The sequence below is a fragment of the Bacillus rossius genome, chromosome 12, assembly GCF_032445375.1.
Source record: "Bacillus rossius redtenbacheri isolate Brsri chromosome 12, Brsri_v3, whole genome shotgun sequence".
Lineage (NCBI taxonomy): Eukaryota > Metazoa > Arthropoda > Insecta > Phasmatodea > Bacillidae > Bacillus > Bacillus rossius.
The window spans coordinates 49,845,437-49,967,520 of record NC_086339.1 but is presented as its reverse complement, the minus strand read 5'-3'; the positions used below and the strand labels follow the sequence as shown (position 1 = coordinate 49,967,520).

The 122,084-nt window shown below is 38.7% G+C and overlaps 1 protein-coding gene across 1 annotated transcript; it reads right to left on the bottom strand.

Annotated features, from left to right (window-relative positions):
* Positions 1-7,290: 7,290 nt before the first annotated feature.
* LOC134537925 (mutS protein homolog 4-like) lies at positions 7,291-83,550 on the bottom strand. The gene is made up of 5 exons (XM_063378890.1): positions 83,374-83,550; positions 76,353-76,497; positions 48,194-48,300; positions 9,922-10,070; positions 7,291-8,137 (listed from the first exon to the last, which is right to left on the bottom strand). The coding sequence occupies exons 1-5, from the start codon at positions 83,456-83,458 to the stop codon at positions 7,922-7,924; spliced, it is 702 nt and encodes a 233-aa protein (XP_063234960.1). The 5' UTR covers positions 83,459-83,550; the 3' UTR covers positions 7,291-7,921.
* Between the last annotated feature and the right edge of the window lie 38,534 nt (positions 83,551-122,084).

The following is a 122,084-nucleotide window of genomic DNA, read 5'->3' as shown; positions in this document are numbered from 1 at the left end:
ACCGACTTCTCGGTGAATTTTTTATTTTTTATTTTATTTCAGTCTGATGTCCCTCAGATTTAATGTGCTTTTCAAGTAAATCTTTTTTTTTTCCATTCCAGATGGCGATTACATAAATTAAAATTGGGCATTAAAATATTCGTATCACTTTCCTATAACTGTTCACTTTTGTATTCATTTATGCGATTGCGAATTATAATGACGTTTCGTCCCATTTTTACCACAAGAAATAACAGTATACAACACATTCACGAGTATGCACGTATTTGTAGAGGTGGGTCGAAAAGTATCAACCTGATACTTTGCCACTGATACGCGTCTGTATCAGGAAGGGAAAACGAGTACACTATTCAAGTATCAAGTACTTTAGTATCAGTACAGAATTCGCCTGGAACAACACCACGGCCAATGTGCGCAGAACCCGATCGCAGATGACGGTCACTTGGGCGGAGCTTGTGAAAGGGGAGGGAGCAGGAACGACGAATAAGGGATAAAGAAGGGAAAGAATGTAGGGGAGGAAGCGCAGGGGAAGGCGTTGAAGAAGAGGCGCAAAGCGAAATTGTTACGAGTCGTTTGGTTATTGTCCCACATCAAAGTACGCTCAGTGCGCAGTGCGTGCACAGTCTCATTCAATAATAAAACTAATGAAATTTTAATATTAAAAAGTACATTAATACAAGATATAATATTTATATTTGTGCACCTAACAGCTATGAAAATGCAAATAAATTCTCAGTTGACACTAATAACAGATGTAATCAACATTAGGACTTTTTTTTCCCAAAACAATTAGTAACTAGTGTTTTCATACATTAAAAGATTACGATTTTATCAAAAATTAAAAATTAAAAAAACAGATAAGTACATTAGTGAGCAGACTATATCAATGTTTACGTTTCAAATGTTTCTTCAGATTAGTCGATGATATTTATAACTCAGTTTTTGTTTACACAAATTACAATTAGCAAACTCATTATTTTCCGTAAAAAAATTCCACAAAAATGAAGTCTTTTTCTTGCACTTATTTTTTTTATTTATTTATTATTTATTTGTATTTGTGACATGCCCACCGACAGCTGAAACACTTTTATGGTGGGCACGAAAAAAAAAAAAAAAAACTTAAATACAAAATACAGAAAACACAAAAAAAAAAAAAAAGCTTATAACAACACAGAAACACAAATACATAAACAAGACAAACAAAGATATATAGAAATAAGAACAATAACAACTAGGTCATTAACAAAAATAAAAAACAAATACAAACATAATTAATACAGGTAAAATCAAATTATTAAATGTTAAGAGATATTGAAGGAAAAATAATATAGCTATGACAGACATAAATCAGAATATATATAATTAAACACTGTTGGAATTCAAATATATATTATTGTAATTTGTTATAAGTCTATAAATAATATCATTATTAGTAATAAGAGTACACAGAGTAGAGCGTAAGCGGGAATTGAATTGAGGAATTCTTAAGGCAGTATTTTCAAGAAGATAAGGGCATCTGAATTTATGAATGTAACAGTTATGAACAAAAAGAGCATCAAGATAGGCCCTACGGTCTACCAGAGGTGTCCAAATGGGGCGTGGGAGATTCCTTGTAATAATTAAATCTATAACTTTATTTTGAATATTTTCGATTTTTTCAGTATCTGTTAAGTTGATACCATTCCAGATAACAGAGCCATATTCTAATTTTGATCTTATAAGTGCCATGTAAAGAGAGATAAGTGAGTCTGAGTTGGTTGCATAAGAAGTAATAAATTTTATAAGCGCTAGAGTTCTTCGTGCATAGGAATATATGTAATCTACATGTTTATGGAAATATAGTTTTGAATCAAGGATGATACCGAGATCCTTTGTGTAGTGGGCTTGAGAGATGATAGAATTCACTAATTTGTATGAATATTTAATCGGATGGTATTTCCTAGTGAACGATATAACCTTGGTTTTATCTTTGTTGAGTTTGACCAAGTTTCTTAGACACCAATTATTAACTTTAATAATATCTTCTTGTAATAATTCACAATCCTCTAAGGAATAAATAATTTTATAAATTTTTAGGTCATCAGCAAAAAGAATTCCAGTAGAGTAGCAAAGTACTTGTGTAATGTCATTAATAAATATATTAAAGAGAAGAGGTGAAAGAGTACCTCCCTGGGGAACACCAAAACACGCATTATACTGAGAAGATCTATGATTGTTGATCGATACAAAAAAACTTCTGTTGGATAGGTAGCTTGAGAACCAATTGATATAGTTTCCACAAAGACCAAAATGGGATAATTTAATAAGAAGTAAGGAATGGTTTACAGTATCAAAGGCTTTGGCCAAGTCGAAGTAACAGGCATCGGCCTGACCCCTATTTGTAACTATATTATATACAGGATTAAGAAAGGTAAGAAGATTAGTGGTAGTAGACATACCAGACCTGAAACCATGTTGATTATTGGTGAGAGTATTACTAAGTTGAAAATTTAAAAATTTAGCTATAATTTTTTCAAAAATTTTGGAGAACCCATTAAGTAATGATATTGGCCTGTAGTTTGAGACGTCTAATTTTGAACCATTTTTATGAATAGGAATCATTTTTGCTATTTTCCAATTATTGGGAAATATATTCGTTTTCAGACTGGTGTTAAAAATGTGATAAAGTAGGGGTACTAAAAGATGGGCACAGCCTTTAAGAATAAAATTGGGAATGCCATCAGGACCAGTGGATTTAGTTGATTTTAAGTCCTTAATTGCCCAAAGTATTAGACTTTCAGAAATTTTAGGCACAGCTATAGTCTCAACAGACATGACCGATGTAGTTATTGGGGGAGAAGTATTAGGGGTTACATATACACTAGAGAAATACTGAGCAAACACATTCGTTACCACATTCGGATCATTTGAAATATCCCCATTTACTTTAAGAGAAAGTTGTTCATAATAACCATCTTTCATTATTTTAACATATCTCCAGAAACTTTTAGGGTTCTTCTTGATATTGTTGTTTGTCGATTGAGTCCAGTGGATTTTGTCGCGTTTAATTAGAGATTTCACAGATTTTCTAAAATGAGAGAACTTTGCATAGTAGAATAGATTATTATTTCTTTTGTACAACTTGTGGAAATGTTTTTTAGATTTAAGAGCACTTATTAATTCGTTGGAAAACCAAAGGGGATATTTAGATTTTTTTTTAATAGAAAGAGGTATATAAGTATAAATTTTTTCAGAAATACAAGTTGTTAGTTGATCCACGAGATCATTAACATCAGTAGAACTATAAAAGTGTGACCAGTCACAGTCATTAATAGAGTTGTAAAGACCAAGATAATTCCCTTTTTTGTAATTTCTGAACACAGAAGAGGGATTAATATTATTATGACATGTTTCTAACATGATGTTAATATTTAAAGCGGGATGGAATATATCTTCTTTGATAAGGATATCAGCAGAATGTGATACCAAACAATGAGGAAGATTAGAAAGACACAGATCTAAGAGATTTATAGCTGGTTGGGTACAATTAAATTGTGATAAACCAAGACTGGATGTGAAATTCAGTAGGTAACTGGCTTTAGATTTGACATGTGAGTGTATAATGTTATCAGGATTAGAATTAGACCAGTCAATGCCAGGCACATTAAGATCACCAAGAATCAATATATCATCACAACAGACTAGCAGTTTATCTTCCAAGGCTTCAAAATAATTCCGGTAAATAATAGGTGTGATATCTGGAGGTAAGTAGATAGTACCAAGTATTAATGATTTCGTAGGCGTTAGTTTTATTTTTAACCAGACAGCTTCGATGCCGGGGAAAACGTAATCATACAAAGGATGCACTGATAAGAATTTATGCTTATTGATGGCAGATAAGACACCTCCGCCTCTATTCTTCATTGTCAGTTGTGAGTTTCTATCGTCTCTAAAAACTAAATAACGGTCTGTAAAATAGTGAGAGTTGATATTATTTTTGTTAAACCATGTTTCTGTTAAACAAATAATATCAAAATGTGAACTAATTAGGTTTTCCTGAAATTCAATAGATTTGGTTCGTAAACCTCTCACATTTTGATACGCAACTGAATATTCTTCAAGAAACTGTTTCACAGGTGGAGATTAAGATGCTCCTCCAGGCACCAAGATTGAAGTAGATGTGGATGCGGAAATAGAAGTAGAGGTGGATGTGGAAGTGGATGCACTAGGCCTGATGATGGGTTCTTCAGATGCAGAGTTGTTGTTTAGAATTTGATCATGATGTAGTTTGCCGTAGAAGGAGCTTAACAAGCAGCCGTTAGGCCAAAATACAATGTTATTTATTCTAGAAAAGTCCTCTTCCAGCACGGAGATGTGGAAAGATGCGTAGGAGTTGAATTTAGTTTTGAGTTTCGTTACTTTAACTTGGGATAAGTTCAGTTCATTAGATATGTAATCAATGATGTCTTGTTCTTGCACGGTCGGATCAAACCTAGTTATAAAAAGTGCCTTCGTTTTTTTATAAATAGGTTTCCTTATTTCACTATAAAGATACTAACTACAAAGCATGACAGCCCGCAACAATGTACATGGTGGTAATTAATACACGGCCAGGACGAACTGCAGTGAATGTTGAACTGATTGATACTGGCTGTATCAGGCGGGCATGAGAGTAACAGACGTAGAGAATTACCGGGCATGATAAATAATTAGGGGTAGTCAAATTTCGTTAATGACGAAATCGCGAAATTTTAAAAAAATCACTTGCACATGATGTGTAATACAAATAACCTTACTTGGTAGTGATAAGACGTTAATATAGTGCATTTCGTTTTAACGAAATTTGCTGTGATGCGCGAAATCCGTAGTTTTTTTACGAAATATGATGAAATCGCGATATTCGCGTGAAATTAACCTTTTTTATCGCGAAAAATCACGTTGAATCATTCTGGAACTTGCACAAAACGTTTATTATTCCAAGAGGTTATATGTGAGATGCCATCTTTGCTTTTGTTTTTATCTAGCACCCATAGAGTAGAGCGTGGCAATAAACATTATCACTTTAGCTACTGGTGGACAAATCACAGATGGCGTTGGTAGTTACGAGTGTCGAAATGTTCTATGATTTTGTTTTCACGAGTGCGTGTCTGTCGAGTTTAAGTTCTTTATTTCCGAGTGGATGCAATATGTCTCTCTTCCGCATCTATGATCGTTTTCCGTTGAAAGTTTTTGTGTCATTTTGGTCATATTACCGTGGTCACTGGATAAACGTATAAAATGCCGAAAGTTGTGTTTTCGAAAGAGCTGAAGGATTTTACGTAATCAGTAAAGAAAAAGGCATCATGATGTGCAAGTTCTGTAATGTGCAAGTCGACTGGAAAATAAAATACACGTGTGAAAACACTGTAAATTTCGAGCATCGCACAAGGTGAACAAAGCATCGGGTTCTGGAACTAAGCGTCAAGTTACTCTAGAACCACATATTTCACGAATGAAAATTATTACATCCAGACGTACGCCTACTCAGTCTCCGTCGTCGCACACGTTCCTACGAGACGTAGAAGGCCATAAAACGGCAAAAATGACATTATTTTGCCGACCGCAAATGCGTCTGGTGACGCAATCGTCGATAGGCCTTAACTCAATCTTTGTTCCTTTCTCTGAATCGGCCAAACGCAGTCCAGAAAAATAGCGTCACTTCCATATTAGCCAATCAAATCATAACTTTCAAAATGTTAATTGTTGTATTTGGGCGTCCTAGCCGAGGCGACTATTTATTTTCGTAGTTGTCACGGCAATGCACGAAAATAAATGCCGGCCCAGAGTGCCAAAATATACATGAACAAATACCGCACACGCAGTTGAGGCTGTGAAAAAGTAAACAAAAAAAAAAACAATACTCTGTACTGTTGAATAAGTACAGTGTTTTGGTGGGAACTAGTTTGCAGGAAACATATAATACCTGATTTTCAGAGATAGGTAGTCAAAATGGACTTGAGCCACTAACGTTTATGATCAGTTTCCGATTTTTTTGTATGTAATCTTGAGAATTTTAATTACAAATGCAGCGTGCTAAATTTTAGATGTGAATGTACTTCAAAACATTGTTTTTGATAAATTTCGACCAAATAAAACAATTATTCCATCAAACATATACATGTGTATAAAATTATAATGACGAAATAGTTATTTTTTCTAACTAAACAATTTTTTTTTCACCGAAATTTGGCACCGAAATAACTTTTTATTCACCGAAATGGGCCTTTTTTATTTACCATTTTTCATTGGCCCTATAAATAATGTATAGGAGACACCGATACCTTTTTACGCTGGTGATGACGGCATGGAGGATGTGTACTCTGTGACGAGAATGCTGATACCTTGTCGCTTCCTGGGACCGCTACTGCTCTGATACAAAAGTATCAGATACTTGTAACTAGGTACATTACTGTATCAGTATCAGGTTGGAACAGATACCGAAAATTGCTGTAACAACCCACCTCTACGTATTTGTAAACACGCAACATTCCACAGACTACACAAGAATGCGGCTTTCACGTGAAACACAGCCAGAAAATGGGACTTACAATTGTTAGCGCAACGAAGCAGAGATGTCGCAATATGGTGGCCTAAAAACTTGTACTCTGCAAGATGACGGACAATCTTCCAGCTAGTTGTTCTTTGCTTTGTTTACAATCGTGAGGCACGGATGGCCATTCTACATTCAATATTTACGAATAATAGTAGTTGTGAATGACGTGACAATAAGATACTTGTGCTGAATACGCCATAGAATGATGGTTTCTTTTGATACTGAACTGAAACAAAATACAATCAGTAAATAAATTGTGTACAGTGAAGACGAATCTACGCTTTTTACCTTGATTTCGCATTTATCTCGGAATAGTCTAGATTTAGCATTTTATAGCGGAAAAAATATAATTTAGCATATTTTAGCATCTATTTAGCAAAAACTAAAAATCACCATCCCTAATTATAACCTAAAAATACGGCAAAGATGTTAACATTCGCCAAACTTAAAAATAATATTCAACTTTGAGTTCTTTATTTAGTCAGAGATTTATTTTAAACTATGTTTATGAACGAGTGTAGAATTTACGTTAATGTTTATAATATGTAATTTATTTTTTGTTATGTCTTTGTACTTTGTTCGTTTAATACGTGTACGAAGTTGTTACGGGACGTATGTATACATAGGTAACGTATTTTATAATTTAAAAATTAGTACGACGAAGGTTTATACTATTTAAAAAAAATTATTTTCCAGAGTTATTATCCCGAAGAGAAAAATTATTTTCCCGAATTTCGGGATCCCGTCCACCCCTACTTGAAAGCAATGCAGTAAATTCTCGCGCTTCGCCAATGATAATTGGCCAGTTTCCCATATTGTCATATTAAAATATTTGGTTACAGGTCACAGCGCAGTATTTGCGCGACTTGTATGAACAAGTTTATAGTATTATAATGTTCTTAAAAAGGGCTAATATTTTTTTTCTAGAGTATATTGGGTGATTACAAAAGTTTTTAGGAAGTATGCCTCAAAAAATATGAAATTCAAAATTTAAGTGTCACCCTAATGAACACATAAATAATATATTTGCATTCTGTTATAACACATATCACACATTTAACCTACAAACAACATAGTATCTCAAGGAACAAGAGTATCATTAATTGTAATTACATTACATATGTTGCTGCACGTTCGTAAATTTTCTGACCTAAAATACAGTTTACATGGATCCTATAACAACCAAAACGTGTGAGTAACTAGTGTTTAAACTAAAAATATAATATTGTCAGTATTTTGTACATGGATTGGATTTTACATTAAACTGGGGTTTAAAAAAATTTCTTATCTGAAATGATAAGTAAAACTATGCAGTCAACTCAACAGTTTGAATACCAGACGATACCTAAGCTACACTATGCAGCTAAAAGCAGGCACTGACTTGGGTGTGATGAGCATCTCGACAGAGGCGTACTCGGACACGCAGATGCGCTGAATGTGCTGCAGCCCTGCTGTGTCGTTGAAGTGGCGTCTCTGCACGGGCGTCACGCACTGGTAGAAGTCGCTCAGCACCACAAACAGCTTGGACGGCTGCATCCCGTCGCAGAACGTGTTCGGCACGATGATCTGCCGAGCAACCACACCCCACGGGTCTTGGGAACGGAAAAGAAGACAGCACAATCATATCAAGGTTGCGGCCATCAAGAAGCTTGGTGTTCTGGAGTAGTGTTTTCATAGGGTCATTCCTAGCCTAAACGCAAGGTCAAGAAGTAGTAGACGATTGTTACTTTCCGGGTTGGTCCGGCTAAGCAATCCAGAATAGTAACAAGACACTTCAATCACTTGAAAAGTTTACATACATTGGTTTCGAAGTTTTGTTTTTTGTCTAGTTGCCAATATTAAGGATAAATTATTCTCGTAAGAAAAAAGTTGTGGTTAGTTGTCTTTACAATAAAAGAGTTTTAAAGCAGTCTTTCGTTTTATTATTACTTCTCAAATAAAACAGACGTAGATTACAACTTTCACAACAGGTGCAGACAATGTATTAGATATTAACTGTATCTCTTCGCTCAATTAGAAAAAAAACAATTGGCGTCCCTTTGTTTAATCGCGCGGACATGCCCGGGAGGGTGACGACAGTCACTGTGGGCCGATGCCGACACTGGGGTCAAATTTTGATTTAAAAGTCCAAAACTAATTTTAAAAAAAGTTACTATTCGGCCTGATCCTGACCGACAGGAGTGAAATTAGCCATTTGAAAAATCTCACTGCATTTCAGTGAGCTGTCAATGATGTGGCCGCACGCAGCGACGATCAAGCGACAGCTATTTCAACAACGAAGTTGTCTTCCCTTACAAAAGTGAAAAAGGGGAGACAACCCTGTGTCAACTCACCAATCACAATACAGAACCAGGTATATGACCATATAAGAAATAGTCATGGAAAAACATTTTTCTCTGGAAATCTGGAAAGAAACATCACCCTACCTAAAGGTGTGATTTGATTGGCTGGCAAGATAGCACTCAGCAAAAGTTCTATTCATTGCTGCGCATTCGTGCGCTTACATGTTGGGTTTTCCCACTAATCTGAGGCGTGAAAATAACTAACTGGCAGCTGTATCTTCCATTATTTTTAAACCTTTTTGAATGTAACAGTCTTACTGCCCAGACGATGCTTTAAAATTGAAAAAATGTAATTAATAGACATACTAATTTTAACCAACCATGCAAATTAGAGGAAATAATTATAAAACTACATTCATCTGTATTTAGAACCTAACAAAAATAATAATAATAATTAATATTGATTCACAATCAAAATACCTTAAATGGCTATGGAAAATAGAAGAAACATGTGTAGAAATTAATTATGAAACATGAAGACATCAGTAGCAGAACAAATTCTCATTTCAATAGTTATTAGTAGCAGAGGCAGAAATCATGCTATGTTACAAGGAAAGCCTAAAATCAATATTAACTACGAACAAATTGGCTGCTTTGAATACCAGACGAGTCAAGATGAAAGAATTAAATAGACAACTACACATTGCAAAATCATCACATCTACTAAAACACTTGCAGTTATTAAAATGTTAATTTTGTTCCCAATAAACAAGTATTGTACCCTGATAATATAGATTTAATTAAACAGGTCACTTGTTGAATAGTCCAGAGTATGTTTATTCATTCCTAAACATAAGTTTGTGCGTGTCGACTTGCATTCGCACATGCATCAAAAAAGGACACAATTTTAAAGGATGATCTTTATAAGACAGTAATTACACAGGTATAGCCATTTAGGGAATGAATCACAATGTGTACCAAATTTAAATAATACAAATAAAAGCATTAAAAGACAAAACGTAATTAGAGCCCAAGAAGTGAAAGTGTGCAGGAGACACGAGAGCTGACCTCCACGGGGTTGAAGATGTTCATCTTGGTGAGCACGTTGTGGTAGCTCTGGCTGTCGCTGATCTGGCACAGCACCAGGCTGGGGTGCAGGATGTTCACAGCAGCGATGCCCACTTCGCCCCGAGCGTGGCCGCGCCCCTCGCACACCGCTGCCGACACGCAGAACACATTCTGTCCATCCGTGCACGCGCACAGTTACTTCTATTTCAAATTAGTAAAAGAATAACTACTGCAGGAAAGGTGTTCATTTATTTAACCTGGCAGGCCTCTCTATCCTGTTTGATGTACAAGACATGAGTACGCATTAAAAGCAGCATTTTGACAACTGCCAGCTCATGATACAGAGAACCCTGCTGAATGATTTTTCCAAGTGTAAATATTTATATTATGAGCAGTAATACAGCAGAAAATTTATTTGTTAAAATAAGCTATCTATAGCACTAAACTGTCTGAAATTATTTAGATTTGTTTTCCCCTTTCATGCAGTCAATAATTTTAAAAACTAACATTTGAGTACTTTTACGACTCTTCAAGGCTTTACTCATGGAAACAAAACATTGGGGCCAACAATTCATTGAAATAACAAGAAACATTTACTATGAAAGAAGGGGGAGGGGGTTGGGTTTTTATCTTAGACTTGCTAAAATAATAATAAATAAATAAATACACAAAAGAACACTCTGCTTGGATGCATACAGTAGAGTCTCGCTAATCCGGACTTGTCCGGACCGGACCCTGTCCGGATCATGGAAAGTCCGGATTAATGGTAATCAACTTTAAAATGTATCAAAAATAGTTTTATAGGCTAAAGAAAAAATCTTTATGCTTAAAAATCAACTGTGTTTTATTATAAAGTACCTAAGAAACTATGTACATATGTATGTAACTTATATATAAAACAATAATTTGTATTGTACATACCTACATGTGATTAAAAAGTATAAAACAATTAAAGGTTAAAAACAATTACAACTTACTCGAAAAAGTCTGTAATATTCTTTTGTTTTAATGAAGATTGCCGTCGTTTTGCCGTGCGATCTCGTAGGCACCTCAAGGTCAGTAGCTCAGCAGCTTTGCTTCTCAGAGTAACTCAGCAACCCCTCCAGCATGTAGTCACTTCACCATGAGTTGGGCCAGCTGATTCCTCCGTACCTCCATCGTCATCTTCCGAACTGTCTATTTCAGTTGCTGTGTTTGCAATGCACGCCTCCACGATTTCATCTTCACTTAACATATGACGATCAATAACGCTGTCACTGTTCATCCCTTCTGATATGTCATTCTCCTCTATGTTGGCACAATCCTCTAACTGTTGAAAAACATGTACAAAATCAAAGCTAGTTGAAGTTGGTTGAGTTTCGTCTTGTCCCTGTTTTTCCTGTGAAATGCTTGGCCACAAATTTTTCCAGCTTTTTTGAAAACTTGACGGCTTAATTTCTTCCCATGCTCATGCAGCCAAGTAAATGACAGTTCATTGTCACTTTTTTAATATGATCCATTAAGGCTAAGATCCTGAGTTTCTCGTGAGCGGCAAAGACACGCGTAGTTATCTACGTCCTCAACAGAGCGCACTGGCAGTACGGTTGAACGATGTAGCGACGCGCAGAAAATTAAGGGGGGTGGGAAAGAGGACGCTGTTCTCAGAATTCTTATCGCCCAGCGGGGAGTCATGTTTACGACCGGTCAGGGAGAGGGGGGTGGGGGAAGGGTGTACTCTTCCTCGGCGAGCATTAGATTTCCAATCCCTTTGCTTCTCTGTCCATGTCCCTCACACCCACCCAAGAATACTCAATCCTCAACAAAGCGCAAGAGAATAAATATTACTATTTTTGGTACATTTCAGTTAGAAACCCGTACGTAACCGAGTGCAACCCAGGTAATTATAATAAATATTAATTTGGTGCACTACACTTATACGATATACAAATTGTATGTTTTACTGCGGTGATTATGTGGCCAAAACTATCAGATTTGATCTCTTTTGCAAGAACGCTCGTTCACAGCTAACCACTACATTCAAATAAGTTGGCCAGTAATGTAGTTTTCCTGCCCCCGTAAAGAAAAAAATATTTAACCGTGTGTGTGTGTGTACTACAAATGTTTTGCGCTTCTACAAATTTTCTTTCTTTACACATTTTGTCACAGGTGTGTGCGTATGTGTATTATGTACACAAACAGTTGAACGTTGACCATCTAATAGCATGACGTTATGTTGCAAAGCGGTATTATTTGCTATATTTGATATCTGATTAGGACTGTATTTTTCTGTGCAACTATATATACAGGCGAACGTTTTACACTATCGGAGAATTTTTTGTAGCTGAATATCTGTCTTCAAAATATTGCAGGTTATTGCATTAATTTTAGTGTTTTAAATGTATTATGTTTTTAAGTATGTATACATGAGGCTAGAGCTATAAAAATGTTTGGTTTGCTATTTTAGCTGACCTGCAGCTTGTGGCTTTTGATTACACTTCCTTTTTTATATGTGATGTTTAAAAACGATGTTATTAGTAAATGTCCTGGCATTCGTACTTCTTGTAAAAAACAATCATATTTTCGAAAATTAAGCTATAATTTAGTAATTTATTATTGCAATATAAATACTTGTGTATGTCAGTCTCGTCTGGCGAAATGAGGAGCTCCTTCACGCTATCCCTAATGGTGATGTCAAGCATCACTGGTAGTTCGTTTTTTATGTATGAACTGGAAGTCAAAGAGGCTCGAAATAAACATCAATTGTAACTAATAATAATAATTTAATTCTGAAAGGGCCACATACTCGAATAATCGCCTTCTCTACGCAATCAAACGTGTTGGAAGTAAAATATCTAAGGAGTAGGCTACACGTCATAGGTTGTATAAGAATATTTCGGAGGGAGCTAACCAAAGGATATTTTATCGTGCATACAGATAAAGTGATATTTTAAGAGTAGTAATTCCCCCCCCCCCCCCCCAAACCACCACCAAACTGATGGATTTATTGACACATCCGTACATAAAAAAACACTGCTCCAGAATCTGCACCTAAATCGTCTTAGTGGGGAAAAGGTGTACATAAATTACGATCACTGAGGTTATACAGAAGGTAATCAACGAGAGTACGTGATTAGGAGTAAGGAATACTAATGCAATAAATATGCCATTGATATAATTTAATGATAATTTTTACTCACGTTTTAGAAGTTGATATTGCTGAATAGCAAATTTAAATTTTAAAATATTGTAACAATGAAAAATTGTGAACCAATACATATTTTTTGCTGAGTGTATCATTTGATTATGTCTTAAGGCAAATGGAAACTAGATATTATGAGTACGAAATATTTGTTTAAGTAATAAAAATTTACATAATAAAATACTTACATTCATACAAAATACAAATCTTTTTCTTAGATATACAAGTATAACTACAATTCATTTTCGGCCAACGAACATATAGTAATGCTTTGGGCCCTGATAATAATACATAATTACATTTTCACTTTTCACCAAAAGTACCTACATGAGGCACAAAAGTCAACAAATCTTAAAACACAATAAAAATATACCCGGTCTACATTATATTTTAATACAAACACCAATACAGTACTAATTTTAACTGAACATTTTTTGGAGATATGCATAATTTTATTAAAATTAATCAGAAAGTAATGCAGTTACATGTTTGCAACCTTGCGTACTTCACTTGCCTTTGACGAATCCAGATAGGTTCAATGTTTAGCCAGCCGAAAAGGATGTTTAGATTTTATTTTTAAACGCATGGGAAATTAGTCATTTTTTTAACACTTCATTGCTGTCATGTGAATTTACGGCAACTTACATTATTATTGTACTTTTGTTTTGTAGTAACGATCGGTAGGCTAAATATGTACATGTGTTTGTTGAAACTTCGTTTTAAAAACCATAAATTAATTTTGTCAATTTATTTATTGATACCAGTAAAATACAAAATAAATGATATTTATTTTACGACCTCTTAAATTATTTAAATGATATATAAAATATGACCAAAAAGTTTTCAAATGAAGACGTATTGTCAAGTGGAAGTACGCGAGAATTACACAGATTTATTTACTTGCGTATTGCATAGCATACTTCACGTCCATTTTTGACAGCCTTGCGAAGTCATATTCTTCAGGTGAATTCGGACACGGCATTATAATATTCCATTATATCTAGAAGACGTGTTCTTACATTTGCTTGGAGTTTTAAATTATTTTTTTTGAAATAATAAAGCAATTTTAAAGTTTAACTCCATTGCAGAAACACTTACCCAATATATTTGGTGGTTCTCTGCAAGTGTATTTTGTGTTTTATTCTAGTTCGATAATGAAGTCAATCGGAATTTATTGCCTTTTTTTTCAGATTTGTTTATACATTAGATGTATATAAATATAAAAATTTATGTAACAGGATGAATCTTAAATGGTTTGAACAGTTATCTATAATGACTTAGTTGGTTTGTTCATTAAAAGCCTTTCTTTTTTACTGTTCAAGTTGGATTCCATTATAACTCAAAAAAATTATCACGTAACAAAAAAAATTAATGAATGAGCTTAGTTCTGTTCCAATGCAGGTGTTAATTTTATGAAAATAAAGTAGGTAATACTATTTTTTCTCTAGATAAGTAGATTTAGAAGTAAGGCTTCATATTTCAGTCATTACCATGGTACGACTTCCGGAAAAGTTTTACATATATTTTTTTTAATAGAAGGTACCGGAGCTTGCAGGTTGCGCAGAAAGGAATTGTATTGTTTGTGAGAGTTCTCTGTTGGCAGTAACACCTATGATATATGTTTGATGTTCTGTTTCCAACTCATCGTTAACTAAATTTTACAGACTGATTATTATCCTTTGATTTAAAATCTAAGTTATTTACAGTGTTTAAAATATGCTTTCTTGCGTTTAAGAATATTTCGTTTTGTTTGTATGATGTTTGAGTCACCCGCAAAGATAATGAGATAGTTATTTTATACTGCTTCTTTCGCGGTTTTTTTAATTTTAGTCTTGACAATGGAGAATGAATTATTCAGGCTGTGCTAAATAGATAGATTATGCTTTATAACAATAAGATCAAACTCTTCTATTTTTGTGCATTTGATAGTATTCCTAGTTTAGTTAATTTATCCAACAATATATTTAAACAATCAAGGCCTTAGATGCTTTATAAAAAAAGCTCAATTGATTCATAATCAGTTGCCATGTATAGATTTATTTTGTAGAAAATAAAGCAGTATGTGTTTTAGTGCTTAGAGTTGATTTAAAACCATGTATTAAATTTGAAAGTATTTTGTACTTTTCATACTTAAAATTATCATACAATGTTCAAATATTTTTCGATATAAGTAAGGACACATGTATTTCGCGAATACATCTCGTGTCAGGCTATTTCACACATAACTGTAGCTTTTTCCTTAGAGGTTTGGAGAATTGCGGGCGTGCAGCAGTACGGTAACTACGTCCTCATTGGCCCCGTCGAGTGCGGGAAAACAGCCTTCACCGATCACAACCAATAACTACAAGAAAAATCTACAGTGTTTTGTAAAATACCTTGACACGAAATGTATTCGCGAAATACAGGTGTCCCTGGATATAAGACGTAATTGCTCTCGGACGATAATTTTCTTTACTGGTATTATCACCTTTCTAACGCAGGAGAATAGTTTTTGTAGTCTTGTGATACCCATTCTGAACTAATTCCAATAATGGAATATGTGTTTATTATAATAAATGGAGAAGTGTATATACTATTAGCAAATGGATCATTAAAAATATGAAAAGAAATTATAAAAAAATTACAAATTACTCTACTGCACATAAATTACAGATTTTAAAAAGCCAAAATTACTATAACATTCAAAATATTACAGAGTGTGCCATGTAGAAAACACGGACGCGTGTTGTTGTCTAAATGAAATAAATAAAATACAAGTCTGCGGCTTTAAAAACCAAAGAAATAAAATGTTTCATAAATATTCAACGCTTATAAGGGTACAACCATTCATTACACTGATAGGACATAGTTTTTCTAGTACATCATACTGATTCCAAACCAGACACACATATATAAATAATTTGTGTTACACTTCAATTAATTTGGCCATGATTTAAACCTGATAAATAAACAATGCAAACAAGCAAAACTGTACAGAGTATCTTCAAATAAAATCTGGGCCAAAAGTAAATCAATATTTTAGTGCTCAATAAAATTCGAAGGAAATGGAAGATTTTTTGTAGTATTATAAATGATCATACAAGGATTTCTGATTTGGTTTTGTATTAATTTTGAGCGTAAAACTACCCCGAAAATATCCATCGTAAACATTACTATGAGTCTGATTGGCCATGTTAGTGATATGCACGATTTTCAAGGCTATCTCCCGATATTATATGATATGTGTTTTATTTTTATACAAAATAAAGCACGAATATGTTTTATATTTCTTGTGTGAGATACCAGTTGCAAAGACTTTGCAGTTTGATTTTATGGGTAGTGAATCAGTGGTATAAAATAACTTCATTTATTTTTTCCCGATAACATCTTTTTGACATTAGTATAATTTAATCACTCGTCAAGCAGAGAACCTTATTTTTTTTAGTCACGAAAAAAATTGTTTGTATTCAATATCAGCTAATAACTTATTATTGCTTATGTCATCAAATACATTTACAGTATGCCTACTGTTCAATTTGTACAATCATGAGAAGTAAACAATAATTTCTGCAACAACGTTCTTCCGAAAGAAGGTATACACCGATTTTAAAGGTGTGTGCCTATTTCTTAATTTTTTTTAATAATTAGAAAATAAAAATTGGTACTTTTCCGAATTTCCTCATTGAGGCTGCGATCCAAATTTCAAGTTTCCAGCCCTTTTGGCAGTGGGTTGTAATTTGTATTGGCCAGTATGTGAGCGAGTGAACTACTTTTTGCATATTCGAGCAATTCAAAATTTAGGCCCTAAAGTTTAATTATAACAATTTCACGTAAGCTAGAAAACTCAAAGGCTGGTAAAACAATAGAATTTTATTTCATATAATTCTGTATCAATTTCATCTAAGTATTACACACCCATTTAAACACATTTTATATACATAATAATTTTACTTCAGCAAGGTCTTCGGTTTCTTGTAACACAAATAAAATTACCTAAAAAAATTACGGGACATACTTAAAAAAGTTTTTAAATTGTAATATTTGCCAAAGAATTTAAATAAATCTAACTGCAAATGTAAGAACACAGTATAAAGGTATTTAAAATTGTATTTTGGAAAATTACCTGAATGTTTACTTGCTATAACTCTTCATTTCACTTGTTAAAAAGTATTTACATGTATACATATGCGTGCGTGTGTGCGCGAACGTGGAACTTATGTTTCTATGATAATTTATAGTTACAAATAATGTAGCGGAAGTTAAAATGACAAATATATAATTCTTTCTGGCCAATATTTGTTTACAAACATAATTTTACATGACTCCAGAAGCAAAATAAAAAAAAAAGAATCGCCACTGACTTGTAATTGTGTTTCTAACGAACTTGTGTAACTAACGAAAATGTTTTAACGGCTCAAGGTTAGTGATACAATAAATGCTTGGGTAGTGAAAAATCCATTGTTAAAAACCAAAGGTAAATTTAAACGACTTTTAGTTAACCATTCTTGAACGACAGCATCGAGAGATTGTCCCTTATTTTTGTATCGTTATATACATAACTAAATCATTACGGGAGGAAGTTGCCATAGGCGGCTGGTCCTTCAGTTACTAATTTTTTTTAACATCTCTATAAAGTTGCAATACTAACTATTAATATTTTGATCATAACTCATTTATGTAACATTACACCCAGAGGTATAGACCATACTACCAGAGCTAAAGTCGAGGTACAAATATAATTAAAGAAACATAATTAAATAAATATAACTAAAGAAATATAATTAAATAAATTTATAGAAAATAATTGTCATTTTGCAAATCAATTTTTTTATAATAATTAAAATGTTCTAATACAATCTTAAACATTATTTATTTGTCTTGAATGTACGATTCTTGAATAGAAGCATAAATAATTATTTAAATTGATTTTGGAAGTTATATTATTATATGAAACCATTTTGCTATTATTTTAATACACAGTGATTGCAGGATTCATTCATGTGTTACGGTAAAGAGTCATATCAAAATACATAATGAAGTCACTAAGATAATATGTGAAATAATGTTGTAATAAATGTAATTTGCGACGTTCACGTAGATGCCCGTAAACGAAACAGGTTAGATATTATAATCATATTTAGCACTTAAGTATTTCCAAAATAAGTTTTTTTTAAGGTGCCTAACTATTATAATAAATTTCTATCTACTAAAACAATTCAGTAATTGTAATTAGATGATTTTAAATCAAAAATATTCTATGAATAAATTTGTCACGACAAGAAGCATATTAATTATAATTTACATCACTGAAAAGCTGACAAATATATCTATAGAAATTGTCGACAACGTGAGACGGTTTTCAATTCATTGATTACTATTGCTGATACTAGTGTTGTGTTTTGACCATTTCGAAGCGATAATATTCCCGCCTGAACTCCTGCGATATTCGAGGCATCTAGTGAGTAAACTCGGAACTAATTGGAGCTCTAGCGGCAAACTGTTGAACTCGTTCCTTTCATCAGCGGCAAGTGACAGTTAAATCACAATATTTTATACTCAGATTATTTAAATTCTGTACGTTGTATTAAAAAAATTAATCGGCAGAATTGTTCATTGTACCTCCTTTAAGTTGTGTGCAAAGTAACAGCCGTGTACCGTTTAAATATATACTTAATATTTAGTTCTGAAAATTTCGAAATTCAAATTAAATAAGAACACATTTTTTGAGAAAATTTTTATCATCATATTTACAAAATTCAAAGTTTTGTTTACAATTCTGCCGTTTATATATTTTTTTATCTACTACGATATTCATGGCAGAAATAATTTTCTTGGAGGCTGCAAAACTAAGGATCTTAGCCTTAAGTTAGCTGACGGGTCTGCTTCTTGTTGCTCTAAAAGAGACATGATCAATTTTTTCCTATATCACCATTTTATTGCTTCAATCACACCTTGATTCACAGGTTGTATCAAAGAAGTCACATTTTTGGCATAAATTTTACAAAAATTTCACCATCTCACAATTCTTCTTCACTCGGGTGGCATGGTGCATTATCAATTAACAACACAGCTTTTTCTGGGTGTTTTTTGTCTCTCAAAACCTATTTTGTTTTAGGAACAAATGTTTCAAAAACCAAGCTTTAAAAATTTTTCCGTCCGTCCATGCCGATTTTTGTGAAGTGTACTGGGCTGGAAGAGCATTTCTATTAAGATTTTTATGGGCCCTAGGCTTAGCCGATTTGCCTATAACCAAAAGTGGAATTTTCAAGTTGCCAGAAGCATTACTACAAGGAAGCAAAGTTACTCTTTCTTTTTTTACCTTATGACCTTTGGCTACAGAATCCTATTTTGATGCTAATTTTTTTTGGAAGCATTTTGTAATTTAATCCCGTTTCGTCAGCATTAAACACTTGGCAATGCTCTAAGTTTTCATCTTTAATAAACATTTAAAATTTTACTTTAAAGTCTTCACTTGCACTAGTCAGCTGACAAAATTTCACCTCTTACTATCTTTCCAACGAGATAACCATCCCACACTGGCAGTAAAAACAGGGTCACCTTTTAATTTTTCATCGAGATTGAGCGCAAACGCTTGTAATGTTACGCCCGACAGCGGAACGCCTTGTTCACGTTGTTCGCAAAATCAAATGTACAAAGCCTTGTCTAAAGTTTCATTTTTTTGTTTTTTAACTTGCTTCTGTTACCCAGACTGTTCTTAATTACCATTTTGGCACAAAAATCTTCAATTTCTTTCCAATTTTTTTTCCAATCAGAAACAGTTTGTTTTCCCACTCCTATATCTTGCGTGATTCTAGTTAATGATTCACCCAAATTAATACAAAGTAACAGTAAGGCTTGGTGTTTTTGCTCCATTGTTACAGTTTAGTAGCCATTACGTTGCTCTTAATAAGTGCATGCAATAGTAGAGAAATACATGGATCGCCAGGAGGAAGTTGTGTAGCTAAGGTTGGCAAGAAAGGACAGTGAAAAGATGGAAGCCAACAAGGAAGTGTATGTTTCTATAATAGTATTTTATATCCAGTGTAATCGTAATAAAGAAGTAGTGAACAAAGAATATGAGGTCTCTGTTTAATTACCAGAAATAGGAAGTACAAGTGTAATCATAACATGGCGCAGTCGGAGAAGAGTCAACGTGTCACGAACGGCAAATAGACACCACGCGGTAACGATAAGGTATTGCAGACCAGCGTGCCGAGCAACACAGTCAACATCACCATGAATAATTTAAAACTGCCTAATCCATTGCAATTTACGGAAAATGCAGCGGAAAATTTTCGGAGGTTCAAGCAGCAGTATGAATTGTATATGCTAGCGTCGGGGTCCACGAAGCAAACGGCGGAGGTGCAAACGGCGATTTTACTGACAATAATTGGTGAAGAAGGTTTGGAGCGTTACAATACATTTGAACTGACCGAGGCAGAAAAAAATGACCCAGTCAAAGTCTTAAGTGCTTTTGAGAACTATTGTGTTCCGCGAACCAATGTCAGTGTGGAACGGAATGTATTTTTCAACAGGGACCAGAAGGAAGGGGAAAATATTGATATGTATGTAACAGACCTGAAGAAACTAAGCCGGAATTGTGAGTTTGGGGATATGAGGGACAGCCTGATAAAAGACCGAATTATTGGTGGTCTGCAAGACAGGGAAATTAAAACCAAACTGTTAAACACAGACGACTTAGCCTTAAACAAGTGTGTCCAGATATGCAAAAATGCAGAACTAACACAACTCCAGTTACAAACCGTATCCCGAGGGGAAAACGTGGCAAGTGTGTGCAAAATCAAACAAGCCAATATGTCTCAGCAAGCACAACCTTCAAGATCGGCGTATCAAAAACTATCCAGGTATTCGGGGCCTCCACAATCAAGATCAACAGAACTTTACAGAGATGGAGAGGAGAGCAGCAAGCAGATGCCACAGCGGTACGGAGGAAGAAATTGGAACCAGGTCGAGGGCAATGCTTTTAGCTGTTCGCGATGTGGTAAGAAGCATCCACCTATGAAGTGTCCAGCATATGGAAAGGTGTGCAAGGTATGTAACAGACTAGGGCATTTTGGAATAGTGTGCAGATCAAACGTCAATTCTGTACATCAAGTGAATCAGCAAAGCGGAACAGTTGGGGTAAACAAAATGAGTGATCAGGACAGGGAATTTAACGGACAACAGAAATGGGACGGGAGACAAGTACATGAGCAAGTATTGTTATTAGGTCAAGTTTCATGTGTACAGAGTGAAAGTGCAAACAGTAAGGAGGAATGGGTTGAAAAAGTGTTAATTAGGAATAGGTATGTCAAATTTAAATTAGACACTGGAGCACAGGTAAACATAATCACAACTGAGGAGGCAAGGCACCTAAAAATAAAAATGGTGCCCCCAACAGTAAAATTGGAGAATTATAGTGGTCTACCAATACCTGTAGTAGGAAAGTGTTTCTGTTATTGTAGATTTAAAGGAGGTAAGGAAGGTGTGGTGGAGTTTCAAGTTGTAGAAGGTAACAAGAACGCTCCACCAGTGATCGGCCTACCCACTATAAAACAATATTATCTGGTGAGGAGAGTACTAACGGTAGGTACAGTTGAAAACAATGGGGGACAGAAATGTTCTAAACAGGGCATCATGGAAGGAGGTACAGGTAGCTCAGGGTTCATAGATAGCTTAGATAGCAATGCATTGCCTGACAGCGTTAGTGAAGTGTTACAGGAATATAAGGAATTGTTCGAAGGAATTGGGGTATTCAACTATACATACAAAATAAAGGTAAGGGATGGAGCAGAACCACACGTTGCAAAACCTAGAAAAATACCATTTCACTTGCTAGATGCACTGAAACAGGAACTAGATAAAATGGAGCAGTTAGGAATAGTCAAACCAGTGACAAAACCAACACAATGGGTTAACTCCCTCGTGGTGGTCAGGAAACCGGATAATAGTCTCAGAATTTGTATAGATCCATTTAAATTAAATAAGGAAATAGAAAGAGAATACTTTCAATTGCCCACATTCGAAGAGTTAGTCTCACGAATGCCGGAAGCGAAGGTGTTCACAACATTGGATGGTTTCAAGGGTTTCTGGCATATCAAATTAGATGAGGAAAGTCAGGATGTAACAACATTTAATACACCATTTGGGAGATACCAATTCACTAGGCTTCCATATGGGTTAAGATCGGCCCCAGAAGTATTTCATAAATGCTTAACAACCATTTTTGCAGGCATATCAGGGGTGGAAATTTACATAGATGATTTGATTATATGGGGGAAAGATCAAGCGGAACATGACTTGAGGTTACAACAGATACTACAAAGAGCTAAAGAAAATGGAGTAAAATTCAACAAGTCAAAATGCAGGATCAGTTCTTCAGAGGTAACTTATGTTGGGCACAAAATCAGTTCCAACGGCATTAGCCCTGATGAGGCAAAAGTCAAAGCAATAAGGAACATGCCCACACCTAAAAAATAAGAAAGAATTAGCCACTTTTTTGGGAATGATCACGTATGTATCAAAGTTCATCCCTCAGGTAAATAAAATTAGTCATCCCCTGAGAGAAGTTAATAAACTGCTTGCAGCATGGCAGTGGAATGATCACCATGAGCAGGCCTTTAGGGAACTTAAGCAAGTGCTAACAAAAAACCCAGTACTACAGTACTATGACAGAAATAAGCCGATAGTTTTATCAGTCGATGCGTCTAGTCATAGCCTAGGAGCAGTTATCCTTCAAAAGCAGTTGCCAGTAGTATATGCAAACAAAACACTTAAAAAAAGTGAAGAAAATTATGCACAGATTGAAAAAGAGTGTCTTGCAATACTCTATGGTTGTGAGCGCTTTCACCAATATCTGTATGGAACCAAGTTTGTAGTACAGACAGATCACTTACCTCTCATTTCTATTTTTAAAAAACCCTTAAATGAGTGTCCGTTACGATTGCAAAGAATGCGCTTGAGGTTACAACCATACGAGTTTACCCTGGAGCATGTCCCGGGTAAAGATCTCATTATCGCAGATGCTTTGTCGAGGCTAGGGGAAAAGAAATCACAGAATAGTGATGTTTGCCAAGAAATAGAAGCACACGTAGGGCTAGTAATAGCTAAGCTGCCAGTCACACAATGTAGACTAGAACAGTTTAAAGTAGAGACAGGTAAGGATCCAGAATTGCAGGCAGTAATACAGCTGGTTAAAAAGGGTTGGCCAAAAGACAAGAAAGAGTGTGCGGATGTCACAAAACCTTACTTCATGGTGCAGGGTGAGTTAAACGTAGTTGATGACTTGTTATTTAAGGGAGAGCAAATTGTAGTTCCTAAGGCCCTACGGAAGGAGATGCTGAATCGGGTGCATTATAATCATTTAGGTATATCTAAGTGTAAACATCGTGCCAGACAACATTTGTACTGGCCTAATATGGGTCAAGAAGTAGAGAATGTGGTGAATAATTGTGTAATTTGTTTGAGGAGCCCAAATAAAAATGTCAAGCAACCAATGTACATGAGAGAGGTACCAGGTGGTCCGTGGCTGGCTGTAGGCACGGATATTTTCGCTCTCTTCCAAAAGAATTATGTGTTGGTGGTGGATTACTTTACTAAGTTTGTGGAAATAGAAGAACTCAGAGATATGTCTAGCGAGGGTACCATAGATAAATTAAAATCAGTTTTTTCTCGGTATGGGATACCGAACATTGTGTATAGTGATAATGGCCCACAGTATGCCAATGCGAAATTCAAACAATTTGCAGAGGAATGGCAGTTTAACCATGTCACCTCCAGTCCACAATATGCACAGTCAAACGGGCTAGCAGAAAGACACATACAGACAGTTAAGCGGATGTTAAAGAAAGTCGGGGTAGAGAACAAGGATGTCAAGTTAGCAATGCTGGAATTAAACAACACTCCGCTAGAGGGAAACTGGAAAACGCCAGCAGAAATGATGTTTGGTCGTCAACCAAACACCATGCTGACAGTGGGTAGAGATAGTCTGGAGGTACATCAGGCAGACAAGGCAAAGCTCATTAGCAGACAAAACAAACAACAGGAGTATTACAGTAGGGGATCAAGAAGGCTCAAGCCTTTCAAGCCAGGCGATAATGTATTCTATAGCAGACAAGGGGATCAGGAAAGGACCATGGGGCAGGTATTGGGGTACTCCTCCAAAAGACCACGATATTATGTGATTATGACCCCTGAGGGCAAGCAGGTTGAAAGAAATAGAGTTCACATACATAAAGAAACTAACAATTTTGAGTTCAGAGTTAAGAACAGGATCGACGAGGGGGAAGGAGGTGAGACAAACAGGCAGGCGAGGGGAAGAAGGGAAAGTATAGACAAGGACTTTAAAGGATGGGATCATGAGAGTAGGGAGTTTAAGGAAACAATATGGTGGGATCAACATAACAATCAGATGTTACACCACGATGACAGTCAGTTAGCCACGGCTCAACCTGCCACCACTCTCACAACACAAAGTGGACGTCATGTACATAGACCTAAGTCAGGGTGGCCACTCTTCTGGGATAATACAATTCCTGGTTTTTTCCAGGTTTTTTCAAGTGTGGTTTTTATCAATATTTGCATACAATTTGTATTTTTGTTACACAAAGCACACACAATATGATGTTTTATTGGCGTTGAACAATAGACAACTTAACTATAAGCTTAAAAATTAAATCAATGAACTTGCTTAAAACAAAACCTACCACCAACAAAAAACTTTATAATCTCACGTCACAAAAATTACTTGACACCAAACGCACGTGTTTTGCCCCTCTTGCGTGGCTGGCTAATGCTGTTCTTCCCATCCATGCTACCGATATTGATTTTAACATTACACAAATTGCAAATAGCGTTTATCCTGCACTTTGGATCTTTCTCCACCCATTCAAACTCTTCCGTATATTTGTCATTGTATGTGGTGACCGAACTCGTTGACATTTTGAAAGTCTGCGCCAATTACATGTTAGATTAAAAAATTCAAAACAACGTCCCGCACAACTAAACTTTTAAAAAAACTCGAGAAAAGTATCCGTGATACCGTGACGCAATAACATGAGCGCAAAGTAAAAACAAATATACATACAAAACTAGTGCTACCAACATGCAGTGCGAGAAATTACTACCACCCTACAACAACATTTTCAGCCAAAATGCTGTTGCTTTTGAATACAGAAACACAATAAGTATGGAAGTCTGCATTGTTAACGGTTTCTTACGTACTACAAAAGTTTTTAAATGCAATATGAACAAATTAACTTTCACAAAATATAGCACATGAGCACACTGTCGTGCTTCGACGGGTGAACGTGCTCATTTAACAGCCGTATGTTATTGCGATCGTTACTTCATAAAAAAATTCCCAGTTCTAATAAAAATTCCTGGTTGATTCCAGGTATTCCTGGTTTTTTAAAGAAATCCTGGCTATTTCCCGTATTTCCCGATTTCCCGGTTGGCTGGCCACCCTGTAAGTATTTGGAAGAGTACTGTTAAGAAAGGGAGATGTAATAGTAGAGAAATACATGGATCGCCAGGAGGAAGTTGTGTAGCTAAGGTTGGCAAGAAAGGACAGTGAAAAGATGGAAGCCAACAAGGAAGTGTATGTTTCTATAGTAGTATTTTATATCCAGTGTAATCGTAATAAAGAAGTAGTGAACAAAGAATATGAGGTCTCTGTTTAATTACCAGAAATAGGAAGTACAAGTGTAATCATAACAGTGCACACAATACAACACTCGAACTGAATAAAAATAACTGTCAGGAGCACCTATCGACTGAAGGGAACAAAACAAAACAACTCGCAGGTATAGAGTGAGTCACTCCCTGGAAAACTAGCGGTAAGACGCCCCGCAACCGAGGGAAGAGGAACCTCTGTTAGAAGTGTATTTTCTTATTTTCCTTTGTCACATTATTTATTTCATCATTTATTATTGTTTTTTTTAAGATCCATCCGGATTAGTGAAACTCTGTACTTTAATGTGATACTGATTACTTAATAAATAACTATCATATAAATAAGAAGATGAAGATATCCCATAATGGATATCTACCACATAAATAAATAATAATAATTTTTTCATAACAAACAATACAACCTTTTAATAATGTCAAAAATATCTTCCAGCAAAATAATAAAAAACAATATTCTCTTATAAAACTGGTATATTACAAATATATCAAATAATAACAGTTCCTCCCAAAAAAAATTAAAAAAAAAAAAAAAACTTTGTCCTTACCTTAAAAGAAATCTCTGAAGCTGACATTTAATAACATAACTCCTCCATCCATGATTCATTGTCGATTATCAAGCATTATACTATATATAAAATAATTAAAAATCAATCTAGAAATAATTAAAATTATTAATATTAAGCATTCTTTACATCTTTTGAAACTTATATAAAAATGTTATTATTATAAATCATTAAAATATTTTACTGAAATTAAGCACGGCCCAGATTTTGTTTCCAGGTGGCCTGATCCGTGCAAAGAAGAGACTGTATAAAAAGGAATGGAACATATTACAATATGCACTATAGCACAATACGAAAGTATCTCCCAAACTGCAACCACCACAGTTCCACCTCCTCACCTACAAGTGTGGCCAGCAAGACCATGATGAGGTCCAACCAAAAAAAAAAAATGACTGAACTGCATTTTGCAGATCTGTAGACAGCCCATCCAGCAACTGTATGTCAACCCATCTCTCGCCATACTCCCACCACTCCCGCCTTCTCTACAGCCTCAGCCACGTGACTCGGGGCCTGCCAGCTGCTGCTGTCCGGGGAGAAACTACTGTGCCGAGACACACGCACTCACGTGCATTAAGCAAGCTGCTGCTGCTGTCCGGGGAGAAACTACTGTGCCGAGACACACGCACTCACGTGCATGAAGCAAGCTGCTGCTGCTGTCCGGGGAGAAACTACTGTGCCGAGACACACGCACTCACGTGCATGAAGCAAGCTGCTGCTGCTGTCCGGGGAGAAACTACTGTGCCGAGACACGCACACACTCATGTGCATGAAGCAAGCTGCTGCTGCTGTCCGGGGAGAAACTACTGTGCCGAGACACACGCACTCACGTGCATGAAGCAAGCTGCTGCTGCTGTCCGGGGAGAAACTACTGTGCCGAGACACACGCACTCACGTGCATGAAGCAAGCTGCTGCTGCTGTCCGGGGAGAAACTACTGTGCCGAGACACGCACACACTCATGTGCATGAAGCAAGCTGCTGCTGCTGTCCGGGGAGAAACTACTGTGCCGAGACACACGCACTCATGTGCATGAAGCAAGCTGCTGCTGCTGTCCGGGGAGAAACTACTGTGCCGAGACACGAACACACTCATGTGCATGAAGCAAGCTGCTGCTGCTGTCCGGGGAGAAACTACTGTGCCGAGACACACGCACTCACGTGCATGAAGCAAGCTGCTGCTGCTGTCCGGGGAGAAACTACTGTGCCGAGACACACGCACTCACGTGCATGAAGCAAGCTGCTGCTGCTGTCCGGGGAGAAACTACTGTGCCGAGACACACGCACTCACGTGCATGAAGCAAGCTGCTGCTGCTGTCCGGGGAGAAACTACTGTGCCGAGACACGCACACACTCATGTGCATGAAGCAAGCTGCTGCTGCTGTCCGGGGAGAAACTACTGTGCCGAGACACACGCACTCATGTGCATGAAGCAAGCTGCTGCTGCTGTCCGGGGAGAAACTACTGTGCCGAGACACACGCACTCACGTGCATGAAGCAAGCTGCTGCTGCTGTCCGGGGAGAAACAACTGTGCCGAGACACACGCACTCACGTGCATGAAGCAAGCTGCTGCTGCTGTCCGGGGAGAAACTACTGTGCCGAGACACACGCACTCACGTGCATGAAGCAAGCTGCTGCTGCTGTCCGGGGAGAAACTACTGTGCCGAGACACACGCACTCACGTGCATGAAGCAAGCTGCTGCTGCTGTCCGGGGAGAAACTACTGTGCCGAGACACACGCACTCACGTGCATGAAGCAAGCTGCTGCTGCTGTCCGGGGAGAAACTACTGTGCCGAGACACACGCACTCACGTGCATGAAGCAAGCTGCTGCTGCTGTCCGGGGAGAAACTACTGTGCCGAGACACACGCACTCACGTGCATGAAGCAAGCTGCTGCTGCTGTCCGGGGAGAAACTACTGTGCCGAGACACACGCACTCACGTGCATGAAGCAAGCTGCTGCTGCTGTCCGGGGAGAAACTACTGTGCCGAGACATGCACACACTCACGTGCATGAAGCAAGCTGCTGCTGCTGTCCGGGGAGAAACTACTGTGCCGAGACACACGCACTCACGTTCATGAAGCAAGCTGCTGCTGCTGTCCGGGGAGAAACTACTGTGCCGAGACACACGCACTCACGTGCATGAAGCAAGCTGCTGCTGCTGTCCGGGGAGAAACTACTGTGCCGAGACACGCACACACTCATGTGCATGAAGCAAGCTGCTGCTGCTGTCCGGGGAGAAACTACTGTGCCGAGACACACGCACTCATGTGCATGAAGCAAGCTGCTGCTGCTGTCCGGGGAGAAACTACTGTGCCGAGACACACGCACTCACGTGCATGAAGCAAGCTGCTGCTGCTGTCCGGGGAGAAACTACTGTGCCGAGACACACGCACTCACGTGCATGAAGCAAGCTGCTGCTGCTGTCCGGGGAGAAACTACTGTGCCGAGACACACGCACTCACGTGCATGAAGCAGGCTGCTGCTGCTGTCCGGGGAGAAACTACTGTGCCGAGACACACGCACTCACGTGCATGAAGCAAGCTGCTGCTGCTGTCCGGGGAGAAACTACTGTGCCGAGACACACGCACTCACGTGCATGAAGCAAGCTGCTGCTGCTGTCCGGGGAGAAACTACTGTGCCGAGACACACGCACTCATGTGCATGAAGCAAGCTGCTGCTGCTGTCCGGGGAGAAACTACTGTGCCGAGACACACGCACTCACGTGCATGAAGCAAGCTGCTGCTGCTGTCCGGGGAGAAACTACTGTGCCGAGACACACGCACTCACGTGCATGAAGCAAGCTGCTGCTGCTGTCCGGGGAGAAACTACTGTGCCGAGACACAAGTAGTTGGAAATAGGGGGTTCAAGCACAGGCGGAGGAGCCAGGAGCCCGCCATCTTGGATGACGTCATCGGCGGCCATCTTGGATGACGTCATCGGCGGCCATCTTGGATGACGTCATCATGACCTTTGACCTTGACCTTTGACCTTGCTAATCTATGCTAATCTATGCCAATCTATGCCAATCTACGCTAATCTATGCCAATCTATGCCAATCTATGCTAATCTATGCTAATCCGTATGCTATCTATGCTAATCTGTATGCTAATCTGTATGCCAATCCATGCTAATCCATCCGCCATTTTGTATTTTTAGAAATTTCCACCAACTTCGAATCGTGACGTCACCGTTGCACTTTGTGTCACGGACGCCATCTTGGATTCGAATTTTTTTTTTCGAACTTTTGAAATTCGATGTAAACATCGACCACCATCTTGTTTCGTCTGCTGGTGGCCGCCATCTTGTTTTCGTCTGCTGGTGGCTGCCATCTTGTTTTCGTCTGCTGGAGGCAGCCATCTTGTGACGTCATATAGTTCTGTTGGTCGCCACCAGATAGCAGCAGGGATTATTTTATTTTTTTTCTTTAACTAAAATAATTTCAGTGCCGAGGCTGGGATTCGATCCATGGGACGTGAAAACGTCCAGGATGTCGTGGTTACGAGGCGGACACCTTGACCACTAGACCACGAGACCAATTGGGATATGGTGGAATAAATAATCTATATATGCCACGTACTGACGTCAAGTTTTATGATAAAAGGGGGGAGGGTGTCTTTGCCTTCCCAAATGCATGAAATTCAAATTATTATTATACCATCGCCATCTTTAATTCCAGCACAGACTACCAGATGGCGCCAAATTCAAAATATTAGTTAGGGAGTCGGCAGGCAGGTGTCGCATGCCGCCATCTTGGTTCTCAAGTTGGCTGGTAGATGTCGCTAGTATCGCGCGCCAAATTCAAAAATTAGTTGCCAGAGGCGCCGCCATCTTGGTTCTCAAGTTGGCTGGTAGATGGCGCCACCGTCACCATATTTTAGTTCATACAATCGATACCAGATGACGCCACCATCGCCATCTTTAGTTCCTAGTGTTGCTACCAGAGTGTGCCACCGTCGCCATCTTTAATTCTTAAAGTTACCGCCGGAGCGCGCCACCATCGCCATCTTTAATTCATAAAGTCGCTACCGGATGGCACCACTGTCGGCCATCTTTAATTCAAGGTATTGTCGCCGGATGGTGCCAAGTTTGAATTTAAAAACCTACAAGTGTTATGCAATGTGTAACCAGTCGAGATAAGTTTGGAACCTGTAGCCATATTATTATTATTATTTATTAATGTATGTTTATTAAATATGATAGAGTATTTATAAAATATTGGTGTTGTGTAGAGTCTCTCTCTCTTCTTCTCGTAGTGGCAGACAGTTGTAGCAATTGTAGTCAGTTTGGAACCACTATACTACATCTCGACACTACTTAGAAATTATGCCTCCACTATTTTACCCGGACTTGGCACCGGGCAAGCATGGAACCAGAGGAGTAATGCAAGGGAATGGCTTTTCATTTGTTTGTAACAAACAAACCATACATCCGATTACATTATCCCAAGTATGCAGAGGGCTGCGGGATCGCTCCCTACTATCATCCATTTCGCTGTCGCTGGATGAAGCCATGATGATGAGAGCGTGGTTAGAAGCAGACTACCACGTTAGCGGAGCGATGCTGTGAGGCCCCAGAACTCGATCGAAATAACCTGCACAACACATTCCAAAAACCCGGCGCAGCCTATGGTTGACGACACAAACACCCCTAAGTGGCTCTGCGTGTTTCCTCCTGCCCGAACACGCGCTGCTGTGAAAGCCTCTTCCCAAGCACAGACGTCACTCCCGCAGCAGACAAAACAGGCGTATGCTACAGGAGCTAGAACAATTGAATAACCAAATATATTTAGACTACCCAACTTCATAAATGACATGAGACAATTCCTGTGCGATAATCATACTTTAAATGTTGTAATGTATGGAAATAAATACTCTCCACTCATTTTTCAAAAATCGACACTTAATTCGACATTCATATTCAAAATCAACACTCAATTAAACACTCATTCTCCATCTGCACCCGATACAGAACTAAGTTACAAAAATTAAGATACACCTCTTAATATCAACTGTTTAAATTTTATTAAATCATAAAATACAATTTATAAATATTCTTCATCCAACTAAACATTATTTTATTCTATATAACATCTACATCTTAGAGCATTAAGTATACTGTACATGTTTCTTTGATAACAGACAAATCTTTAATTTAATGATTGCATTTAATTTTTACAGTTAAATAATATTTTGAAAATTAAATGTTGACAAATTAATAACATGTCCAGCGGCCATATTGAAATTTTGTACTGTGATATAAATTTGAGGACAACGATCCTGAAGAAGCTAGTTGAATCATAGATCTCATCCAGTACCCGTGTACTGTGGTCAAAATGTCTTTTGATCCATCTGCTGAGTATGCAGAGGTAACGTCTGGATTCCGTCGTGTGTTCTTCGTGACAGCTGATGGTCAGTTCCAGCTGGAGGTCTGCAACTTTGGTCATCACTGGACCAGTGATTGTGACGAGGAGGCTCCGGACAACCTATATGTACACAATCAAGCATGTAGTAAGGTCAACTGTGTTATATATCATATACGACCTGACAGTAAATTTCCCACAAGCTTAGACATACTTAAGGCTGCATCAGCAACCGAAACGTTACGTGTGCGTCCAGGACAAGCGTCAATGAAGTGTGAGTTGCGGCGTAGCACCGGCGCGGTTATCAGTTGGACGGAACAGTGTGACGGGCTTATTCACCACACCATTGAGGAAGAAAGTAATCAAGTATGGTGGGCTTCATGCAACTACCTGCAATGTAACCTACATAGTTTTAAGCCTCTGTACGAACCCGGTAGTTAGTACCACGTGACATCTATGAAATACATGCAAGAGAACCATTTTTGAAAAAAAAAAAAAAAAAAAAACGAAAGTGTTGCACAACAATAAAGTTGGTACAACTTTATGACATTGTTTCTGTCATAATCGTGAAACTAATTATTAAAATATTAAATAAGACTCATGCGCCAACTGTATACAATGAACCACGTACCACCAGTATGCTCTGAGCCATACGCAGTTTACTTATGAAGTGGAATATTTTTTGTTTTAAAATTACAATGTTTGTAACTCGAGAAATTTAATTTTAAAAGTTTTATAAATGGCTTGTTTTTAAAAATATATTATTATTATTTGCAATCTGTGGTTGCACGAGTATATGTCGACTTTCTTGTAATAAAAATAATGAATGTATTTCTCGACTTTAATTTAAGTAAACCCCCAAAGTGTATAACTTCAAATTACAGTACACTCCCTATTTAACGCGGTTGTCGGGGGACATAACTTTTACCCGCGTTGTTGCATAACCGCGATGTTTCGATGTGACCAAGGTCAAAAGGCATAAAACACCGCCTGTGTTCTAATAGGTCGGCAAGCACGCACAGTATAGACGGCCCGCCTTTGTGCGGACTTTGCATCCGCAGTTTCCACTAAACGCGGGTGAAAAAATAAAAATAATAAATTTTAAAGATAAATATTAAATGTTGAATTTTTTATTTTTTATTTTTCCGCATGCCGCGCACAGTTTGTCGCACGGCCTACGAGCGCGCCACACGCCGCTATACACACGTGCGGGCGTGCGGCACACAAGCTGCTGCCAGTCTCGTGGTGTCAGCCACAGTATCTGCTTCGTCTGAGTGTCCGTAACAAAGTAAGTGCAGTGTGTGCGGTTACACACGATTCTGTGGTCAAAGTCTTCTAAATAGAAAGGCCATAGTAATACTTCAAACCGAATATGAATCGCAAAGTACCGAGTTTGATTGACAAAATAAAAAGTATGCAGCAGATACGTGAAAAACGATTCTAGCATTCGTACAATATAAAATAAAGAATCGTCTATCGTGTAAAGTGGTTAAACTTTGTTATCCATGCTTACAGTAAATTATAAATGGTCACATGTGGGATACAAAAATTGCGCCAAAATAATTTTAGCGCAATCAGTGGCGCCGTATTAAAAAGTCTGTTAAATGTTGTCTTTACTTATTCCATCAAACGCTGTGTCGAGTTGCTGAGTGTGTGTGGCTCGGATCGGCAAGTGTTATATTCCCCAGCCTCTGGTTAAAGGTCGGGAGGCCGCTACACATAAACATTTCCGGGGCTTGTTTACTACCTCACGGCAAAAGTGGTACCGTATGGTTCACGTAAGTATTGGACCACTGGGAATTCCTCGGCAAAGATTAAAAATACGCTAGCTGATTTACTTTACTATTTAATGTTAAAACATTATACCAAAGTAAAAAGATGAACGTGTATAATACAACGAATAATATTACGTCTGTAGGTTCAAGTTGTAACAAAACATTTATATGTCTCCGCTTGTCAACACACGTGACCACGAGAAGAGTGCAGACGGAAATGAGTGAACTACTCAAGGTCACCAGACTTACCCCCTTTCGGCTTAATCGCCCCTCTCAACACTGGAGCTTATATTGCACTCCTCCCGTCTACCCGGGTGTCTTGGTCGCATATTCTCGGCTCGCCTCTCCCCTCCCAGCGCTTGCCGTCAACCAAACCTATCCAAAATCAATCCCCAGCCGAGTCACGCTGGATAATGTCGCTGGACGGTGGGCTTTATTGGGTCCCCTGTCCGATGCTTTATTTGTGGGTTAAAAAAATGTTAAGAACTAGTGTTTCAGAAAATAACACTGGGCTGGATTGGACCATAATTTGGAAACACTACAAGATAGAGGAATAATGTACGGAGATATCTTATTTAGAATTTCACTGCGGACATTTTCTACGCATAGGCTTTTTTCTGCCCGATGCTTAGTTTGTGAGTTACAACGCAAAATTATCCTAATCGGCTGTCAACCATTTATTCCATTATTATTACAGTAGAACCTCGTTAATCCGTGACGCGCTAATTCGGGAATCGGATAATCCGGGACGATTTAAAAGTGCAGAAAAAAAAAAGAGAAGTAAAAATTGTCAGCGCTTAAAATTCACGTCACGCGGGCCGGCGGCCGGCAAACACTGCAAGCCTTCGCATGGGCCGCCAAACTCTGCAACGCTGTTTGTACAGACCCTTTGTGTCGTCCCCCTTTCAGCTGTCACATTTGTCACTCTTTAAACTTGAGGGGGATGTCCTGACTTCTGCTTCCCGTCTCCCTTTGTTTGTTTCCACCCGCCAACGCACGGCAGGCGCCTGGCGAGTGACGTGTCTGGCTGGCATTCGGCTGGACGAAGTGTGATGAAGGGGGGAGGGGGGGGGGGGGGCTACCCAAAATTTATGTGTGCAAGTTCAGCACGATCTTATCTTTCTCTCTTCGGCTGTTGTAAATGACCGTGAACTAATAGCTAAGCAGTGCCGTATTTTTTTAAGCCGAGACTAATTCGAAGACTGCCCTTACCGTGAACGGATATCCGGGTTTATTACTTTTTTTTTTACAGGATTTTAATTATCCGGGCATCGGCGTGTCCCAATTAACACTAATAATGGAGATTTTACTATTTTTTATCCATCTGCTGCCAAGGCGCAGTAAGCCTCGGTAGATGTTACGTCACATGACCTTTGCCTTAACCCAGCTGCACGCCGGTGTCTGAGAAGCTTGACAAGACCTTCCGGGCTTTTAATCGCTAGTCCATGAAATTCGGTAATCCGTGATTATCTCGGTCCCGACCATCACGAATTAACGAGGTTCTACTGTGTTATTATTATTATTATTCATATCTGATTGGGGGACATGGTTTGACCCGCGATATACCCGATTCCGCGATCTATCGGGGCGCGGTATACCGGGAGTTTACTGTAATATTTATTCGTGTAAAAATCCCTAAAGCAAATAGTGCATGCTTTGAAACGCAGGTTGAGGTCAACGGTTCGGAGCAGCATGCCAGGCCAGCGACCGGACGGAAAAAGTATTTCCGGGGTAAGGAATTTTGTTGACTGCCTGTGGGAGACGGGTCAGTCTTAAGGTGGTTTCATGCGAGGTCCTTCGTAATGAACAGACCCAACAAATCCGAAATTAATTTTGTAATACGCATGTCTAAAGGAAGTTCAATAATGCATACCATTAGTTTATAATGTATGAAACTACTGGTATGCATTAATACTAAAAATCAAACCACTAAACATATAAAAAAAAATTAATGTTTTTAAAAATATATATTTATAAACAGTCATCATCTTTAGAACCTGTGTTGGAAACCAGTATAAATTTACTCGATTTTTTTTAAAAGCTAACACATCAAATGAACGTTCAGGTGTGAACCCACCCTAGTGACTCGTCCATGACCTCACTGACGTCACACACAGAAATCCTTTATATACTCGAGCGAGCGCAACTCCAACCATTTGTATCGTGCCTTCATGATCGAGTTCTATCAGTCCACTAGTCCACGTCTTCAGTTCACCGCTGAGGTAAGATGCCCGCTCCCCGTTTATAAAAGAAATATTAGTATAACAGTGCATTGTTCAGATACATGTCACATTAATATTAAAGTATTGTCATTCGTGCATTTCATTAGTTGTGAAGTAACACTATTCGCGGCTGAAGATTAACGGCTTATAGTAATAACTAAATTCGTTTGCAACTACTTATTTATTTTACAAGAAGCAAAAGCAGTAGTTAAAAATAATCTATATTGTTAACGTCTGTACCGTGGCGTCAACAAGCATCTAGATTTTAAATTTAACTCAAAATTAAAAACATTTTGAATGTCTAGCAATCATTACGATGAGTCAGATTATTCGGCTCTAAAAATCTACAACCTTTCGATAACACTATAGGCATCGATCTGCATTCTATATTAGCTTATATATTCAGGTGCATTCAGATATTTTAAAATTGAAACATATTTCCTAAAATAATTCATTAGCGAGAGTTAATTTCCTCTTTTTGCAAAAACCATGTATCTACTAGTTTTGTTACGATATATACCAACACACATCAAATCAAGAGTGTCGTGGTGGCTAATATCTAAAAAACTTTACGGAGAATTACCGTCTCAAGAATAAGTAGAAGCACACTGGGGAAATCCAACACAAATCGTGCACGCTTATGCTTTATTCCTAACACGTCTGTAGGTTAGTTGTAAACTGTTTACATTGATCCCCTCTGCAACTCGTAGCTACAGTGTTGTGCTCCTATCTGGTAGACATGGCGCTCCATAGTCTGTAGTGCGCGGTTCGATACCCATCTCGTCCAGTTTTATGTTATTACAAAAAAAAGTTGTTCACTATGTCTATATATTGAAATCTTTCATAGTCACATTTACTGTATACGTTACGTCCAAGTGCAATTCTAGTATCGCATGCATTATTGTCTGCGAGCCATAATCTCGTAAGCAACCATGCTCAGTCCTCTTTCCCTGACTGAACCAAATGCCAGACATGCTCGGGGGGACCGATGACTTTATTTATTCTGACAAGCCACAAATTAAGATGTATTTATTTTAAATAATTATTTCCAATGTAACACTAGTAGGCTCATTATTAGTTTTATAATTTATTGTGCATGTCCTTACACAGTTTTATTCTCTAGCATGAGTAATATGGATTTTTCATACTAGTGTATTTTCACATAGAATAGTTATTTTCGTATTTATTAAACACATTTTTGACCATAGAATAGTTATTTTCGTATTTATTAAACACATTTTTGACTTGAGTGGTAGTTGACGTCTACATAATGTACTGTAATATCCTAGCGGCTTACATATATACCGCTGCTCTCAGGCATCGGTCCTATGCTATAGGGTACGGACAAGTCTTTGACCTTGCCTCAGCTGATGTAACCTGTAATTTTATCACGTCTCAACTGATGAATACGTAGTCTGTGTTAACGTCCTACTGCAGGCACGAGCCTTCAGTCCGCCACAGTCAGAAGCCTACACATACTTGTAAAAAGTATTACACTTGTGATTGTTATTTTATGTAGTGTCACATGCAGTTGTAGCCATGAAACCATTTACGATACCCTGGGAACAATGTAGGGACCACATTAGGAAGTAATATTTTTCTTGTTGTACTTATGCTGAAATCATATATCCTAAAGTGTCTGGCCACATACAGAAAAAGGACGCATAGTTGGCAGCACACTATGCTATGAGTAGCAATACATTAATTTATATAGATTATGTTTTTATTTTAAATATCAGTGTAAGTATGTCTAGTATTCCAGCAATAAAACAGCAGAGCTACTTCCTTTCATTATACGTAAATGCTCCCCTGACAGCATCGGGTGCTCGAGACATGTCGGGACACGACTCAGACTGTCATGAAGCGCGCGCCGCCTGTCTGAAGAGAGTGGTGTAAGAGAGGTGGGGGTGGGGGGAGGGGGGGGAGCTTCAACATACCTTCTGAAAGGTTTCCATTAGTGCTCTGACCCAGCGCAGAGCTACGTGAAATTATATATGCACTGCGAGTCCATTTCCTTACATCGCGCACGATATTACTGAGTCTCATACCTTATTAAATCATAAATATTATTTATATTTTTGTTAACTCGTTATTTACATTTGCTGCGTATTTCATTACAAATATATTCTTAATGAATAAAGTTTTTTCACGCACGATACCTAGCACTGTATCACGTAGCGGTAGACGGTCTGTTAGAGTCTCGTCGGCTAGTACACACATTTCCTACCAGTACAATTAATTATTATAAAGCTAGTGTGACCTGCTTATGTTTACACAGGAAATATTACAGCTTCAAACTGTTGACACATTTTTTTTGTCAAGTTCTCAGTAATACATAAAATTTTTTTTAAAAAGTTGGTGGTCCTGCTTATACACTTTCATCTGTTTTTATGCAAGTGACTGCTGGTTATTCTTCGAAATAGTATTTTAACTAGTATTTCGTTGGTAGGTATCTACTTCTCCGTCGAACCGCATCGAGGCTTCTCTGCAGGATCCGGAGCTGATAGCAAGAGATATAGCATCATCATCATCATCATCATCCACGTCTGCTGATATTTCAGTTAGTTCAGGGGTAGGCGCGATGGGTCCTAGTTGTCGCTTTTGCAAGAAGTTATTTACGGCCTGGAAAAATGCCTTACGTCATGAACGACAGTGTGCAGACGCACCTAACCTAGAAATGCACCTCTGCGAGAAATGCGGCACTACATTTGCTCGTTGGGGTAACCTACAGCGCCATTTGAAGATCTGTACCGGCACACATACATCTCGCAGCAAGCATTGTCGGTACTGCTACAGGCAGTTTACGAGGACCTTCGATGCTCGTAGGCATGAGGATTCCTGTACTGGAAACCAGGCTCGAGCAGTTAATGCTCTTTGTGATAAGTGCGGAAATGTTTTTGCCCGGCGCGACAATTTAGCAGCACACCGCTTGGTATGTCGTGGGTCTGCGGCGACGACTCCAGCTCTCCCGACTCGGTGCACAATGCTTGTGAGTGATGAGCAGCAAGCCTCTACTTCTAGAGCAGTTCAACCCATGGTGTTGCCTAATACCTCAACATCCCAGGCCACATCAACCATTGAGCCAGAAGATATTAATAATAATAATGATTTCGTTGAAGTGGCTCGTGCATTCAGTGGTAGTTTGCGCACCTTCGTAGCCGGGAACAATTTCGACCGTTCATTGGATATCTGTACATATCTTGAGACGATGGAGGATAGAATAGTTGCGCAGCTATCTGAGATTGTAGAGGCAACTGGGGCCGTAAAATTTAATATGTGGCTCGAGTGCAATTATGCAAAACCAGCACCATTCGACGACAGTGCAGACCTGCGTGCCTTCAAGACCCCCAACATCCCTCTATACAATGTAGATGATGTTGCTATAGCTGTTCGAAATAGTATTTTGAACATCTGTAAGGAGGAGGACGAGTACATGAGCAAAGGTTCTGGCTGGTCGCTGACGTCAGTGAAGTGCATACAACTTCGTGTCAGCAAGCTCGACCCACTGCGTGCATCTTCCTATCTGCCTCTGCCACCATCGATTGCTATCAAACATGCTGTACTTAATCCCCAGAACGAAGATCAAGAATGTTTCAAGTGGGCCATTATCTCCAAGTTTGTTGGGGGATTTAATGTGTGTCGAGTTGACCAACGATACCTGAACCTGGAGACACAATTTAACTTTGACGGACTTGATTTCCCTACACCAGTCAAACAGATTAATGTCTTTGAGCGACACAACCCAACCGTGTCAGTTAATGTCTATACTCTCGGTGAAGAGAATAAGGTGGTCCCAATTCGGGTTGTTGATGAAGAGAAGCAGCAGCATTTCGATCTTCTGCTAATATCCGATGTCGATCACAAGCACTACTGCCTCATAACGGACTTTTCACGGCTGATACGGTCTCAGGTAACCAATCACAATGAAAGAATATATATATGTAAGAGATGCTTCAAATCATTTGATGATCAACTCCGAGTGACTGGAATGACGGGACAACAGTGCCTGGAACAACATAGGAGGTACTGTGTTCCTCATGCACCTGTGCGTGTTGAAATGCCGCTTCCAGACAAGGATGGAAACCCACCCAGGCTGGAATTCACCAACTTCCACCACATGGGTAAACTGCCTATAGTTGTGTATGCAGACTTCGAGGCCATGCTAACCAAGGTGGACTCATGTCAGCATGACCCCAATATAGCATACACAGAGAAGTACCAGAAGCATGAGCCATATAGCTATGGTATATACATCAAGGTGGACAATGCTCGTATACCCACACACCTTACAGCAAACCTGCCACAGGAACCGATTATATACCGAGGTGTGGATGCTGCGAGTAGGTTCATGGAGGATATAGTTGAAATTGGGAACAAAGTGAAGGATATATATGCTACCTCCATCCCAATGACACCTCTGACACGGACCCAGTACATTACCTTCAACCATGCAGCACAATGCTGCTACTGCCACAAACCCTTCACTGCATCAAACTATAGGGTGAAGGATCATGATCATTTTACAGGAAATTACATTGGACCTTCCTGTAATGGCTGTAACATGTTGCGTCGTAGACCAAAGAAGCTAGTAGTCTTCTTCCATAATCTCGGCTACGACCAGCACTTTATTGTCAAGCAGCTTGGGTATGACACTAAGGAGATCTTCATCATACCACACAGTGAAGAGAAAATGATAACATTCTCGAAGAAGCTTGGTGATAGGTTCTCAGTCCAGTTCATTGACACACTTAGATTCATGACATGCTCCCTGTCTACACTAGCACATAACCTACCACCAGCACAGTTTGTCACCACCATGAAGTTTTTCGATCCCACCTGTGTGTCGCTCGTCATGCGGAAGGGAGTATTCCCATATGATCACATTGATTCCTGGGAACGTCTGGACGAACAACAGCTACCGCCCAAGGAGGCTTTCTTTAACATTCTCACCGACTCTACCATTAGCGATGAGGATTATGTTCATGCACACACCGTCTGGGATGCCTTTCATTGCTCGACATTGGGGGAGTATAGCGATGTATACCTAAAGTCAGATGTTTTGATCTTATGTGATGTTTTCGAGAGCTTCCGCAGCCTTTGTCTTGACACGTATGGTCTAGATTGTGCGCATTACGTCAGTGCACCAGGATTTACTTTTGATGCCATGCTCAAGACTACCCAAGTTCGGTTGGACCTGCTCACAGATTATGACATGCATTTATTTGTTGAGTCAGGCATCCGAGGTGGGGTGGCACAGTGCATGAAAAGGCACTGCGTGGCAAACAATGCCTATGCACCTGAGACACACAACCCCACCAAACCTTCATCGTCTCTTGCATACCTAGATGCCAACAATTTGTACGGTTGGGCCATGTCTTGCCCTCTACCACACAGTGACTTTCAGTGGAGCAATGATACGAACATTGATTTTACCAGCATACCTGATGATAGTGATATTGGCTACATTGTGGAGTGTGACGTCGAGTATCCAGTAGAATTACATCCGTCCCACCGGGATCTACCCTTCCTTCCTAGGAATGAGTGTCCTCCCAATTCTACCCAATCTAAACTTCTCACCACTCTCTCCAACAAATCCCACTACGTTATCCATTACATTAACCTCAAACAAGCAATTTCCCACGGTCTCCGCCTAACTCATATCCATAGAGTCCTACATTTTCGTCAGTCAGCATGGTTGCAGCCATACATAGCATTGAACACTGGAAAACGACAAGCCGCACAGAACGACTTTGAGAAAGACTTTTTCAAACTAGCTAATAATGCTACTTTTGGGAAATTGATGGAGGCGAAACGTAAGAGGCAAGTAATGGAGCTGGTGTGCTGTGAAGAGCGCCTCCGCAAGCTTGTGGCTCGCCCCACCTTCAAAGACTACAGAGTCTATGATCAGAGTCTGGCACTGGTGCACCTTCAGCACGAGAAAATAATGTTCGACAAGCCAATATATGTTGGATTTGCCGTTCTTGACCTCTCCAAGACTTTGATGTACCACTTCCATTATGATGTGATGAAACCCAGGTATAATGATAGGCTTGAGCTAGCCTACATGGATACAGACAGCTTTATTTATCAGATTGATACTCATGATTTCTACTCTGATTTGCAGTCTGACCATGCACTGTTAGACCACTTTGACATGAGTGGTTACCCTACCAACCATGTCCTGCACTCTGCGACCAATTCTAAAGTAATCGGGAAATTCAAAGATGAGTGCTGTGGCCGACCCATGACAGAATTTATCGGCTTGAGGGCTAAGCTGTACGCCCTAAAGTGCAGTGACATTGTAACCAAGAAGGCCAAAGGTGTGCAAAGGTCTGTGATTAAAAACCGAATCACTTTTGAGGACTACCTACGTACACTACACCAGGAGTCTACATTGCGTGTAAAAGTGCGATCTATACGCTCCTACCACCATGATATCTATTCCGAGTGCACCAACAAACTAGCACTTACTTGGACAGATAACAAAAGAGTTATCCAGGATGATGGTATACATACGCTACCCCATGGCTACGTTGGGTAATGGAGGCTTATCACATGTATTTATACATTTTTTATTTAGGCCTTCTCTTCCCCGTCCTCTTTGCTGTCATCTTTTGTTGTAATTAATGCTGGGAAGTATGTTTCAGCGATGGTTATTTTTCCCTCAATGTTTGCACATATTTACCCTCCCCTTGTGTTCTTATGGGAATTGTTTTCATTTTTCAGCTTCGTGGGGGGGTAACACAGCCAGGCATGGCACTTGGGATAATGTAATCGGATGGATGGTTTGTTTGTTACAAACAAATGAAAAGCCATTCCCTTGCATTACTCCTCTGGTTCCATGCTTGCCCGGTGCCAAGTCCGGGTAAAATAGTGGAGGCATAATTTCTAAGTAGTGTCGAGATGTAGTATAGTGGTTCCAAACTGACTACAATTGCTACAACTGTCTGCCACTACGAGAAGAAGAGAGAGAGACTCTACACAACACCAATATTTTATAAATACTCTATCATATTTAATAAACATACATTAATAAATAATAATAATAATATGGCTACAGGTTCCAAACTTATCTCGACTGGTTACACATTGCATAACACTTGTAGGTTTTTAAATTCAAACTTGGCACCATCCGGCGACAATACCTTGAATTAAAGATGGCCGACAGTGGTGCCATCCGGTAGCGACTTTATGAATTAAAGATGGCGATGGTGGCGCGCTCCGGCGGTAACTTTAAGAATTAAAGATGGCGACGGTGGCACACTCTGGTAGCAACACTAGGAACTAAAGATGGCGATGGTGGCGTCATCTGGTATCGATTGTATGAACTAAAATATGGTGACGGTGGCGCCATCTACCAGCCAACTTGAGAACCAAGATGGCGGCGCCTCTGGCAACTAATTTTTGAATTTGGCGCGCGATACTAGCGACATCTACCAGCCAACTTGAGAACCAAGATGGCGGTATGCGACACCTGCCTGCCGACTCCCTAACTAATATTTTGAATTTGGCGCCATCTGGTAGTCTGTGCTGGAATTAAAGATGGCGATGGTATAATAATAATTTGAATTTCATGCATTTGGGAAGGCAAAGACACCCTCCCCCCTTTTATCATAAAACTTGACGTCAGTACGTGGCATATATAGATTATTTATTCCACCATATCCCAATTGGTCTCGTGGTCTAGTGGTCAAGGTGTCCGCCTCGTAACCACGACATCCTGGACGTTTTCACGTCCCATGGATCGAATCCCAGCCTCGGCACTGAAATTATTTTAGTTAAAGAAAAAAAATAAAATAATCCCTGCTGCTATCTGGTGGCGACCAACAGAACTATATGACGTCACAAGATGGCTGCCTCCAGCAGACGAAAACAAGATGGCAGCCACCAGCAGACGAAAACAAGATGGCGGCCACCAGCAGACGAAACAAGATGGTGGTCGATGTTTACATCGAATTTCAAAAGTTCGAAAAAAAAATTCGAATCCAAGATAGCGTCCGTGACACAAAGTGCAACGGTGACGTCACGATTCGAAGTTGGTGGAAATTTCTAGAAATACAAAATGGCGGATGGATTAGCATGGATTGGCATACAGATTAGCATGGATTAGCATACAGATTAGCATAGATTAGCATACGGATTAGCATAGATTGGCATAGATTAGCATAGATTGGCATAGATTGGCATAGATTAGCGTAGATTGGCATAGATTAGCAAGGTCAAAGGTCAAGGTCAAAGGTCATGATGACGTCATCCAAGATGGCCGCCGATGACGTCATCCAAGATGGCCGCCGATGACGTCATCCAAGATGGCGGGCTCCTGGCTCCTCCGCCTGTGCTTGAACCCCCTATTTCCAACTACTGACACACGCACTCACGTGCATGAAGCAAGCTGCTGCTGCTGTCCGGGGAGAAACTACTGTGCCGAGACACACGCACTCACGTGCATGAAGCAAGCTGCTGCTCCTGTCCGGGGAGAAACTACTGTGCCGAGACACACGCACTCACGTGCATGAAGCAAGCTGCTGCTGCTGTCCAGGGAGAAACTACTGTGCCGAGACACACGCACTCACGTGCATGAAGCAAGCTGCTGCTGCTGTCCGGGGAGAAACTACTGTGCCGAGACACACGCACTCACGTGCATGAAGCAAGCTGCTGCTGCTGTCCGGGGAGAAACTACTGTGCCGAGACACACGCACTCACGTGCATGAAGCAAGCTGCTGCTGCTGTCCGGGGAGAAACTACTGTGCCGAGACACGCACACACTCATGTGCATGAAGCAAGCTGCTGCTGCTGTCCGGGGAGAAACTACTGTGCCGAGACACGCGCACACTCTTGTGCAACAAGCAAGCTGCTGCTGCTGTCCGGGGAGAAACTACTGTGCCGAGACACACGCACTCACGTGCATGAAGCAAGCTGCTGCTGCTGTCCGGGGAGAAACTACTGTGCCGAGACACACGCACTCACGTGCATGAAGCAAGCTGATGCTGCTGTCCGGGGAGAAACTACTGTGCCGAAACACACGCACTCACGTGCATGAAGCAAGCTGCTGCTGCTGTCCGGGGAGAAACTACTGTGCCGAAACACACGCACTCACGTGCATGAAGCAAGCTGCTGCTGCTGTCCGGGGAGAAACTACTGTGCCGAGACACACGCACTCACGTGCATGAAGCAAGCTGCTGCTGCTGTCCGGGGAGAAACTACTGTGCCGAGACACACGCACTCACGTGCATAAAGCAAGCTGCTGCTGCTGTCCGGGGAGAAACTACTGTGCCGAGACACGCACACACTCACGTGCATGAAGCAAGCTGCTGCTGCTGTCCGGGGAGAAACTACTGTGCCGAGACACACGCACTCACGTGCATGAAGCAAGCTGCTGCTGCTGTCCGGGGAGAAACTACTGTGCCGAGACACACGCACTCACGTGCATGAAGCAAGCTGCTGCTGCTGTCCGGGGAGAAACTACTGTGCCGAGACACGCACACACTCAGGTGCATGAAGCAAGCTGCTGCTGCTGTCCGGGGAGAAACTACTGTGCCGAGACACACGCACTCACGTGCATGAAGCAAGCTGCTGCTGTCCGGGGAGAAACTACTGTGCCGAGACACACACACTCACGTGCATGAAGCAAGCTGCTGCTGCTGTCCGGGGAGAAACTACTGTGCCGAGACACACGCACTCACGTGCATGAAGCAAGCTGCTGCTGCTGTCCGGGGAGAAACTACTGTGCCGAGACACGCACACACTCATGTGCATGAAGCAAGCTGCTGCTGCTGTCCGGGGAGAAACTAATGTGCCGAGACACACGCACTCACGTGCATGAAGCAAGCTGCTGCTGCTGCCGGGGAGAAACTACTGTGCCGAGACACGCACACACTCATGTGCATGAAGCAAGCTGCTGCTGCTGTCCGGGGAGAAACTACTGTGCCGAGACACACGCACTCACGTGCATGAAGCAAGCTGCTGCTGCTGTCCGGGGAGAAACTACTGTGCCGAGACACACGCACTCACGTGCATGAAGCAAGCTGCTGCTGCTGTCCGGGGAGAAACTACTGTGCCAAGACACACGCACTCACGTGCATGAAGCAAGCTGCTGCTGCTGTCCGGGGAGAAACTACTGTGCCGAGACACACGCACTCACGTGCATGAAGCAAGCTGCTGCTGCTGTCCGGGGAGAAACTACTGTGCCGAGACACACGCACTCATGTGCATGAAGCAAGCTGCTGCTGCTGTCCGGGGAGAAACTACTGTGCCGAGACACACGCACTCACGTGCATGAAGCAAGCTGCTGCTGCTGTCCGGGGAGAAACTACTGTGCCGAGACACACGCACTCACGTGCATGAAGCAAGCTGCTGCTGCTGTCCGGGGAGAAACTACTGTGCCGAGACACACGCACTCACGTGCATGAAGCAAGCTGCTGCTGCTGTCCGGGGAGAAACTACTGTGCCGAGACACACGCACTCACGTGCATGAAGCAAGCTGCTGCTGCTGCCGGGGAGAAACTACTGTGCCGAGACACGCACACACTCATGTGCATGAAGCAAGCTGCTGCTGCTGTCCGGGGAGAAACTACTGTGCCGAGACACACGCACTCACGTGCATGAAGCAAGCTGCTGCTGCTGTCCGGGGAGAAACTACTGTGCCGAGACACACGCACTCACGTGCATGAAGCAAGCTGCTGCTGCTGTCCGGGGAGAAACTACTGTGCCGAGACACACGCACTCACGTGCATGAAGCAAGCTGCTGCTGCTGCTGTCCGGGGAGAAACTACTGTGCCGAGACACACGCACTCACGTGCATGAAGCAAGCTGCTGCTACTGTCCGGGGAGAAACTACTGTGCCGAGACACACGCACTCATGTGCATGAAGCAAGCTGCTCGAGACACGCGCACACTCATGTGCATGAAGCAAGCTGCTGCTGCTGTCCGGGGAGAAACTACTGTGCCGAGACACACGCACTCATGTGCATGAAGCAAGCTGCTGCTGCTGTCCGGGGAGAAACTACTGTGCCGAGACACACGCACTCATGTGCATGAAGCAAGCTGCTGCTGCTGTCCGGGGAGAAACTACTGTGCCGAGACACGCGCGCACTCACGTGCATGAAGCAAGCTGCTGCTGCTGTCCGGGGAGAAACTACTGTGCCGAGACACGCGCGCACTCATGTGCATGAAGCAAGCTGCTGCTGCTGTCCGGGGAGAAACTACTGTGCCGAGACACACGCACTCATGTGCATGAAGCAAGCTGCTGCTGCTGTCCGGGGAGAAACTACTGTGCCGAGACACGCGCACTCATGTGCATGAAGCAAGCTGCTGCTGCTGTCCGGGGAGAAACTACTGTGCCGAGACACACGCACTCATGTGCATGAAGCAAGCTGCTGCTGCTGTCCGGGGAGAAACTACTGTGCCGAGACACACGCACTCATGTGCATGAAGCAAGCTGCTGCTGCTGTCCGGGGAGAAACTACTGTGCCGAGACACACGCACTCATGTGCATGAAGCAAGCTGCTGCTGCTGTCTGGGGAGAAACTACTGTGCCGAGACACGCACACACTCATGTGCATGAAGCAAGCTGCTGCTGCTGTCCGGGGAGAAACTACTGTGCCGAGACACACGCACTCATGTGCATGAAGCGAGCTGCTGCGGCCGTCATGCGCCCGGCACGCCGCGACTTCTCCCAGCCATCCCGACCTGCCCAAACTGTGCCCAAACTGTCTTGAGAAAAAAAAAGAACCTCCTGAAAAAAAACTAAAAACAAAAAAAAACTATAAATTTTAAATAAGGAAAAAACAGGCCAAAGAATCTCTGTAATAGTATTTCTGTTTTACGGTACAAGTTCATTTTGGTAGCAAAAAAAAAAATCTTGTAATAGGGGTTATACAACACATGCCTGATTTCAATAAGAAACACTTTAACAGTTAACCAACTACTGTTAGTTACTCACAGAAATAAAACAAATATAAAGTTCAAATATTACAGTTTTCAAACACACTGGAATGCTGGTAACCATGATCTTACTTGATTAGGTAAGATAACTTTTAATGCTTAGAGTATAACCACCAGAATAACTCATAATTTATGATAATTAAGTTAGCACCCATTATATTCTCACTAAATATGATTGTTACCTGTATTTATTTTCATGTTAAGCCCTTCTGTGCGTAACAATGCAATATTAATCCCGACTACAATTTGCAGTTAACGGAACTTTCTATGTTAAAAAAGGAGGGGGGGGGGGGTGGGGGTGGCGCCTGTAAAGTCAGTTTACAGATAATAATTTTACGTGATAACGTCATAAGAAAACTGATGAAAAATTGCATACTTTTTAATTTTTAAATATTTATTTACAGTTTTTGCAAATTAAATTTAAATAATTTGTTTAAATATAATCACGAACAATTAGTTATAGAAATAAACAGAAATAAAATGACGAAACTGGACAAATAAATGAAATGTTTTAAATTGCTGCTAATAGAATATGATCTGGCACGCTCGGCTCAGGCGCTCACCCACGATGCAGCACGACTCGTCCTCGCCCGTGGTGGTCGACCTGGGAGTGGTGACGCTGGACGACGTGGTTCGACCGCGCGGTCCACTGCTGTCCGAGGTGCTGGGTCTGTGGGGACCCGTGACACATCACTGCTACACACTGGCATTGTCATTTTAAAACAAATTTTAACCAAAAAAAGTTCAGCTGAGGTAAGCCAAAATGGTTGTAATGATTGTTCACTCTTTTACCAAATAAACACATTTTTTTGCGCTTACATTGCAAACGCTGGCTGAACCATACGAGATAGATCAAAATAATGTACTACAGTATTGTACACCTTAAAAAGGTCTACAAAAAGGTCCGCGATGGTATACGACAATACTCACTGGATGTGATACCGGAGAAGATGTATTGATTCCCCGAATTCCTCTGATACCATCGGATTTACCGTTCAAATTTAAACGCCTACAATTTACGGTAAAGATATCTTTTGCAATGACCATTAAGAAATCGCAGGGTCAAACTTTCAACGTTGCAGGCTTAGATTTGAGCGTTGAGTGTTTTTCACATGGCCAATTATATGTCGCTCTTTCAAGAGTAACCTCTAAAGAAAACATGTTTGTATTGTCTAATGACAAAAAAGCTGTGAACGTTGTATATAAAGACATTCTGTAGTATATTTAGTATCAGCATTGCACCCGTGCGAAGCCGGGGTGTGTCCCTTGTTATTTTATAATACCAATTACTCTCATCCAAATTATATTGACACCCACGGGTATTTATAGGTTTAATTAGATAAATACATAGGGTCAGGTGGAGTGGATATTGTTATGTACTGTCAGCTCGGTTGGTAAGGCTGAGAGTGTTGTGTTGTCTATGGTTCGTTAGTCAACAGCTAGCATCATGGCTGATAGCTCGTCAGATAACCTGTGTAACATGTAATGTAAACAATGTATCGTGTAATGCAGACACAGTGCGTGTAACGGGTACATAAAAGTGGCTACGAGGAATTCCGGATCGGTTCGTGCGCGTGAAGTGGTGTGCGGGCGAGGATGGCGGCGATTGGGGTTATGGGAGAGTTTGCTCCGGGTCAGGACACGTGGAAGAGTTACCGCGAAAGGGTGCAGTTTTATTTTATAGCTAATAAAATTGAAAACGACGAAACAAAACGCGCTGTATTTTTCACTATCTGCGGGGCGGAACTTTACAACTTAATTTCATCATTGTTAGCTCCACAGGCTACCGATGAGATACCCATCGCCGAGGTATTCAGCAAGCTTTCCGCACATTTCGAACCGAAACCCAGCGAGATTGTTGAGACATACAAATTTTTGAAACGTGACCAGCTAGCGGATGAAACGATAGCAGTATATCTGGCGGAACTCCGGCGATTGAGCACGCATTGTAACTTCCCCAATTTGGAGAGGATGTTGAGAGACAGACTGGTGTGTGGTGTGCGGGATAGATCGGTTCAGCACGCGTTGCTGTCTAAGGATCCACTGAGCTTCAAAGATGCAGTGGATATTGCTATGGCGGCTGAGGCAACAGGGAAGAACATATTGGACTTACGTGGAAAAGGTGACGAGATAAGTACAACGCGTGTTGACGAACATCCGGTGCATGCGGTGGCAGGCAGAAGCCATACCGGCAGACGTCCGGCTGGTATTCAGGCAAACATGGACACAGGAATACGTAAACAAATGATGGGCCCCCAGGAGAACAAACGGAAACAACAGTGTTGGCGATGTACAGGGAATCATGTTGCGGAAGAGTGTCGGCATGTGACAACTGTGTGCCGGTTTTAATCCAAACAGGGCCACATAGAGAAAGCCTGTATTACAAAACAAAAACAAGGTAGGCCTGTTGGTGGGGCCCGACAGGGAAATGTGGGGAATAAGTCTAACTCTGGACTTACTCACATGTTGTCAGATACAGTAAGGGAGCAAGAGGGAGAACAGAATGAAGCAATGTACAGTTTGAATAACCTGCGAGCGTTGAAAAGTAAGGCACCCTTTGTCATGGATGTTTGGTTGGATGGCAACAAACACTGCATGGAAATAGATACAGGTGCAAGCTTTTCTGTTATTAGTGAGGAAACATGCAAGGCCCTGTGGCCCGAACAGCCACCATTGGACATGTGTAACATCGCATTGCGTACGTGGTCCCAGGAACAGTTTCGGGTTAAGGGAGTTAAAACAGTCTTGGTAAAAACAAGGGAAAGTGAGGCAGTACTGCTTCCGGTGTTAGTGGCGGCTGGGAAAGGGCCGAGTTTGATGGGGAGGAACTGGTTGGAGCCCCTTGGGATTTCTGTGGAGGGCGTTTTCATGGTAGAGAGTTGCAAGGAACCTAGTGTTGTGCAGAAGAGCCGATGGATGGAGGAACTGGTAGCCAAGTATCCAAAGGTATTTGACAGCAGTTGTTTAGGACAGTATAAGGGTCCACCGGTATCCCTCGCGCTGAAAGAGGGAGCCACACCAGTATTTAGGAAATGCAGACCAGTGCTGTTTGCAATAAGGGACAAGGTAGGGGATGCGATCGACAAGCTGGTGATGCGAGGAGCTTACGAGGCAGTGCCGTATTCATCATGGGCGACACCTGTCGTGCCTATTATGAAATCGGATGGGTCCATTCGCATATGTGCTGACTACAAGGGCACAATCAATCCAGCATGTAAGACAGAGTGTTATCCATTGCCGACCATCAACGAAGCTCTGGCATCGCTGGCAGGGGGGAAATATTTCACGAAGCTGGGACTTGGAGGATGCCTACATGCAGGTTGGAGTCGACGAGGGAACGACAGATTTGTTGACTGTCAATACCATCAAGGGACTTTTTAAGGTCCGCCGATTACAGTTTGGAGTGAGCGGTGGCCCTGCCGTGTTCCAGAGGCTCATGGAAACACTCTTAGCAGGTGTAGAAGGAGTGGTAGTGCTACTGGACGATGTGTTAATAGCGGGCCCAAATGAAGAAGAGCACTGGACACGTGTAGCGGAGGTAGTGGCAAGGATAGACAAGGCTGGGTTACGGTTGAAGAAGTCCAAGTGTGTTTTTGCATCCGCAGTGGTGAATTTTCTAGGTTATAGGATAGATGCGGAAGGGATACATCCCACACACGACAAAGTGGAAGCAATCCGTAGGGTACCAGTGCCCCAAAACAAGAAGGACCTGCAGTCTTTTTTGGTCTTGCTCAATTTCTATGAGCGGTTCTTGAAAGATAAAGCTAGTGTTTTGGAGCCACTACACAGACTGCTTGATGGAAACGCTGCCTGGAAATGGGAGACACAGCATGCAGCTGCATTTACCAAGGCCAAGGAATTGCTACAAACAGACTGTGTGCTGGTCCATTATGACACCACAAGACCTCTGGTGCTAACATGCGACGCCTCAGAGTATGGTGTGGGTGCAGTGTTGGCACACGTCATGGACGATGGTGAAGAGAGACCGGTGGCGTTTGGGTCGCGGACACTGCAAAAATGTGAGCGGAACTATGCGCAGATCGACAAGGAAGCCCTCGCGGTGATATTTGGGGTGACTAAATTTCATCAATATTTGGCAGGCAGATCATTTACAGTGGTGACGTACCACAAGCCACTATTACGACTTTTGGATCCCAAGTGCCCAACCCCGGACATACTGTCACCTCGCATGTTATGGTGGAGTCTGTTGCTGGGCATGTATGACTACACCATCATGCATAAGCCAGGGGTTTGGATTGGACATGCAGACTCCTTGAGCAGGTTGCCACAGCCAACATCACCAAGGGAAGTTCCGGCAGTGGCAGATATCCTGATGTTTGAAGCAATGCCGGACGCCCCCTTGGACGCCCAGTCCATGGCACGATGCGTGAGCGAGGATCCAGTGTTGAAGAGGGTGAAGCATTTTGTGTTGCATGGATGGCCACAAGAACTACCAAGTGATGAGATTCGACCCTATTGGAACCGCCGGTTAGAACTGTCAGTCTACCGTGATTGTGTGCTGTGGGGAACTCGGGTGGTAGTTCCGCAGCAGCTGCGAAGTAGCCTCTTAGGAATGTTACATGCATCACATGATGGAATGGTGCGCTCAAAGGCCATAGCTCGAAGCTACATCTGGTGGCCAAAACTGAACGAAGACATTGAGGAGATTGTAAGCCATTGCCAGATATGTCAGGCTGAACGCAGGGCACCAGCAAAGACCCAGGTGCCATGGAGCACGCCCCAGAGACCATGGTCCCGTCTGCATGTTGATTTTGCGGGGCCCTTTCAAGGGAAAACATTTCTGGTTGTCATCGATGCCTTATCGAAATGGCCAGAGGTACGGTTGGTGCCGTCAATGTCATCTGCTGTAGTGGTGCAGGAGCTGAGGAGTATGTTTAGTAACCATGGTATTCCGGACGTTGTGGTGTCTGATAATGGGACTGTCTTTGCTTCAAGTGAAATGAAGACCTTTCTAGAGAAGAATGGAGTCATCTACAAGTATACGCCTCCATACCACCCGGCCAGTAATGGACAAGCCGAGCGAACGGTGCAAACTGTCAAGGACAAGTTGAAGAAGTTGAAAGCAGGCGACTGGAATACGAGATTACACAGACTGCTCTTTTCGTTGCGCACAACTCCCAGTACGGTCACGCAGAAGACGCCTGCCGAACTCTTGATGGGTCGGAAGCTGCAGACGGTTTTCGACAAGCTGCACCCGCGGTCGCTGTCGGGTGCGGGAAAAGGGTTATTGGAGGACGGGTGTGATGGTAAAATGAGACAGTTTAGTGAAAAGGACCCAGTGTTAATACGCAACTATGGAGCTGGACCCAAGTGGGTCCCTGGAGTGGTGGCACGTAGGGAGGGTCCAGTTACATACCAAGTTCAGGCTGGAGGTCTCATGGCACGGAGACATGTTGATCAGATGGTGCGACGCAATATCGCTACACGACTCCAGGGGAGCTCGAGGTTACCGGTGGGAGGAGCATCTGGGACGCGGCCCCGAGAGCAGGAAGAATCGCTCCAGCAAGCTGTCCATCGTAGGAGACCAGAGCTTCAGCAGCAACCACAGAGGCCTCCAAGCAGTACAGCGACACAACCAGGATCATCTGGTACGAAGATGAGTGGCAGCGAGATGCACCTCCAGCGATCGGCCGGTTCCCTAGTGTTGGGGGACTCCGAGCTACCATTTTTGGGGTTTCCTAGTGACTGCGGTCGATCATGTTCGTCCAGGGCAGCAAACATCTGAGGAGCTTGCTGGAACCTTGGAGTTCTCACTGCAGGAGACCCAGGGACCGCCCCAGGAGCTGAGTAACTTGCCAACGAGGGTGAGGGAGCGATCCACACGAGTCAAGAAAACACCAAGAAACTTGAGTGACTACGTTCTCCATTGTGTATAACAATATGTACAAGTGCTTAGGGTAAAAAATCACTTGGAGGGAAGGACTGTTATGTACTGTCAGCTCGGTTGGTAAGGCTGAGAGTGTTGTGTTGTCTATGGTTCGTTAGTCAACAGCTAGCATCATGGCTGATAGCTCGTCAGATAACCTGTGTAACATGTAATGTAAACAATGTATCGTGTAATGCAGACACAGTGCGTGTAACGGGTACATAAAAGATATGATACAAAAAACCAAACTTTTTGAATATTATTTTAACTAAGAGCACCACAACACTGACAAAAATTACGCACATTTCTTAGGGCCTAAGAAACCTAACCCTAACTCAATAAAAATTTAGATTAATTAGTTAGGTTGATAAAAAATAAATTTAGTGTATCATATTCACCCTGCGATTGGGGGGAATATGATACACAGGTGGGGTGAATGAGATAGGTACATCATTATATCCTACTTCCTAGCAACGCTATCAGTGTGGTGAGGTGCATGTGAGACAGGTCAAATACATGTGTATCACCCACAAAAAATTTCATGACAATCAGTTTAGTGGTCCTCGAGTTCTGAAATAAAATATGAAGTCATGTTACAGAGTGAATATTTTCCCTCTATATTAAAGAAGCATACATTTTGTCACAGTACATAAATGTGACTAGTGACTAGTGACTAGTCAAACAAATTCTACATACAATTTTGATCATTTATCGATGTACTGTCCAATTATTGAACTATATTCTCAGTCAACAACAAATTGAAGAAATACTGTGGTCCTAATAAGGATTTTCTCTCTATTTATAATAAATACAACAATAGCAAAGGAATAAAAGCAGCTTACTACAAACTAAAATATGGAATGCTTAGAAATACACAGTTCTACATGTAATGTTAAATTATTCATATTACTCTAAAACATAAACATAGGGGCCTACATAGAACAATAAGTTGTACAAATTGGAGTACAACAATTTGTTTATGTTCAGGTTTACCAATATACAGAAATAGCTTTAAGGTAAAAAAAAAAAAAAAACATTTTAATGACAACGTACATTTCAAATTCAGCAGTGGAAAATAGAAATATTAAGCACTTTTTTTTATAAAACTACTTAAAATTATGGTATCACATTCACCCTGTTGTGATGTATCTCTATGAGAGGAAGTGGACAAAGACACAGTAGCCAAGATGGCCAGATGAAGCATGTGTTTTTGTCTTGAGTTGGTTCACCAATCCCTTCCAATCCAATATATAACAGGAGCATGATCGAAGGTTGGAACAAGTTCTCAAACGAGCAAAACAAATGAATGTTACATTTAATCTAGAGAAGTGTAAGTTTGGACTTACGGAAGTCAGGTATATTGGGCACATATTTGGGAAAGACGGCATTAGGACAGATATGGATAAGGTGAGGGCCATCTTAGAATTCCCGGAACCTAAAAACGTGACAGAATTACAAAGGTTCTTGGGAATGGTCAACTATTGGGGAAAATTTGTACCCAATCTTTCGGAAAAAACAGATGGGTTACGTGGGTTGTGTCGAAAGAATGTTGTTTGGTCATGGAACGACCAACACCACACAACATTTGAACACTTAAAAACACGTTTGACCTCCACACCTATCCTACAGTATTTTGATCATGACGATGAGGTAGTGCTGTCAGTGGATGCGTCACAGAACGGCTTAGGAGTGGTTTTGATGCAATCTAAAGGCCCAGTAGCGTTCGCATCCAAATCACTATCTCCTGCGCAAAAGAATTACGCACAAATAGAAAAAGAGCTCCTTGCAATTGTGTATGGCTGTGAGCGATTTCATCAATACCTCTATGGCCGCAAAGTTTTAGTAGAGACGGACCAAAAGCCGTTGGAGGCTATATTCAAAAAACCGCTCGAAAAATGTCCTCTAAGATTACAAAGAATGAGAATTAAATTGCAGAATTACAACTTAACGTTAAAATATGTGCCGGGTAAAGATCTCATAGTCGCGGATGCGTTATCAAGGGCAGGAGGTCCAGACGACAAACTAGAATTACACGAACAGGAAATAGCAGCTCATCAGGGCATGGTAGTGCATTTCATACAAGCAACTCAGGACATGTGGGAAAGACTACGGTTAAAAACCTTGAGAGATGAGACTTTGATCCCACTTAAAGGCATCATAATGAATGGATGGCCTAAAGAGAGAACACAGGTAGAAGCTAACATAAGACCCTTTTGGTCATACAAGGAAGATTTAACAGTACACGAGGGAGTTATTTTTAAAGGCAAACAGATAGTAGTTCCGCAGAGTATGAGACAGGATCTGTTAGACAGAGTCCATTATGGACACATGGGGATACAAAAGTGCAAATGGAGGGCCAGGGAGTGTATATTTTGGCCTGGAATGGCAAAGCAAATTGAAGATAGGGTAAGTAACTGTGCGACATGTAAGGAGGTACAGAACCTGAGACCCAAGGAACCGATAGTCAGCAGAGAAATACCGAGTAGGCCTTGGCAAATAATAGCAGCAGACATTCTACATTTCAAGGGGAAGGACTATCTACTAGTAATTGATGCCTACTCAAAGTACCCTGAGTTCAGTCAGTTAACGAGTCTCACATCAGGTCACGTAGTGGGGCACTGCAAAGCTATAATGGCGAGACATGGGATACCGGAGGTACTTTATAGCGACAATGGGCCACAGTTTTCTTCACAGGAGTTTAAGGGATTTGCACACAACTGGGACTTTACACATAAGACATCTAGTCCTATGTACCCACAGTCCAATGGACTTGTGGAAAGGTATGTGCAAACAGTGAAAAATATGCTCAAAAAGGCAGTGAAGGACCGTAGAGATGTGATGCTGGCGCTCTTAGAATACAGAAACACACCGGTCGACAGTCACTTACAATCACCGGCTCAGAGGTTGTTTGGTAGACGACTAAGGGGGTTAATGCCACACTCAGCGGACATGCTTCGGCCACAGCAACAGCCAGACATACACCAGGACTTACTGGGCAAACAACAAAATCAGGAAAAATATTATAACAGGGGAACAAGGAAGCTAGAGCCACTGGCGGTAGGGACCAATGTAGGAGTTAGATGTGGTGATGCATGGAAAAGGGGCAATATTGTCAGAATTCTCGATAGACCCAGGGGTTACCGGGTGTGTTTAGAGAATGGGTATGAAGTTGAAAGGAACCGGAGACATCTAATGGATAATTTTACGGGAAAACCTTTTGAAAGGATACGAGAGGAAATACCGCAAGCTCAGGAAGATCAACAATCAAATAATCAACCACACCTGCAGGATGACGTAGTTCAGAATAGACCAACACAGCCTCTTGAGGATAGTAACATGGTAGATTTTAAAGGGTTTGATGAGACAGAAGTTGGCCAAGGGCACGGTTATAGAGAATGGGATTTTATAAAAGAACGTGAGGAAGGCATAGTAGAAAATACAGTAATGTCAAGGTCAGGAAGAGTAATAAAAACACCAGTGTACTTAAATGACTATGTACCTTAGAAGTTGTGATGTGTGTCTATGAAGGAAGTGGATCAGTGTATGTTCAGTGTATTTACAGGATTAATTGTAAACACAAATAGATATGTTGTGATGTATGTCTATGAAGGAAGTGGATCAGTGTATGTTCAGTGTATTTACAGGATTAATTGTAAACATAGATAAATTCTAATGAATGTAGGAACTGGAAAAAAGGGAGATGTTGTGATGTATCTCTATGAGAGGAAGTGGACAAATACACAGTAGCGAAGATGGCCAGATGAAGCATGTGTTTTTGTCTTGAGTTGGTTCACCAATCCCTTCCAATCCAATATATAACACACCCCATGCTGTGTATCACATTAACCCCATGTTCTGTATCATATTCACCCCAAAAATTTAGGCAGCAATAGTAACTAAGATATAAATGTTAGACTATCTTTCTAAGCATTAAAACATAGAGGATAGTTTCCTGCACCATTTAAAACTATAATTTTGAAGCTATCTTCTATGCACACAAAGATATAACAAAAGTTGCTGGACCTAGACATGAAAATTTTTTGGTCATATTATTTCTTGTTTGAGACTTTTTCATTTCCTATAAAATGTAGCTAAAGGTTTATAACATTCATTATGGAATGGGGATGTATCACTTTCACCCCAAGTTTTACACTGTATCACATTCACCCCACCCAACCCTAGTTCTAAAGAAAATGACTCAGCTAACACTGTATCTCAGATACAAATGTCTTTAAAGATTATCTAACTGATGTTCCATGTCTTCCAGACCTATATCAAATCTGATTGCAGAGAAAATGGTACAACAAACACGTGTGAATGTATGCATCATATGTTTCAGTGACAATGGAACACCACTGAAAACAAGATATTAAGAAAATATTTACAAAAATAAAGCAGCTTTATGAAATATCACACCATAAATTATAACTATTAATTTATTTAAGAAAACCCAAAACTTTTTGAAAACAGTAAATGCTGATAATTTATCTATTAAATTCATTTAAGCACTCTCAGTACTATACTCGGTGATTCACAAAGGCTCAGCAAACTATGTGGCTTCCAAATCTCCAACTTCCGAGGGGTTCAAAACAAGAACCCGACACTCCACCATTTTAATTAAGGTCCCCACTCTTGAGTTAAGCAGACAAAAACTGCTGTATTCTGCTCGACAGAATCTGAACATTCCCTGCACTACACAAAGTCCATGACCAGTTGTGGGATCATGATTACAATTAGCAGCAGATAATGACCAAAATATGGTGCGGCTCTAGTGTGCCTATCTACAAAATATATGAAATTATTGCTATTTTTAACATTCTGAACAATAAAAAAAATAAACAGAACTCATTTCTTGAATAAAAATTTTTTTAGTCAGTGTGTACAATGTGTAATGTTGCAAGACCCTGCCCTCCTAATTAAATAATTTTTCTTTTAAACTATTTTTATGCATGTAAATATTTCTTAAAAAATCTTTCTAATTATATTTTACCGTTTTCATGTATTTTAGGGTTGATGTTTGCACTTGCTTTGTGTTTTTAAGAAGGTATTTATTATTTTATTAGACATTTTTTATCATTACTATTTTTTATGTAATTTTTCACAAATGAGCCGCTGTACTAGATTTTTACGTGTTTAGGCCTACTTATTCAGGTTTTTATTAACGTGTTGTAATATAATTATAAATCACGGGACTGTGTCTGGGCTGGTGTGATGGTTAGAAAGAGAGGCATGAGAGGCCTGTAAGTGGGAGTGAGAAAGGAACAGTGCTTCCCCGCCAACCGAGATAAAGACGGTAATTCCCCCCCTGCATGGGAACCGGGTGATAACTGCTCTCTCACGGTGTGGGAGAGAGAACGAGAATGGAAGTCCCCGATTTCGATGTGAAATTGAAAAGAGACTGATCAGGGGAAGCCCAGAGTTCTGTATGTAAAAGATTTTTTCATGTAGTGTAACTTGTTCTCTGATTGGCTGATATCTGTAGAGTGAATGAAGCGTGCGTGTGATTGGTCGGTGAGGTCAGGTGACTTCTCCTCCCTGCGTGGAGAAGAGAGTGGCCAGACTTCACCAGTCGTCTGTCGAACGCTGGACAAGTAGGTCGCGTTCGGTGGCTTCTCACCAAATTATAATGTAATGTACTAATAGATAATTTCACGTTGGTGGTCAGAGCCAGGCCGAATATTAAATCAACCTAATTTGTTTTATTTTCTTCCGGACAATGAATTAGAAATTGCGGCCACCTTCGTCGGCATTCGGCTCGTAGCGAAATTCGTTTTCGCTGGGTGCGGCCCTGTTCCAGGTCGCACCATCTTCGTGTACTTGCAGTAAAACATTACTGAAGGACTTCATCTACGCTATTAATTTTCGGTAATTTCTCGTCATGCGAGCTACCAGCAGTTTTTCGACGGGCAGATATATGTGTGGAACGAGTGAATGAACTATTGTAAGTGTTTGGATTCGTCGGGGCATTCTGTTTAGAAAGATAAAAATAATAAAAAACATCAAAATTTGCAATCGGCGTTGAACTATTTTATTTTGTATATAACGAACCGTTATAGATGTTTTTGGCAGTTACTTCTGCAGGCTTTAATATTTATATTGGTAAATTCCAGATGACCTTGCTGTTTGATTAATAACTTCATGTCATGGTTACGTTTACAAGAACTGCTAATGTTTCTTGCAATCCTTAACATAGGCAGCATTTGTTTTTAAATCCTGTATTTCCTAGCATAACTACACCCAATACAACAAATTCTAAAAAATGTTCACACAGTTGACGTAATCTAATCTCTGAAGGGCTCTTTGACCCTAACATCTCCGACCACATTCACACAAGGGAGCGGCACGTGATTCTCTCCGTGCTGCAAGGACATCAGTGTGCGATCTCCCCTTCTCCCCAGAACACTCGCTTCTAGGCTGTCCTGATTCACAACGTCATGCGACCAATGCCCAACACTCGTTCACCACAGAACAAAATAAATAATAATTATTTCTGTATTTTCAATTACACTATGGTCGAATAAAGTAATATAATGTAGTATTCTGTGGTTTTATGGTAACACTTTTAGAATGAAGTGAATAAAAAAGTTTTATAAATTGTTATTGTGCTGGTAGTATGCTTCATTTCTGTAGGTCCTGCAACTCTGCAATTCTGATGCAAAAGCAGCCCACTAACCACTAAACGCTACGCTTTCAACCACACATAAACCCTCTTGAACTTCAGTAGCAGCCAGTATCACTTCATCACTGAAACTGTGCACTTAATTCTTCTGCATGTAAATGTATTAAATTATTCCCTAAATAATTAATCTTTGGTATTTAATGTTGACATTTAATTGAACACAGATTCTTTCTGCGTATCCTACTCAATGACCCATGACAAAGGTTTAATTAAGGTATAAGCTTAAAATTCTGGATTATAATCCCTTACTAGTAGGCCCACAGAGGCATATATGTGCCAAATTTAGTAATAAGCATGCATTATTTTAGTTAACCACTAAACCCTCCCTTACACAAGTTAACATAATCACAAACTAGCTTTAAAGCTGACACTGACTTATACAAAACTCATAATAGATTCCACGTCAAATCAGCACATATATTCTACTTGACCCTCTTATATTTCAATTATTTTGGGTTTATAGCTTACGTACATGAAGAAAATGAAGAAATCATTTTTTTTTTTAGATTTTTTGAGTGTTTTTTTTTTTTATTAATTTACAAAATATAAAAATAACACAAATTTTGCATGGTTCTAATCTACCAAAATATATGTCATTCGAGGGCTCAAATTGGTCCCAGTTTAAAGATTTTTTAATGAACTTTCGTATGACATAACCCTTGTTCCTGATAGGGGTTGCTTCATCTAAATTACCAAAAAATATGATTGAAAACACCAAATTTGGTTTTCTCAAAAAGTGACAATTTAAAATGTTTTAAAAAATTCCCAAAAATTGGTACTACTATTCTTATTTTATGTATTAAAAATAATTTGAAATCATAATTGGTTCATGAGATATAAGGCTTAAATCTATGGTATACGTTAAAAACAGGCATTTAACAGTATGTACCAATTTTTGTTCATTTATTTACTTTTGACCACTCTAAAGTATGAATATTGATGTTTCAAGGCATCACATACAAAAAAGACATTTATAAAAATTTTAATTTAAACTATTAATTAGGCAATTCAAACAGGCAGCATTTACATAAATAATGGTGGTAGGCTAACCTGAGACAATGTATAGTCTCTCTTGGCTCACGCTCACTAATAGACGTGACTGGCTGTGGCAGAGATTTAGGCAATAAAAGAAAGAAGAGAAAAATAATACCTGCATCATCTAAACATGTTAACATATTTCAGGGTGTTTTATCAATTTTATGTCTCATTTGTGTCACCATATCTTTAGAGCAGTTTTATAGTTTTATGCCTGACTGCATAATCTGTGTTTTTAAACTCGATCAAGGAAAACAAGCACAAGAGAAGCAATTACTGATCAATTAGTTATGTGAAGTGTGATGAACCATGTGAAGTGTGATGAACTAAATAACACCAGTCAAGTGACATAAGTGATGCAATCTGTAGGCAGAGACAGTATATGTAATTCATTATGTCTGTTGTGTTGTTGACATGAGTGGCGATTGTTTTCTGTGTGTGGGCCAGCGCCAATGAGACAATGGCAGATTGGCAAGCTTAGACTGTTTGTAGCTGTCCTAGTCAGAAGTATAAATACAATAACTGGCGACGAGGATGGGATCTTTTTTTTGTACTCATGGATATAAACAGAGAGCTGCATTTCGGTCGGACAAGCAACCAAAACATGTGGTAGTGTAAAATTAAGTTGTAGTGAGCCACGAGTGGTTAAGTGGTGGACGCGCCTTGTTAACCAAGATGCCGCTAGGCAAGATAGAAGAGTTTCACGGGGAGGATGGTGATTTTGAGTGCTACGTAGAGAGGTTGGAGCATTATTTCAAAGCAAATAAAATAAAAGAAGAGGAAAAGTGTAGTTTGTTCTTGACATTGCTAGGGACCAAAAACATACACTGTTTTGAATAATTTGTGTGTACCTCATAAGCCGGGAACCAAGTCGTATGCAGAATTGGTGGAAATATTAATGACTCATTACGCGCCCAGGAAAATTGTGATCGCCGAGCACGTGAAATTGTTGAGGAGAAAACAGGGAATGTCGGAAAGAATAGCTGATTATGCTGTAACCTTACAGAAAATGTCTATGTCATGTGAATATGGTGTGTTCCTTGATGAAGCGTTGCGCGATACGTTCGTCAGTGGTTTGGAAAACGAAGACATTGTACAGAAATTGTTAGTAGAAGACAACCTAACCTTTCGATCATCATTAGAGAAGGCGTTGATTATGGAAGCTGCCTTGAGTCAGTCAAAGGAAATACGACCGGATTTCGGGCTGACTAAACGGGAGGATGATGCGAAGGAGTTGGCGGGTGCATTTGTCCTCGCACCTAAAAAAGGGGGCAGAAGTGCGGGCGAGCAATCAGGAGGAGCTTTCAGAAAACAGGTCAATGTCAGAGGAAATAAAAAGTGCTACCGTTGCAACAGTGCAAATCATTTAGCTGCTCAGTGTCCATTTGCAAGTTTGGTATGTCATGCGTGTAAGAAACGGGGCCACATTAGGGCACAAGAGGTACATTGGGTAGAAGAAGAAAATTCAGATGAGTTAGAGTTGCTCAACATTGATTATAATGAGGGAGGTCTAGCCAAAAATTTTACAGTGGATGTGACATTAAATGGGCAACAGGAAAAGATGATTGTGGATACAGGGGCTGCGGTATCTGTATGCTCCGACAGCACCTATTGGGAAAAATTACGGGCGTGTCAGCTAAATAACATAGAGTTGGCCTTGAGGACGTATTCAGGACAACCCTTACAGCTACTTGGGGAATGTCAGATACCAGTGGAGTACCAGGGTCAGAAGCTAAATTTGCCTATGGTGGTGGTGGATAGCCAGGGAAAGCCTTTGCCAACGCTGTTGGGACGGAATTGGTTGGCATCCCTGCAATTGGATTGGAAAAATCTGGTTGGAGGCAGGAAAACAAGTAAGGGGGCACACATCCAGGTGCTGGACCAGAATACGTAGTAGTTTGTCCGAGCGAGAAGTAATTGTCAGTAAACTGATGATGGAGTACCAGGGTTTGTTTCGACCATGGCTTGGAGTGATAGCAGGGGTGGAAGCTGATGTGGTGCTAAAGGAAGGAGCGGTACCAGTCTTTTGCAAGGCAAGAAAAGTACCCTTTGCTTGGAAGGCAGCAGTGGAAACGGAGATTGACAGGTTAGTACATGCAGGTGCTATATACCCTGTTAGTAAGTCAGAATGGGCAACACCGGTAGTTTGTGTAAAGAAAAAGAATGGTGGAGTTAGATTGTGTGGTGACTTTAAGGTGACGTTGAATCCAGTAGTGGAAATGGATCATTACCCCTTGCCCAGACCAGCAGATATTTTTAGTGAATTGGCAGGCGGAAATGTTTTCTCTGTCATTGATTTGCAATCCGCATACACTCAGTTGTCAGTTAATATATTGAGTCAGCCATTACTGACCATCAACACACACAAAGGATTGTTTCGATATACACGGTTGCCCTTTGGGTTTTGTAGTGCTCCTTGTATTTTCCAAAAGCAATAGAACAAGTATTGAAAGGTATTGATGGAGTGTATGCGTACCTGGATGATATTCTGGTGGTGGGGTCGAGTGTGGAAGATGGTAGACATAAGTTAGTGGAGGTGTTTAAAAGGCTGCAGGCCTATGGAATCTGCGTTAAGAAGGAAAAGTGTAAGCTGCTGTGCAGAAGCGTGGTTTATTTGGGGCACAAGATATCAAGTGAGGGCATTCAAGCAACCCAAGAGAAGATAAAAGTGATTCAGGAGGCACCAGCCCCTAAGGATATCTCACAGCTGCGCTCATACTTGGGACTACTTCAGTTCTATGGACAATTTATGCCGAACTTGGCAACTGTGTTGCATCCCTTGTATAAATTGTTACGGAAAGATCACCACTGGCAGTGGACGGTTGAATGCGAACAGGCCTTCTTGGAGAGTAAAAAGATGCTTGTGCGGAGTCCTGTGCTGGTGCCCTATGACCCCACCTTGCCCATTGTGGTCACAGCGGATGCTAGCGCATATGGAGTGGGAGCTGTACTAGTGCATGTTATGCATTCAGGTGAGGAGCGGCCGATTGCATTTGCCTCTAAAACCTTATCAAAAGCAGAAGCGGGATATAGTCAGGTGGACAAAGAGGCCCTTAGCTTGGTGTTTGCAGTGAAGAAGTTCCACATGTATCTTTGTGGGAGCAAGTTTGTGTTAGTCACAGATCATCAAGCGTTAACGGCATTGTTTGGAAGAAAACGAGGGGTGCCAGTCATGGCAGCAGCCAGAATTCAGCGCTGGGCTCTGATGTTGGGGGCATATCAGTATGAAGTGAAGTACAAGCAGGGAGGAGCAATTGGACATGCGGATGGGTTATCACGGTTGCCATCGCCACGTGTGGAGGAGGAAAGAGGTGAGCCATGGTTAGGAGAGGAAATATTTTTTTTCGCACCCTTCGAGGACCTCCCGTTGTCAGCATCCGATATTGCGGAAGCTACTCGGAAAGATGCAGTGTTATCGAAGCTTTCCGACATCATTCTACGTGGGTGGCCTAAAACCGTGGCTCCGGAACTGCAGCCGTTTGCAGTCAGGAAGCTAGAGCTGTCGGTGGAGCAGGATTGTGTGATCTGGGGGAGTAGAGTGGTTATCCCGGGGGTGTTGCAGAGCAAAGTTATTCAACTGTTACATGAAGAACATCCAGGCATCACCCGAATGAAGATGTTGGCTCGCAGCTACGTATGGTGGCCGGGTATGGACAGCCAGATTGAGGAAAAGGTGCGACAATGTGAAGTGTGTCAATTGAATCAAAATGCAGCGTCTACAGTACCCCTGCACCAGTGGAGCTGGCCAGGTAGTAGATGGCAACGAGTTCACATGGATTTTGCAGAGCATCACCAGCATAAGTTTTTGATTGTGGTGGATGGGTTTTCAAGGTGGCTGGAAGTATTACCGATGCAGTTCACCACTGCTTTTCATACGGTGGAAAAGTTACGTACCTTGTTTGCAGCATTTGGGTTACCAGAGGTAGTGGTGACTGATAATGGTCCACCTTTCCAGTCTCAGGAGTTTGGTTGTTTTTTAGCATTGAATGGTGTCAAACATGTTCGAAAGCCACCGTATCATCCACAATCAAATGGCGCAGCTGAGAGACAAGTGCAAACAGTCAAGGTAGCGTTAAAACGGCAGTTAAAAGATCAGAGAGGAAAGAGGGGACGCTCTTTACAACATAGGCTGGATGTGTTCGTGTTTGCCTACCGTAACACTCCCCATTCCATTACGAAGAAAACGCCGGCAGAATTATTCCTTCAGCGACAACCACGTACACGTTTGGCCCTGCTTAAACCATCCTTCACAGGTAGGATGACGGAGAAGCAGGAGCACTGTTAACTCAGGCTGGACACAAAACGGGGTCCACTTAGGGAGTTTCAAGAGGGTGAGGCTGTGCTGGTGAAAACAGTGAGAGGAGAAGAGGCAAAGTGGGTGCACGGGGTGGTGACGAAAAGAGTTAGTGAAGTTACTTACCATGTACAGGTGGGAGACATGGTTAAGTTAGTGCACGCAGACCATTTGAAGAAGCGGATTCAGCCAGGAAAGCAGGTGACAGGAAGTGGGGAGGAGCACAAGCAGAGGAAAGAAAGGGTGAATCGCATGAGTTCAGCAGGTAAGCCTACAGTTTCCAGAGAAGTACTAGAGGGGAGAAACACCGGGGTAGGTTTACCTGTGCAGATCCAGCAGCAAGAGGAGGATGCGGAGCCAAGAGGGAGCAGCGCAGCAGAGGGAATAGGAAGTGAAAGTGACGAGGAGCAAGAAGTGTTCAAGGGTTTCCCAGTGTCAACATCAATCAAAACTCCATATCGTAGATATCCAGGTAGATTGGTAAAAGCACCGAAAAGGTTAAATTTATAGGGACAGTTTGAGATGAGAAGGGGAGTGTTGTGTTGTTGACATGAGTGGCGATTGTTTTCTGTGTGTGGGCCAGCGCCAATGAGACAATGGCGGATTGGCAAGCTTAGACTGTTTGTAGCTGTCCTAGTCAGAAGTATAAGTGTGATGAACCATGTGAAGTGTGATGAACTAAATAACACCAGTCAAGTGACATAAGTGATGCAATCTGTAGGCAGAGACAGTATATGTAATTCATTATGTCCACTAAAATTCTGAATGTGGTTAAGTTTCTTAAAATGATTAATATTGTAATTCTATTATTCTGAAGGGTACAGTTTGGTGCTAATGTAAGACTTAACAGTTGGCATGTTTTAATGAAAAAGTTCCAGGTACTTCAATATAATTGATTGTAGGCCCTGTTACTTATGGAAGTAACTTGTGTATAGGAATTTAACTAACATTTTTCTTGACTGTTAAATTTAAAAGACTTCTATCCCAAAATGGAAACTGGTGATAGGAGGGTTGTTTCAAGCCATTAACAAAGGCAAATCACTCTCACATAAAAAAAGGGCTATGAACTATAACAAATTTGATGTGTTTGCTTTATCCTGAAAAGGCAAAGTTTGCAAAAGTTTGTGACACTTGCAGAAAAGAAATAGGTACAATGAAATATGTTAATGAAGTTTTTGACTAGATCTTCAGGGTACCAGCCAGTTCCTTCAAACTCTGCAACAGATCCGAATATGTTTTCCCCTTCACAAACTTTGCAAGCTCTTGATAGTTCTCTTCAAGAAATATGATAATCTCCTTGTAGTGTTACTCAATAGGACTGGATATATATTGGCAGGCCTGCAAGGACAGTCAGCGGTATTTCCTACGCCGGTAGTAATCTCTTGAGTGTTTTCCGCAGTGTGAATCGTCGGGCCGACGTGGTAATCGGCGTCCGCATCAATCATGTGCCGGTAAAACCGGTACCCACGCACAAGTTTTCGAGGTGTGCAACATGGCAACATCGGCACAGTTCCAAATTGTTCCGCCAGAAAATTTTGATTTTCGGGCACTGGCTGACTGGCCCAAATGGATCAAACGTTTTGAACGTTTTCGGATGGTGTCAGAACTCTGCAATAAGTCTGAAGACAGCCAAGTCAACATGTTGCTGTATTGTATGGGTTCCGAGGCGGACAAAATGCTGGAATCATTTGCATTGTCTGCGGAAGATACAAAGAAATACAGTGTAGTGAAATCATGGTTTGATAACTTTTTCATGGTAAAGAAAAACATAATATATGAAAAAGGCAAAATTTTTTAAGAGGTGTCTACGGAGTGGTGAGCCGGCCGATGTTTTTAAGATGGCCGACTCTTGTGACTTGCGGGATCTTAGAGACGAGCTCGTAACGACAGTGTTGGTGATAGGTGTTGATGATAAACTGTCAGAATCACTCCAGATGAACCAAAATCCAATGTCAGCACGAACGGTCACACGGATTCGACAAGCAGAACTGGTACATCAGCAAACCCTTGTCCGGGCACACGACGCCGTGATCGAGACAGTCCAACACAGCAAAAATCAACCAATGTATAAGCGGCGTTACAGATGGACTAAGGAAACAGCGCAGCACGATAAAGCAGGTACAAGTAATGTAAGCGGTTCCAGTACTAACATAACCTCCAAATGTTCCAAATTTGGTGACAAACCAAGTCTTCATTGGTCTAAGTGCCCAGCTAATAAAGTAAAAAGCTATCGCTGTGGACAAGTAGGGCTACGGTAGGTGCTGTGCTCATGGGGAAGTGCAGGAGTTGGAAGGTGAACACAATCTATATCATGCACCTTCACAGCAACCACCATCAGGTCAACGGGAGTATTACTGGGGAGAAGTGGCACTGGAAATTTGTTCACAACCATGGTATGTGAAATTGAAGTTATTTGGGAAAGAATTTTCATCAGGTTGATACAGGGGCTGATGTAACAGTAATTGGAGAGCATGTCTGTCGTGATCTAAATGTAACAATTGGTTCAATGAACAAGAAATTGTTTGAGGCAGGAAAAAAAAGTATTGATGTGGTGGGTACTACAATGGCAACACTGTCCTATGGAAATCAGGAAGTTCTGCAAGAAATTTTTGTGGTCAAACAGCAAATGGTACCGTTACTTGGCCGCCCAGCAATCAAAGTGCTCGATATTATGTCTGTTAAGAAGGCAGAGGATATTATGTATGTTAAGAAGGCAGAGGATATTATGTCTGTTAAGAAGGCAGAGGATATTATGTCTGTTAAGAAGGCAGAGGATATTATGTCTGTTAAGAAGGCAGAGGATATTATGTCTGTTAAGAAGGCAGAGGATATTATGTCTGTTAAGAAGGCAGAGGATATTATGTCTGTTAAGAAGGCAGAGGATATTATGTATGTTAAGAAGGCAGAGGAAGTGACAGTCGAGGCCCTGTTGTATTGACAAATTCTCGTCACTCTTTGAGGGTCTAGGCCAGTTTCAACGGGAGTACAACATTCAGTTGCAGGAAGGGGCTAAGCCATATGCTGTCATAGCACCACGATGTGTTGTTTCCCCTAAGAAACAAGGTAAAAGAAGAACTTGGCAGAATGGTTCATAATGGGGTGATAACATCAGTTGAGGAACCGACAGAATGGTGTACACCAATGAACGTGGTATCAAAAAAGGATGGTTCGGTAAGGATTTGTGTCGGCATCACTTAGTTGAGTAGATTTATACTCAGAGAGAGGCTACAGTTGCCGTCTGTGGAAGAGTCGCTAGTGCAGCTGCAAGATGCCAGGCGGTTTCAGTGTTGGATGCGTCAAGTGAGTTCTGGCAGATCGCGTTGTCGCCAGCTAGTGCAGCATACACAACTTTTATCACACCATTTGGGCGGGATTATTTTAATCAGCTGCCATTTGGGATAAAGTCAGGCCCGGAGCACTACCAGCGACAAATGCAGCGCCTGGTGTTGTGAACCAGGCAGATGACATTCTAGTTTGTGGCCGCACTGCAGAAGAACATGACCAACGGCTGGAAGCGGTGCTAGGTAAATTAGTGGTGCATGGCGTTACCCTCAACAAGGCTAAATGTCGGTTTCGAGTGAAGACTGTGAAGTTCCTAGGTCATGTCATATCAGAAGATACTGTGGGGCCTGATGCGGACAAGACCAAAGTTATTAGTGACATGCCTGAACCGACTAATGTGACGGAAGTCAGAAGATTTTTCGGCATGGTTACGTATTTAATGAAGTTCATTCTCAACCTATCTGAAAAACTCAGCCACTACAAGTCTTGTTATGTCAAGATACAGACTGGGTGTGGGATGAACCACAGCGCCAGGCAGTGAAGAAACTGAAGGAGGAAATAGCCCAACTCTCCAGGTTAGCTCTTTATCAACAGGGTGCATAATTAGAGTTCTGGCAGATGCATTCTCCTTTGGCTTAGGAAGTGTATTGAAGTAATATCAACTAGGTGCATGGAAACCAGTGGCATTTGCATCTCGAAGCCTGAGTGAGGTAGAATCACGATATACTCAAGTTGAAAAGGAGGCATTGGCAAGTACCTGGCCTGCCAGAAGTTCAGAGATTATGTGTTGGGCACAAGGTTCATAATATTGACTGACCACAAACTGTTAGTGCAACTGCTGACTTCTACACCACTGAGTTAACAGCGAGGCTGCAGAGGATAAGGATGTGTCTTATGTGTTATGACTATACTGTCAAACATGTTGTAGGGAAGAAGTTCTTTGTACCGGATGCAATGTCAAGAGCTCCTGTTGATCAGCCAGGTGAGGGGCACTGTGACATTTTGGAAGAAGAGTTGTTTGTGGAAGCTGTCGTACGGGAAACACCATTTTCAGACGCGCTTCAAACCATCACAGAAGCACAGGAAAGAGATGAGAAATGTCAGGTTCTGAAGGACAATATATTGCAAGGCTTTAGTAGCAAACACTCCCACTTCTGGCAGTTCAGAGGACAGTTAACGTATTATAAAAGGCTCACGCATATTCATCCCCAGACATTTACGTTCAGACATACTGGCCACATGGATAAAGTCAAGTGTTGACGTCGGGGCACAAGTGTCTGTATGGTGGCCAGGTATTGCTACAGATATCAAGAGTATGGTCGAAAACTTTCAACAGTGTTTACAACAGAGGACCCAGCGGGCTGAGCCACTACAGCCTTCGACACTGCCAGGTAGCCAATGGATGCTTGTCGGAATGGACATCTTCGAATTGGCCCGTGCACACTATCTTGTTGACATCGTCCGGGGCTACGCCCAGCTCGATATGCCATCACACCCCGCCACTCCACTCCTTCCCTGGCGTTTGAATCTCCCGCCGACATGTGTGTGTGTGCATGTGAGGGCGCCGCGAACCACAGGAAGAGGGCGCAGTAGAATCAGTGCTTCGTACCCTTAAATTATTAGTAATTGGATGTTTGTAATTCGCTTTCCTTTTTAACCCCTGTTATTTTTATAATATTTGTCATTTCAATAATTAACGTAAATTTTAAGTGTCTTGATGACGTATCCTGCAGGCCGCCAGAGACGTAGACTTGCCGAGGCCATAATGCAAAACCGATCTTCACCTTTTATTTAGAACTGCATAATAAATTTCTAATGTAATTCTTATATTTTATAATTCTATGTAAGAGATTAAAGAATAGCTTTTAGGGTTTTCTTGAGTAAGCCTCGGCGCAATACGGCCCGAATAACGGTACCATCCGTTTTGGCGCGCTGCGTCATTGTCTAGCCACCCCGACGGCCATTGCTCGCCCCAGTCGATCTCTAGCGCTCACCGAGGTAGGAAGCACGCCGCACTCCGGGGACTTCAACTTTGATATTCATCTGATCCGGTAATTCTGTCGACTAGTAAGTACTCTAAAACGCTTTCGTGTATCCCCGGGGCCTACCTCGGGAGCCGACTGTTTGATTAATATCTGTTAACTCCGGTAACGGGACTTGAAACTTTCGCGAACAATCTAGCACGGCCACGTGGTGGCCGGCCTCACCTAAGCCTATTGCGCCGTAAGGCTTTTGACTGTTAAACGACGGGACTAGGAGTATGTAAAGAGTTATCGTGCCGATGTGTATGCAAGGCCAATAAAAACCCGGATCCGTATCTTGTGTTGTGATTGACCACGTGAGTGTTACCCGAGTACCTAGGGGCGTGTGGGACGCCTTAAGAGCCCACGGTAGGGATTAAAGCGTGCCCGACGCTGAGAGCGGGCTGTAGGTCTGGTTATTGCATATGCAGTATTCAGGGGAAACGAGTCACATCTCCACACGGGCGACGTCACGCCCTGGGATCGGAGTCTTGCCGGGTCCACGTGCCCCTACACGTGGTGGCGCCCATTAAATTACAGCCTAACATCCGAACAACAACCCCCGGCCACGTCATTGTGTTACAGGATTATTTTTCAAGGTACCTGGAAGTAGTCAGATGGGACCAGCTGACGGCAGAGGCAGTAATTGCACGCGTGAAGAACATATTTACTCGCCACGGGATACCACAAACTGTGCGTACAGACAGTGGTACCCAGTTTACAGCCAAAGAATTCCAACAGTTTGCAAAGGAATATGGGTTCACACAAATTACATCAGGCCCAAAATTTGCACAATCAAATGGCGAAGTAGAGAGTGCAGTAAAAATAGCAAAGAAAATTTTATCCAAAACAACAGATCAAAATCTGGGGTTGCTAGCTTACAGGGCCACTCCATTGGAATCCGACTTTTCACGATCGGAACTATGGTTTGGGAGAAAGTAATGGACCACCTTACCACAAACAATGGCGTCCCTACAACCACAGTGGAACCCATGCATTCTGCAAGAGTTTCGGCAAAAGGATCAGCGCATCAAAGAGAGATATAAGCGCAACTATGACACAAGGCATGGTATTAGTTGAATCCATTACAGCCAGGAGTGAACGTGTAGATTGCCGACCTTGCCAGATATGGCAAGGTACTGCAGCCCGCAAACCAGTTCAGATCACATTTAGTTGAAACGGGGGTTCACAAGGTGTGCAGGAATAGGAAACACTTTAAGTGCGGAAGCCCGACGAGCAGATCCAAGGACATGGGCGTGGGCCATACCAGCCGTCAACAACAGGGTCAGGAGTGACACATGCAGTAGAAAAGAAGCGACTAACTCCCCGAACAGCAGATGAAGCAGATGGGACTGATAAGCATAAGTCATCTTCTCTGAGGTCACCAGCTTCGGGCTCTCCACAAGAGGACCTTCAAGGGCCGGAATCTCCACAAGAAGACTTTCGAGGGTTCACAGAGGAAGAAATACAAGGGTCAGAGAGGAGTATGGGGAATCGCAAGACCAGGAGTGGAAGACAAGTGGTTCGACCAAAACGTCTGGAGCTGTAGAGGCATAGTGCAGGTCGTTCAGTAGTGAAAACAGTGCATAGGGGTAACATCTGTCCAAAGCAGTATAAAGAAAGGGAGATGTAGTGTTAAGTATTCAATTGGACTGCATATATATTGGCAGGCCTGCAAGGACAGTAATGGCGGCGGACCCAACATGAGGACAAGATTTATATAATCTCGGAAATATGTGTACCAATATTGACATAATCCTTTTGACAGGAAGAAAGTGGGATACACAAAATATTCAATAGAAAATTCCAGCAAAAAATATAGAGTGCAGAAGATTCCCACAGTGATACTGAATCTGTAGATGATATAATTTTAAAAACTTAAAAATCTTTTTCCAAAGTTGTACTAGTAGAAATAAAAGGCTTATGATACTAACTCTTTTGCCATGTAAACAACAATGAGACAGATTAAAGTTTCAGGTACATGGTTTGCCGAGCCAGAAAGATTCTAAAAGAAAAAGGGAATTTTATCAACTCCTAAGCAAAGGCCTGGCTAAAGCCTCTCAACTGAGACAGTAAAAATAGTAAGGTGCTTTTATGAAGGGATGAAGACAGCAGGGTTCGGCCTGGAATGAAAGACAGTTTTACTGAAAGATTGTATTGGACGAGATTCACGTGCCTAAACTCTTGATACTCTGTAATCTAGAGGAGGCATACTGCCTATTCAAAGGAAAAATTCCGAGACCTTAAATATGGATTTTCAAAATTTGTTGATTTAACGCAAGAAAAAACTGTACCATAGCTGGTCAGAGTGGTATACATCTGTATGTGTGTGTACCACTCATCAGAACCTAACACTGATGATTGAGAACTCCAGATTACCTTCACCTACAAATAGAGGAATAAAAACCTTCAAGCACTGTCTAGCAAAAGTTATGTGCAGTCCAGGATGTTTGACTGTTATTTGGGTGACTGTGCATGCCACCCTGGAAGGGCAGTTCTCAAACAGCAACATAATTGAAACTTTCACTTATTGTCAGTGGATTTCTGTAGATAGGTGCAATGTGGAAACTATACAGAAAACTGCCTCAGAGTTTGCTGATTCATTTTGTGATTAAGTCTCAGTTTTGCTATGTCATTATTTAATTGCACAACAACAAAATTGATTCATGAACTACACAAAAGAATATTTGTCATATTAAGAGTTGGCTGTGGTTTGCGACTTCTCAGAGAATCATTCATTTGCGGTTCAGGATGAAGCCCAGGGATACAGCTGGACAAATGACCAAGCAACTGTGTGTATTACAAGTGTTTTGTTTTGTTCTCTCTTTTTATTTTACACTTGTCTCTCGATACATACATTGTACAAGCACCTCATGTACATCACCCGCCGCCATCATTACCCACACTCACTGCCAACCTCACACCTCTAACATACCTGACGTCACGTCTTTCACTTACACATATACAACAACAAGAACTCTGAAGGGAAGCTGAGCTTTTTTGTGATTTCTGACTGTCTGGAACACAACACTTGCTGTTTCAGAAGAAACTTTTAAACTTTTTGAAGCATGGATTAAAGAAAACTCCCAAAAAGATATTCTATTTTTCAGATGAGTCTGGTGCAAAGTATAAAAGAACAACTTTCTGAACTTGTGCCAACACAAGAAAGACTTTCTTAATGATTCAGAATGGCATCTTTTAGCAACAGCACATGGGAAAGGGCTATGTGATGGTATTGGAGGCACCATTAAGAAATTGGCAGAACCTGCAATTCTTCTAAAGCCATATGAAGACCAGATAACGACCCCAAGAAGACTCTATGACTGGGCAAAAGAAAACATTTTGGGTATTATCTTTACCTTTGCAACACAAGAAGAATACATTGCAACAGAAGAATTATTGACAAATAGGTTCAGATCTTCATGTACAATTTTTGGTACCATTAAACTACATACTTTTAAACCATTAAAGGGTAAAATGAAAGTTTTAGCAAAATCTTTTTCTTCTGCTGAAACCTGCATTGAGTGTTCTGTGGCATCTAAAGACATACTGGTTCTAAGTGAGATATCTGGTTATGTAGTAGCAGTGTACAGCAACAGATGGTGGCTGGCTTATGTTTTGGCAAAAAGACGAAAAAGCAGATGAAGTCAAACTGACATTTTTACACCCTGCAGGACCATCTTGACATCGTCCGGGCCTACGGCCCCCTGTAAGTCCGATATGCCACCGCCCAAACACCATCCACCCTCCATTCAAACCTCCCGCCTACCCGTGCGTACGTGTGCGTGCGTGTGTGCTCGCCCGGCAAGAGGGCGCTGTCGAGCCAGTGCGCCGCACCCCTAAAAACATAAGTATATATAATTGTGTTCTTTGTTTTTATATTCTCTAAGTGCAACGTGACAGGAGATCGGCCGGGAGAGTTCTATGTACTTTTATTTTTTAACTAATGTATTAAAATATCATAGCGTTTCCGGACATTCCCGAGGAAACTCGAAGCCAGACAATAATTAAATTGAAATCTTAATAATTATAATTGATACAATCTTTTCTCTTCATTCAAAAATTGTTATATAATTTTCAATACATTCTTGTCATGTTAATTTAGTTTCCCGTGGCACGAATTCGCTAATATCTATTAACGGCAATTGTTTCGGCGGGAGGACGCCATGTTAGTCGAGCGAGCCATGATCTCAGCCCAGTCTTCCGCCATCAACGACCGAGAGCAGACGCATCAGCACTCCGGGGACCTCACCGCTTGTATTCTCTGTTAAGTAATTCTGTTAACTTTAATTTCATCTCAATCGCTTTCTTTTAGTCCTTGGAGCAGCTCTGGGTCGGGGGACTGCTTTATTAATTAATTTACAGCCAGTCTCGGTCTTTTTTCTTTGTACTACGTAATTCAATATGTGACCACGTGGTGGCTCATCACCTATAAACCGATTCGTGCCGCGGGCGTTTTGCATAGCTTCAACCGTGTATGTGTGTGAGCTGAATTAGCGGAATAAATCAGGTGTATGAATTTAACGTATTATTCTTTTATTTTCAATCTGTGTGACCACGTGGAGAGTGACGGCGTGTGGGACGCCTGAGAGCCCACTTCGTAGGAAAAAGCGTGCCCGACGCTGAGAGCGGGCAGGAATTAGTGCTAGATGTTTTCAAGGGGGGATATCACGTCTCACATGGGCGACGTCACGCCCTGAGTTAGGAGTCTCACCGGGTCCACGTGCCGTACCACATGGTGGCGCCCACTAGCAATCCACCGTAAAGCCGACCGATCGACCCCCCCCCCCCCCCCGCATCAATCTCAATCGTTCTCTTATCCCACAGCATCTGACATTCCCTAGATTTCATCAGCAGGCATCCTGTGTAATGTTCACCCAGTCACTCCCACGGGCCGAACATACAATCTTTCTGGCAACGAAGTACAAAAAGCCAATCAGATTTTTCAAAGTTTCAGGGTACAATGAAGGCACTACATGTTAGAATTGGTTAGCAGCAAACATTGGTACTTTTAAATACCTGCTGTTAATGTATATCACAGATTTATGCCTCATATCTTATGAACCCATTATGACCCCAAAATGATTTTTAATACATAAAATAATAGAACAACCAAATTTTGGGATTTTTTAAAATTTTTAAAATCATCACTTTTTTTAAATTCAAATTTGGATATTTCAATTATATTTATTTGTATTTTTTAATGAGGCAGTTGTAAAGCCCATTAAAAAATATTTAAAATAGGCCCAATTTGAGCTTTCTAACATCAACCGTTACCAAATTACATATATTTTGGTAGATCAGAAACATGCAAAGTTTTTATATTTTGAATATTTTGTTAATTAATTTTTAAAAACACTCAAAAAATCTATATATATAATTTTTTTTTCTTCATTTTCATCATGTATGTAAGCTATAGGTATACCAAAAAAATTTTGAAATGTAAGAGGGTCAGGTTGAATTGAAATAAAAACTGTGCTGATTTGACTTGAAATGACGCAGATGTCAACAATGAAGGCACTACCTCTGCAGCGGAGTCTTGAACCTGTCGCTGTTTGCGCTGGTGGACTTGGATGTAGACGTCCTGGGCGCAGTGGACGTGGAAGACGGTCGGGCACGCACCAGAGTGTCCTGTGCGCTCCTGCTCACAGGCGCTGGGCGGCGCGGCACTGTACACGCACAACCACGCACTCTACTCTCTCAGCCATGTCAGCTTCAGTCTGGCTCGCCTACCTCAGGCCTCAGTTGGTGAGCTGCCCTACCAATCCTAAATAGTATGTATTTTTTAACTGCTATAAAATATTTGTTTAGTTGTAATATTTACAAACTGCTGTTAGTATTGTGAAACTAACACCATGGACTAATGCCAAATGTGTCAATGACATGTGTCTACACAACCGTTAAGTCAGCCAGAAACTACATGACTATCATCAAAAGTACTAGGTACCTTATTCTATAAACACAACTTGTGGTGTATGTAAAAATATAAATATAGAGAAACCTTTCAAGAAGGATTGTGTAAGTTTTACCTGTTGACGAAAGCAGGTTTGATTTTAGACAATATCTGTGCAATCGTCAACTTTTTAAGAAGTTTTCCTGGTTAGTATGCAAATATATTTTTTTTATGATTAGAATTTTCTAAATAGGTTTATCTTCAAAAATATACTGGCCAAGTGTTTGCAAATATGTACAGTTTAACAACAAATTTGTTTAGAGCTGAAAGTGAAGGGCTGGGCTCTTTGCTGTTATCTGGCCTGGATATCAAGATGTCTCTGTGAGGGCCTGCTTGTAACTAGTTAATTCTATACAAGTTTCAAATGAAAGATAATGAATAAGTTATATATGTACAACAACAAAAATGAAACAAATTAAATAAAAATTCTTTATTTTTCATTATAAATCTTTAAACTGGCTGGGCACTGAGTGAATGGTTGCTGGCAAAAATTGATACACGTGAAAAAAATTAGTGAAAAAAGTTAATAAAAATATTTGATTTTTCTGTGATTATGAGACAGATGAATAAAAAAAAAGGAGGCAAATTTCTTACGTTGCTACTTTTCTGTAAATATTATGTATAAAAATGAATGTTTGTGTGTTTCTCTTCCATGCGTTCGTGCAATTTAGTCAAAACTTTGCACACTTGACCTTCGAAATTCCCATTCCCCGTTCCCAAACTTAGAACAATACTTCAACACTACTTGATGAGATTTTGTTCACTTTTAATTCAAAATAAGGGTAAAATTACTGACTGTAATTAATTTTTCAAAAAGATCCGGGTCACAGTCTGCACCCCATAAAAAAAAAATTTGTACTTTTTGATACAAGTTAGCACTCTTTGCATTTAAATTAATGGGGAAATAAATGTCCTCAACTGATTCAGAAAAAAGGTCAATATCCAAAAACCACCCCCATTTTCTCCCTTTAAGGCAGAAATTTGGTACTTCTTGATGAAGATTTGGACACATGGCATTCAAAATAAGAAGAATATGAATGTTCAACATACAGGGTGCCCGAAAAGTCTTTCCCTGTTACACAAATTTATAACTTCGGCTAGACGTACTATAAAAATATGAAAGTGGTGTCAAAATGTTAGGTCAAAACTCAAGTTTTTTTGTTATAGGTTCGCAGTATGTGTGCAGTGTCTGAGGTGTGGTGCCCAGGAAGCTGGACATGATTACCAATCAGGAGAAAGCGCAGTGTGTTCTGTGATACCACGAGACACCATCACCAACAGGGCAAAGAAACTTCCAGACCACAAATGGAAAGATTCCCCCTGATGTCAAGATGAAAAGTTCATGACCACAGGATCGGTTGCTGACCTTCCGAAGTCTGGTCGACCATCAACCTCAGCTGAATGGGTGGAAGCTGTGAGACAGTCATTTCTGCAAAGTCAAAAGAAATCGGTGCGAAGGGCCTCACGTGAATTACAGATGCCAAAAAGTTCTCTCCACTATATCTTACACAAACGTTTAATGTTTTGTGCATACAAAGTGTAAATCGTTCAGGCTCTGTTGCCCAATCACAGTACACGTCGATATGACTTTGCAGTCGAAATGTTATCACGTGTGGAGGATGATAATGGCTATCTCCAACGAAATGCCTTTTCTGGCGAGGCAACCTTTTTTGTCAGTGGAGTAGTGAATCGCCATAAAGTGCGCATTTGGGGTTCACAGCCCCCTGGCGAGGTGATGGAGTGTACGAGAGGAAGTCCAAAAATGAATGTTTGGTGCGTGCTATTGCATGACAGAATTATCGGGCCATTCTTCATTGTTGAGCCAACCATCACATCTCCAGTGTATTTGGACATGTTACAACTTTATGTTGTTCCTCAGCTACTTGAGTATCACCCCGATGTTATGTTTCAACAAGACGGTGCACCACCTCATTGGGGTTTGCAGGTCCGTGCCTATCTTGATATGACCTTTCCTGGACGATGGATCGGTTGTGATGGACCAATGGTTTGGCCTCTACGCTCTCCTGACATAACCCCATTAGACTTCTTTTTATGGGGGTATGTCAAGGACGAGGTCTACCGAACACATGTACAAGATATATTGCAACCCTGCGATAACGGATAACCCGAGTCATTTAATCGATCCCTCCAATGATGTTGGCTAACGTGTGGAGGGAATTGAATATTGACTGGATGTGCTACGTGCTACCAAAGGTGCTCATGTGGAAGTGTACTGATGTTTGAAAAAAACTTGGATAGTTTCTCAACATTTTGTCACCAGTTTCATATTTTTATCTTACTTCTAGCCGATGTTATTAATTTGTGTAATCAGGGAAAGAATTTTCGGACACCCTGTATAATTTATGAAAATGTGTAAGGTCACTGCCTAAATGATATTTTGTAAAACCACCTCATCCCACTTTTTCATCCCTTAAAGCATAATATTGTAACACATAAATAAAATAAGGCACAATTAATGTTAAAATCAATAGGAAATTTACTGTATTATCTGATTTCAAAATAGCCACCCCCATCTTCCTGTCCACCTGTGGTTTCACAAACATCCCCCCCCCCCCCCCAATCAACCCTTCCCAACCCTTAAAACAGGATATTGGTATTTCCTTATGATATTAGGCACACTTGGCATTAAAATTAATAGAAAGATACCCCCTATGTTCGAAATAAAAAAAATTCTTCCATCCCCCGTCTACATGATATTCCTAAAAACCACCCACCTCTACCTTTCCCATCACTTAAAGTACACCTATCCCTCACTTAGCACGACTAATTTGTTGCTAAAAATGCTCGTGTTATCCGAAATCGCGTATTATGAAGCATTAGTTTCCATAAATAGCAAGGCTAATTTATTTAATGTGTTTCAAAATTGTGTAGGAAAATATACTTTACGTAATATAAATGCGTAGAATAAAACTCAACTATTAATATGTCACACCATTTATTTTTATATGCCTCCCATTGCACTTTGTATGACAAATAAAACACTGTGTAACGGGAGATACGTGGTTATGTACTTTATCAGTCGGTTCGCTGACTTGCCCGCCTGGGCGTGACCTTCAACTCACAGCGGGTACCTTTCCAAACCATCCTTTACTGAGAGTGAAACTGATATTACTGTCCGGATAATTAAATTTCAATTTTTCAAAAAATTAAAGTGCTTATTCACGTACCACCACCTGGTTCACACCAATTCTGTCAAAGCCAATGGTTATTTTTTTTATTGCAACATTCATTTAACAACCTTTTCCACGTGATTCATCTATTCATTTCTGTTCCGGTATCTAATGTCAAATATATTCCCGCTAGTACAACCAACAGCATCAGACTTATATAAACTTTTGGTAAGAGACCATATTTCGTACATTGTGCGCACAGTTGACTTGCTTAAAACTAAAGTGCGACCAACATAAGTGTGGCCTTCATGACAATCTGCATGCCGTAATACTTCTAGTTTTGTCTCAAAAACATGATCACGATGCATTATGAGTGATCAAGCACGTACAGTTACCGGCAGCTGAATGGGCAGACGTTGCTTTCGTTTGAGTGAATTCTCTGCCACTGGCTAGACCGAGTTCACGGCCCGGTCTGTGGCCAGGCGACAACGGTACGGCACAGCGGAATACATGCGGACGTAAAAAACATTTGGTCCTTCACACTCCATTGCCGCAATTTAACTTGCCATAGCTAATGTTTGCACAACAGCCGATAGCGTAGTCAGACCTGCGCACACATCTTTCCCCCCCTTGTTTGGCTAAATTTATTCCACGGCACATCTGTTGTTTACAGGAGTTGAAACAGACTTTGTGGCGTCGTGATCAACTTTTTTTTTGCCTGCGGAGATTTCGTGGTAACTGAAATTTACAGACGTGCTATTCAAGACTGGGTCAGTAAAATTCACATTACGCTAAATGAATCCGCGCAATCTGACGACGTGCTAAGTGAGGACATAGGATAGGTGTAATGTACTGGTACAACTTGATAACATCATGCACATGATGTTCAAAAGAAGAGGAAAATTACTATCTATACCTGAATTTTATTAAAAAAAAAATGTTTATTGAATGTGTGGTATTTTAATGACTACCCCATCTCTCTTTCCCACCTTTTAAGATGAATTATTCACACTTGATGTTAAAAATAAAATACCTGTTAAACTTCCCCAATTCCACTTTACCACCCCTCAGAGACAGTTTTTGGCTCTCCTTAATACATGAACAAAAAAGAGGAAATTCATTATCAACATCCAACTTTAGAAAAAGGAGTTAACTGAAAACAGGATAATATGAAAAACCCGTATTTTTCTTTCCAAACCTTTAAACCCTGCTAGATGAAATTTCGCACACTTAACATAAACAATAGAACACTACTATCTACATCTGATTTCAACAAAAAGTTAATTGAATACATGAGATTTTGAAACACTACTTTCCTCCCACTCCCTCCATAAACCATCCTTTCCTCATAACAATTTTCTACCCCTAAAACAGAATTTAGGCAAAAGTTAATTAAATTTAGATGATTGGTGATAAAATTAATAAGACAATATTTCAGTCTACAGCCGGTTTTAAAAAAATTATTTAAAAATTATTTTTTAAACATTGAAGAAGTTCCTCTATTTACCTTGAAAACAGAATCTCAAATTTCCTACTGGTTTCTGAGAAATTAGTTAGGTTACATCAGGAAGCCTGTGCATTGTCGTAGTCACTACAATTTTGTGTTTGAATTGTGTTACCGATCCTGTGGTTCTCCATACATAGGAAAGTGTATATTTTTTATCTGGATTTTGTGATGCAGTAGAAGGTAAATAAATTTTTTTTAAAAAAGTGAGTCCCTACTGTACACCCAAACACAAGCATCAACCCTTGACAGATATGTTTTCTTCAAGATAGCACATAACCTTACATGAAAAAATAATTGTCATTACATCTATCAAATGTAATAATGCCTGTTTTCATGTCAGGTTAAGTGGTGTCAAAGTAACAATTTGGCACTCCAGCTGCCATACTGCAAAAAAACATCCCTGTCAAGGTTTGATGCTTGGATTTGGATGCACAGTAAGGACTCACAATTACTTTTTTTTTGGTAAATATGTAGTGTACGGATTATCGTCAAAAATTTTTTAAAAATCTGAAATAACTTTCATTATATGCTCTTTTATGTCCTCTTTTCATTACAGCCTACAGAGATAAGAAATTCCAAATACTTTAGGAGATATTGAATTTTTTAATTTTCATATTTGGGCGATATTTGTTAAAAAAGAAAAAAAAAAAATTCCGAAAATACTTTTATTCTGTGCTCTTTAACTTCCTCTTTTCATTAAACCCGGCGGAGATAAGAAATTCCAAATACTTAAGAGATATCGAATTTTTTTAATTTTCATCCTGTGCACTCATGCAGCATTCAGCATTGTTGCTTGTTTACGAGTATGATAATTTTTTTTTTCGCGACGTAGGTGAACGACTACATTATTTTCTACTAATGGCAAAGGAATTGTACCCGCCTCTAACTTAGATGAGTTTTTAACATTTAAAATTTTAATGTTTTATTTGTTGCGCAAGTAATACGTAAGTAAAAAGAAAATTACGTGAGTTCCTACTGTTCATCTTTTGTCCCGGTTTGTTAGGTCAGGTCAGCTACATTATAAATACTTTAAAACTAAACAACCATTAAAATTAATTTTATTATTTTTAATGTCCGTTCAGTTTCAAAGTATTTATAATGTAGCTGACCTGACCTAATCTACCTTTGTCCCATTTTGTTAGGACAGGTCAGTTACATTATAAATACTTCAAACTATACAAGTAAAATAAATTGATATTATTTTTAATTTCCGTTTATTTTGAAGTATGTATAATATAACTAACCTTACCTAATGGGAAATTTCTGTTATTTATGCATTCACGCACACACGGCAAAATATAAAATTGCACCGGGCGAATGATTACATACCTAGGTCTTGTATTGAAAAATAAGAACGGCGATATCTCCAAAAGTAATTGGAATTTCTTATATCCGCAGGCTGTAATTAAAAGAGGACGTAAAAGAGCATATAATGAAAGTTATTTCAGATTTTTTTAAATTTTTTGACGATAATCCGTACACTACATATTTAGCTTTTTTTTTAACATTTACTTTCCACTGCGTTACAAAATCCAAATACAAAGTATACAAGTTCTTATACATGGAGAACAGGATTGACATCGTAATAAAAGCCAAAAAGTTAGTGGTATTTCACGAATATGGAAAAAAACGTATGGTTTAATTTCTCTAGAAAACTCGTGCGTAATAATGCCCAAAACATTTTTTTTATTTATAATTAGTTAAGATTGAAGTGTGTAAAAGGAAAACAACGCAGAGATAGTGTTGCATGTCTTGTGTTTAGTTTTTATTATAATAACTGTGCTGTTTACTGAATTTAATATTAAGGATGCATGACATTCAAGCGGCAGCACATCATTCATTGTAGCATGAAGACAATTTGGCACCAGCAAAGCATTTGCACCAGCGCAGTAGCAACAGTTATCGCCGTTACATTATAGTGGGATTGATGTTACATATTTATAAAATATCTTACCTGTAAACGTTGGCCTTCCTCTACCTTTTATTTTCATATTTGTTTGAAATCTGTTTAAATATGTATCACTCTGTGTAACGTTCATTGTAAATATTAAAGTGAAACTTAACCGGGAATAATATCAATCAGTTCGCAGCCCGCGTACCCTGCTGACATTTCTCCCTTTGAAACGAATATGCAGGAAAAAATAAAATTCCCTTCAAATTCAAATTATTCTCGAACCTAGAAAAAAAACGTAAAGGGATATATTACAGTGACACCAACAAATTGTTGAAAAGTAAAAAAATATTTATGACCCTCGAACTTCCGAAAAAAGCAAATGGTTTAAAAATTTTATTTCCTTACTTAACTGGGACTTTTTTTTTAATGGCTACATATCAACTACAACCAAAACTGTATCCATACTAAATATTCATCATTGTATATTATAGTCAATAATCTCTCTCTCTCTCTTTTCTTCTTTTTATCATCATCTTCCAATATGTTGTGTAGTTATGACCATTTATGACATCACGAAAACGACAGACAATATTTTTAGTTTGACAAGTTGGATGACTTGAGTATCCGTCTAATAGTTTGCCTTGGATGAAACCGTACTAACTAGCACAAAACGGAAGCCAACCTTTGTTTTAACATCCTGGTCATAGAGTAAATAAAGATCAGCTCGGTAAAGTTCTATATTGTATATACCAAAACCAACACCGGAAACAATATGGCGCAGGGTGATGGGCAGAGAAAAATACTACCGCAACCAAAAACATAATTAAGAGATAATGGTCAAACTAAAAAAAAAATCTTGAAAATGAAATCATATAAATATATTAATTCATGGGAATAAAATTACCTTAGGATTGTCCGAACATAACACATGATTCCAATGTTAGCTAAAGGTATCCTTTACAATTTGTACCATCCACAATTTTAAGCTGGGCCGTGAGATCTTCTGTATATACTTTTACCAACAAAAAATTGCGCCGAATGACTGAAGTAGCCTGCGCGAAATGTGCTCGAAATAAATATTTTTTTCCTTCATTCGCTATCTAAAAAAAAAAAAATGTTTCAAATAAGCATACGAAAGTGAAGGTTCTACTCAGCAATAAATCAGAAAATATTTAAGCTTCTAAATAAGTACTTAAAAAAAACTCTAGCTAAACATCGACCATTCCCTTCCAAATTTTTATGATAAATTTTAATTCATAGGGATCAAACTAAGGATTGTCCGAACATGACACATTATTCCAATGTAAGCTAAAGGTATCCTTTACAATTTGTAGCATCCACAATTTTAAGCTGGGCCGTGAGATCTTCTGTATATACTTTTACCAACAAAAAAGTGTGCCGAATGACTGAAGTAGCCTGCGCGAAATGTGCTCGAATTAAATACTTTTTTTCTTCATTCTCAATCTAAAAAAAAATTTTTTCAAATAAGCATACGAAAGTGAAGGTTCTACTCAGCAATAAACAAGAAAATATTTAAGTTTGAAAAATAAGTACTTAAAAAAAACTCTAGCTAAACATCGACCATTCCCTTCCAAATTTTTATGATAAATTTTAATTCATAGGGATCAAACTAAGGATTGTCCGAACATGACACATTATTCCAATGTAAGCTAAAGGTATCCTTTACAATTTGTACCATCCACAATTTTAAGCTGGGCCGTGAGATCTTCTGTATATACTTTTACCAACAAAAAAGTGTGCCGAATAACTGAAGTAGCCTGCGCGAAATGTGTTTAAAAAATAATTTTTTTCTTCATTCTCAACCGAGAAAGAAATGTTTTACAATACGTATACAAATTTGAAAGTTCTGCTCAACAATAAACAAGATAATATTTTAGTTTTAAAAATAAGTACTTAAAAAAAAACCCTTATTGGACATGGACCACTGCAGCAAGATTTTTATTATACATTTTAATTCATAGGAATCAAACTAAGGAATTGTCCGAACATAACACATGATTCCAATGTTAGCTAGAGGTATCCTTTACAATTTGTACCATCCACAATTTTAAGCTGGGCCGTGAGATCTTCTGTATATACTTTTACCAACAAAAAAGTGCGCCGAATGACTGAAGTAGCCTGCGCGAAATGGGCTTGAATAAAATAATTTTTTTCTTCATTCTCAATCGAGAAAAAAATGTTTTACAATAAGTATACAAAATTGAAAGTTCTACTCAGCAATAAATCAGAAAATATTTATGTTTGAAAAATAAGTTCTTAAAAAAACACTAGTTAAACATGGACCACGACAGCCAAATATTTATGATTAATTTTAATTCATAGGTAACAAACTAAGGATTGTCCGAACATAACACATGATTCCAATGTTAGCTAAAGGTATACTTTACAATATGTACCATCCACAATTTTAAGCTGGGCCGTGAGATCTTCTGTATACAGTGCCGTATTAACGTATAGGCGCACCCGGCGGCCGCCGGGGGCCTCGCTCCCCAGGGGGCCTCAGTCTGCCTCACATAAATCACCATCGCCAAAGATAACACACACTACAATTGTTCTGTCTGTGACAAGTGTGTGACAATACACAATTGCAAGAAAAATATTTCTTGTTCCGGATTGAGGAATAAAAAATTTCGATGATACATAATTTCTTACATATATATTTTTTTCGTTTTTAATAATTTATACATTACACACTGGCAAACTAATCGAAAGGAATCGTATCATGCATCTAGCTGTCGAATGGTTGTCAGCGTGCAGGTGCACTGCGCGCATTCTGTTGGCAGTACATTTAAACAATGTGCGTTTTACCTATCGAGGAATCGATCTACTGCGTAAAGAAACAGTTTTGCGCTGGGCTAGTAGAGTAAGCGAAAGTTTGTTTTCTGTGTTGTTACTAAAAATAAATTGCCGTTTTGTAAAATGTGTGTACAGTAATGGTAAGTGATTTGTATCACTGGGCTTAGCAATAGCATGAGAAATTTAGCCTACTGTTTATTCATATGAGGCCCACTTCCGTAGTAGTTTTTAAGATCGTTCTACAATGGCGCAGAAGCGAAATAACTCGGATGCGGACCTGAAAACGCAGTTTTTTTTATTATTGCATCCTTAAGATATTTTTCATACCCAATTGTACAAAGATATTGGACAAGTCATAAGGATTACAAAATAAATGAAAAAGGTTATGCATTTACAATATTACACATGTCTAAACATTAAACAAACATTTCTGTCGTATATAGTTTATAAATTCATGATGAATCTACGTCAGCTTCTTATGTACATCAGTACATCACCTCCATTAGTGTTTGTATATATATATATATATAAAATATATACAATATTACACATGTCTAAACATTAAACAAACATTTCTGTCGTATATAGTTTATAAATTCATGATGAATCTACGTCAGCTTCTTATGTACATCAGTACATCACCTCCATTAGTGTTTGTATGTGTATATATATATATATATATATATATATATATATATATATATATATATTTATAAAACAGAAATGAGAAGTAGAAAAAAGAGAGGAGAAATATGCAGTGTGTGACAAAATGTGGTATTTCTAGTGATTACGATTTAAATATTATTTACAGTATTAGAACACTTTTTCACATGTGTTTTTATTATACGAATTCGCTTCCGAGCCATTGTATAACGGGCTTCTGGGTTTTACAGTTTCTTTACCCGAAAATATAACAGAAACCATAATAAAACATGTTCTAATTTTCTGTTGGGATTGGGGTATAAAAGTAATTGTAAGACAAAGTCATATACCGTAATTACTTAGTAATTAAAAGACAAATTCATATAATTACTTAATAGTATATAAAAACTTAACTTCTAAAAACGTGATTCTAAGAAATTTGTATTTTCCTTATTTTTCTAAAGTTTTGCACATCCTTCAGTAGTGGCATAGTGACCGAGTTGCCGGTCTCCGTAGCGCGCCTGACTGTGGTGCGGGCGGTTGCTGTTCTGGGTTCGAGTCCTGGGTAAGGCATGGGTATTTGTGTTCGTCCGTTAGAGTCACCACTTGACACAAGTCTGTATTGTCACTGTCACACAGTCACAGGGCTTGACATAATAGTTGTAAAGGGGGGAATGTTAGACTCGTTGGTGTTGTCTCGACCTCGCGAAGGAGTCTAACATAAAAAAAACAGTTGGCTAGGATGAAGGTTCACAGCTAGAATATCTAAGGTTTTGGGTTTTAAGTTTGCCTGTTCGAATTTTTTAATTTTTTTTCTTGTGTTATTGTTTCATGTAGCTATTTGACAGTCGTTTATTTCCAAAATCCATTGGTTTATACAATACATTTATCTGCACAGATAGACAAATGTCCTATGTAGTTTTCCGATCCAAATAGTGTGTGTGTGTCTTTATATATGTATTGCAATTTTCTTATTTTGATTGTATGATTAAATCAAGTAATTTATTTTCAGGTGAACAGTCCACCATGTAACTGTGGGAATTTATTAGAAGATTAAAAGTGCTCCTTAATCGCAATCATGAAACGTATCTATGAAAGTGGTGCCCATAAAATACAAAAGGCTAAAAGATGTCAACTATTTATAGAATCTTTACCAAAAGTGACTTCATTTCTTAAAACAGTTTCTGGTGCTGAAATAAATTTAGGCTTGATTAGTGATCTCACTTTTAGTTCTTCAGATCGTCTTCCAGTTGATCTCAATGCTACATCTTGTGGTCCGTCATCCTCTCCACTCGTAAATGTTAAAGAAGCTTATCCCGACAGCTCTTCTTCAATTATTTATAACCTTCAGAATTCAGTTCCAGTTTATCACAATATTTCATCTCCTGGTCCGTCACCGTCATCCTCCCCACTCGTAAATGTTCAAGAAGCTTATCCCGACAGCTCTCCTGCAACTATTTCTGACCTTCAGAATTCAGTTTCACATGAAAAAGATGAAATACGCAGTTGTGATGAAATGGAACCAGGTAAAGATGTAGAACAATGGAAGTTATTTCGAGGTTCTAAAAATGAACTTCAAGAATATTGGATAAGGAAAGGCCCTTCAAGCTGTCAAAATTTCAACCACAATTTTATTGATTCTGTTCGTAAATATGAGTGTTCACAAGATAGCAAAAAAGTAATTGAGTCACGAACATTGTGTCCATCCATGTTTTTCCGGGAGCTTCAGACTGGGGAGAAAATCAGGCGTGAATGGTTACTGTATTTACCATCATCTGGTCGAGTATATTGATTTGTTTGTAAACTTTTTGGTTCTAATTCTTTCAGTCCCTTCTGTTTAGAAGGCTTCAACTATTGGAAACATGCAACACAGTCTCTAACTGGCCACGAAAATGGGAAGGAGCATAGAAATAATATGTTAGTGTACTTGAGATGCTGCAAAGAAGTAGGAAGAATTGATACAGCACTCCAGATCGAAATTAATAAGGAATGTGAATATTGGCAGAATGTTTTGGTTAGAGTTGTCTCTGTCGTAAGGTTTTTAGCTGAAAGAGGTCTACCATTCAGAGGAGATCAAGAGAAATTTGGTTATCCACATAACGGGAACTATTTAGGGTCACTTGAGTTGATAAGTGAATATGTTCCATTTTTAAAAGAACATATAAAGAAATATGGAAATACAGGTCGAGGAAATGTTTCTTACCTGTCGTCTTTTGTATGTCATGAATTCATAGAAGTGATGGGGAGAAAAATGTTTGATCAGATTGTTATAGAGCTTAAGGAGGCCAAGTATTACTCGATATGTGTAGACTCCACACCTGATATAGCACATACTGATCATCTTACATTTATTATTAGGTAGTATGTAATAAATAGTGAAACAACTTAAAGGTTCTAGAAATTCATTGCCATTAATGGGCATTCAGCCGAAACACTCTTCAAAGAAGTAACTGATTTTCTGAGAAACTGTGGTATTCTTCTTGAAAATTGTCGGGGACAATCTTACGACAATACATCAAACGTGAGTGGCAAATACACTGGTTTGCAAGCAAGAATCAGACAAGAAAACCCACTAGCAGAATTTATACCATGTTCTTCCCACTCTTTGAATCTTGTTGGTGTAGTAGCAGCAGAAAGCAACCGAAATGCGACAAAATATTTTGACTTCATTCAATCACTGTACAACATTTTTCAGCATCAACTAGCAGATGGAACATTTTGTTATATGCTATGAATGATTCAAGTAAAAAGGTAAAACCACTCTCCAACACTAGATGGTCAGCTAGGGCAGATGCTGTTTTAGCATTGAGCGAAGGATATGAAGTGATTAAGTCAGTACTGGATGCGATTAGAAATGACACCGAGCAGTATGCTGACACGAAATTAAAAGCTGCGGGTTTGAAGAAATGCATGGAAAGATTTGAGACAGTGTTTCTCACTTACTTTTGGAATGATATCTTGGGAAGAATCAAAAAGATCAACACAGTCCTGCAAAAACCTACTCTTACTTTGTCAGTAGCTGTTAAAGTTCTCGAGTCTCTAAAATCATATGTTGAACAGAAAAGAGGCAGTTTTGACAGCTACGAAAGTTCCGCTTTGGCATCAACTGAAAACACAAATAGTGAGAATTCTGAGGATAGAACAAATAGACGCAGCACTCGGCTTACGTTTTTCGGCAACAGCAGCAACCCAGATACTATTCTCAAAGGAAGAGATAAACTTAGAGTTGAGACCTACCTTCCAATCATAGACTCATTGGTATTAAATCTAAATATACGCACAGAAGCATACAGAAGAGTTATGAAGATATTCGGATTTCTGGAGGATTTAATTGATCTTCAAGAAGACAAACTGAAAATTTGTTGCGACTATTTTGCTTCTGTATACAAACAAGATGTAAACTAGTTGGAGCTTGTTGAATAATGACTACATTAAAAAAGTTATCTTACATAAAATAAAGACATTTTGCAGCTTCTACACCATTATAATGGTTCCGATTGTGCAAACTCTGGTTAAGCAGAAGGGGAAAGAAATATTGTAATGTACGAAGAAAATTTGGAAGAAGGTGATGATGGGTGTCGATCTACTCCTACAAAGAAGTTGAATTTACAAGCCATCTATCATCATCTGTATGAAAATGGATTGTTGCCAGCATTTACGAATGTGGAAATTTCTCTGAGAATGTTCTTATCAATGATGGTGTCAAATGCTTCGGGTGAACGATCTTTTTTAAATTTGAAGATTATTAAAAATATAAAAGGAAGTGCTATGCAACAAGAAACATTAAACAGTTTGAGCATTCTCAGTATCGAATGTGACATATTAGAAAGCTAGACTTTACCTCAAAAAATGTAGAAAGAAGCCTATTTAAATTATTGATAGGCATATGCATCTTGTGCAAGAGGTTGAAAACTTTGAAGTAGACTTTGGTGCTAGTGCTTAAAGGGGAAGTTATACTTGATTTTGAAGAAGTTCAATCTTTCATTAACACTTTTTTGCATTATTGAAATAAAAATTGGTATTGTTACAGCTTACAGTAGTAGCCTAAAGACCATTAATTGATTTCAATATAACCTCAGAAATTAATCAGTCGCAGATTGAAAATTTAAAAACAATTATAGGTTAATTATTACTGCATGTTTTGATGTAATCTGATATAAACATTAATAATACTTAGTTCTGTTAAGTATAAGTATAAATAAAATAAATAAATATATAGTGAAAGACTTTCAGTGTATTTTTTTCAATTTAAAACATATATTTTATTGAAAAACCTTTGGAATTGTATTGTTTTTTTGTATCACAGGAACTGAACAAAGTTAATGTAATACAAGTTATTATTTATTCGTGTAAAAATAAACAACAGTAGAAAATATTGCAATTCTTCCAACTGTATATTCAATATTTTTGTTTTAAAAAACACCTATAATAGCACCATTTTGCACACCTTGTAATACAAATTTTACCGGAAAGGACCCCGAAACCCCTGTCTTTTGCTTGGGGTATGTTCACTCCTGCGAAAGGGGCCTCTTTTCGGGATAATGCCAGGGGCCTCGCAGAGGCTTGATACGGGTCTGTCTGTATATACTTTTACCAACAAAAAAGTGCGCCGAATGACTGAAGTAGCCTGCGCGAAATGTGTTCCAATAAAATAATTTTTTTCTTCATTCTCAACCGAGAAAGAAATGTTTTACAATACGTTTACAAATATGAAAGTTCTACTCATCAATAAACAAGATAATATTTTAGTTTTAAAAATAAGTACTTAAAAAAACACTTATTGAACATGGACCACTGCAGTGAGATTTTTATTATAAATTTTAATTCATAGGGATCAAACTAAGGATTGTCCGAACATTACACATGATTCCAATGTTAGCCAAAGGCTTTCTTTACAATTTGTACCAGCCACAATTTGTAGCTAGGCCGTGAGATCTTCTGTATATACTTTTACCAACAAAAAAGTGCGCCGAATGACTGATGTATCCTGCGCGAACAGTGCTCTAATTAAATATTTTTTTCCTTCATTCTCAATCTAAAAAAAAAATATTTCAAATAAGCATACGAAAGTGAAGCTTCTACTCAGCAATAAACCAGAAAATATTTATGTTTGAAAAATAAGTTCTTAAAAAAACACTAGTTAAACATGGACCACGACAGCCAAATATTTATGATTAATTTTAATTCATAGGTAACAAACTAAGGATTGTCCGAACATAACACATGATTCCAATGTTAGCTAAAGGTATACTTTACAATATGTACCATCCACAATTTTAAGCTGGGCCGTGAGATCTTCTGTATATACTTTTACCAACAAAAAAGTGCGCCGAATGACTGAAGTAGCCTGCGCGAAATGTGTTCCAATAAAATAATTTTTTTCTTCATTCTCAACCGAGAAAGAAATGTTTTACAATACGTTTACAAATATGAAAGTTCTACTCATCAATAAACAAGATAATATTTTAGTTTTAAAAATAAGTACTTAAAAAAACACTAGCTAAACATGGACCACGACAGTCAAATATTTATGATAAATTTTAAATCATAGGGATCAAACTAAGGATTGTCCGAACATAACACATGATTCCAATGTTAGCTAGAGGTATCCTTTACAATTTGTACCATCCACAATTTTAAGCTGGGCCGTGAGATCTTCTGTATATACTTTTACCAACAAAAAAGTGTGCCGAATGACTGAAGTAGCCTGCGCGAAATGTGTTCGAATAAAATAATTTTTTTCTTCATTCTCAACCGAGAAAGAAATGTTTTACAATGCGTTTACAAATTTGAAAGTTCTACTCAACAATAAACTAGATAATATTTTTGTTTTAAAAATATGTACTTAAAAAAAACACTTATTGAACATTGACCACTGCAGCGAGATTTTTATTATACATTTTAATTCATAGGGATCAAACTAAGGATTGTCCGAACATAACACATGATTCCAATGTTAGCTAGAGGTATCCTTTACAATTTGTACCATCCACAATTTTAAGCTGGGCCGTGAGATCTTCTGTATATACTTTTACCAACAAAAAAGTGCGCCGAATGACTGATGTATCCTGCGCGAACAGTGCTCGAATTAAATATTTTTTCCCTTCATTCTCAATCTAAAAAAAAAAATATTTCAAATAAGCATACGAAAGTGAAGGTTCTACTCAGCAATAAACCAGAAAATATTTATGTTTGAAAAATAAGTTCTTAAAAAAACACTAGCTAAACATGGACCACGACAGTCAAATATTTATGATAAATTTTAAATCATAGGGATCAAACTAAGGATTGTCCGAACATAACACATGATTCCAATGTTAGCTAAAGGTATCCTTTACAATTTGTACCATCCACAATTTTAAGCTGGGCCGTGAGATCTTCTGTATATACTTTTACCAACAAAAAAGTGCGCGGAATGACTGAAGTAGCCTGCGCGAAATGTGTTCGAATAAAATAATATTTTTCTTCATTCTCAACCGAGAAAGAAATGTTTTACAATGCGTTTACAAATTTGAAAGTTCTACTCAACAATAAACTAGATAATATTTTTGTTTTAAAAATATGTACTTAAAAAAAACACTTATTGAACATGGACCACTGCAGCGAGATTTTTATTATACATTTTAATTCATAGGGATCAAACTAACGATTGTCCACACATTACCTATTATTCCAGCGTTATCCCAAGTCTTTCTTTACAATTTTTACCATCCACAATTTTAAGCTGGGCCGTGAGATCTTCTGTATATACTTTTACCAACAAAAAAGTGCGCCGAATGACAGAAGTAGCCTGCGCGAAATGTGTTCCAATAAAATAATTTTTTTCTTCATTCTCAACCGAGAAAGAAAAGTTTTACAATGCGTTTACAAATTTGAAAGTTCTACTCAACAATAAACTAGATAATATTTTAGTTTTAAAAATAAGTACTTAAAAATACACTTATTGAACATGGACCACTGCCGCGAGATATTTATTATAAATTTTAATTCATAGGGATCAAACTAAGGATTGTCCGAACATAACACATGATTCCAATATTAGCTAAAGGTATCCTTTACAATTTTTACCAGCCAAAATTTGTAGCTAGGCCGTGAGATCTTCTGTATATACTTTTACCAACAAAAAAGTGTGCCGAATGACTGAAGTAGCCTGCGCGAAATGTGTTCGAATAAAATAATTTTTTTCTTCATTCTCAACCGAGAAAGAAATGTTTTACAATGCGTTTACAAATTTGAAAGTTCTACTCAACAATAAACTAGATAATATTTTTGTTTTAAAAATATGTACTTAAAAAAAAACACTTATTGAACATGGACCACTGCAGCGAGATTTTTATTATACATTTTAATTCATAGGGATCAAACTAAGGATTGTCCGAACATAACACATGATTCCAATGTTAGCTAGAGGTATCCTTTACAATTTGTACCATCCACAATTTTAAGCTGGGCCGTGAGATCTTCTGTATATACTTTTACCAACAAAAAAGTGCGCCGAATGACTGATGTATCCTGCGCGAACAGTGCTCGAATTAAATATTTTTTTCCTTCATTCTCAATCTAAAAAAAAAATATTTCAAATAAGCATACGAAAGTGAAGGTTCTACTCAGCAATAAACCAGAAAATATTTATGTTTGAAAAATAAGTTCTTAAAAAAACACTAGCTAAACATGGACCACGACAGTCAAATATTTATGATAAATTTTAATTTATGGGTATCAAACTAAGGATTGTCCGAACATAACACATGATTCCAATGTTAGCTAGTAGTATCCTTTACAATTTGTACCATCCACAATTTTAAGCTGGGCCGTGAGATCTTCTGTATATACTTTTACCAACAAAAAAGTGCGCCGAATGACTGATGTAGCCTGCGCGAACAGTGCTCGAATTAAATATTTTTTTCCTTCATTCTCAATCTAAAAAAAAAAAAAAAAATATTTCAAATAAGCATACGAAAGTGAAGGTTTTACTCAGCAATAAACCAGAAAATATTTATGTTTGAAAAATAAGTTCTTAAAAAAACACTAGCTAAACATAGACCACGACAGTCAAATATTTATGATAAATTTTAAATCATAGGGATCAAACTAAGGATTGTCCGAACATAACACATGATTCCAATGTTAGCTAAAGGTATCCTTTACAATTTGTACCATCCACAATTTTAAGCTGGGCCGTGAGATTTTCTGTATATACTTTTACCAACAAAAAAGTGCGCGGAATGACTGAAGACAGCTGCGCAAATTTGAGCTTGAATTGAATATTTTTTTTCTTCAATGTCAGTCAAGAAAAAAATTGTTTTACAATAAGCATACAAAAGTGAAGGGTCTACTCAGCAATAACCAGAAAATATTTATGTTTGAAAAATAAGTACTTGAAAAAAACACTCACTAATCATGAACCACTGCAGCCATATTTTTATTATAAATTTTAATTCATAGGGATCAAACTAAGGATTGTCCACACATTACTTATTATTCCAGCGTTATCCCAAGTCTTTCTTTACAATTTGTACCATCCACAATTTTAAGCTGGGCCGTGAGATCTTCTGTATATACTTTTACCAACAAAAAAGTGCGCCGAATGACTGAAGTAGCCTGCGCGAAATGTGTTCCAATAAAATAATTTTTTTCTTCATTCTCAACCGAGAAAGAAATGTTTTACAATACGTTTACAAATATGTAAAAGTTCTACTCATCAATAAGCAAGATAATATTTTAGTTTTAAAAATAAGTACTTAAAAATACACTTATTGAACATGGACCACTGCCGCGAGATATTTATTATAAATTTTAATTCATAGGGATCAAACTAAGGATTGTCCGAACATAACACATGATTCCAATATTAGCTAAAGGTATCCTTTACAATTTTTACCAGCCACAATTTGTAGCTAGGCCGTGAGATCTTCTGTATATACTTTTACCAACAAAAAAGTGTGCCGAATGACTGAAGTAGCCTGCGCGAAATGTGTTCGAATAAAATAATTTTTTTCTTCATTCTCAACCGAGAAAGAAATGTTTTACAATGCGTTTACAAATTTGAAAGTAATACTCAACAATAAACTAGATAATATTTTTGTTTTAAAAATATGTACTTAAAAAAAAACACTTATTGAACATGGACCACTGCAGCGAGATTTTTATTATACATTTTAATTCATAGGGATCAAACTAAGGATTGTCCGAACATAACACATGATTCCTATGTTAGCTCGAGGTATCCTTTACAATTTGTACCATCCACAATTTTAAGCTGGGCCGTGAGATCTTCTGTATATACTTTTACCAACAAAAAAGTGCGCCGAATGACTGATGTAGCCTGCGCGAACAGTGCTCGAATTAAATATTTTTTTCCTTCATTCTCAATCTAAAAAAAAAAAAAATATTTCAAATAAGCATACGAAAGTGAAGGTTTTACTCAGCAATAAACCAGAAAATATTTATGTTTGAAAAATAAGTTCTTAAAAAAACACTAGCTAAACATGGACCACGACAGTCAAATATTTATGATAAATTTTAAATCATAGGGATCAAACTAAGGATTGTCCGAACATAACACATGATTCCAATGTTAGCTAAAGGTATCCTTTACAATTTGTATTATCCACAATTTTAAGCTGGGCCGTGAGATCTTCTGTATATACTTTTACCAACAAAAAAGTGCGCGGAATGACTGAAGACAGCTGCGCAAATTTGAGCTTGAATTGAATATTTTTTTTCTTCAATGTCAGTCAAGAAAAAAATTGTTTTACAATAAGCATACAAAAGTGAAGGGTCTACTCAGCAATAACCAGAAAATATTTATGTTTGAAAAATAAGTACTTGAAAAAAACACTCACTAATCATGAACCACTGCAGCCATATTTTTATTATAAATTTTAATTCATAGGGATCAAACTAAGGATTGTCCACACATTACTTATTATTCCAGCGTTATCCCAAGTCTTTCTTTACAATTTGTACCATCCACAATTTTAAGCTGGGCCGTGAGATCTTCTGTATATACTTTTACCAACAAAAAAGTGCGCTGAATGACTGATGTAGCGTGCGCGAAAAGTGCTTGAATTGAATAATTTTTTTCTTCAATGTCAGTCAAGAAAAAAATTGTTTTACAATAAGCATACAAAAGTGTAGGGTCTACTCAGTAATAAACCAGAAAATATTTAAGTTAGAAAAATAAGTACTTAATAAAAACACTAACTAATCATGGACCACTGCAGCCATATATATTATAAATTTTAATTCATAGGGATCAAAATAAGGATTGTTTACACATTACTTATTATTCCAGCGTTATCCCAAGTCTTTCTTTACAATTTGTGCCATCCACAATTTTAAGCTGGGCCGTGAGATATTCTGTATATACTTTTACCAACAAAAAAGTGCGCGGAATGACTGTAGTGGTGTCATTTTATATTGATATACGTGGGGTCGCAGTCTTACGCTCCCAGACGACGATATTTTAATGCAGATTTAAGGCATTATAATATTCTTTTAATCACTAGCATCTTTCTTTTCAACAAGCATAAAGTTTTTAATTATTATTTTATCATATATATTAATGAGTGTAAAAGTTTTTATGAATGGCTGAAAATTGTAATTTGTTAATAGTTGTAGACACTTAGAAGATTCTTATAAATTCATGGGTTTACAATTGAGTGTACAATTTTACTATCTTCAAACATATATGTGCTAACGTTAAAAATTAAGTTTTGGAAATATAGAGATTTAATTACTTTGTAGCTGGCTAGTTGTGTAGAGGCTTAAAATTAATCCCTTCCGTATTATTCAAGTACTCCATATGGGCAAATTTAGTTTAGCGAGGACACATTTACATTACTGCCTACTTGAATTTGGATACGGCCTTAAATGGAATGGATGAAAATGAATCTACAAAAAATCTACAATAAAAGCAAATTTACATGTATCAAATAATAAATCATAGTTGTGCATACACCTACTGAAATGTAACAAAGGATATGAAATCACTCGTAGCCTAAATAAGCTAATAAGAGTTAGTTATCACTCGCACATTCATACACATATTCACGTTGTAAGGAGCCCACAAAATAATAATACATATTTTGTATACTTCATTTCCAGTTCGGACGGCACTTGTGATATGACTTCCGGGGGAAAATACATACAAGCATAAATTTAAGGCGAATAGCTAAGTTTTCCGAATGCATTGACGTCTGGTCCAGAGCCTGATTCTCGTGGCTGCATTATGCTGATAAACATTTGGAAGAATACACGGGGATTGCTAGCATAGAGTTACGCGTGGCTCGTGTGAAATTACTATGATAACTGTGTAGGTAATTTATATTGTCGACACACAATAAGGTTATCCGGGCTGCAGTTCCATAAAGGGAGAACTGTAATTATGCTAATTTGCAATATCTGCTCCTTCCAGGTGAAGACTGTTTTTATCAGAACTTAATGTTTTTCTCAATGCTGTAGATAAATTAATTTTAACTCATTCAAGCGATAGCCTTTATTTATCATATAAGCGGAACCAATTCATATAGCCTGGGGTTTCTCTGTTTACAGCATAAGTTTATTTTCATTTGTTCGTTTAGAAATGGAAGCAAGACTTTAACATTACTAATTGAGTAATCAATATGAATTGATTAAGTATTAAAATATACATGTACATCACCTTGATTGTAGTATTGGAATTAATATAAATCATTAATTAATAAAGAAAATAACAGTTTGACAAGATTCGAAACCTATTGGATACGAGCTATTATTGGTAGCCATCAATGTGGTTAAGTGTTGTTTAATGTGGTTAAGTGTAAGAAAAGGCATATCGCCGTAACTTCGCCACCAACAAAGTCGACAAACAAAATAAAATAAATCGCCATCAAAGACCTCATTTTGATAAGGACCTCTCTGATAGAATTTACACCAAATACTAACTAACGATGGCCCGTTATCGGTTATCGTAATGATCGGCAATTTTTCAGATATTGCCTATTGGTAAAATATACCTTATCGTTTAAACATTTCTTTACAAACTGGCTTGCTTTTGAGGCTGCTACAAGGACAAAAGCAGCAGAAAAGCTGTTCTTTCGTAAATGGGAGAAATATTTGGGAAGTAAGTTTATGGTGCTCAATATGGTTAACTGGCCGTTTTTAATTTACAGCGATTTTACGGCAAGAGCCTCTCTCATACACCCGGCTTGCTCCTAGAGCAATAAATCTAACCCGCCGTCAGTTCCAGTTGCCGTTACCCTAGGGAGATCCCAGCGGGTGCGGCACACATTTCTTTTTCACGCCTTGACAGCTGCCAGGAAGTAGCGGGTTTGCTTGTCCCTTCCCCGCCCCCTGCTGACAAACCTTCCGCCAACACTGTTGCGACCTTCCACGCATGTTTTATAACCCGAATGGTAGAGTGACAAAAACACAAGCGACCGAAATCGTTCCTCGCCCACCGGCCGCCTAGTCGCGCGTGATTGGCCGCGCAGTCTGTCGGCCAATGAAAACTGGTTCTCCGCCTAGCGCGTCCACGCGGAGCGCAAAAACACAGTCCTTGCAATTCTAAGCTGGCAGTTCGTACTATTAATTTTAATTAAGTATAATCATAGTTTTAAGTGACTCATGCAACGCCCAACACCGACGCAGCCCTCTAAAATTATTGTCGTGTTTTGGCCCAGCCGGGCTCTAATTATAGTCTGATTTTTTTTTCTTTCCTTTTTTGGTCTCCCGAGACCCTAATTGGTGAAGCGCCCAAGAATAATCCTCTGCACATTTACACATTCTTACTGATATTTCTAGTTTAAGTATGTGTGCTGGCTGGCAGCATGGCGGGAAACGGCGCAAGCCACCCCCTAAAAATCAGTGCCATCCAAAATAAATGTGGACCATATATATATATATATATATATATATATATATATATATATATATATATATACACATACATACACGCACACACTTGATCACGCAACATTTCCAAATTCGCCACTATTTCTCGCTCGTCCATCTGCTCGATGTGGTTGTTTTGGCAGCGTGTGTTTATTTGTTCCTCCTCGTCGCCAATGAAATAGATCTGCAAAACCTGTGGATGGCCATCAGGCATTGAGAACAAAAAAACAATTTTATGATACACTTAGTCCTTAATCTTAAATGTCGATTCAATATTACGACCATCCTCATTCTGAACGATTTATGTTGCTCTAAATGATGTCATTTGGAAGCAAGAATTGAATTAACGAATTTTCATTGAGATTTGGCTCCAGCCAATAGCGTTATCGATGGTTCTGGTGGCGAATGGTGGTGCGCAGCAACGACTGGCCGATTCACCTTTGTATTTAAATGCATGGCAGTGTTGGCATTATTTGTCTGTATTGTCGATGACAATTAGTGCATGTGACGATTAGCCTATTTCCAGCACATATTCGAACGCAAGGTGGTGAAGTGGCTCAGATCAGTTGCTTAATAAACACACAACATATAAATATAAGGTTCTTATATTTAAATTTTTTGGATGTTATAATTTGTTGGTCTAACTCACATGTTGTTTATTTTCGATGCGTTGTTTAACACTCAGTAAATTTTATAGAATCATCGACACTAATAATAACTGAAAATAAAAAGTTGCACGTTTGATTGATTGTCATTAAATGCACAAATTTATAAAATTTAAATTCTTGGAATATAATGTAATATATTCACTTAAAAACATACATTGTGAAAATGTGTAAGGTTCTGCGTTAAAGGTCACTTCATTTATGATTTAAAATGTAATTTTAATGTGTTTTGTCGATGAATAATACACTCCATATGCACCCAATGTTGATACATGGAACATGGAAACAAAGAGAACAGAAATCGAAATGTCTAAACAACGCCAAGCTACGACGCAAGTAACACAAACAAAACTATGTATAATACTTTACAGAAGGTTTTACGATCAATTATTCTTTATATTATCATAATTTTTAGTCAATAAATATTGTGTGGTGGTGGAGATGTGAAATTTTAGTTCTCATATGCAAAAAATAAAAAATTAATATAAAAAATCCGAAAATAAAGAGTTTTCTTCCTAGAACTCGATCACAGCGCTACATATCGGGTCCAATTGTGAATCCAAACCATCCAGAGACCCACTTAAACACACGCAAAAATTTCATCGAAATCTGTCCAGCCATTTAGGAGGGGTTTAGCCACATACACACGGCCGGAAATATATATATATATATATATATATATATATATATATATATAAAGATTAGTAAACTAAACTATGTCAACTGAATTTAATTAAATAAGCACAATAATTAAAAAAACACTATACAAAAAAAGTAACGTTTACTGTTTTAAAAAATACTGGGTCAGAGTTGTTGTTTCAATACATTTTCTGATTGATACATAAGCTTTCTCTCACACTATCTGGAACACAAATACAAGCAGATTATTGGTCAAAAATACACTTGTAACAACGTGTGGCGTGCGGCAAAGGTTTCAGAGGTTTACGCAGTTCTAATTGCACTAGAACTCCGATTAGCAAACCCCGCATTTTACGTAACATCGATTTTACGAATGTATTCTCAGGAACAGTCGAAAAATTGGATATTTTCACACCAAAATATAAGTAATTAGAAACAAATTGAAAAAATCACAAAGAAGGGCTATAAAAACATATTTAATGCACAGCAAATATGTTCTGTGGGCTTTAATACTCGTAATTATATTCCTATAAGAAGACCAAAATAATCGGACATTCCGTTTCCGCAGTTCATATGGATGTGTTAATATCATGGTAACACATTAAACAAACAAGTCCTCGCTTACAGTCAGAAAATGCAAGGTCATAGGATTGCAGGGTTAATACTAAAGTGTTTTAGAAGCTGAAGGTATGCAGAAATATTTACGTCCTCAGTTACAGCGGCTATAGGCAAAGTGTGTGTTCAGAGAAGTGTGTAACCAAGTCCTCGAATTGTGTCTACTAGCTTATAAACGGACACTCGGTGTATTAATAATTTCGACTACAGTACTTCCTACCGGTAAAACGCTGAAATATGAATTTGTCGCTCTACAGTGTAACCGAGGACTCGGCCAGATTTCGTTGAAAACTTGCAATAAGGCATAAAAGGACAGGATATAACTTACGAGAAAATAAGGTTTTTACAATCCGAGGACCTGGGTCAGGTCCTTGGATCCACATCTGGTCCTCGGAAGCCCGGTGAGAAATCACGCGCAAGTCCTCACATCATGCCTTATGCCAAATCAGACTTGCTTCAAACTTCTAACACCCCTATATTTGTTTCGGAGGTTAAAATCTTATTTACAAACCTTTTAAACAATCTATTTATTCTCTGCGCATTTAAGAATGATTTTACTAATTTTCTTCTAACCTAATATGTAATTAACTCGTATGTAGCTTGGTGTTACTCACAAAAATTGGAATAACAAATGCATTGATTTTTTTATGCATTTAAACACGCGGAATGCCAAATATTAAAATCATGTTCTAAGAAATTAAAAAAAAAATTGAAGAGTTACACTATCCACCTACCGGCTACATTATCAGACCTTCGTCTCCAATTTTTATGGAAGTCGTCAAACAAAACCAAATGAGCCCAAACTCGTGGGTTCAAATACTACACACTTAAGATACAATGAATATTTTCAGTTATTTTATAAATTATATCAAGCCTATCCTACATTTAACCAGTCTGTTAACGTGTCTTGCCCGGATGAGGTTACACCACACTGTAAAGTTAAACATAACAATATTTTTGAAATACCTTTATCACACTAAGATTGACGTGTTACACAGGGCAAATACAGTTTTAACTAAATATATTTTTCTCGGTGTGCCAAGCGGAAGGGCGGCAGTTGCACATACACAATCTATACTAATATTATATAACTGAAGAGTTTGTTTGTTTGTTTGTTTGTTTGTTTGAACGCGCTAATCTCAGGAACCACTGGTCCGATTTGAAAAATTCTTTCAGTGTTGGATAGTACATTTATCGAGGAAGGCTATAGGCTATATTATATTATCAATAACATTAGGGATCCTTACTGAAAGTCCAATTTAGAATCAAATGCGTTGGAGGGGGTTAGATACAACATGCAGTACACGTACGAAGTGTGTGTTGACAATGCCGTAGGCGCTAGAAGTTTATTTCCTATTGCCTATTAACATTGTTGCCACGCACTAGATGCCCTATCATTCTTAATTTTCCCATACAAGTAAAAAACACCCGTGTGATATTAACAACGAAGCAATCAGTACCCTCATAAGAGTTCAATTAGTATTTAAATACTCTTTATCACTTTTAATCGCAAACCTAAACTATTGTTTTTTTCCTCTCTCTGTGTTTAATTTGTTTTTTATTGCCCTTTTTTTTCAAGTATAATATACTTATATATTTTACAGACTTGAAACTTCACAGTAATGTTCCTTATGTTACGCAGGATGACATTTTCCGAAAATTAGATCCCATGGGTGCTTAAAACCAGGCAGCAGTGGGTACTTTGTCTGCATGAGAACAGGATTTTGCATTGTTCATGCCTTCTGCGTCTCCATGACAACGGGCATCGCGCGGCAGTGGCGTACCCACAATGAGGGGCATGTATAATGAGCGGCGCAAGAGTGATCTGCCTGTAGACTGCCGTAGCGAAGTACGGGTACATCAGTTGTACGAGTCGGGAAACCATCGGTGCTATTCATTTTCTCTCCGGTGCATTATACAGCATTGTAATACATTTTCACTGAATTTTTATTTATTTACTATTATTGTCAATGGGAGATGTGGCGTAATTTTTTTCCATTAGTATAGCCGTGCGAAGCCGGGTCGGGCAGCTAGTGTCTATATATAAGACAAACACCAATAAGATTTGTCTTCATGTTATTTTGAATTTTAATAACGTCTAATATTACACACGTCTCAGATTAATGCAAATTTAACTGAACATAAACGTGTAGGTATTTATTAATAGTTATAATACCACCAGTAATGTACTTGCGATGTCTGCATGGACTGTGTAGAGCCGGGTGAACTGCTTACTACATGGTTTGCAAGTCCCGTCCATGAAATACTGCTCGTGAGTCTGTTTTATACATAGCCTACACGCAGACACCAATTTATTGTATTGTCATTCGGATTACGGATACTTGCAAATTTTACGATACGACAATTAGAAGAAGGTTAAAATTGCCTTGCAAGATATGATTACATAGCTAGTTACTAATTTAATTACAAGCGAAGCTAATAAAAGCGTATTGATAAAGAAAGCACGGAAACTGTATTGCGCGATGGCGAGGCCTAGTTCCCGCATTCCTGAGCCCACGTGACGCGGGTGCGCTGCTCCTGTCGCCCCTTTGTCACTTGTCAGCCACCTCCCTCCACATCTAGAACGGCAACCTTTTTCAAAGTTCTCAAATAAGTTTACAGTCAGTGGTCAGTTTCCCCCCCCCCCCCCCATGTACACACACACACAAGGGCCCACATGAATTCCTTGCAGTACTTTGTTAAGAGGACAGATGTTTCTGCTTTATCTTTTAATTTTTTTTTGGGATCTTTTCGGACTGCGAGGATGAGTTGTAAACCACGGGAGGGCTACAAAGAAAGAAGGTTGGACAGGGTGTAGACAGTCTGACAATGGCTAAGGGTGAAGAAGGGTAAATTGTTATGGAGAAGGGGAAGAAGTGGACAGATTTTTTTCCCTGGAAAATGAAGTGAAGTTTTTTTTTTTTAATTTGTTATTAATTCAGTTTTGCTAAGCACGTATATGTCAGTGTGGTTCAAATTATAAATTTAATTGCACTAATAAATGAATAGAGATAATTGCTGTGTACACTATGTAGCAAAAAAGTTTTTAAATATTTTTTTAAAATATTTTATGACAATTTATATATTTTATTAACAACATACTATCTATACATAACGTTTTTGTTTTTAATTTTTTGCACGTTTGACCACATTTTAAAAGTCAGCAAAGTAAAGGGGAAACTATCATAACAATATTTGGCCGATAATTATACATAGAGTGGATTAGAGTGTACCAAACCAAAATAAATGATTTTACCTTCCCATAAAATAAATGTAACACAAATGAAATGGTACAATTTTCTCTGTTTGCAGTCACTTACTCAAAAATTTAAAAAATAGATAAATAATTATGGTATATTTAATTTCCTGGTGTTTTGTAATAGTTCTTCCCAGTAAATTCTACTGAGCCGGCCTGGAAATTATATAGTCACGTGCCTGCTCGTAACGTGTGCAATTCGCTGTCGCACCAAAAATGGAACATGATCCAATAAAAGTGCAAAATTTGGGATAATTCTTTTAATAGTTATGTGTTGTGTGATTTTTTATTTTTTTTTTTTTTTCATTGTAAGCAATGCTATTGGTTGGGAAAACACAAAATCTCCAATTTTAAACTTTGATTCCACGGTAACAGCAGCTTATGTGTGCGTAGTGTTTGTAACCATATATTTAAGTTTTAATTTTTCCTTTAATTTTAATGATATTAACTTAAGTTTATGTTTATACTTTAGTTGTGCGAAATGTTTAGGAATATAAGTTTATGAATTTATATTTTTGTATGGTGTTGTAGTACTGTGGTTAAGTGTAAGAGAAGGCTAAGAAACTTAACTTCGCCACTCAGACAATAAATTAAATATATATATGTATATAAAATATGAACTGATATGAATCACACTGTCAATTGACATTTGCATTTGTAGTCTTTTTTTTCGCGTGTGCATGGTGACAAAAAACGTCAACGATATAAACAATTAGATTGAATATATTTGTACTGTTTGAATTACTACAGAAAAGCATACCTATTATATTTCTCTTGGTATTGGCTGCTAGATTACTAAATGTATTGCCATCATTTTTAAGGGTTTTTCATATATTTATGAACATTTGTGCTGAAAAAGGTTATCGATGGAATCAGCAATAACATACAAATTATGTCAATGTGAATAAAACAGTGAAACTTCCATTTTGTCGCAACACAGTTTCATAACAATGTATTTCTATTTCTGCAGTATTCAGGGGTGGATCCAGAACTCTCGCGAAGTAAGGACTATTATAGTTCAGAAATAATGTTTTTCTCCCTCTCTCCTTAGAAAACGTAATTTAGATCCTGTGTAATTTACCATTGCGAGGGAGGGGCTTTATCTTGCTCCTCCTCTGCTTTAATTTGTCACTGCTTACTGGTTGTATTACCAAACACAACACACGTCCTGTCATCAAAATAACAAAGCATCCTGAATACATGTTTATGAGTAATCTTTAACTTGAAGTCCCGTGATAAGATGCTTAGCTGGTTACGAATACACGATACACAGATTTTAAATCGCTAAACCCTTGTTTACAAAATCTTGACAAATTCTATCCCAGACTATTTGTACAACTGAAGGTAGAAAGTAAGTGCTATCCATATATTTAATACACGCTCTAAATCGGACTTACAACTATGCATTTCCAATCACAAAAATAATGTATGTATTCCAACTATCCTCTCACTGTGTATGCTGCGCACGGCTGAGACAGGCTCCTTGCTGTGTTGTGAGACTCGGAAACATTTTCAAAGTTTAACGTGAGGTTGCTAAATGCATCGTTTCATGTCGCAAATGATTCCAGAAAAACCTTTTGCACACGTTCGTGCGTATATGTATAGCCTAATGCGTCTAACTACATTTCTTTACATTGCATACTTATTACTACATTCAAGGTTTTTATTTTAACTACGTTTATTACTTACATTACTCAATTTTCTTTTATTCTTAATATTTTTGGAATTTTAGTAATTTATTACTTTAGATAAGTGAAGTCTAGAAAATTCGTAATAAGTCACGTTATTTTTTTTGTAGTAGGCCAAATGTTAAGAGAAGGCTAGAAGCCATAACACCACTATAAAGTTAAAAAAAAAAAAGATAATGAGATAAAAAAAATAATTTACTTAACTTTTCTCCAAATTTATTTAGTCGCGAAAAAAATGAAAATAGTAAACACTTGAGCAACTTCATGCTGCTATTAGGTAATCGTTCTAAATATATGCTATAAGACTACTTGCAAAGTAATATTGATTGGTGTTTTTGTATTATTTTTAAGAATCGTATTTTTTTCAGATAAGATACTTATTTCGATCAACTTGAAAAGTAAAGTGTTAACTAAAGCTAAATTTTCACCCCAATCGTTTGAAAGGTTTCCGAGATACGAGATATATAGTGAGACTTAAGATGCCCACTGCTGAACACAGGACTCCCTCAAAAACAACAACCAAGGGCGACTCTGAGCAGTTAGTATAGAAATATTTATTTATGAGAGCAATGTGAAGTTTCATGGTTTTCTCAAAGGTTTCCTAGTCATTTGGGAGTGCCCAGGTTGACTACAAATACAGATTTGAAATAAACAGTATGAGTTCCTTGGTCTAACCCAAAAAAAAAAAAATATATATATATATATATATATCTAACATTGCCAGAAGAATTAACCTGCAAATTTATACCAGGACATTCAGACTGCATGAATGTGCGAAGTTCGGAAATTTGAATTATTTTGTCTTAGTGGACGTACTCTAAGCATGTTCATTTAAACGATTTGTTTAAACATTCACACCTCGTTAAAGAAAAACAAAACTAATTGGTGATATTGTTATTGCCTTCAGTCCGTTCTTAAAAGAAAAACTTGGAAACAGTAAACAAATATGATGGCAAAGATCAACTTACATACATAAACAGTGGCGGCAGATAAAGGTATGCTCAGTTTGTATAGCTGTATTTAAGTTGCCACTCTATGGTTAAGGTGACACAAAAACCATCTAATTAAATCCGAACATCTCATACCTATTTGGAATTACATTTGTTTCTCTAAGATACACACATCTCTTTGAATTTTTGTTTACTGGTGTGTTTGTACAATTTAAATTTAAAATGTTACCTGAAAATGAATTTTCATGCATTTTGGGCCAATTCTCGCCTCTGAGCACATCAATTCTGTAAATTTAAACGAAATCGTTGGAGCAGTTTCCGAGATACACGAAATAAATTTACATATATATATATATATACATATATATATACATATATATGTATATGAATTGCTGGTGTAAGTTACTACATTCAACTGATATTTCCTTTACTAATGGCAAAGGACTAGGTAGAAGCATAAAATACTCTATGAAAGAATCATTACTAAGAGAATGTAAAATGCATACATTTATATACTACTGTGCGGGAAAGGGTAGATTATCGAATAAACTCTCCGTCTCATGGCAACGTCCGCCACACTTATCACTTACCAAAAATCTGGACGAAACTCTACTGGCAATAAAATCAGGATCGCTTCAGGGGAAGTTATTTGTCCTTTGATTTTCGTCACCCCACCAAACTTAAATAAAATCCCAAATAAATTAATTTCGTAAAGTAATTTCATATTAGATATTATTTAAATTTCAGGGAAATGAACAGCTGTTTTGTACCAAAATATTTTATGGGACATTATAAAGTTTGTAGTAATAAACTGCAATATTTTAAAAATAGCACTTACTTAAAAGTGTTAATGGATAAATTAGTCTCCATCAAACGGATTAGACGACTGTATTAATATTAACAAACGAAAGAGCTATAGAAAACTAGAAAATTTAATTTTTATTTTAAAGTGCGGAGAGAGATCATTTCAAATATACATAAAAATCATTATTTTTATAATAGTACCTCAGACTTTCTGTATGTATACAGCACAGTAAATAGATAATTAAATATGTTCCAACCATAGTGATGTAGTCTTGGAATATTAAAAGTTAAATTGGAAACACAATGAATTTACTGTCGTAGTTTTATGAGAGACAGTGATGCCAATTTATTTTGGACTTTTGACTTATTTTTACTTATCAAAATTGGTTCAAACCATATAGGCTACACCTAAATTTGAGATGTACGAGAAGTGAATCTGTCTTTCGACCTTGTAGAACCAATATTAATTGATTGTAATGGCACATTGATTGTTCCGGTTTGAGGTTGTTAGATTTTTCACGCATAGCCTACCAAAATAACCCCAAGAAAAATTAAAACAAATGAAAACTACTTATGCGAGAAGTAACTGCCCACTTAATTGTAACGAGCCTTAAACAAGTTTTTGAATTAATGGTAAGTATATAACGAAGATGAAACATGAGATATCGAAAATGTAGGCCAAACGAAATGACCTGCTATATATATGTGTATATATATACACATATGTATATATATATATATATATATATATATATATATATAACTAAGGGTACAAATTTGACATTCATGTCAAACCACATAGACTTAGTCAATTTTGGAACTATGTTTTCAATTGACGTTAACGTATATTCAAAGTGGATCTGTTAACATAGCAATTTTGAAAAGGTTCATTTGTAAAAATGTGCCTATTTTTCATAATTTTATTACTGATAAAATCTGATGTAAAGATGATGAAACCAATGACGATATAAATAAATGATTTCAACTTCAATAATGGATATTCTGAAATGGGGGTGCTAACTTTACACTATTTTTATAACTTTTTCAGTTTTATATTTGATCCAACTTATTTTACTGCCTATAATATCTAGTCCAACGATGACCTAACGAATGACGAACAAAAAGTTTTTGAAGGAAAAAAAAAAGGGAAGGGGGAAGTGGTACTAACTTCGCACCGATAAAAAAAGGAGAGAACTTTTTTTTTCCAAGTGAAAGGGTCGAAAGAGTGGGCACGCAACAACAATTTCACCCATTAAAAAAAAAACCCAAGGGCCTTCGGCGCATCTCGGATCTCGGGTGGTCATCTTCGGAAACACTCGGCGCTTGGAGAATAGTTGGTCTTTACGAGTCACTGTGAGTGAGTACTTCGTGATGGTAAGTGGTCCTGTTTGCATGGTTTGTGCACTTGTAGCTGCATGATATAGTTTTTTTCTTACTGTGTCGATTAAAGTGCGTGATTTTTCAGCCAAGTTAATTAAGTTCATACAAGCGTAAAAATTTTTAATTTTTTTTTAAATTTTGCATTTTGCCAAACTTAGTTGATTTTGTGTAAAACCTTTTTTTCCGGTCTCGCCAAAATGAAACCTAAAAGTACTGGAGGGAAAAATAATTGTGTTAATTTACCAATTCGCGAATTATCTTCCGAAAAGAACCGCAGTATTTTGCTTGATGATCAGCTGTTGTCAGATCATATAAATGATTTCTCTGAAGTTTTTAACAAGACTGCTGGCAAGCCAATGTTACCTGTCGAGAGGATCTTCGCCTTGGGCTCGGCCATAGCGCTTCCACAGACTGAAAAACACATTCAAATCCTATTTAATTCCGACAGTATTAGTTCCGGTCATTATATTACTGTCTGTTTCCAGGCTAATGTTCTTCATGTTTATGACAGCGTAAATGAAAAGAAATTAAGTAAAGCAGCAACGGAATGTATTTCTCTTTTGTACCCTAGCTACACGACATTAGAATTCCATACCGTTCAGGAGCAACAGAATACAATTGACTGCGGTGTCTATGCTGCCGCTTTCGCCACTTCTTTGGCATTCGGTATCAATCCTGAAAAGGAGAGGTACATTATTTCAAATAAAGTCATGAGACATCATCTGCTCAAAATCTTGGAAACAAAGCAGCTTTTCCCATTTCCTTCGGTGTTGATTTCCCAATCACCATGTGGAGATTTATTTTCTAACGTAGTAAAGACCCCGCCGCGCAATGCAGAGATCATTTCTGATAATGCTTTCAGATATGAATCGCGTGGTCACAAAAAACAACAAATCGTCCCTGCTAGTAATTCTGATCATACATATTACCGCAAAAAGCAGGCCCATAGCAAGGTGTCAGTTCCCACAGGCGCCAAAACTCGCCACCAAATGCCGAAAAAGGAAGACATTCGTAAACGTGTCAGCTATTCTACGAGCGGAAGTGAAGATATGGTTGTAATACCGGAACACGAGTCACTGTATAATGTAAAGGTAGAAAATAAATTTAACCCACTTTCAACTACTGACGATGTAACTCGCAATGTATCAAAAGACAGTACAGAATTTGTTGAATTCAAAACAGCAGGCAAGAAATCCCGTTTATCCGTGCGTAGTGAAGATGTTAGAATTTGGCTTGTAAATCATGAGGAAAGTTTTGAATCATTTTCAAACAATAAACGTGATATCGTTGGAAATATTTTACGGGACATGAAAATTAAAGCGACAGCTAACAACTACAGGTACGTTGTGAACATATGTTCAAAGCTTTTCGAACTTAACGGGTCCTTTGATGTTAAAACGTTTACCTCGCCGTGTCAGCTACGTGCCGACATTGGTTATTCCTCTACTAGCACAGATAACCTACCTCCATTATCGCATGGAAAAGTAGCGACGAGTGTCATCAACGATAGCAATAACCGAACAAATGGTTTAGTACGTAAGCCTAAACTATCATCGAAAAACGATGTGTCCTTAGACGTGAAAGGCAGAGAGCCCTGTATTTGCAGTAATGTTTCCACAGACCTAGATGATACGTGTGTAGTGGTAACTTCATCTTCACTGCATGAATTTTCTCTTCATTTAGAATCCGCTATAACTATTTCTCAAAAGGTTTTGCGCGCGAAAATCCGTGCATATTTCAAAGACACTTTGCATATACAGTGCTCCATTGATCTAGCAGTAGTCCGCCGGCTAAACAATAATGAATTTAATATTTACGGATACTGTGTGCGTTCCCGACATTCAGCAAATCGCAAGACTTTTAAGGTTTACGTAACCATCAATGACTGTATTGTTACATTGAAAAGTAGTATCGAAGGTAAATGCATCTGTTATGATAGTGCGTCTGTATGTTCGCAAAGAAAACACAATTTTACTACTTACGAGGGCCAGTTGGTGTTACTTAAAGACAAAGTAAAAGACGGAAAAAAAGAGGTGGGGTTAAACAAAGAATTGCTTCGAGACGAGATCAGAACTGAAATGTGTAATACACTTAATAAAAATTGTGTTCTCCAGTTTAAGAGCTTCCAAGACCGTAATAGCTCCCATTGCGTAGGGTATGCTGTGTGTAAGTATTCTACCGAACAGAGTATATGCAAGACATTCAGATTCGATGTACATACATCCGACCTAAATGTTAACGTAGAAATACATAGCTCGGGCAGTGACACAGAGCATCATGCCGAGAACTATGTCGCGTTTACCCAACTACGCGGAAGGAAAAGGAAACTAGTTAAGGAAACATTGCAGCATGCAACACCAAAACAATTAATGTCACAACAAGTACTTTCCGCAAGGAGCACCGGGCTTGAAGGTCGGAATATGCAGGATATCAAAACACTTAATGTTTTGAAACAAGCGCGGTGGGAAAAACTGAAGGAAGGCGATTGCGACCGTGACGACGAAGTGGACGTAATTTTACATTACCGCCTTCAAGCTAAAGACGATACGTATTATATTCAACATGTCGGGATTCCTTTTCGGGTTTACTTAATGAGCAATGCTCAGTTAAATATCTTAAAAAATGTATTTAGAAAATCAGTGCTAGTTAATTTACATTTCGATTCCACAGGTTCTGTTGTACGAGATACGCCTTCAGGTCAAAAAATATATTATTATGCAGGTGCCATAAACGTAAAAGGTTATATTCTACCGGTTTTTGAAATGCTCACATGTCAACATGATACCAACAATATTTCCAATTTTTTGCTATTCGTCAAGTTTGAATTGAACAAACATGCACGCAGATGGCCTGTTTTCGGACGAGTAGTTGTCGATTGGAGTTGGGCCTTGATAAAAAGTTTCTTGAGAGCGTGGAACAAAATGGAACTAATAAAATATTTAGAATTTACTTTCGCTTACTTGCATGATAATATCAGTAAGGATGAAATAAAAGACATTACGTTTGTTTATTTGTGTTTCAGTCATTTTATGAAAATGATTTCTCGAGCATACCATCGCATATCAAAAAAAAAGGAGCTTAAGTTATTCGTAATGAAAGGTATGGCTACTTTAGTTACGAGTCCAGATATCAACTGCATGCTCGCTCGCTACCCTGACTTTGTTTTGGTTTTGAAATCCGAATTCGTGACCGTGAATGTGCATGTTGCTACACAAAAAATTTCAGGCAATGTTTCTTATAGCACTGACGAGAGCGAAACAACAGACACGGAGCTCTACGAAGATACAGACACCGAAGCGAATACAGGAACTGTTTATTTGGACAGTCCGTATTACAAATATTTCAAAAGCGAATCAGAAAAAATTGAAGCAGCGCTGAATTGTAACAGTAATTTTTCATGCGTACCAAATAAACTATTTTGTCCAGATTTTGCAGATTACATTTTAAAAAGGTACATGCCTTTTGCTCCTCTGTGGTCAGGTGTTATTGCGAGCACCCAAGATACGAGTACCCTTCGGTTTAGCAATGCGATCGTAGAAAACTGGATGGGCGAAGTTAAAGGAGACATACTCGATCACAAGATGCAGAACAAGCCAGCCCGATTTATTAACAAAGTGAAAAGGCGCATAATGGCAAAATGTAAGGCTCTGAAATACGAAATACCAAAGAATTCTGTAAAACGTAAACGAGATGTAAAGTGTGTTTTAGAGTTAGAGGAAGACGCAGATGACCCTAATGTTGAAGAACAATGGTCACGAAGAGTTAAACGCACCAAAACGTATTTTGATAGAACATTCACGAACTTACAGATATGCCCCAATTTATTAAATGAAAAGAACGACACTTACATGGTTCAATTTGAACACTCGAAAATTACGGCACCTGTAGTACACGAGGAACTAGTTGATAGTATTTCGCACATCCATGCTGAAATGCCAGGTCATGTAGGTAACCATACCGAAACATGCGTCGATAAACGAGCGGATATTGTCTGTCCCTTACAGATTTCGTCACCCAAAGTAACCCAGGAATTAGTTTATAGTGTACCAAGCATTCACTTAGACAAACAATCTTGCGAAAATATCCGGACCAACAACAGCGTGGCCAAGCAGGTAATATTACAAACACCAGCAAATATCTTCGAAAATCTCGATATTCAATATTCTTGTGAAGTTGCAACCGAACCAATGCTAACTTCGAACGTAAGTGAACTTAACATTGTAGAAGAAAAAACCCAAATTGTAATCGGAACTGCGTTATCACCAACTGAAACTACAACAGATATTAAACAAGGTTCACCAATGCGTAACGAAACATTAAACGCTACTCCAGAGACATCAGAAAGTAAAATTATTTTACAATCGCAAGTGGTCCCTCCGCCACGCGATATTCCGCTGGAATTTTCCATTATATTACCCAATGGCCTACTTCTTGATCCTGAACATTATGTTAAAAACATAGGTAGAGAATACCTGGTTGCCCATTTAAAAACACGCTGCACAGGTTACAGTGTTCATCATAAATTATGGAGTAATGCATACAAGACGCTTTTTGGCGAATTGTGGTTATCAAATTACGTTATAGAAATAATACTGTATGCAATGTTGCATCTATCAAACAGAATGGATGTGCTAATATTGGATTGTGACGTAACAAGTGATATAATTGGTAGAAAACCCAGGGATCCGAAACATAAATCAATTCAGACAACTATTGTCAGTGCACTGGATTTAATTATTATGCCTTTTAACCTAGAAGGAAATCACTGGATACTTATAGTTGCAAACGTAGGAAAAAAAATATTGCAGATTTTTGATTCGCTTCAGTCGCGCGTTGATACAAGGGCTATCCTAAATTCGTTTTTGTCTTTTATGCGACATATAGATAAAAAAAACATGACATTTGACACCACTAAATGGAGGGTGATCTTAGAGACGGAACACCCTAAACAACAAGATGGCTACAACTGTGGCGTGTTTATTATCTATTACGCCGAGTGTTTAATAACCGAACAACCTTTTACAGATAATCTGAACGTACAAAAGTATAGAGAATACTTACAACAATACATCCTCAAAGAATCACAAAGTGTTGTTGATCTTTGCATGTTTTGTGGCCGTGAATCTGGTTTGGATTGGGTAATGTGCGACAAATGTTTGAGATGGATTCACATGCCGGAATGCTTGAACGGTGCAATGGTTAATAAAAATTGTGATTTCATATGTCAGTTATGTGAAACTAATTAAATAAAAATGTTGCGTGTGGAAGTGCATTTCTTCACGGTATATATTTAACGCAGAATTATAACAGAACTTATTGTCGTCCTTAGAATGATACTTGCAGTAGGGAAGATAGATCTAAAAGATTTTCATGGAGTACGCCATTCCTGGTTTTAAATGCATGTCATAGAAATTCCACTGAATTAACAAGAAAGATGACTTCAAAGGCACACAAAAACCACCTCAAATCAACCGATGTCAAATGTTAAACACACATACAACACAGAGAATTCAGTGGAAGGAAATAGTAGGCAAAAATATCACAGCAAAAGCAAATAATGGTCTGACAACAATAAGGCATAACCCGAACGGAATAGAGAAACAACGACCTTTAATAAACAGCAACAAACTGACCACATCTGTTTCCCTCATCAGATTATCTGTTTTTATCATCGTTTTGTTCGTTTGTATGTCGCTCAGTTATCCAACATAAAAAACTTCAATCTAAAACTCAGCCAGTCGTGTTCTGGCCCAGCCGGGCTCTAATACTGTAGCATAATTAACAAAATGAATTTACAACATTGAAATTGGTCATCAAAGTCTTTCATAGGTAACATTGAAAACTTCAATCGAAAACATAGCCAGTCGTGTTTTGGCCCAGCGGGGCTCTAATACTGTAGCATAATTAACAAAATGAATTTACAACATTGAAATTGGTCATCAAAGTCTTTCATAGGTAACATTGAAAACTTCAATCGAAAACATAGCCAGTCGTGTTTTGGCCCAGCGGGGCTCTAATACTGTAGCATAATTCACAAAATGAATTTATAACATTGAAATTGGTCATCAAAGTCTTTAATAGGTAACATTGAAAACTTCAATCGAAAACATAGCCAGTCGTGTTTTGGCCCAGCGGGGCTCTAATACTGTAGCATTATTATCAAAATGAATTTATAACATTGAAATTGGTCATCAAAGTCTTTCATAGGTAACATTGAAAACTTCAATCGAAAACGTATCCAGCGGGGCTCTAATACTGTAGCATAATAACAATATGAATTTACAACATTGAAATTGGTCATCAAAGTCTTTCATAGGTAACATTGAAAACTTCAATCGAAAACATAGCCAGTCGTGTTTTGGCCCAGCGGGGCTCTAATACTGTAGCATAATAAACAATATGAATTTACAACATTGAAATTGGTCATCAAAGTCTTTCATAGGTAACATTGAAAACTTCAGTCGAAAACATAGCCAGTCGTGTTTTGGCCCAGCGGGGCTCTAATACTGTAGCATTATTATCAAAATGAATTTATAACATTGAAATTGGTCATCAAAGTCTTTCATAGGTAACATTGAAAACTTCAATCGAAAACGTATCCAGCGGGGCTCTAATACTGTAGCATAATAACAATATGAATTTACAACATTGAAATTGGTCATCAAAGTCTTTCATAGGTAACATTGAAAACTTCAATCGAAAACATAGCCAGTCGTGTTTTGGCCCAGCGGGGCTCTAATACTGTAGCATAATTAACAATATGAATTTACAACATTGAAATTGGTCATCAAAGTCTTTCATAGGTAACATTGAAAACTTCAATCGAAAACGTATCCAGCGGGGCTCTAATACTGTAGCATAATTAACAAATTGAAATTATAACATTGAAATTGGTCTTTAAAGTCTTTCATAGGTAACATTGAAAACTTCAATCGAAAACATAGCCAGTCGTGTTTTGGCCCAGCGGGGTTCTAATACTGTAGCATAATTAACAAATTCAAATTATAATTTGAAATTGGTCGTCAAAGTATTTCATAGGTAACATTGAAAACTTCAATCGAAAACATAGCCAGTCGTGTTCTGGCCCAGCGGGGCTCTAATACTGTAGCATAATTAACAAATTCAAATTATAATATTGAAAATGGTCATCAAAGTCTTTCATAGGTAACATTGAAAACTTCAATCTAAAACACAGCCAGTCGTGTTCTGGCCCACCGGAACTCTCAATAAAGTATGATTTTCAATAAATTCATATGACTCTGATATAGAAATTCGTAGCCCAGTATTTTTCTTCCTTAAGGTAACTTTTAAAATTATAAGAAATAAGAAACATTGCTTGTTGCCTTGGAGCCCAGCAAATGCAAATGATTGCTGATTTGTGATAATTATAAGGGATATTTTTTTGTGTTAGTGATTAGTGTGTAATATTTGATGATCTGTGTGAATGTTGGCGTTTCAGCAAATAAAATGTAGTGTTAATAACTCTCATTTTAGATATTATTTATAGGTATATATTTTATGTAATTTATTTGCATGTTGAATCTGTAAATGAAATTGTTAATATTGTAATATTTTAAATATATTTACTAATAATAATAAGCAGAATAACTTCTCTTACCGAAAACAACGGGTGCGGATGTGGTTTTGAGTAACCAAAATTTCGGATAGTAATTAATACATTATTTTTTAAACATTCAGTTTATAAATGAACGTGTTTCCGGTTTTAAAAATTGTAGTATCATTTTATGCACTTTATTATATAAAATACCTGTTTAACCTATGTATTCGAATTAATTTTAAATACAATAGTGTGATTTGTTTTACTGTTCAAACTGGCTGCCTACGAATTATTTATTCCGACACAATCAGTAACGGTATGAATACCAACACAAATATACTGCTTCTTTTTCAACTTCTTCATCGCATAATGTTAAAATAATATGTATACAACCAAGGAAATATCTAGGACATTTTATGTATACTGAATGTTTCAAGCTTCAGCAAACAACTTTTAAATGTATAACTTTGTGCATAGATGAAACACGTTTACATTGAAAGCGAATTATTTTTTGTCTCCATATGGGAACGCGTGCGGCCCCAGAGTTTTGCGATTATCTCTGGATAGACTGCTTGCATATTGTATACAGCCCATAGCTTGGCATATATGCATGCAATAAGCAGAAAACTTTATAATACACACAAAGTTTTCCATGACACACAGTTTTCACGTTTACGTTTATCAACTCCGTTTCACAGTCACGATTTTGCAAGTGCAAGTGGACTTCCTCAGTCAGGGGCTTCTTAATTCCCCCTATCACCCCCCCCCCCCCCCCCCCCCGGGTTCTACATACAATGCATATAGACCTGCTGTTTTTTTTTTCTCACAGGAAATCCTAAGAAAGCCAACGTAAACTATTCAATGTAAGCTCGTTTCATAGCATGCTACTTTGGTTGCTGGTTCTCAACACTGGGGCTATATAAGACGGTATTATTTAAGTAACTACATCTAAACTAAGTTATGCTGAGCATATTATATTGTAAAAATTTTTTTAATATATTGCTTAAATTAGGATAATTATTACTAAAATTAAGGTCTATTTAAGTATAATATAAAAATGTCATTGGGGAAAAAGTGACTCGAGTCATTTGCGGCTTAAGGCCCTTTTCGTGATTTCATTCACGTAGATTCTGCCAGTTCTTTGATTAAATGTTGATGTGCTATACAGTTTTGTCAGTGAAAATGGCATTATTGATTATTTAAAAGTTTTCGGATACGCAATTTTCTACTTCAATATGAATGCAGAAGATCGTAACTTACTTTTTTTTTCTTAAGACATGTAAGCGGTGGTTTGAATGCTAGCAATACTAGCAGCCGGTATGACGTACTTCATTGGTGTGGTTTCTCCGGCACGTTACACGATTTGCCCAGCTATTGTAACGTGTCCCTCTTTTTCACACCAATTTGGTTTTTCATTCATTATTTTATTAATCTTTATCAAAATTAAAGAGGACTCCGTCTATGGTTGAGACTTTGGCGACAGTGATGGAGCTTTTAAACAAACGTCAACCGCTAGGCTTATGCTATTCGTATATTGTTGAATTCATGAATTGTTGTGTGATCTGAGCTGTGATAAGTATAAAATGAATATCGATTTCAGCATTATCATGTACATTGTGTCAAACTTTGCGCCAGTTGGATTTTTTGGCTAATATTTTTAATTTTGTAAATACAGTTGTTAAAGTCTGGGACGTAAGAAAAATTCAATTTGGGGCAAGGTCGAGTGCGGCGTCTCACTCCAACTCATTCTTCACCAAGACCCTCCTGCATTAATTACTTTTTTAAAATCTCATTGGTTGTAAATGAATAGGCCTACATGTTGTTTGGTATACTAAGAGTTTAATGGATTTAATTTAATGAAACATTTTTTTTTTCCACGGAAGGGAACCAGATTTTATACTAAAGCTAATCTGAATGTAATTGTTTGAAATATCAATTCGTAAAATATCATTGTGTGTCATTGCGAATTACATTACCTACAGTGTTAGATCGAAAAAAAACCACGTCAAAAAAAAAAACGAAGGCCTCAAGGTATCTCCCCTAGATAAAAGTTGAAAACTATTTTGCTGTAAATGTGACAAATAAAGCACATTTTCCACATAATAAGTAAGGTTATTTCGGCTTGAAATTGTTTCAAAGTTAATCCCTTACACAGCAACAGTCGCATTCCGAGCAAGATAAGTGCATCCATCTGTGCGATTCTCATTGTTACTGTTCGTTTTATATTAAGATACATACACAACTATGAAAGGTTTTTGTAAAATCCAGTATATTTTTTTCTTCAGAACGAGACACCTTCATCTGTCTGCCTCGTCCTGACTTCTAGCATTGAAGCCTTATGTTCGCGTTACACTTTGACATGCATGTTTTAAGAATTTACCGTGCTGTTAATGAAACACTTTGTAGCACACTTTGTATGCACTATGTTTAGCTTCATGCATTGTGTCTTACAGTAAGATACTCCAAAATTTAATGCAGGTAGTTAATAAATGCACTCAATCATTGACTAAGCTGATGTTTCTGTTCTCCTTGACTAACTTCTCGCTCGCATGGTGATACAAAACCCAAAGCCAGGGACAATTTGGATGACAGTGTTTCAACTAGTGATGGGTTGGTATCAAAAGACGAAAACCAGAGTACTTCATCTTCGTGCAATAAGTTACGAAAAACCATTTCAGCGTTTTATAGTTTTCGCCGTTTATACTACGTACATATTTTGTTGGGCAAATTTTTGAGTAGTTTTTATACCTACCTATTCAAACATTTTAATAAATCCTTGCAATCACTCGCGAATATCCTTCACTGAAGCACACTAAAAATAAAATGAAGTTTCTTTATAATGCTGGAGTATCGAATGCGGTAATGTATAATATTATATTTTAATGACATTTCAGTTTTCGCCACTTTGTAATCTGATTAAACTTTGATGAAATCAAAATACCATTAAATCCGTATGGGAAATAATTTTAAAAAAAGTGTTACATTCCCAAGTAGGTCGCAGGTCGATGGTACTTCACACATATTTCATTTATGGACTGACATATTTGTTATATTTATTGATCTCGTGTATGCTCTGAATGTAAATAACACGATATGTAGGTTAATAGTTATGCAGGCTAAAATATGTATAATCAAAGTTAGTTTGGCAACCAGGCCTGTTTGCATGACAGTGCCACTAAAGTGAATGTAATGCAATAGTAATTTTTTTTTTTTTTTGCAAAACAAAGCTTGAAATGTTTTTTTTTTTTTTTCAATTCATAAATTGTCTTAGAAGTTTATATATAATGCTGTACCATACATAATTGTGTATTTAAACGAAACAAGTAAACTAAGTGAAGAAGTATTATGTGTTATCATTTAATATTGCATTTGTATGATGAAATTTTCAGGAATCGAGAAGTTCCTTAAAATACAATTTTTTTGGAGGGTCAATGTTGGCACGCCTTGGCAAGCATATCGAGTCTCGCCAAGGCATAGTCGTCAAAAACGAAAGAAACAGTAAGTAACAGGCTTATAGTTATGGAGTTAGGAATTGTTAGGAGACGGCATGCAGTGGCAATTAAAGTAATTTTTTTTTACCTCGTCATTGTCATATTGTTCCGCCCAAAACATTGCGGAAATGTTGCTTGATAACATATTGTGATGATTACAAAGTATAAATTTTAATCTCCTTAGTTGGACAGTCACTTTTATAAAAAATATATATGTCATTTGAAATAGTTTCCACAATGCAAGCACTTCACTTCAGCCGTTTTAGGCGTTTAAGCCTAACCAATAAGGCGCAACAATTAGCGGAAGAAAAAAAATGCCTTCACTCAGTTGCCATCAAATAGACTTGGCTACCCTCTGTTTAAACGAGGGACATTCCGAAAGTAAGTTTTGTCATTTTTTTTTGAATGAGCATATGCTACGCTAGGTGAAACAAGCAATCGCCATAAGAATCCACACCCGTTGCTGGTTCAACGACGTAAGTAGCGTCAACGGAGGAGGACTGTTGCATGCGCAGAGCGCCGAAGAAAAGAGTATAGCAGCAGCAGACCGGCGGGCCCTTACAAATCACGATGGAAGACAGACACTGACAACATAGTCGCCAATGGAAAAGCGTGCTCTTATACAATATGAATGGGCACGCGGGACTGGCGTGTCACTTCAAAAACAATGCTTAGGTGGAGCAGGCTATGCGACAATTCCTTGCATCGCAGGGCACCGTGTTTTACCAGAGTGGTTTCTTCAAACTGATTGCACGCTACGACAAATGTCTTAATGCCGGTGGCGACTATGTCGGAAAAAAGTGCAAGGTGTATTGTTCATGATGCCATGGTGCATTTTGTTTGGCAATAAAGTTTCTGTGTGAAAAAGTTACGAAACTTACTTTCGGAACGTCCCTCCTAGTATAATCATCACAATAACGCAAAATGTTTTACGTTACGGCTTTGTTTGCGTTCTCTGTACATACCGCAACTCCTGCACCCAAGGTATAGCATGTGTACAGCGAAAGAAGTAGCAAGTATGCAAGGCGTATCTATTCTCACCCGAGCGCACATGTGCCAGTGAAATAAATTGTTAAAAATAAATAAATAATTTTTAAGTCATCATTTATTTTAGGAAAATATTTTAATTTTATATGACAAAACATGTATAATTTTTATTTTAAAATTTATGAAGGTAAACAATTTTTTAGTAAAACATTTGCGTTAAGTAGTATATAAATGGGGCATCTGGGACTGGCTTCTGGCTGTGGTGCCTGTGGTGCCGACCGCCATCTTGGATTTGTGACGTCACGGCGGCAAAAATTCCTCAAAATTCCTCAAAAATGACTCAAAATGACTCAAAAATTCCCATTTCGAGGGAAAATTTCCCGTTTTATTCCTCAAAAATCCC

Excerpts from the sequence above, each read along its gene's own strand:
- LOC134537925 (XM_063378890.1), bottom strand. The coding sequence starts at position 83,458 with ATGAACGTTACACAGAGTGATACATATTTAAACAGATTTCAAACAAAT. Across the intron at positions 48,301-76,352 it reads TTCAAGACTCCGCTGCAGAG|ACCCAGCACCTCGGACAGCA; the intron begins GTAGTGCCTTCA and ends GGGTCCCCACAG. Across the intron at positions 10,071-48,193 it reads CGAGTCGTGCTGCATCGTGG|CGGTGTGCGAGGGGCGCGGC; the intron begins GTGAGCGCCTGA and ends GCGTGTCGGCAG.